Raw genomic sequence first — 128,119 nt, 5'->3', positions numbered from 1 at the left:
CTGTGAGGAATTCTTGTGACACAGCGGTAGTGGAGTGAGAGGGCAGGAACAGGGGACATCTCAACAGACATAGACCCCCTGACCCCCACCACCCTGGGAATATGCAAGCCCTCAGCCTTTGAAAACTCAGTCTGGAGAAAAGGGGGTCCTGGGATTGACTGAGATCCAATTGCATGAGCCTGGTAAAACGAGGGCCCAAAACAGAAACTTACTTGAATGAAGGGAAAATAGAGAAGGTGGTATATCTTTCACTCCTGAGCTGTGGGTTGAGATTCACACCTCCTCCACGTGTTTGGGAAAAGTTGGTTCGCTGCCAGGCACAGACTTTGCCATGTGAATAATCTGCTTGAATAGCTCTGGAAAAATCTTTTCCGGTAGAATGAGTCTCCGAGATTAGCTTTTCCCCCAACAGCCAGGAACATAAGCATATACCCTCTGCTGCCTTCTGCTCAGAAGCTCAGCCCTGCAGAAGAAAAGTGCCTCTTGGGTTAAGAAAAGCTTCAATATTGACCCCATCGAGGCAGAAGGTGACCAGCTGGTGGGCAGGTGACCCCTAACCATACCAAGCATGGGGCTGCCCTGAAGCAGGAACTGGAAATGTTGGCAAACCCCCCCAAACCTTAATTCTGTTCCAAAGGCTTACGTGCCTTAACCCACACTGCCTTCCTTGCTTTGGCTCAGGAAGTCACCCTAGAGAACATCAACCGACCCAGATCCAGAGTTTCCAAAATATCTTAAGACACAAAGGGCTTCTGAAAGATTTTTGTTGACTTAAAAACAGACACAAACATTTTACTGAACTATGTATTTCTACATAAACAACTCTGTTACAACAAAATCAGGTAAAATCCACAAAGGTAGACAAGTCTTTAAAGGAAAATATTTTTTCCCTTAAGTATAAAAAGATAATTTGCCAAATAACGTCATACTGAAACACATAAAGCAAGAACTGTTAGAAACACAAGAGAAATAGACAGAAATACAATAGTAGTCTGAGACTAACACACTTTCCTTAGTCTTTAACGAATCAGGTAAGCAAAAATTAAAGGTCCATAAGATTATAATTAATAAGGTCAAATTAATACATATAGATTTAATTTTGTTCCCTTCCGAGAATATATCCTCTTTTCCAGTTTCCTGGGAATATTGATTAAAATTAACAATTTATTAGGTCCCAAGAAAACATCAATAAACTCCAAAATGCAGAAATTGTACAGGCCATACGCTCTTTGACAACATTTGTAACAAATGTTAAAAACAACAACAAAAAGAATCAAACTATCTAGAAATTTAAAAGTTAATTTCAAATAACTCTTAAGTAAAAAATAAAGTCAAATCTGAAATTACAAGTTATTTATAACTTAGAACACCATAGCTTAAAATTTAACAGAAATGGATAAAGAAATATTCAGAAGAAAAGTCATGTAGCCTATGAGCGCTAGTAACTATATCTACTATTAAACAGGAAAAAGTTAAAATGGCATTCAACTTGAGAAGGTGAAAAAATAATAAAATAAAGGAAAAAAATTAATAAGAACAAAAACAAACCAAAAAAAATCATAAAATGGTAAAACAGTAAATTAAGATTTAAAGTCCCAGAATAAAAAGGGAAAGCACAGACACAGAATGTTATGAATGAGAAAAGAAAATACGACAGCTCCAGGCTAGCAAATTTGAAAATCTTAACAGAATCATTACTTAGGAAGTTTACGTTGCCAAAAATTTACAGAATAGGAAGTAAGTTTAAAGAGGCTAATGAGCATGGAAAAACATTGAAAAAATTGTCAAAGAATTATTTCTTAAAAAGGCACTAGACTTGGACAGATTTATACATGTTATAAAAACTTCAAGGAGCAAAAAATTCTAAATATTATTTAAACTGTTCAAGAACATAGAAAAAAAGAGATAGAGCTTCCCAAGTTCTTTTTTTTTTTAAGAAGTTAACACAAACCCAACACCAATACCTCACAAATACCTCACAAAGACAGCAGAAAAAAAAATTACACAACTATCCACCTAAAATTTTGAAAAATTCCAAAATAATAAGAGCAAACCAAATCCAGAGTAATTTTCTTATTTTAAAGCTCTTACTATTATTATACAAGTAATATGAGAGCCATGTAGAAAAATCAGAAAATACAGATAAGAACAAAAAATAAAAGTCTACCATAAACCAACCCATCATAAATAACCACTGTTAACACTGAGTGGAGACATATATTGAAAGAATAATATACCATGACTAAATCAGATTTTTCTAGAAATGCAGAGAGGGTCTGACATTAGCAAATCGATTAAAATGATTCATATTAAGTTATGATAAAGAAAAACCATTTGATCATCTTGACAGATGTGAAAAAAAAGGCATTTAATAAAATTCCAACAACCATTACTGATGAAACTTTCAGCAAACTAGAAAGAGGAGGGCATAACTTTAATATATAAATTCAAATATTAAGAATATCTCATACTAAGAGTCAAATTTGTACTTTTGGAGGAACACTAGAGGTACTCTCGCCAAGTAAAAAATATATATAAAGAAGAATGTACAATATCGGCACAATTTATATAGGTGTTATTTACCATTGTTCTAAAAGTGCTGGTCAGTGTGATAAGGAAGTGAAATAAGATTATTAAAAATATGGAGGTAAAGTTATCATCACTACTCAGAACTATTAACTACATGAAAAAGGCAAAAGAATTAATAATAACAACAAAACTATTAAAACGAAAGGAAATTCAGTAATTGGCTAACTACAAAATAAACAAATAACCAATTGCCAAGTTAAACAAACTAGTAAACAACCACAGAACTCTCTATGCAGAGTTAAGAAGAATGAGGTAGATTGATATGGTACTGACAGGAAGATGTCCAAGATCTATTGCCAAGTGAAAAATACAAGCAGCAGAAGGGTTCTATCATATGGTCAAAATGATAAAACATACTTTAGGAAAAGAAGATTTGAGGACTATGAGTCAACTGTTGACTGTTTATCTTGGGGGCAGAGGGATTTTAATTATGGGGGACTTTCAGTTTCCATATTATGTTTTTTCATAATGCTTCCATTTACACAGCTTTTGTTTAACATTTTAAATTAAAAAATCAATGGATTTAATTTTCATTAAAAAAAAAGTAGTCATGTACCTTTATACTTACAATAAGCAGTTGGAAAATATAATGGACAAAAGAGCTCATTTACCATAGTAACCACAACTACAAAAAATTACCTGTACTAGAAAAAATATACTGAGGGACATAATACTTTATAAATTTACTGAAATGAAAGGTTAAATATTATGAAGATGTTAATTCTCTCTATAGTTACCTATAAATTTTACACAATCCAATTTCCAGTTCTTCTAAATGCTACAAAATGATCCGGAATTTCTTTTGGAACTGTCAATATACAAAAAGTACTAGGACATTTTTGAAGACGTTTAATTAATGGGGACATTTAGTGTAAATCTGAGATGATCAAACTATGTGGTACCAGTGCCAGAATGTACACAATAGAAAGTTCAGAAGTACGCTTAAAGAAATATAAGGATTAAGGGCTTCCCTGGTAGCGCAGTGGTTAAGAATCCTCCTGCCAATGCAGGGGACACGGGTTCGAGCCCTGGCCTGGGAAGATCCCACATGCCACAGAGCAACTAAGCCCGTGCGCCACAACTACTGAGCTTGTGCTCTAGAGCCTGCAAGCCACAACTACTGAAGCCCGTGCGCCTAGAGCCCGTGCTCCGCGACAAGAGAAGCCACTGCAATGAGAAGCCCGTGCACCACAAGGAAGAGTAGCCCCTGGGGCTTCCCTGGTGGCACAGTGGTTGACAATCTGCCTGCCAATGCAGGGGACACGGGTTCGAGCCCTGGTCCGGGAAGATCCCACATGCCACGGAGCAACTAGGCCCGTGAGCCACAATTACTGAGCCTGCGCGTCTGGAGCCTGTTCTCCGCAACAAGAGAGGCCGCGATAGTGAGAGGCCCGCGCACCGCGATGAAGAGTAGCCCCCACTTGCCGCAACTAGAGAAAGCCCTCGCACAGAAACGAAGACCCAACACAGCCAAAAATAAATAAATAAATATTTTTTTCAAAAAAAAGAGTAGCCCCTGCTCACCGCAACTAGAGAAAGCCTGCGTGCAGCAACACAGCCAAAAATAAATAAAATAAATAATTTAAAAAAAAAGAAAAAAGAAAATGTTTTCTAAAAAAAAAAAGAAACATAAGGATTGGGTATATAGTGAAAATGGGATTTTGTATCAGTAGAGAAAGGATAGATTTCCCAGTAAGTGATGTTGGGGTAATTTAGAAAATACATTCCACATGGATCATAGATTTAATTGCTTAAACAAAACAATAAAAGTACAAGAATAAAATACTGGTGAAAATTCATACAACCTTGGAATCAGAATTGCAAAGACCTTCAAAAGCATGACAGCAGGGGCTTCCCTGGTGGCGCAGTGGTTGAGAGTTTGCCTGCCAATGCAGGGGACGCGGGTTCGAGCCCTGGTCTGGGAAGATCCCACATGCCGCAGAGCGGCTGGGCCCGTGAGCCACAATTACTGAGCCTGCGCGTCTGGAGCCTGTGCTCCGCAACAAGAGAGGCCGCGACAGTGAGAGGCCCGCCCACCGCGATATAGAGTGGACCCCGCTTGCCACAACTAGAGAAAGCCCTCGCACAGAAACGAAGACCCAACACAGCCATAAATAAAAACAAATAAATAAATAAAAATTTTAAAAAAAAATTGTTTAAAAAAAAAAAAAAAAAAAAAGCATGACAGCAAAGGCAGCAACCATAAAGGAAAAGATAGATTTGACTAAAAAAAATTTTTTTTAAATCTAAGCCATATATGGAACTTTTAAAAAATAAATTTATTTTATTTATTTCTGGCTGTGTTGGGTCTTCGTTGTTGTGTGTGGGCTTTCTCTAGTTGGGGCGAGCAGGGGTTACTCTTCCTTGTGGTGTGCAGGCTTCTCATTGTGGTGGCTTCTCTTGTTGTGGAGCACGGGCTCTAGGTTTGTGGGCTTCAGTAGTTGCGGCACACAGGCTCAGTAGTTGTGGCACATGGGCTTAGCTGCTCCGCAGCATGTGGGATCTTTCCAGACCAGGGCTCGAACCTGTGTCCCCTGCATTGGCAGGAGGATTCTTAACCACTGCGCCACCAGGGAAGCCCCAAATACATGCAACTTTTAAAAAATAATATTGGGGCTTCCCTGGTGGCGCAGTGGTTGAGAATCTGCCTGCTAATGCAGGGGACACGGGTTCGAGCCCTGGTCTGGGAAGATCCCACATGCCGCAGAGCGGCTGGGCCCGTGAGCCACAATTACTGAGCCTGCGCGTCTGGAGCCTGTGCTCCGCAACAAGAGAGGCCGTGACAGTGAGAGGCCCGCGCACCGTGATGAAGAGTGGCCCCCGCTTGCCACAACTAGAGAAAGCCCTAGCACAGAAACGAAGACCCAACATAGCAATCAATCAATCAATCAATTAATCAATAAAAAAATAAAATAAATCTTTAAAAAAAAAAAAAAAAAAAATAATATTTTTAGGGAAAAAAAAAACTTCTTAGAAATCAATGAGACACATAAACACCTTGTGAGAAAATTGGCCAGAGAAGATGAATAGGTAAATGACAAAAGAATATAGTCTAATAAATATGTTGGCTAGTGAGGGTCGCACTGTCATCAAAAAAATGCATATCAAAACTAGCCCCCCCAGTCCCCATGGGAAAACCAGTGTGAAAGAGGGGAATCGGACATTCTCACACATTGCTGGTGGGAGCATAATTTGGTATCATCTTTCTGGAAGGCAATTTGAGGCAAGATATATTAGAAGTCCCCAACATGTGTGTACCTTTTTGTTAGTCAGGATATGTTATGCTGCAGTAACAAAATAACCCTGATATCCCAACAGTGTAACACTTAAAGTTTATTCTTTATTCACAGTACACATCCACACAGGTGGGGAGGGGGGTGTCATGACGGGAGAAGGGGAGCTCTCCACACAGTCACTCAGGGACCCAAACTGACAAAGGCTCCAGCTGACAAAGGCTCCAGCCCTGGGACATCACCACCTGTGGGGCAAGGCAACAGGAAGACTGGAGACCTGCACGGGGGCATCTCACAGTCTCAGCCTGGACGTTGCACATGTCACTTCTGCTCACACTTTATTGGCCAGCATTAGCACCAGGACCCTGAGTGACTATAGGGGCTGGTAAGTGGCATCTCCTGTGTGCCCAGGAGGGAGGGGAGGAGACGGAGCAGTGCTTGTAGCACCCATTACACTTTTGAGCCAGCAAGTCCAATTTTAGAAAGTTATCCTAAGAAAATATTCTGAAAAGTTCATGAAGGTGTTAGAAGAAAGGATTTCCATCATATCCTTGAGTACAACAGTATAAAACTGGAAACAAGTACCCAAGGTACAACCTACATAGATGTTAAAAATGATGCTGTTACATATTTACTGACATAGAAATATATTCACAATATAGTGTTAAAAGGGAAAAAAGCAAGTTACAAAACAGTATATGTATAATAATGTATAATATGATTGTACCTCATGAAAAAAGTAAAACAGCTATAGATGCATAGAAAAGAAGTCTGAAAAGATATATACCAAAATGTTAACAGTGGTTATAATCAGATGGTGTAATAACAGGTGATTTTTTTCGCTTCTTCTTAAAAAAGTATATATTATTTATGTACCAAAAAGGCATTTGAAAAGGGAAAAGAAAAAAAACAGTATTCTTGGGAGAGTCCACTTATCCACCTCATGCTAATCGTTAAATTCTTACATTTGATGCAAGAAATGCCTAATTGTCTGTCACACCGTAAGACATTGCTACAACAATTTATTTAAAGTCAGGATTTTATATTAAAAGTGGTCCATAGAGTAAGAACAGTGACACATTCCCCACAGCTGCATATCATCAGACCTGTCAGTCATCCGCCAAAATGTCCCACAGTCTGGACTCCACCGTGGTTTCTCTGGGCTCCTGGCAGGTGCACCGGGGGTCTGTGTGGCCTGGGGTGGGGGCCACTCTTCACAAGGCTCTGCATTCGTCAAAGAGAGTAGGGCACTGTACAATTCCGCTCAAAACAAAAGACGCACAAGCTCTTCTTCTCAAAGATGGATTCCAGAACATATAACATCACCGCCAGGATTATTAAAGACTCCTCTTAGCTATACATATATTTTTTAATTTAAAACCCTTCCGTGTCGTTTCTCCTGCTTCCCCCTGCTGCTTCCTCCCCCAATACACACACACACACACACACACACACACACTCGCACACACACACACTCCAAAGTTCACTAGACCATATCATCTGGCTGCCAAATTCTTACCATAATCACCTTCTTCCTGGCTGGTGTTTAAAGAGGAACTGGAAAAACCCACATTCTTGAGATAGGTGTATGAAAAAGACACGTAAAACAACACACATTTCTATACAGGATTCCCTCTCCATGCCGTCACCCCCACCATCCCAAGAATATATATTTATTTTGGGGAAACTATGTATGCAGAAATTGGAATTCTTTTAAACCATGCATGTCATTTAAGAATATATATGGATGTTGATTTGCAGGCTTCTAGTTTAAATCGCCAGTGCTTCAAAATCCAGTCATCTTTCGAGTGAATAAAAGAACCATAGCTATTAGATGGACACATGGCACAAAGAGCCACTTTCAGTGATGAGCAAAATGCAGCGGCTGGCTCTATCTTAAAGGGCAGCCTCTGTCAAGCGCCTCTGCTAAGTCCCATCCCGGCTGCCTGCCTTCTAAGGGCGCACCTGGCCACACCTGACGTCCCTGGCACACCCTGTGGTTGGCTTTGGCTCTCACCCAAAGTTGCCCCCGATTTCTATAGAGAAGCAGTCTTGCCTATAGAAAAGGAGTTCTTTTACAACAGGCCGATCGTGACGCCTCTGAGTAGCACTATATTCCACCCTTTATTTGATGTTTTATGTCAAATGTAGTACATACTGGCCAGGCGTTAGCCAACCACCGTCCAGGCTGTGCCCGTGGGCCGCCCAAGTCTAGAGATGTCCATGAGGAGACTGCAGGATGGAGACCAACTGCCCGCTGTGGACAGTCCTCCCGGGGGCCGGTCAGGTGCCACTCAACCTGCTCTAACCACTGGCTGGTCTGCTCCCTTCCCAGTGCTGGCTCCTGTCTGGGAAGGGGCTGGGCAGTGATGGGCAATCCCCCCACACCCCACCTGCCCCGCCATCACTCTGTTTACTGCTCTGCCATTTTGGGGCCTCCTGCTTGTTTTGAACAAACTGCTTTGCCTCCAAGAAAGCCATCACTGAAGAACTCAAAATGTGTCTCATTGCTCTGGCCTCTCAAAGCACCAACATCATTTTAACCAACAATCTCTTGGAAAGATCCCTACAAAAGCAGAATCATTCAAAAGTGGAACTTACTGCTGTAATGAATGTAAATGTAATTCTGATTCACTCATTTATAAGTTGTCATTTGCTGTGGACATATGTTAAAACAGTATAACTGCAACATGCTCTTATCAGGACACAAGAGAGTTTTTTTTCTTGGCACCCAAAGGTCACTAAAGGGAGAAGAGAGAATGACTTGTACAAAGACACTGGACCAGGGTTCAGGAGACCCAGATGCAGCCCACGCTGCTGCTCACTAGCTGGGTGACTCAGGGTGAGTCACCTGTCTCTGCTTCCTCTGCAAAATGGGGAATGATCTCTGCCCCGTTCTCTCACCCAGCTGAGGTCTAAAGTGACGGCATGCAGGGGAGCGTGGAAGGGAGGGAGTGTACAAGTTCTGGGTCTCATGTGTACGCTGGCTCTCTTTCAAGGCCTGACCACACTGTCCCAGCCTGTCACTCAGGTGGTTTTCTATTCCCGAGGCACTAGGAAGACTTTATCTCCCCTTGCTGCTCTCAACTGTATCACGCATCCAGTGGGTCTTTGCTTGGAATGAAAATTACTTTTAAGGATCATTATGGTTAAAGGATTCCAAATTTTATGTTGCTATTTTTAGGCCTCAGGTTTCACAGATGCAGAGGAAAAAAAAAAAAAAAGCCAATTGAGGTTCAGGCAGCCAGTCTTGGAGATGTCAAATCAGGAGACATCACTTGGAAACAAAGACGCAGTCCTAGCTCTAAATCCTCCAGCAGCACGATGGGGCTGGGGTGTTTGTGAGGGAAGGGTTATGCCCTGCCTGCACTTGGCTTCAGATCACGACAACCAAAGGGCATCAGTGCTGAGACTGGAGCTGGACGTCCTAACACATGAGGGCCTGGCTCAAGGGAAACTGGGATGAATTCAGCGGGTCATTCTCCTTATATCCCGAGGCTGTTAGACAGGGCTAGCCTCTCGACAGACTGTCTAGGTTGTCCCAGGCCTTTTTTTTTTTTTTAAAGAAAGTAAATGAAGAAACATTAAGACCTTTAGAGAAAAGCAGAAGGAACTGAAAGTCCAGGGCTTTTGTAAAGGTGTGCTTTCCCTGCTGAGCCCAACTTTGCTTCTCCTTTAGAGAAGCCCCCGCTGCTCTTAGCTCCTGGGCTGCATCGTGTAAAGCTGGCTGGGGCCACATAGTGTGGGGCTCTCAGCTCCTCACCTACTGCCTACAAGGGCTCACCAAACTCTTCCACGGTCGGTGAGCGGGGGTCATGGGTCTCAACTGCACAGGGACACAGCAGCCCACCGTGGTAATGGCTCTACTGCTGCCACCGGTTTCTCCAGTCACTGCCCGGAATGTGCAAGTGGCTCTGGCAACTCTATCCTCCGATGAATACGTCACCTGAGCATGCTCCAGTCAGTCAAGACGGCTCCTTCTGGATGAATAAGCTGCCTCAAAGACAGGGGTGGTGGGCCTCAGAAGACCCAAGCTGAGGTTTCAGAATCCCAGTGTCTGCTGCTCCTGGGCAGGGGGACTGGCCTAGCCTGAGAAGAATCCTCTTTAGCCCACTGCTGGGCCACAAGGCCAACTCATGGCCAGCCCAGCTCTCTGATCTCCAGGTCAGTAGAGAGCTGCTACTGACTCCACTGTCCTGAGAGCCATCTGGAGCTCCAGGGAAAGGGCAGGGCCAGCAGCGCCCAGTCACAAATCAGCAGGAGGGCTGACCACGCTTTCCATTTCCATCTGCTACCAGCCCAGTGAACTCCACCAGAGCTGCCCCACTCAGCCTGCGGGTCTCCCCTACGTGTCCTGGTGCTTTCCCCACCCCAAATAAGACCTCCCTGCTCAGGGAGATGGTCTCAGCTACACGAAAGAGAGCAGCAGGACTTGTAAAGTCACCCTGGGGCCAGGGTCACATCCGTGTGTACCCTACCCACCTCCTCAGGCTATTTTATTGTTTATCTAAACAATTCAGCAGGAAGCAATTCTAACGTGTGAGAAAATCCTTCTAGAGGGGGAAGTTCTCTTAGTGGTTCTCAAAGCAGGTAAGGGGGCAGCAAAGCCTCCCCCTCCTTCAAAGGGATTTAGAAATGCCCACGGCCAGGGATTCAGACCATTTTGCCATGCATGGGGCAAATGAAATGTCCACTGGCCCCACTGAGAAACTCAGTAAGAGAGGAGAGGTCCATGGATCTGGTCCCTTCCATAGCAGGAACAGGGGGAGGCAGACCTGGGCAGAACTCCTCTAAGGCCAAGGCTCAGCCACTTTGAGCCCACTCTTTCCCTCATGGGCCTGTGTGATTTCTTTTTCAATTGTCTAAACCCAACAGAGGATCCCACTCTAGATCCCAAGCCCTGGGCAGCCCCTATAGCAGGGACAGTCAGTGGTCCTAGAATCCCCAGGCCACAGGCCTCACTCCTGGAAAGGAAGGGTAGTCTCAGTGTCAGAGGCCCCCAGGGGCAGAGCACCGTGGATGGGCTGCTGGGAGGGGGGGGGGGGCCTCAGACCAGCTTCTGCTGCTTCCACCGCCACCCTCCCGGCCCCAGGGCCACCTGAGCCAACCCATGAGTCTGTCCACAAAGTCACATACATGCCTGATAACGACCCAGTGCACCAGGACGGTGGACTGTCCAACAGGGGCTTGATGGGGGATGTGATGAAAACACTAAATTCTGTTTATACGTTTAATTGAACAAATATTTATTAAGCACCTACTTTGTGCCAGGCACTGTGCTAGGCACCCTCGCTGCGTGCTGTCCCCACAGCACAGTAACCTGCTCAGAAATTAAAACCAAGAAAAGGAACACTGTCGCAACCCTGCAAACTGGGGGCAGGTGGAAGTGGGCGGAGTGGATGCAGGCGATTCCCCTGCCAGAAAACGCCTCCACCAGAAGCGTGTTTTCTCTCTTGGGACAAGTCTCTACTAAGTGGTTGCTTTAAAGCATCTCTGTATATACTGAGAGGAAAGCTGCTATCACCACACCCCACGCATTGGTGCCTGGTGGACATTCGAATACTCTGAACGTTACTCAGAAAAAAGGAGTTGGAAAGGGTATTCATACTTGAATTAGAAAATACTTTTTTTTCCAGTTCATATGGTTGCAACAGTCCTTAAGAAAGATATAAACATCCCTGCCCTGACTGCGTAAATGTTTAAGGTAGACCTAGTTCTGGATTCCTGAGTCAGAATCGTCCAGTTGTCCATGACCTCGCAAGGCCAGAGAAGCAAGGGGAGATTTCTATTCTGGAGAGGAGAGAGTGGACGGCACCCCTGGTTTGGAAACATGACAAACCGCGCCTGCATTTACAGAAGCCACGCGAACGGGAGGACGTCCTAGTGCTACTCCGTGTCACACACACCCTGGGGACTCACGCGCAGCCCTAGTTGTCGGCGCCCAGCTTGGAGAGGCCCCGGCGGAAGTCGTGCAGGTCATCGATCTTCCCGTCTAGCACCTCCAAGAAGCTCTTCAGCTCCACCTTCAGGTGGCGCTGGCGGTACTTGCTCTCCTCGATGTCCGTCTTCAGGGAGCGCACTTTGTCTTCCAGGTTTTGATTGTCTCTCTCTGCCGCCTGCAGCAAAGCGAGAGAGAAAGAAGGGTCTGGGGACGGAGCGGGAGGAGCCCCGCTGAGACCTGCGACAGCCAGACTGTCCGTCCCCCTCGGGCAGGCCTACCTCCCTGGAGGTGTTAAGTGTCCTGCCCCCACCCCCCTGGCATCAGGTGTGTGCCCCTCCTTCCTGCTGTTCTCTGGCAGAGGTGCCAACGGCCAGCATCTCGCCTTAAAACGATGCCCCCACAGAGAACACAGAACTCAGCGTCCTGCCCAAGGGAGCCTGGTGCTAAGTGATGCTCTTACAAAGTGCCCAGCAGAGGAAGCCTGAAATCCCAGCACATGGGGTTTTCAGCCCCAGGCCCAGGGTGGTCAGCAGAGGCCCCCTTTGGGTTCCATTCTGGGAGAGAGCGAGAAATAGCACAAATGGAAGAGTGACTTGTTTCTCTCGGTTCCACTGAGAAGGCGAGGGCTCCTCGGCCCCAGGCCAGCCTCTGGCCGTCAGCGAGGGAGGACTGGCCGTGCCAGACACAGAGACAGTGGGTCTGTGCTCTGTCCGTCCCGTGGTGTTGCCATGGAGACGTTCAAGCTCCCAATGGCGGGACCGCTGTGAGTCCAAATAAGAGCTTTCATCTTACGGGCATAAAATGAGAATTTTTGAATGGGTGTACAAGAACCAGTTACTAATACCAAGGTTGTGTACCTGAACAAAGTGCTCTCGAAGTGAGGAGAACCTCGGAGGTGAAGGAGGACCTGAAAATGCTCCTTCTGTGGATCAGAAATCTGAAGCCAGCGGCGGCAGGGGGTGGGGGGTGGCTGGGGGGGGCCTGTCCAAGGTCGTGTCCAAGGTCACTGGCTGGGGAGGTGCAATAGCCCCTGGGTCTTAGGTTCTCAGCTCTCCTTTCCGTCCCCTGCTCCGCACCCTTCTGTGGTTCTGTAGGGACTTCTGTGGGCAGGAAACAGTCACCTACACTATGGTTATGCACAGGACACCTTTGTATAAGTGGAAAAAACAGAAGACAAACACTGCTGAGTCTGCACCCGGGAGCAAAGCTGGCATCTGGCATGTAGTTACGCTGGCTTTTTAGGAATACAAAGTCGCTCTTCTTTACCAAGCAGGCGTGAAAGGGAGAGGCCTCGGAGAAATGGGTAACACAATGGATGCCTTCTCATCTGAGCCCAGATGGACGTGCTCCCCGCCCTTACCTCTAACTTCTCAGAGACGTATTCACACTCTGACATGAGCTGAGGTATGATTTCACTTTGTTTTCGGAGGTCTATCAACTCCTACAGGAGACAGAAATTGGAAAAAGAATGTGAAAGCAAGTCAGATAAAATGTATTCTTGAAAATCCCCAACTCGTGCATACAATAATGGAAGCAGCTTTCGGAACCTGTGTTGTCTGCGTAAATAATAATGGCGGTGATGTTATACTTAACACACATGAGGTAATTCTACAGGCTGAGTATGTTCCATGAATTAATGCATGAAGGCTGTACACCACCATGAAAAGAGAAGTATGATTCCTGTTTCGTAGATGGGGAAACCGAGGCTGAGAGAGGACTGGTAACTTGCCCATGGTCTCCACCCTCTGTATACAGTAAGTCCCCTACATACGAACTTTGAAACTTTGAAAGTTGCGAACTTTCAAAGATGCAAATGTGCGTTCACATGTCCAATCATGTAAGTTAGTTCATGTGTCTGGCGTACATTGTCACGTGCATGCATCCTCTACAAGTGGTTGTGCGTTTGTGCACTTTACTGTACAGTACTGTATAGAGTACAGCACTACAGTATCTTTATTTCATGCCCAGGATGTCCGGAAGCAAGCGTAAAAGCAGCAGTGATGGGCTTCCCTGGTGTCGCAGTGGTTGAGAGTCTGCCTGCCAATGCAGGGGACACGGGTTCGAGCCCTGGTCTGGGAAGATCCCACATGCCACGGAGCAACTAGGCCCGTGAGCCACAACTACTGAGCCTGCGCGTCTGGAGCCCGTGCTCCGCAACAGGAGAGGCCGTGATAGTGAGAGGCCCGCACACCGCAATGAAGAGTGGCCCCCACTTGCCGCAACTGGAGAGAGCCCTCGCACAGAAGCGAAGACCCAACACAGCCATAAATAATAAATAAATAAATAAATAAAATTAAAAAAAAAAAAAAGCAGCAGTGATGAAGCTGGTACTACTGTACTTTTCAAAGTACTGTACTGCAAGGTTAAAAATGTTTTCTTTGGTTTTTGTGTCTGTTTTTTATGTATTATTTGTGTGAAAAGTACGATAAACCTATTACAGTACAGTAGGACACAGCCGATTGTGTTAGTTGCATACCTAGGCTAACATTGTTGGACTTACAAACAAATTGGACTTACAAGTGCACTCTTGGAATGGAACTTGTTCGTGGGTAGGGGACCAGCTGTACTTAGCTGTCCTGTCCCCCAGAAAATAAATGACTGTGTGACAGGGGGTTCTCGCTGCATTAATTTGACAGCAGAACACAACTTCTGATAAAAGACCACCTATGAAAGTTTCCAAGTGCTTTTGTAAATGTTCAGCTCCCTCTTGGATCTGAGTGACTGACTGTAGAATAAGTCCAACAAGGAGGCTGCAGAGGGTAATGGTCAGGCCTTTGCTCTGGACTATCTGTGCCTTGGTGTAGCTTTTGGCTCTGTCTCTGCGTTGAGGTCCGGGCAGCTGCCAGGGCCGGTCACTTGCCCCACAGCTGCCTGCCGTGTCCTTGGGTGGAGATCACCCGCCAAGGCCCAGGGGATGCCGAGCAGCACCGCTCAGAGCCCCACTACCCACCGTCTCCTTTTCTTGGAGTTCCAACTCCAGCTCCTCAATTCTTCTCTTCAACTGGGTATTCTTCTCCTTCTCTCTGTTTATCTCGCTGCACTGCTCTTCCAGCTCGTCAATCTTTAATTAATATCACATGTTAAAGCAGGGATGCCAGTTTACTTTAGTCATTAAACAAAAGATCACCACAGCTCTTTTAAAATAAACCATAAATTAACCCACTTATAAATTTTTCCTTGTGGCTACAAACAAACTTCACGGGGCTCCCCCTGGGCTGTTTGCTCCTGCTGGCACAGGATGCCCTCATTTAATACCAACAAAGCCACAGAAGTCACAAAACCTGGCTTCAGTATGCTCTGGGCCTCTGGTTTTCTCTCACAGTCACAGGTTTGCTTTAAGGATCTGTCACAGGTCGGGGCCAGACGTCCCATGAATCTATCTGCTTCTTCGCAGAATGACTGTCACATCATTTTAATCATGCCCTGAATGATTCTGTTGCATTTCAAGGGGTTAAGCGAGCAGGGTAGAGAACCGAGCAACTCGGTGGGACAGTGGCTACCAACTGGGACTCGATGACATTTCAATCGTTTTAAATCAAGATGACCTTTCCCCACTCATGCACGCAGAAGGGGCCTGGCCTGTGGGCCTCTTCCTGGAGAGATGACAAGTGCAGGCTGAGGTACATCCCCAGAGTGCATCTTTCTCTCCTTCCCAAGCCTGACACCTCTGACACTGGGCATTTCCCAGGGGCCAAAGCATGGGTGCAGAGTGGACGGCAGGGGTGTAACCAGCAAGTTAACACAAGAGCACCACGTTGATGGGGTCCCCACAAGCAGGCAGCGGCAGTCCTCAGGGTGCAGGGCACTAGGTGGTCAACATGAGGACAATTCTCAGAGGTGACCTGCACCAGCCCTCAGGATCTGAACCTCCAGCCACAGGAGCCGTCGGAGATCCCACCAACGTCCACATCCCGCCCTGGGAATCAAGTTCCCAGCGCTTCCCACCCAGGGAAGCTGACGCTCCGCGCAGGTCCGCGCAGGCAGCAGGTTCCACTGCACGCACTTCCTCCACGCCCCGCCCCCCCACCCCCGCACGGCTCCTTGGTTCTTACACTCAGACGCGAAGCGAGGAACTCAGCTCTTCGCTTGGAAAAAGAAAGAAAGGGCGATCAATCCCTCTGGCAGGCAGATCAGCCCAGCCTCAGAAGGGAAGGTGCAGAGTCAGCACTTGGCCTGCGCCCCTCACCGTCAGCACTTTATGAAAAAACGACACGAGGCAGTTTCACGTGCCACCTGCTCCGAAGTAAGACGTGAAATAGGGGAGTGGTTTCCAGGGGCTCCACTCAGAACGGGTGGGCGGGTTATAAACGGGGGCAAGGGGAGCGAGTACCAATCTCAATGCGACCCGTACCCTGAAATCCTGCATTTACGGAGCAGACTGTGTTCACCGACTGTGGGATAAAAGTGCTGACCAGCAAAACAGCACAGCAACCCCAGGACCTCACCTGGGGACCCTAAAACAACCGCATCAACTCAGCCCAACTCCAGAGCATGAGCGACTAATTACAGGGAAGGGCGTGGGTGAATTCTGAAAAAAATCGAAAAGCTCCGATGTCAGGGTAGGAGGGTAGAGGGCACACGAGGGCCGTCCGCATCCACCCACCTCACACGTCAAGGGCGTATTCCTTTCCTTGCTATCTCACATTTTTAGAAAGAGCGGTTTGCAGGGAAGCAGGGTTTCTGAGCAATCACGTCTCACCATCTCCTGAATCTGTTTTCTTCACTCACCCTCTGGATCCCTTTTCTCTACCGAAGACCACTGAACCACAGAAAATGCCAGAGGGAGGCCACCCACAAAAGGCCAACCCACAGCTCGCATCAGAGGGTGATCTTTGCAAGAGACAAAGCTGCAATCTCCCATTGATTTCTCTTCTCCTTTGCGACTGCAATTTTAAAACTTGGTTCAGGAAAGGTAATCAGTCAGTTCTGTACGTAGTAGCGTTCCCGCTAAGGCAGGCAGGGAGGCGGAGGGGAGGACAAAGGGAGAAGCAGCGGGTCTTCCTTCTGCCCCTGGGACACGGGACTGAGGGCCAAGTGGGAGGCAGTGGGGAGAGGAAGGTCACGGCCACCCTGGCCCTCCCCACCTTGTTCCGGAGCCGGTCATTCTCGTCGCGGCAGAGGGAGAACTGCCTCTTCCACTGCTCCACGCTGGCCGCCGAGTCCTGCAGTGCCGTGGTCAGCCGGGCGTTGCTCTCCCTCAGGGTCTGCAGTTCGATCTCCCATTTCTTCACGTTGGCGGCGCTGCCGGGCGGGGGCCAGGCGGTGACCGGGAGGGTGGGTGCCGTCCACCCGGCTGCCCTGGGGAGGGGGGACCCAGCCACCCCCTCAGCCCATGCCTCGGGGCCACACCCTCTCCCGCCGGTGGCCTGGAGGCGAGAACCATGTGCTGAGCGGGCCTGGCACCTCCCTTTAGTGGGAACATGCTGCCTTGTTGGGTGATTTTCTCAAGGCATCACTTTAGAAGAGAACAGAATTCTCAGAGAACGAAGAGATGAAACTTAGAATGAACTCAGCCATAAAAAAGAATGAAATCATGCCATTTGCAGCAACATGGATGCAACTAGAGATTATCATACTAAGTAAGTCAGACAGAGACAAATGCCATATGATATCAGTCTTATGTGGAGTCTAAAATATGACACAAATGAACTTATCTATGAAGCAGAAACAGGCTCACAAACATAAGAGAACAGACTTGTGGCTGCCAAGGGGGAAGGGGCTGAGGGAGAGATGGATTGGGAGTTTGGGGTTAGTAGATGCAACCTATTATATACATAATGGATAAACAACAAGGTCCTACTGTATAGCACACGGAACTATATTCAACGTCCTGGGATAAACCATAATGGAAAAGAATATAAAAAAGAATTATATGTATATATGTATAACTGAGTCACTTTGCTGTACAGCAGAAATTAACACAACATTGTGAATCAACTCTACTTCAATTAAAAAAAAAAAGGAAACTAAGAATGAAGCCACAGACTGTGGTAGAGACCCCTCCCCCGTCTGCTCCCTACTGACCCCTGGCCGCAGGACTGTTCTCTCCTGCCCCATGTCTGTTCCTTCCTGAAATGAGCCTCAGGGATGTAGGTTCTGAAGTGCTGGGGCGGACCCCGGGCCCTCTGACACTCTCATGAAAGCTGCGGACCCTTTCAACAAGCTCCTGACACCCCCTCTCTGGAGCCCAACAACCCCAGGTTTAAACAAACAGCCTGGGTCCAGATTTGAGAGCTGAGGACTTGAGGACAGAGGAGACAGGGGCTGGGAGTCCCCTGAGGGCAGAACTGGGGTTCCAACCGCAGCATGTGTGAGGGAGCCCTGGCCGACCCGAGGTCACCTCAGGTCCGAGGGACGCCTCCACGTTATCACCAAACCACATGATAATCCTCTGTGATCAGTGAAGTTTGAAAAAACAAACTGGAATCAGGTTCCCCTCAGTTGCCGCTCCCATTCAACGCTTCTTTTGTTTCCTTGTTTTGGAGACCAGTGTTCACTGCAGCACTATTTACAATAGCCAGGACATGGAAGCAACCTACATGTCCATCGACAGAGGAATGGATAAAGAAGATGTGGTACATACAGACAATGGAATATTAGCCATTAAAAGGAACAAAATTGGATCATTTGTAGAGACGAGGATGGACCTTGAGACTGTCATACAGAGTGAAATAAGTCAGAATGAGAAAAACAAATATCACATAATATTGCTTATATGTGGAATCTAGAAAAATGGTAGAGATGAACTTATTTGCAAAGCAGAAATAGAGACACAGACGTAGAGAACAAACGTATGGTTATCAAGGGGGTAAGGGTGGCAGGGTGGGATGAATTGGGAGATTGGGACTGACACATATACACTACTATGTATAAAATAGATAGCTAATGAGAACCTGCTGTATGCCATAGGGACCACTACTCAATGCTGTATGGTGACCTAAATGGGAAGGAAATCTAAAAAAGAGGGGATATATGTATAGTTGATTCACTGTGCTGTACAGCAGAAACTAACACAACATTGTAAAGCAACTAAACTCCAATAAAAATTAATTAAAAAAAAAACAAAACACCTCAGACTTAGCCACTCTGAAAAAAAAAAAAAGAAAGTTTTTGGCTTCTAATCAATACTGCCTGGCTGAGGAGAGTTCTGTCTCTAAAGCCTTCTTTTTTTTTTTTTTTTAACTTTTAAAAAAGTAAATACAACTGTATTTTAATAATCTGCATTATCTTTCATCCACCTCAAGGTCTTAGAACTGTGATTGGAAAATATATACTTTTGGTTTCAAACACCACAGACTGAAAACACAGCAAAATATTATTATGTGATTAATTTCAGAGTTAGTGATTTAGCTGATTTCGGGAAATGGCTTCACACCCATTCCTGTAATTCACTCGTCCATTCAACTGGGATTTAAAAACATTTATTTTTAGGGGTGGAATGTTTTCATCCAGGCAGCCCACTGTGACTCAACCAAAAATAGTCCTCATGATCACCTGATGAGTAAAAGAGGCTGGTCACAGTTTTGTTCTGTGAAGTACCTGACAAAACCCAGGGTCCAAAGAAGGTGGCTGGATCTAAGGGTCCTATGTTCTTTCTGGAATTCCTAGGTCAGATCACAGGAATTAAGCTCCACGCACTGGTCAGGCCAGCTGGGTTGCAGAGGTGGGTGCCTCTGGGAAGATTTACCAGCCATGTGACCTTGGGCAAGGACTCACTGTACCACCTGGGACTCAGTTTCCTTACCTGTAAAATGGGGGAATTAATATGATAGAGTTCTTAAACGGGGCAGGTCTGAGGAAGGCAGCTTCTCAGCCACAGAGAGGCTGGGGGAATCCGGCTGAGTCCCCTGCCAGGTGAGCAGAACGACCCCCAAAGACAGCAGTTCTGAAGGTGCTCATGGGGCCAGACTTACACCGTGAGGCCCAGCCTAGCCTTTGGGAAACAGGCCACATTCTCAAGATATGAAAACACAAGCACAGCTAGTATAGTCATTAAAAGTTAAAATCTTGTTGATATCGTTATGGGGGTTGTGTTAAATCTGTAGATCAATTTAAGGGAAATTGATACTTTTTAAAATAGTGAGGCTTCCTACCACTTCCCAACAGACTTTTTCTATTTGTTGAATTACTCACGTATGGCCCTCAAAATCATTTGAGTTTTCTTCACAAAGATCCTGTACATTTCTTAAGTTTATTCCCATGTATTTTATGGTTCTAGTTCATATTGTAAAGGAAATCTCTTCTTCAAATATATAGTCTAGGTGATGTTTGTTTGTATATAGAAAAGCTACTGATTTTTGTGAGATTTTAATTTCAAGATAGTTTCTTAGGTTTTAATGTTTTTCAGTGTTATCATATATGAATAAATGATAAATTTGGCTTCTCAAAAACCAAAACAGGGACTTCCCTGGTTGTCCAGTGGTTAAGACTCCATACTCCCAATGCAGGGGGCACGGGTTTGACCCCTGGTTGGGGAACTAAGATCCCGCATGCCGCATGGCACGGGCCACCCCCCCAAAAAAATGAAACGTAAGCACTGGGACAGGGACTTCCCTGGCGGTCCAGTGGTTAGGACTCCACGCTTCCATTGCAGGGGACCCGGGTTCCATCCTTGGCTGGGGAATTAAGATCTCACAGGTCTCACGGTGCGGCAAAAAAAAAAAAAAGCACAGGGACACCTCTCTTTTTCTCACACACACACATAGATGCTGATGTGCACAGAGAACAACCATGAAGGCAGCTGGTCTTCCTCTGGCCAGGAGTCAAGACCGGACGCTCTGAGCAGGACCCAGTCTCCTTTCCCAACTTCCTGAAACCCTGCCCAGTAGGAAAGGCTGCAGGGAAGTGCTGACCTGGGAGGCAACAGCACCTCGATTTGAATATGCTCACCTCTGTGTCAGCGCGATCTTCAGCTTGTCGTTCTCAGACTTGAGGTGTGTGTTGGCAGGACCCGCACAAGACGCCTTTTCATCGTCCGTTCCGTTGGTGCTGGATGCCTGAGTGGAAGATGGGGTTTCACACCCAGATTCCTGGCCAGACTGAATCACCTGCACACCTTGTCGCTTGTCCTCACAGCGGAAGCAAATCAGGCATAATGAGGAACTGTGTGGTTATGAGTGTGGGAGAACCAACACATCCAACCAGAATGCAGCAAAGACTGACAAGTCCACAGACTAATAACAAGACTATTGTGGAGACTCCACTTGGAGTCCAGACAGCCTGTGCATTTTACCCACAGGACAGCATACAGGGCTGTTATGCAGAACCTTTTCACTCAAACTTTACAGGTAAACCTAACAAGCCTGGATACCTGATCTCCTTAAATAACACAGGACAGAAGCCACAGATTAAAAGAGGGGAAGGGTTTTAGGGACTTCCTTGGCGGTCCAGTGGTTAAGACGCCGTGCTTCCAATGCAGGGGGCGCGGGTTCAATCCCTTGTTGGGGAACTAAGATCCCACATGCTGCAGGGCATGGCCAAAAGAAAAAAAAAAAGAAAAAGAAAGGGGGGAGGAGGGTTTTATAATAAGAAACAGTGAATGAGTTAAGAGAAAAAGTATAAGAAGACGAGATGACTTAAAAATCCCGGGGCTACAGAGAGATGAACACACTCATTTGAAAAAAAAAAAAACCCAGGAATCAGATATGGGTGTCTGCGACTATTTAGCAATGTTATGAATATTCTGAAATGTTTTCTGTAATAAGCCATACTACATGGAGGTGAAACCTCATCTGGTCTTGGATAAGATCTTAGAAAGATTTTATTTAGCCTCCAAGAAGAATAAAGGCAAAGGAAAGACATGAAGGGAATGACGTATGACTAAATTTCTACATCGCAAAAAAGTGCCATAAACTATATCAGAATGTAAGCAACAATGTGGGGGAAATATTTGCAACGCATACTAAAAACAAAAATGCTAATACCTTTCCTATACTAAAAAACTCTTAGAGTCCTCAACTTTCAGAGCGACGCTCTGAAATATTTATGGATGAAATGATGTCTGGGACTGGCTTTAAAATAAAGACGGAGGGAGAGGGGGGTGTAGATGAAACCGTTGGTCATAAAGTCCTAATTGTTAAAGCTGACCTATGGGTCCATGGGGGTTCATTTACCCAGTTCTGTCTAGTTTTGTATATATTCAAAACTAGCCATGTTACAAATAAAGTTCTTGGAAATGAACACAAAAAAGCGGAAAAGATATGCAATTGACATTTACAGAAGAAGAAGTACATAGAATTAATAAACAAAAAAATTTAATCTCACTAGTAAAGAAATACAAAATGAAAAAAGCCAATAAAATACATTTTTCTTCTGTCAAATCAACAAAGCTTTGCTGGGGAGGGAACGGGAGGGAAAAACGCTCTCATTCACTGCTGGTGGGAGTCTCAATTGTACGTTTCTGTAGGGATGTTTGCAGTGTGTGTCAAAAGCTCTCAAAATGTCCTACCCCTTGCTGGGAAAACTGGACAGCCACATGTAAAAGAATGAAATTAGAACACTCCCTAACACCATACACAAAAATAAACTCCAAATGGATTAAAGACCTAACTGTAAGACCAGACACTATAATACTCTTAGAGGAAAACATAGGAAGAACACTCCGTGATATAAATCACAGCAAGATCCTTTTTGACCCACCTCCTAGAGAAATGGAAATAAAAACAAAAATAAACAAATGGGACCTAATGAAACTTAAACGTTTTTGCACAGCAAAGGACACCATAAACAAGACGAGAAGACAACCCTCAGAATGGGAGAAAATATTTGCAAGTGAAGCAACTGACAAAGGATTAATCTCCAAAATTTACAAGCAGCTCATGCAGCTCAATATCAAAAAAACAAACAACCCAATCCAAAAATGGGCAGAAGACCTAAATAGACATTTCTCCAAAGAAGACATACAGATGGCCAAGAAGCACATGTAAAGCTGCTCAACATCACTAATTATTAGAGAAATGCAAATCAAAATTACAATGAGGTATCACCTCACACCAGTTAGAATAGGCATCATCAGAAAAGCTACAAACAACAAATGCCGGAGAGGGTGTGGAGAAAAGGGAACCCTCTTGCACTGTTGGTGGGAATGTAAATTGATACAGCCACTATGGAGAACAGTATGGAGGTTCCTTAAAAAACTAAAAATAGAATTACTATATGACTCACCAATCCCACTACTGGGCATAAACCCAGAGAAAATGATAATTCAAAAAGACACATGCAACCCAGTGTTCACTGCAGCACTATTTACAGTAGCCAGGTCATGGAAGCAACCTAAATGCCCATTGACAGACGAATGGATAAAGAAGATGTGGTACATATATACTATGGAATATTACTCAGCCATAAAAAGGAACGAAATTGGGTCATTTGTAGAGACGTGGATGGATCTAGAGACTGTCATACAGAGTGAAGTAAGTGAGAAAGAGAAAAACAAATATCGTATATTAACGCATATATATGGAACCTAGAACAATGGTACAGATGAACCAGTTTGCAGGGCAGAAATAGAGACACAGATGTGGAGAACAAACACATGGACACTAAGAGGGGAAAGTGGTGGGGGTGGTGTGGTGGGATGAATTGGGAGATTGGGATTGACATGTATACACTAATATGTATAGAATGGATAACTAATAAGAACCTGCTGTATAAAAAATAAATAAAATAAAATCCAAAAAAAAAAATGGTTGACCAGAAAAAAAAAAAAAAGTCCTACCCTTAACCCAATACTTCCACTTCAAGAATTTATCCTGCAGAAACCATCAAATGCACAAAAGGTGTGCAAGAATGCTTAGCACGGTGTTATTTATATTAATGAAAAATTAGAAACAACATAGATGTCCCAAATTATAGGAGGTTAATGGAATAAGTTGTGATACAAACAAACACTGGAATACTATCTAGCCATTAAAATAGTTTTGAAAAGGGATATTTGAAAACACAAGGAAAGGATCATAACAAATAAGTTTTTTAAAAAAAGATTAAAAAGAATAACACAAAAATATACTGGAACGCTATATTACGAAGAAACACACCACAACATTAACAAAATATCTTTGGTAACTCTTATTGTATAATAATCTTAGCATTCGAACAAAAAAAAAAAACACAGAGAAAGTCCTTAGATTATGGACCATTTCAAGTGCCCAATTTTACAGATCCTCAGCTATCACTCAGTACAATAATTAGTATACTAAATTAACAGTATCATTTAGATGTTATTAAAGATTATTTACAAAGATTCAGGAAAGTTCCTGTCCACTTGAAGTCTAATACACATTCATTTCCATAAATCCATAGGGGCATCTTTTATAGGATTCAGCTTCAGCTATTGCTGACGGCCAAGTCTAGGGTGTTAATCTTGACCGCTCAGGATGCCCATGCCTCCTGTTCTCTTTCCACAAGCTTCCCCAACATCCATCCATGGCTGTCCTGGCCTGGCCATTCTCCACCCCACAGCCTCCTCTCCGATCTTCCTGCCCTCAGCTCCTCCCTGACTTCCTCACCACCTGCGTGCAACCCTCATGTCAATTCCTGATCAGTAGCCATAAAACATCTCCAATGCCTTCCCACTATCCAACAATAAATAATTAAGAATGATCCACTAATGAAGAATTCCAGGTCCTCCACAGTACCTCCAAGTGCATCTCTGTTCCTCCCACTGTGCACCTCACCCCCAGGCAGGCAGACCCCTGGCTGCCTTGCATTTACATCATGCTTATCCCTAATCCCAGACCTCAGCCCCTATGTCTCGTCAGGTCTCCCTTGCCCTGTCTCTCCACACATAACTCTGTCACTAGGTCAAGGTTTCCACCTACCACTACACACCCCAATCTAGACGTCAGGAAGGCAGGCATTTTTATTTCAGGTTAAAATAGGTCCCTTTTAGTCAATTATCACACTTTTAAGTAGACAGATAACTCAGTTCCTGGCAAAGCCACATTTACGTTGGCTAAACCAGAGCTGTTGGAATACCACCTCCCACCTGACTTTGTTATAATAGGGAGACAGACGAGGACTCTCTGGCATCGATCAAGTTTTCTCTGTCATGGGCACAGGCACCTGCATTTGTCCATGAGCATCCTTCATGCAGACCTCACCTCCCAACACAGAAAGAAAACACTTCACCTTGGCATTGGTTTTTGAACCGTGACCAGAGGACATCCCAGACCAGGGACATGCATTAACTCTAATCTCATCAAACGTTTTCCATCCAAAATATATCACCACATCCTGAAAAATTCAAGAGTCTCTTACATGTCACATTCATCTCACTGTGAGCAGGCTAATAGTTGAAACAGTTTTCAAAATGCCCTACTGCATAAATTTCCTATTTCTTGTCAAAAGTGACAAGGAACAAAGAGTCTCAATCACCGATCACACTCATTCATTTTACGGACAAATTACTTACTTGGGAATGATTGCTCGAGGTCTCGATTTTCTCCTGGGATTTGTCTCTGGCTAGTCTGGCAGCTTCTTTCACCTCCTGGAATTTCTCTGCAAACTGAACGTGAAGAATTATTAGGGCTTTCCTTAACCTTACACATGGCTGATATTCAGAACCTACCTTTATTATTTTGCATTCATTTTAAGCCAATAAACTCTGTATAAATCCATAAGAAAGATTTTATTTGAGATTAAAAAGAAATGAATATAATGAATGCTTTTTCCAAAAAAACCCACTATTGGCCAAGGTCAGATCTGAATGAATTTCTAAGATACTGAAGCTAGATTTGGTGGCGAAATATTAAAAACACATACCTCTGGCTAACAGCACCTAATACAAATGCAACAAAAGAAATTTAGCTATAGCGCAAAAGGAATCTATGAAAAACTTCATAATCTCTATTGAAAGATCCAAGAACTCTTACAAGTCAATGTCATGAAAAACAAAAACATCCAAAAAGTTGAGAAGGAACAGTCCTAGATTTTAAAAGCCTAAGATATAAAATAGCAAAATGCAACGTGTAGCCTAGGACTGAGTCCTCTTTTGAACAGACCAAGTAGAAGACTTCTGGAGGGAAGGAGGGAAATGTGAGCATGGACTGGATAAGATGACACCAAGGAGTTACTTTTTTTTTTTTAAGTAAATAAATAAACCTTTTTATTTATTTATTTATTTATTTATGGCTGCTTTGGGTTTTCGTTGCTGCGCACGGGCTTTCTCTAGCTGCGGCAAGCGGGGGCTACTCTTCATTGCGGTGCGCCATCTTCTCATTGCGGTGGCTTCTCTTGTTGTGGAGCACGGGCTCTAGGCGCATGGGCTTCAGTAGTTGTGGCGCATGGGCTCAGTAGTTGTGGCTTGCGGGCCCTAGAGCATGCAAGCTTCAGTAGTTACAGCGCTCAGGCTCAGTAGTTGTGGCGCACGGGCTTTGTTGCTCCACGGAATGTGGGATCTTCCCAGACCAGGACTCGAACCCGTGTCCCCCACATTGGCAGGTGGATTCTTAACCACTGCGCCACCAGGGAAGTCCAGGAGTTATTATTAATTTTGTTAGAAGTGCTGATGATGTTGTGGTTGTTGGGAAATGTGATTCTTTAGAGATCAACACTGAAGTATGTAGGCATGAAATGTCTCAATGTCTGTAATTTACTTTAGCATACTTCAGCAACAATAAAAACAGATGAAGCAATGTGGCACAGTGTTCACTGTTAAATCTACGTGATGCGCATATGGCTGTCCATTATACTATGCTCTCTGCTTTCAAAAATGTTTTAATACTTTCTTTGTTTGTTTGTTTTAAATTTATTTATTTATTTATTTTTGGCTGTGTTGGGTCTTCGTTTCTCTGCGAGGGCTTTCTCTAGTTGCGGAAAGCGGGGGCCACTCTTCATCGCGGTGCGCGGGCCTCTCACTATCGCAGCCTCTCTTGTTGCGGAGCACAGGCTCCAGACGCGCAGGCTCAGTAGTTGTGGCTCACGGGCCTAATTGCTTCACGGCCTGTGGGATCTTCCCAGACCAGGGCTCGAACCCGTGTCCCCTGCATTGGCAGGCAGATTCTCAACCACTGAGCCACCAGGGAAGCCCCTAATATTTTCTTAAAAGAAAAAAATTCTTAAAATCCCAGGGCAATCATATCAATCACTGCTTTATAGTCACTGACAAGGCAACTGATTTCAATCAGCCAATACATTGTTTGAACAGAGAACATCCTGTGATAGCTAATGCTGACATCACACAGCAAGAGAGAGCCAAATGTTGCTGAGAAACGAAAAACAGCTGGCCAAGTGGCAAGGCCACCAACAATTCTGTGGCTTTTGCTGAGAACTCTATTTCGGAGCACAGGCCGCCCTCTGAGTGCTTCACAAAGCCAACAACAGCTGTCTGCTTTGGGAAACCTTGCCGGGTGATAGCCGTTGGTCAACCAAGCACCCAGTGGAGGCAGAGAAGGTCAGCGTGGCAACGCTGGTCTGTGTTGCTCCCACAGGCCTGTAAATAAAGCCACAGCTACAGGGCTTCACTTAACCAACCCAGAGCTGTCAGAGAAAAATCACATTACCTGTTGCTTAAAAGACATGAGGTCTAGCAAGGATGGACAAAGCACCCGCCTTCCTTTTAGGGGCCCCGTAAGTAAAAACATCATGTCATGAACTCCTTGACGGCAGGGTCCACGCTTTTCCTCTTTGCACCCTCCCCTGACACCTGGCAGAGAGCAGGCACAAATAAGTTTGTTCAGTGAATGAATGAGCTCTGGGTTACAGATTTGCACACCTCTGCCCACTTGAAAAAAAAAATCATGTCAAAGTACAGGCCGAACCTAAGGATCTAGGAAGGTACTGTGGTAAGTGTCTGGGAGTATTCTGCCCCATCTTTCTGCTTCCTAAGCTTAATTGATTGGATCAACCTAGGAACTAGATAGAGCATCACTTGGAATATGAACATTATCGCGGAAGAGATTTTGTGCAGGCACCATAAAGGCCTTTCAATCTTATTAAGACATTAAAAGACGCAACTTTTAAAAGGTATGATCTTAAATGTTTTTGTGCCCTACTATCAACTAAAAGTCAAACGTGATTTGAAGAAAACGGTAATGCATGTGGTTCTCAGTAGACACACCTGCTAATGGAGTCTCCCCATGCTGTGCTTAGGAAGGTGGGGCTGGCTGTCTCCCACAAGCATCTCAATTCACCAGGCTCCCAAACCAAAAGCACTGTTCTTTACAGACCGTCCTTGTGCCTGTCAGGGTCTCTTTCTCTCAGGGTCTTATTCGAAGTTGCTTGTAAACTAGATTGGACATGGCATCAGCCAGGGTCATGCTTATTCAGTCAACAAACATGGTCTGAGCACGACTCACACCTTCAGCAAACAAAAATTTTCACCGTGAGCTGGGCCATGCCCTAAGTTAGGTGCTGGGGTGTGAACACTGTGGAAGTATCAGATAGAGGGCGAGACTTGGGTAGCAGGAGATAGTGGCAAACAAGTCAGTAAATAAAGCCCTGCTGGGCTTTGATAGAACAAGTTGCCTCTGGATGGAGCTTGGGGGCCTCCATTCTGTCTGTCTCCTCCTACCTGACCCTGAACATCTGGGATGACCCTCAGCTCAACTCCTGGAGACTCAGCCCAGAGCACAAACGCTTCAGTTCCAATGGGCCCTTCTCTCTTTGTCCCCTGACACCCATCATGGTGGCCCCTCCAGGTGTCCCACAGTTTTGTCTTGGGTGGGCCTACTTAGTACCCTCTACCCCTAGACCCTCAGCATAGGCACATCTACAAGGTAAGGAGTTTAATGGCTTCTTAACACACGTTCTCTTGTTTGCTCCTCTCCATCCTCTGTAGGACAGGAATTCTTTTTTTTTCCTTAATATTTATTTTACTTATTTATTTGGTTGTGCCGGGTCTCAGTTGTGGCAAGCGGGCTCCTTAGTTGCTGCAGGCAGGCTCCTTAGTTGTGGCATGCTCACTCTTAGTTGCGGCACGCATGTGGGATCTAGTTCCCTGACCAGGGATCGAACACTGCATTGGGAGTGCGGAGTCTTAACCACTGTGCCATCAGGGAAGTCCCTAGGATGGGAATTCTTATGTATAGTTTCCTGAAAAGAAAATAGAGTCTTAGAGAGGTTAAAATTTGCCCATGGTCACATGGCTAGTAAATAATAAACCTGAACTTGAGCTCAGATCTGATTTCCACACAATCATCCACACATCCAGTTACTTTCGTGTGCTTATAAGAATGCCAAGAGTCTTGCCCACAGCAGTTGCTAAACATTTATTGACTGGATTTTCCATTTGCAAAGAGATGCCCTTACCTTAAAATAGAATTGTACTCACTTCCTCTTTAAAAGAAAATGCTAAAAGCTTTAACTCCAAAACAGGCCATGGGAACCTTTAAGGCAAAGACAAGGCCTGAGAATTAGAACAGCAGATACAGAATGAGGGGCCCAGGCGACAAGTTCTGATTTTACAGCTCTCCTCAGCTTCACTATTTAGCTGTTCTCTTTCTCAGTTACAAAACGGAGGCAAGGAACAACTGTCACACATACGTCAAAACACACATCCTTATAGGACCTCAAGGTGACAGTGCCACTACACAGGCAGACCTCACTTTATCGCATTTCACAGATAACCGTGTTTTTTACAAATTGAAGGCTGGTGGCAACCCTGCATCAAGCAAGTCTATCGGCACCATTTTTCCAACAGTATTTGCTCACTTCGTGTCTCTGTGTCACTAATTCTCACAGTGTTTCAAACTTTTATGGTGATCTGCCATCAGTGATCTTTGCTGTTACTAAAATTCAGTGAAGGCTCAGATAATGGTTAGCAATTATTAGCCACAACGTATTTTTTTAATTTAGGTATGTACATTGTTATTTTAGACATAATGCTAGTGCACACTTAATGGACTACAGTATAGTGTAAACATAACTTTTACACGCACTGCGAAGCCAAAAAACTTGTGTGACTTGCTTTATTGCAAGATTTGCTTTATTGCGGTGGTCTGGAGCCAAATTCACAATATCTCCAAGGCACGCCTGTGAACAGTTACAGCCTAGAACATCTCAAAAAAGGGGAAAAAAGGACATGTATTCTCGACTCCTAGGGATGAGATAAGACACTCGGTTAGAATGTACAGTCTTACTATGCACTCACAGCTACCCTGAGGTCCTCTTACTACTGTCAGTATACAAATGGGGCACAGATGGGTTTCGAAACTGGCCAAAGTCACACTGGGACTGAACACAGGCCATGTGAAGCCAGTGCTGGACACTCCGGGGTCCTATGATTTACCTGCTTAACTGCTACCTTAGCTAAGATGCCCAACTCTGACACTTATCAGCCTTTCAAATGCAGGCAAATGAACTGCTCTGCACCTTGGTTTCTTCATCTATGAAATGTGGATACTAATACAACCTCCATGAATCACTGGAGGATGAGAGATGGGGTTTTGCTGGGTGTAGAATAGGGGTTCAACAGAGAGAAGCACAGCTTCTCTGGCCTTGATTGGACTTAAACCACGAACTTTGGTAAAAGAATGCCGCAAAAGGGTGAATTCATGCATTCAAAAATATTAACTAGTTATCTCTATGCGCTAGGGACTGTGCTGGGTACACTGAAATACCCAAGAAAGACTTGGTTCCTGTGCTCAAAGGAATTCTGAGTCTGTAGAGGATTTCGTTTTATATTCAAATGGGTGAGAATCAAAAGAATTTTTATCAGAAAATAAGCTTAAAATGTAATGAAGTAGGATAAGCCCTATCAGATACATTTTAGGTAAATAAATAATCATTTAAAAAGAGGTGGCATTATGGGAATAGGCCCTACCATTTATATAAAAATTAGCTATGACAAAGGAGGAATCATAAATTAATGGAGAAAATTATTCAAAAATATGATTGAGATAATTTTGGTAAACTGAGGGGAAATGAATTTAAATCCTTATGCAAACCAGTAGCATGATAAATCAATGATGGGTTAAAGGGGTAAGTATTTTTTTTTAAATCTGGATGCAAGCAGAGTTGAACATTCATCAGACTTCTGCTTGAGGGGTGAGAGGGTAATTTTCTAAACTTGTAAGAAACAAAAGAAAATCACAAAAGTGACAGACTTGACTGCCTAACAATTCAAAGCTTTTGAATATAAAAAGAAAAAAAAAAAACTAAATCAGAAGGGAAACAACAGCCTGGGGGAAATATCTATAGCTAGGCCAGTACAACAGAAAAAGGGCCATTATCTTTAGTATAGAAAGAGTTTGTACAAATTGAAAAGGAAAATATGAAAACCCCAATAGATAAATGGCAAAATTCAGGAATAAAACACATAACAAGTAAACAATTTATAGAGAAGATCGTTCAGCCTTGCTGGAAATGCAAAGCAAAATAATGAGGCACCATTCTTTGCCTGCTGAATTAGCAAACGCTAAAAACAATTATAATATCCTGTGCTGGCAAAGGTATTCCTGGCAGCATTGTGACTGGTACAGCCCCACTGAGAAGCAATTTGGAAATATGTATCGTAAGTGAGAAAAAAATGTTCCTACCCACTGACCTAGTGAGATCACTTTTGGGAAACTATTCTTCAAAAATAATTGGGAACATGAAAAAAATAAGGCCTTCAATATAAAGATGTTAATCCTAGCATTATCTACAATCATGAAAAACTGGAAGCAATCCAGGGAGCCCTGGGAGAAGGATGGGAGGTTTCCACTCACAGCCTCCAACTGTTGGAATGAAAGCAGTCCTCACTGAGCGAGGTGCCAGATGACCGTCCTTTGGTGAAAAAGCCCCTCTCTCCAAGTCTTAAGCTTTCTCATATTTCCCCCCTTATTATAAAAAAAGCACACATGCTTGTACATTTAGTAAGTATAATTTAGGAAAAAATATCTTTTTAAAACCTATAGTCCCATCATCCAGAGATAAGCACTAACCACATAAACTTTTGATTTTTTCCTATCTGTATACATGCATCCACTACACATAGCCGTTAAAAAATAGAATACTGTACATCTGCTTTTATAGCTACTTTTGATATTAACAATATGACAATATTTCCATGCACTTATATGATCTTCTATTACATTACCTGAATTGCTGCACAATATCACCCTGAAGGATATACTGGAGTTTAGTTAACTAATTTCCTATGGCTGGACATTTAGGCTGGTGTTTTTGTCTTTTTGTTTTTGCTATTATAAATGATGCTGCAAGGAAAATTCTTGTAGCTAATTCTCTGGACACAGTTACAATTATTTCCTTAGAATAGATTCCTACAAATAAAACTCATGGATCAAAGGACATGTCAAACCACAAATGTTTCTTAATATATGCCAAATTCTCATGTCTTTACTTATTAGGATCATTTTCTATAGTTTTTAAATGTGTGGTAATAATTTTGTAATCAAAATCATCATCATCATCATATTATGACAGAAAATGAAAGACTATTGTTTTATTTCATTTGTGACATTTTTTGGCCTTGGTCTTTGAAGACCCTAGGGCAGACGCTACCTATTTGCTTATTCAAAATCCATTTCTTGGGCTTCCCTGGTGGCGCAGTGGTTGAGAATCTGCCTGCCAATGCAGGGGACACGGGTTTGAGCCCTGGTCTGGGAAGATCCCACATGCCACGGAGCAACTAGGCCCGTAAGTCACAATTACTGAGCCTGCGCGTCTGGAGCCTGTGCTCCACAACAAGAGAGGCCGCGATAGTGAGAGGCCCGCGCACCGTGATGAAGAGTGGCCCCCACTTGCCACAACTAGAGAAAGCCCTCGCACAGAAACGAAGACCCAACACAGCCATAAATTTAAAAAAAAATGAATAAATAAATCCATGTCTTCTTTTCCCTTAGCTTAACAGAATCTCAATTTGTCTAGAGCAGGACATTTCCCAGGTGGTAGAGAATGAGAACTGATTTAAGCTGATCATGGTAAGACATTTGTCTGCCTCTTTTTTTTTTTTTTTTCCTGAAGGTGGGTGTGGGAGGGTGGCCTAGGGACCCAAGACTGATAACAGTATCCCAAAAAGAAATCTGCCAAGGGAGTTTACAGGGATGGTTGTGGTACCACCCTCCTGCCACGAATGCAGATGTGATGGATAGAGCTTAAGAAGCCATTTTATCATCATGAGGAAAAGGACAGTCAAAGAAACCAAACACACAGAGCCCTACACCCAATATCATGGAGCCACTGTACTAATGCTGGCAACTGCCTGCCTTCTCTTTTCACCAAAGGACTTCTCTTTTGTATGAAAAGCATAAGCCCTCTTTGTTACTTGCAGCCAAAAACATTCTAACTAAAACATTTCAAAAGAATGATCAATATCCCCCACTGAAAGAAAAATTAGCCTTTTAAATCACAAAGGTAGGAGATAGGGCAATGCTCTCACAACTACACTGAGTTAATGAAGTGAGCATAAGAACACAAATTTGAACTTGAAATGACATAACTGAAAAGGGTCAAAAGCAAATGCCACGTATGGGTCAGGGTTTAGATGGATCAATCACAGAGCACTAGCAACTCCACCCTGGATCACTCCCCTTCGTGGCAGAATGTGCTTCCTTCTGCCTGCAATGAATGAGATGGAGACAAACATCTCAGGGTCATATGCCAGAAACCATCTAAACTTTAACAACTGGTTCATTCTTACACTTGGTTCTCCTTCCTTTGATCTCTTCAGAAGCCCTTCCTTTTGTCAGAACACGTAAGTCGCTTTTCAACATTCTTCAGTAGGCTGAGGCGTTATGCCCTCTCCAGCGGGTGGACAGAGTCCCAGCTTACCTCTGGGAAAATGCAGCTCCTGTTATTTTGGAAAGCCTATATAAAGAGCAGAAAGTGTCCCTGTAATACTTTCTGGATTTTGGTGTGAAGTGGTCCTTATAAAGGGAGCAGTAAAGACAAAGGTATCTACCTATTTTCCTCCTGGGGGGGTAAAAAGAGAAGTGTGTATAAAGTGTTCTTAAATGAAAACATCCACACTGGTGTCCCTTTTTCTCGCCTAGTTATAGTGTTTGATTACCAATTCCCCTTTCAGGTCTGTGGGCGGCTGCTCTGTGAAGTCGAGAATATTCAGCCACAGCTGTCCTCTCAGCAACACACCTCGGGAACCAGTTAGGCCCAAGTTCCTCTGTGCTAACTAACTGCCACTTGTAGAGACTGCCAGCCTCACGTCATGGTAATTTATCAGTGTGTGGTTAATCGTTCCCTTCAAAGGGGAGGGGAGAAGTTGATTTGAAACATTCTGAACAAAGGAGACATCTGAGGGCTTCTTTGATACGGCTTTGTGACAATGGCAGGTCACAGTCACAAAGCAGGACTCCAATGCCGCTGGAGGAGACCGGGTAACTCGGGAAGACAGGGCACTCCCCTTTAATGATAGGACATTTTCTTCCATCTGGGAAAAATTAGAAGTGGTCACACCTGGAAGCAGGCGTAGCCCAGGGTCTCTTCAGTTCTCAGGGGCACAAAGAATGGAACTTTAGCAACTTGTTCTCATTTTTGTTCTGAGTTCTCCCTCCTTTCAATTCTTTTCATTGATACGCTACCCCTTTATCCTTCCTATCTACTTTGAGTCCTCCAAAGACTGAAGAAATTGTTCCAGGCACTTGAGAGTAACCCTCAAACCATCCTGGGCTTCCGTGAAGAACTCCAGCCCTGGGTGAGATCAGGGGCAGTAGAGCCAAGGTGGGCCCAGCCAGGACCCGGTCGCTGACAGAGGCCCCCCATTTGACCCTGCCCAGCAGTCTGAGGCTTCCAGGCCTATCAGTCTGGATATGAGACACTTGGCAGGGGAGGCATTGCTCCCACCACCCCTCTTCTCCCCACCAGGCACTTCTTCAGAGGGAAAAGGCATGCAATTCCCGAGAGCCACTTCAGACAGAGGTTCTGGTTAATTATTCTTTCAACAAATCACCATCATACTTGCTTCCACTTTGTAGAAATTCACTCTGATCCTCACAGCACCTATTCCTCTTCCTCATTTCAGACAATGGCATCACATCAGCCATCCATCACCACCCCAGTCTTTGCCTCCCACATCGACTCACCGAGTTCCACCAGTTTAGCTCCTCAGTATTTCTTAAATCTCTCCAACTCTTACACAAGCCCTCATCATCTCTGATCTGGACTAACACAAGCTAATCTGTCTTGATGCCAGAAAAAAATCCACCTAAAATGCAAATCTGATCATTTTCTTTCTTGGCTTAAAATCTTTCACAGGCCATGGGATATAGTCCAGAAACTCTGGCATGACACAGAAGACCTTCCAACAGCTGGCCTCTATCAGCCTTACCCACCCCCAAAACCTGGGCACCCTGTGAACTGTTTGCAGCTTCCCACACACAGTGTCAGGATTTTGCTTGTGCTCCTCCCGTTGTCCAGAGGATGATGGAAAAGGGAAATCCTCCCTGTGGCACGACGTGGAACATCTCATTGTCCGGTGTGCACAGGAGAGGTGACCTGGAGTTGGAGTCTACACTGAACCCTGGGGAAGTGGTTAAGGGCCTAGCTGCATGGGAGGGATTGGGAAGAAACCAAGTTGGAGGGGTAGTGACAAAGAGATCTGGGAAATGGCTACAACAATGGGCCCAAATCGAACCAGAGCCTGGAGATATTCACGTTCCCCATGAATGCTTGCAATGGACTGAAAGTCTGTGTCTCCCTCAAATTCATATGTGGCAATCCTAACCCTCAGTGCAATGGACTAGGAGGTGGAGCCTTTGGGAGGTGACTGGGTCATAAGGATGGAGCCCTCATGGATGGGAATAATGCCCTTATTAAAAAAACCGCAGAGAGCATTCTTGCCCTCTTTTCATCAAGTGAGAACACAATGAAAAGCTGACAGTTTGCAACCTGGAAGAGGGCCTTCACCTGACCTGACCATGCTGGCTCCCTGATCTCAGACTCCAGCCTCCAGAACTATGAGAGGCTGTCCACAGCAAAGGAGTCCATAAACAAGACAAAAAGACCACCCTCAGAATGTGAGAAAATATTTGCAAACGAAGCAACTGACAAAGGATTAATCTCCAAGATAAACAAACAGCTCATGCAGCTCAATATCAAAAAAGAAAAAAAAAAAAAAGGGCAGAAGACGTAAATAGATATTTCTCCAAAGAAGACATACAGATGGCCAAGAGGCACATGAAAAGATGCTCAACATCACTAATTATTAGAGAAATGCAAATCAAAACTACAATGGGATATCATCTCACACCGGTCAGAATGGGTATCATCAGAAAATCTACAAACAATAAATGCTGGAAAGGGTATGGAGAAAAGGGAACCCTCTTGCACTGTTGGTGGGAATGTAAATTGATACAGCCACTATGGAGAACAGTATGGAGGTTCCTTAAAAAACTAAAAATAGGGCTTCCCTGGTGGCGCAGTGGTTGAGAATCTGCCTGCCAATGCAGGGGACACGGGTTTGAGCCCTGGTCTGGGAGGATCCCACATGCCGCGGAGTGGCTGGGCCCGTGAGCCACAATTACTGAGCCTGCGCGTCTGGAGCCTGTGCTCCGCAACAAGAGGGGCCGCGATAGTGAGAGGCCCGCGCACCGTGATGAAGAGTGGCCCCCACTTGCCGCAACTAGAGAGAGCCCTCGCACAGAAACGAAGACCTAACACAGCCATAAAAAAAAAAAAAAAAAAAGGCATCATGGCTTTAAAAAAAAAAAAAACACTAAAAATAGAACTACCATATGACCCGGCAATCCCATTACTGGGCATATACCCTGAGAAAACCATAATTCAAAAAGACACATGCACCCTAATGTTCACTGCAGCACTATTTACAATAGCCAGGACATGGAAGCAACCTAAATGTCCATCAACAGAGGAATGGATAAAGAAGATGTGGTACATATATACAACGCAACATTACTCAGCCATAAAAAGGAATGAAACTGGGTCATTTGTAGATACGTGGATGGACCTAGAGACTGTCATACAGAGTGAAGTAAGAAAGAGAAAGACAAATATATATTAACGCATATATGTGGAATCTAGAAAAATGGTATAGATGATCTTATACCATTTTTATGCAAAGCAGAAACCGAGGCACAGACGTAGAGAACAAATGTATGGATACCGAGGGGGAAAGGGGGGGGTGGGAGGAACTGAGAGATTGGGATTGACATATATACACTATTGATACTATGTATAAAATAGATGACTAATGAGGACCTATTGTATAGCACAGGGAACTCTACTCAATGCTCTGTGGTGACCTAAATGGGAAGGAAATCCAAAAAAGAGGGGATATACATATACGTAGAGCTGATTCACTTTGCTGTACAGCAGAAACTAACACAACATTGTAAAGCAACTATACTCCAACAAAAATTAATTATAAAAAAAAAAGAACTGTGAGAGGCTGTTGCTTAAATACCTAGTCTAAGGTATTTTGTTATAATAGCTTGAACAGACCAAGACAACGCTCTTCTGAAGCCTCCACCCTCCAGCAAAAAGAATCCTTAGAACTAGGGGCAGGAAGGCTGCTCTATGGCTACCCAGTCATCCTCTTCCCCAGGCAGCCTGGCACTTGCTCAAAAGGCTTATGGACACACTGGCCTTGGTGCTGGGGAGAGAATGTGGTGTGGCCTTGACAATACCCACTCCTGACTTCAGGTGGTGTGGCCACCCTGACTTCTGGCCCCGTTGAGTATCAACTGCCAACAGCAGTGACCCACCCTGAGGCCCTGATTCTGCATCACACTTCTAAGTGACCAGCCAGCTCCCTGGTGGAAAGCTGATTACGCTGGGCCCTTCCTCCAGAGCACACAGTAATTTACCCTCACCAGGACAGACATTTACCATGAACTGTCATGCCTCCCGGCCCCCCGACCCGCAGGCAGACTTACTTAATGCCTTCTGTACCACACAGCACCACCTCCAACCAACCAACCAACCAACTTCTCTGCAAATGAAATGAAGCAAGGTCTACTCGCCACAGGATTCTTGATCCTCCCACAAACCTTATCAGCAGAAGCAGCAGGCCTTCCAGAACTCTGCTGTGCTGCCTGCTAGAACACCACATCTTGCAGAGCTGTGGGACGTGATGCTTCTCCTCAGAGCCGCAGTCCAGGGACTGAGGGATCAGGGAGATGACATCTCCCATGTTTATACCCCACGAGCTACCCTTAAGATTTCTGCTTCCTGCCCCATGCTGCTGAGCCCGGGCGATCTGGAGATTTTAGTACCCAGGAAAGAATGCTTGTACAAGTGGGTGGCATAAGAGGATGTGTGGCATGCCACCAGGCCATTTTGGGTTTCTTGGGCTTCTAGGGAACAGCATCCTCATAGGTGGGGATGCAGAGGAGGACAGACTGTGGGGTACCCTTCCTTAGGGGGCTTGTTTGTGGCTGGGTCTGTGGGCTGGAAGCCTCCTTAGAAATGTGCACGTGTGTGTATGTGGTGTACACACACACATGCACACACACTGGACAAATGAAAGGTGCATTTAGCAAGTTCCTGCCAGGGTGGCTTCCTGATTCATCTTAATCCCCCTGTGAAAATAGTCTTTAGTATACACAGGGAACCCAAGCAACCAAGTCTGTACTAAGCAGCTCTGTCATTTCCCCAGGCGTCTGGAATTCTGTAAGGCCCTCTGGGGACGGGACCACAGCTCTGCATCCTTGGTGCCCAGCACGGTGTCGGCACAGCAGGAGCTCAATAAACACCTGCCCAGCAGTCAGTGGGATGGTCAAGGCAATGGTCTAGAACTCCTTTAGCCAAGATTCCCAGAGCCAGCCTGGCTCCAGCCCTTCCTGGATTTTCAACTCTCTCTTGGATTCCTTGAGATACTCTGATAGTCTTCCAATAAGTTCTTGTGTCACATAAACTAGGCAGTCTTGCTTTTTGTTTTTGTTTTTGTTTTGTTTTTTTGGCTGCGTCGAGACACGAGGGATCTTAGTTCCCCGACCAGGGATTGAACCCGGGTCCCCTGCAGTGGAAGCACGGAGCCCTAACCACTGGACCGCCAGGCAAGTCCCTAGTCAGTCTTGCTTTTAACCAGTACATTTTCAATACCTACACAGGACTCTCCACCATCCTAAAAGGAAGCCTATTCTCCTAAAACAAGCTTCTGGCCCCTTCAATCGGCTAGGTGAGGCCTCTCAGAGGTGGTCAGTTTGTTTCCTCAGTCCTTGGGCTTCTCCAAGTCTGTGGTCAGTCATGCTCTGCTCCTCAACACCTTTTTAACTATCCACAGAATGTGTCCCAGACCCCTTGGAAATCAAAGCAAAGCTATGAACGCTCTCCCTAGAAAAAAAGCAACACACACACAAAACACTGTGTGACATTTTAAGGGTTGTGGGGACTCCAAGTTAAGAACTTATGATCCTATGACATATAAGAAATATATACCTTGTCTTCCTCCACGGTTCCTGGCTCACAGTTCCTGAGCACTAAGAGCAATGGAAGCATCTTTTGTCACAATATTTGGTCTCTTGTCCTTAGTTCTGAGTTCAGAGCCGTAAAGGTGAAATGGGTATCTTATTATTCATAACAAGCCCCTTTCCGTCAAAACTGGGTTTATGTCAATGAGGTGACTTTTGCAAAGGACCTAAGGATGGGGGCTGGTTGCCAGGGTAACCAATCATGAATAGAGGGGTGAAACTTTCAGTCCCTCTGGGGAGGGGAGAGGGCTGGAGGCTGAATCAATCACCAGTGGTCAGTGATGGTATCAATCATGCCTAATTAATAAAGCCTCCATAAAACCCTAAAAGGATGGGTTTGGAGAGCTTCCAGGTGGGTGAACATGTAGAGATTTGGGGAGAGTGGCAGACCTCAGAAGGGGCGTGGAAGCTCCGTCCTTTCCCCATACCTTGCCCTATGTCTCTTCCATCCAGCTGTTCCTGAGTTATACCCCTTTATAACAAACTGGTAACCTAGTAAGTAAAATGTTTCTCTGAGTTCTATAAGCAGCTCTAGCAAATTAATTGAACCTTAGGAGGGGGTCATTGGAACCTCTGATCTATAGCCGGTTAGTCAGAAGTACAGGTGACACCCTGGGCTTACAACTGAAGCCTGAAGTTGGGGGGATCTTGCAGGACTGAGCCCTTCACCTGTGGGATTGGATGCTTCCTCCATGTAGGCAGTGTCAGAATCAAGTTGCATCACAGGACACCCATCTGGGGTCTGAGAAGTGCTTGGTGCTTCGGGGAACCCCCCCATGCCCCCACCCACATGCATGTTGGAAATTGGGAGCAGAAACCTTTTAAAACTCTTCCTGAGCGTCACCTTACTCCCCCTCTCTGAGGGTTCCAACCAGAGTCAGGGACACTGATGGCTGTCAGACACACCCTGGGTGCAGGGGCGGGGCGGACACCTGGGGAAGGAACGACTGGCAAAGCTGCGTCCTGAGGCTACACCTCAGGCTGTGAAGCAGCATTGTTAGAGATGTTTTCCTTCTCTAAACAACATCTCCATTTTCAAGGAAACTGGTGTTTCTAAAAGGTCCTCTGGTTTGGCAGCCCTGCAGCGCCAGAGGGGAGAAAACTGAAGGCCAGAGAGGAAACTGCTCACCCAGTAGCAGCAGCACTGGATCCCTCAGCAGGCAATGACCTACTGAATGAGAAGAGCGTTGGACATGGCACCCAGGGCGCTGCGGGAGGGACCACGTTACCTTCGTCAGCTGCTGCTCCGAGGAAAACCCCAAACCAAACACCGTGTTGGCTCTGCTGTCGGCCCACTGCCCAAATTTCTGCGATGTTTTGGTGAAAGTCATATTGGGTGTGATTGTGCTGTTTATGATCACCTGCAGCGAAACAGCCCAAAGAGTCGACATTTAAACACTGAATTAGACACCGAAGTCACTCCTTAAAAAAAATCCTCTGTTGGCAAAGCTAGTAGGTAAAGCCTGCATCCCCACTGCTATGTCTGGTCCTGAGTCCTTCCTCTCTTGGCACATCCCACGCTGAGTCATATACACACAACCGTGACAACAGGCAATTTCAGAGACTTAAAAACAGACAGTCAGCCTAAAATAAGATCTCACAAGTTATCAGTGGGAGAAAGTCTCTCCTAAGTAGAGAACCGTTTCCAAAACTGCTACTTATTTCCCCAAAGCTGTCGCACATCCGATTGCCCTTAACGGCCAGCCATGTCACACATCCTCTGAAGAACCACGCTGCCTACCTTTTTAAGTGCCTGGAGCCCTGGGGTCCAGATCAAACCATTTAAAATTTCCATGAGCAATGGGGGCTTGCTGCTTCCCCACGGGAAAGGAAAGGTACACTCTAATTGGGATAATTTGTGGAGGGTTAATTTACAGACTGATTAGACAAGTGTGAGCTGGGTGTATGGACAGTGCAGGGACCTGGTGCTAGCTGCTGCCACCTCTCCTTGGCTTTAAAGGAAGAGGGGGTGAAGAGGCTATGGGACGTGGAAGGAGAGAGTCATGGAGCACAGGCTGCCTTAACGAGACAGGAGACCTTCTGTTGAGGGACACAGCAGCACATGGTGACCTCACAAGAGGGGGAGCCAGTGGGACAAATGCCTTCGCCTCTGCCGTTCTGATTTCCCACCACTGGCCAAACCCAACCAGAAGCCAGAGGCCCCACAACACCACTGATGTCATCTGTGGGTCAGCCCGTCAAGGACCAGAGCAGGGTGAAGAAGAGTAGAGGATGAATGTGGAGGTGAAAGGATGATATCCAGCACACAGTACATTCATTCATTCAACAAACATTCACTGAACATTCACTATATGCCTGGTATTCTGCTAACCAAAGACACAAAGAGGAAGGAGTCAAGATTCCTGGTCTTCAAGTTGCAGGTAGTCAGGAAGAGGGTAGAGACATGTAAGTAATCACTAAACAATTGATCAGTGTTATAAAGTATCAATAACAGGCTCACTCGGCAGAAATCCTTGGCGGCCTGAATACTAAATACTAAATTACTGAAGACTAAAAAACTACTTATATCAGCTCTTAAGCCTTACAACAAGCCTATGAGGTATGACTACCACCTTCATTTCACAGGAGAAACTGAGTTGGCAAGTAGCAAAGCCTAGAGGTAAAACACAGATTGTCTGACTCAAAGTCCTGTATTCTGAACTTCTGTATGACGTGCTTCTCATGTTATACATGACGGCTCCTGTTCTTGCCCCAGCTATGAAGTACTGATGCCTTCACCGCACTCCAGGTTGCCTTTCCTTCCTGTGCTAGTTCCTTTAATTCCCAAGACTGTGTGAGCTAAGACACTTTATCACATGTTTTTCAGATAACTGAATGCAACAGTTAGTAAAGAGCTCTACCTGCTGTCACCAGACACTATCAAGAAATGGGGGCAGGGGAGGGAGGTGTGGAAAATGCAGATCTAAACCAGAGGCAAGTACAAAGTAAGGCATCTGGGACCTCGAAGGCTGGCTGGGTTCTGGCTCAGCCCCAGGCAGGACCGATGGAGTGGAACCAAGGCAGGCCAAGGGAAGGCATGTGGTTGGGAGCTGGATCAGAGTGGATCATGTGATCCCAGGAAGCCAACCCTGATCACCTCTCAATTTACCAGAATCCTGGGAGGGCAAAGCAATGACCACACCCATTCTAAATCTTTCTGCTCCTCACAACAGAGCTCTGCCCCTAGGTCAACTTCCACACCCTCTCCCTGAAGCCCCCTTGAAAGGCAGAGGACAGAGGCTGACACACCTCTGAAGCCTGTCCCAAACAGGCTGTCCCACTGTCAGTCAAGCTGGAATAAGAATGGTAATGCCCACTGGTCATCTTTAGATGGCTTTAGAACTTAACAGTTCCTAAGGTAGTTTTTCAGTCTTTCATCTGATCCCCATTTTTACAGATGGGGAAACTGATGCTCAACAAGCTCCAATGACTTGTTCAAGGTCATAAAACTAGTAACTGGTTAAAAAGAATATAATGTATGTATTGCTTACATAAGGCAATGATTAACTAAATCTATATTTATGCTTCTTGGGGGTTCATTCAACTTACTTACTTACTTACTTACTTATTTAGGCTGTGTTGGGTCTTCATTGCTGCTTGCGGGCTTTTCTCTGGTTACGGCAAGCGGGGGCTACTCTTTGCTGCGGCGTGCAGGTTTCTCACTGCGGTGGCTTCTCTTTGTTGCGGAGCACGGGCTCCAGGCACTTGGGCTTCAGTAGTTGTGGCCTGCGGGCTTCAGTAGTTGTGGTTCGCGGGCTCTAGAGAGCAGGCTCAGTAGTTGTGGCACACAGGCTTAGTTGCTCCGCGGCATGTGGGATCTTCCCGGACTAGGGATCTAACCCATGTCCCCTGCATTGGCAGGCAGATTCTATCTATCTATCTATCTATCTATGGCTGTGTTGGGTCTTCATTGTTGCGTGCAGGCTTTCTCCAGTTGCAGTGAGCGGGGGCTACTCTTCGTTGCAGTGCATGGGCTTCTCATTGTGGTGGCTTCTCTTGTTGCAGAGCATGGGCTCTAGGCGCGTGGGCTTCAGTAGTTGTGGCTCGTGGGCTCTAGAGCGCAGGCTCAGCAGTCGTGGCGCATGGGCTTAGTCGCTCTGCAGCATGTGGGATCTTCCAGGACCAGGGTTCGAACCTGTGTCCCTTGCATTGGCAGGCGGGCTGTTAACCACAGTGCCACCAGGGAAGTCCTGGCAGGCGGATTCTTAACCACTGTGCCATGAGGGAAGTCCCATTCAATTTCTTAAATCTGTAGACTCATCAATTTTGGAAAATTCATCAGTTTTTGGAAAATTCTCAACCATTCTCTCTATGAATATTACTTCTGCTCCATTCTCCCTCCTCTCCTTTTGGGATTCCCATTACATGTGTGCTAGATCTTTTGAGCGTGTCCAACATGGTTTATATTCTTTTTTTTTTAAACATTTATATAAATTTTTATTTAAACAGTAAGTCAGAAATCTTATTTACATTAATTTCTTTGTTCTCCCAAAAGCACACCCCCACCCCTTATAGGATATAAATGTTCATCGAAACTGGTTTGCGTATTGTTTTAAGGAGAGAAGAGGGAGAAGAATGAGCCTCCAGCTAAACTGTCCCGGCCTCTACAAAGAAGTAGGACACGGATCAGAAGCCAGTTTGCCAGGGTCTCGCAGTGCCCTCACTCAGCAGACCCAAGAACAAGGCAGGGTTTGGGCCATCTCTCCTCTTCTCCACCTCTGAGGTGTGATTTATTTTTGTTTTCTCTTCCCAGTCGCGGACCACCTGGAGCCCTGGGGTGTCACAAAGCCCACGAGGCTGCCAGGGTTTGGGGCTCCTCTGGTCCTGGTGTCACCGGCCACTGAGGGAGGCCTGCAGGCACCGCAGGCCCTGGTTAAGGGTCACAGTCCCCGGCCACCGGCAGGTATCACAGTGCATCTTCTTCACTGCAGCCTCCGCCGATCATGAAGCGGAACTCCTGGAGGTTCGAGACACGGTGGAAGTGAACGAAAGCGCCAGCCACCACGAAGATGTGGAAGAGCTGATGGGAGTGAAACCAGATGTCATACTTGCCGGGAAAGAAGTGCTTGGGGATGCGGGCAGCGTACAGGGCTGCTCCTGTGATATACAGGCTGGCTGGCCATCAGCATCAACCAGCCGATCTGCCTTATGGTGGCGGCCTTCAGGAAGCCCTCCGAGACGACATAATGCAAGGTGGGAATGATGCCACTCAGGCCAAGGCCCAAGAACACGCCTGCTCTCACCCCCCGATACTGCGGGGTAGCGAACATGTCCCACTGGGAGACGATAATGGCTGCGATGCCCAGCACACAGATGACAATCAAGTAGATGAAGCACGGTTGTGGGTTACAGTAGAAAGAATAATAAAACCAAGGCACAAAGCTTCCCATCATCAGAAGAGCAATACCAGAGTAATCCAGTTTAGAGAAGAGACAGGAGACCCTTCTGAGTGGCAGCAGACTGTGTGGAACAGCCACGAAAAAGAAAGGCAGAGAATGGCCCCCAAGAAGAATAATCCGAAGACCACCTTCTCTTGCAGGGGGGCCGCAAAGGAGATGTTTGGACGAAACATATAGAAGAACCCCAGGCACAGGAAGAATACACAACTTAAGAGATGTGGCCGGATGTTGCCTGTCTCAGTGTGTATTCTGAAAATGCTCTTAAAACAGGCCCGGAAAGAAGGCATAGGGGACCGGTGTCCATGCAAGAGGAAGTTGTTATCCCTGAGCCAGTCGGGTAGCACATCGTGAGGCATTACTTGCCACCGACCTCCCCAGACCTTACACACAAACTCTTCCATTCTCTCCATGGCGTGGTGGGCTTGTAAGAGGGGGGACATGCCTATAAACCCCTCTTCCTCCTGAGATGTTCCATCATCGTAGCGACGTTCCTCCAAGCATTTTTTATGATAGGAAGAAAGGACAGATGCCTCTTCAAGAGGCTCCAAATCTCCTTGGTGGATGTCATTGTCACCTCTCCTTGTACCATCAAGTTGGTGCCCTTTTCTGAGCATTGTATCTGGCTCTGGAGTCCTGCTGTACTCCAGTCGGTTTTCTGCTGTCTTGTTCATGGGATACCTGCGCCTTTCTTACAAAGAGGTCTTTCTGTTCCTTCTTCTTGGGAAGATGGACTTTTAGGATAGTAAGTTGACCCAGAGCTCGCCGCTGCCTTGCCACGCGTCTCGGGCTCCTCGGAACCGCGGCTGCCGGGACCCCAAACGAGCGGAGGGGCTGCCGGCTGCCGCCACCGCGACCCAGCGTCATGGTTTATATTCTTATCAGTTTTCATCCCCTGATTCTTGGGTCTCTCCATTTCGATGTGGGTATTTTCTATCGATCTGTCTTCTAGTTCACGCGTCTTGGCTATTGATATATCCAAACTGCTGTTAAACCTATCCACTGAGTTCTAAATTTCAGACTTTGTATTATTTTAGTTCTAGAATGTCCTTGTGATTCTTTTTAAAAAAATATAAATTTCTGGGAATATCCTCCTTCCTTTCAACTATTTTGTTCATTTTTTCCTATATGTCCTTGAATATATTAATCATAGTTATTTTATTAATTTATTTTTTTTCATAGTTATTTTTAAATCCTCAAACGTCTGGATTATCTTTGAATCTGTTTCTATTATCTGACTTTTGCCCTCTTGATTCTAGGCATGTGGGGATTTTTTCACTGTATGGTAGAAAATGGGTATAAAAGAACTGTTAGGGCTTCACATGATGCTACCATCTACAGATAGAGTTTTCTCTCTCCTCTGCTAGGCAAGTAGGGTAGATCGGTAATCCCTAACTCAGTGACTAAGGGTCAGGGCTCGGTTTCAGTTCTGATAATGCTCAGTTTGCCTCTGGTTCGCCCCTGTTTTTAGGGCAGGCCCTCTAAAGCTTTCAACTGAGAACCTGGCAGGTCTTTATCTGCTCTTCCCTGAAAGAGAGCAGGAGATTCACTTCTGTCCATCACAGGTTTTCAGCTTCATTCTGTAGCCTTCCAAAACCATGCATCTTCAAAATCTGGCAAACCTTGAAGGAGAAACTAGCCATGTATTTGGGGCCACTCAAGTCTCCAATTTTGTCACTCAAGTTCCAAAATCTCTGCTGGTTTCTCTGTTCCCTAGGTGTCATCTTTCCCAGGAGCCAAACCTGGCTTTTCAGCACCTAGCTACTTCTAGAATCAGTGAGTGCCCCAGGTGAAAAGGGTATGCAGACGCCCAGTGTCCATTCCCTATCACTCTGGGGTTTTCATGTCTTTACTGTTCTCTTCTCAGACCCCTTGGCACGTCTTTGCTTTCTAAGCACTGTAAATCTGAGGAAAATTTTACTCTGCCTTTCAGAAATGTCCAGATTAACTCATGATGCTGGCACAGACTTGGAATTCAGCAAATGTCCTGTGGGGAAAACTAGCCATGGGTTTGAAGCCCCTCAAGTCTCCACCTGTGCCACTCTAGCCCTGTGCACTGCTAAATGTTTCCTTAGAGTCTCTTAGTCCCAGCGGCATCCCTATACATGGGGCAAGCCCCAGTCTTCAGGCAGCACCCAGGATTGACAAATGCTCCCAAGAGAGAAAAGACCTTCTGATTGTCATCCCTGAGTGGTCCTCACCTCTCTGGAATTTTAGTCCCTCTAGTCCTCATTGTTTCTACAGTTCTCTGCTGTCTTTAAATTGTGTTTATCCAGCTTTTTCTAGTTGCCATCAGAAGGAACACTGGCCTGCTGCATCTATATACCTTACTCAAAAGCAGAAGTGCTGAATTATGGAGATGCAATTTCCTATGTGTTTCAAGTGACATTTTTCTATAATGTTTATGGGAAGCATGTAACCTCTCACAAGGTTGCTGTTTACAACAAGAAGCAAAATTGAACTTCAACATGCCAATATAGTTGATTAGTATGACTTCAAATGGGTACCTAAGATTAGCTGCAGATATTCCTCAAGTGCTCAGATCCCGCAGTGCTCACTCTAAGCAGTGAATCCAGACCTCTCACTAACTGCCCATCTCTCTCCTCCCCTCCTGTATCATGTGTGTGTTGGCAGGGAGTGGAGGGTACAGAGGTGTATTAGAACTCCCAGCCTATAATTTAGTCCATCAAACCCACCTTACTTCATTTTCTCCAGTCTTACAAGAGAAGGGTCCATTCACCTGCCCAGAACTAAGCCTCAGTCCCCTAGGTCCCACCTCCTCACTTCCACCCCCAGGATGTCCCTCCTACCCATACAAATGCACTAGGTGCTCACCACCACAGACCGAGGGTAGACGAAAGGTCTGCTCACTCCTGGAACACAAACTCCCAGTCTTGCAGGACGTCTTCATCAAAACTTTGTAGTGGGAGTGCCTCTGTCCTCTTCATTCCCTACTGACATGTCTGCTCCACTGGGGGATTGCTTTGATCCCAGTTCAGCACGGCTACCTTTCATGCTGTCACTGGCATCAAGGTGCCCAGGCATTTACCAAACACAACCTATAAGATCCCACAAGCTGGAGGTCAGCCAGGAGGGCGCAAAAGGAAAGCCTCCTCCCTTCACCGTGCTGCTCTTGCAATCCCTCAGGCTGCTTCTCTGCAGACTTTGCAATGCCCTGGCTGTCTCCTAATGATTCACCAAAGGCTCTGGGACTTCTGGAACTTCCAAGATCCAGAAGGGAGGAAGTAAGGGGAGGAGAGAGAAGAAGGGAAGGAAAGCCATCATTTACTTCTACAATATCCTTTACACTGCCATGACTCACCAGAGGTAGCTGGTCTGAACAATCTCAAGGTCATAACAGTAAACCCATCTCTACAATTAGTGAGGCAACTGGCTGGCCATTCTCCCAGGAAATCCAGTGCACTGACCTTAAAAGCAGCAAGACGGACAGCTGGGGCAATCAAGCCATTAAAAAGTGGTCAGGGGCTTCCCTGGTGGCGCAGTGGTTGAGAATCTGCCTGCCAATGCAGGGGACACGGGTTCGAGCCCTGGTCTGGGAAGATCCCACATGCCGCGGAGCAACTAGGCCCGTGAGCCACAACTACTGAGCCTACGCGTCTGGAGCCTGTGCTCCGCAACAAGAGAGGCCGCGATAGTGAGAGGCCCGTGCACCGCGATGACGAGTGGCCCCCGCTTGCCACAACTAGAGAAAGCCCTCGCACAGAAACGAAGACCCAACACAGCCAAAAATAAATAAATAAATAAATTAATTAATTAAAAAAAAAAGAAAGTGGTCAATCCCAGGACCCTGTTCTTTCATTTCCCACTAACATGGAAACTCTGTCCTGTGCTACCCTTGGCTCAGCCCACCAACACCAAGTCCTCCTGAGAAGTTGGGCAGATTGAAGCTTCTAAGGACACATTCCTTCTGTGCGTGTTCCTCTTGGGTTCCCAAATCATTTCTGGCTAACCGTGCTTGCACCTGGAATCCATGTTATTGCCTGTTTCTCTTTGAGGCTCTGACTCATTTCTGACTTTCACCCTCCTCAAGCATGCATGAAGAAGTGAAAGGAAGTGGACACATATGACGTTTTGTCTACTCTGGGTCTGCTACAGTTGAGTGCCCAGTGCAGCTGTGTGAATGGGAGGGATATTCTGGGGCTGGGGGTGAGGAGATGGGACCTGAGGGAGGCTTAGTTCTGGGCAGGTGAATGGACCCCTCTCTTGTGAGAATGGAGAGAATGAGGTAGGTTGAGTTTGACGGACATAAGCTACAAGCTCAATGTCACTAGGAATGTGGAAACTGCATTACCATTACTACTATATACTCACCAAATTCAAAATATGTCTGATGATACCAAGGGTGCGGGTGAGGATGTGGGGCAATGGGTGCTCTCATAGATTGGCAAAATCACTTTGAAAACTAATGTGGCTTTCTCTGATAAAGTTTAAAATGCACATTCCCTACCACCCAGCAATTCCACTCCTAAGTATATATCTGAGAGAAACCTTTGCATAGGTACACCAGGAGAAATGCACAAGGATGTTCACAGTAGCAGTGTTTGCAAACATAAATGTCCACCACCAGCAGAATGGATAAATTATGGTATATTCATACAACGAAATACTACCTAGCAGTGAAAATTAATCAAAGCTATAGGTATCAGCACAGATGACGACAAAAACTTAAGTAAAAAAAAAGTCACAAAAGAAGACATACAGTATAGGTCTCTGGTATGATTCTATTTTTGTAAAAATCAAAAACAGGCATAACTAAATAATATATTTAGGGCAAGGGTCAACAATTATAGCCCTCAGGCCAAATCCAGCCTGTTTTTGTAAATAAAGTTTTATTGGTACACAGCTTCACCCATTCATGTACATATTGGCCTCTGGCCATTTCCTTGCTATTGATACAAAAGAAAAGTTGAAGAGCTGTGAAAGAGATTGTACAGCTCATAAGAAAATTACTATCAGGCCCTTTAGAGAAAAAGTTTGCCAACCTCTGGCTTAGAGATATATACACAGGTGGCAAAAGTATAAAGAAAGGCAAGAGAATGTTTAATACGAATTTCAAGAAAGTGGTAACCTCTTGCAGGGCGGGCGGCAGGTGCCTATATTAGGGAAAGGTCCAGAAAGGGACTTCTGAAGGACTAGTAAAGGACAGACTTCCTCAATTGGGTGTTGGGTACATGAGTATTTGCTTTATTATCAGACATTAAATGGCACAGATAAAGAGTTAAAAATAAAGCACATGCAAAGCTATAACAAAGCTGTCAGGGAGATGAATCCCCGGTGTGAGCAGAAGCTTGTGAAAAGGGAAGGCAGTGCCCTGTGCATGGCGACACCGGAAAACTGTGTTGGGGGCAGAGGAAGTGGCTGGACCTGTGGGTTCTGGCCTCAGGTAAGCTGGGGGAGGCTCAGCAGACCCTGGGGTCACAGGAGTGGAGGATGTCACCCGGCAAGAGGGGACAGTTTCAAGGGAAGAGGCCTGGGTAGAAAATGACTTTAGAAGCACCAAGGCAGGGCCTGAGGAGTGAAGGCATGCAGAAGGCAGCCGGGAAGGTCAGGAGGGAACAAGGAAGAATGAGGCCTTGGGTGTGGAGAGAAAGGGCACGTGTGGGTGTTCGATGAAGCAGACGGACTCAGTGGGACCAGAGCTGGTGCTTCCCTGCGGACTGGGGAAGGCCAGTGGCGGGGGAGGGGTGGCAGGGGAGCACCCTTAGAAAGTGAAGCCCAGAAGGATGAAGGGGATGCTTTAAAGCACAACCTTTAACATGGACTCCCGACCCCTATGCCCACCCCCTTCCTCTTTTTTGTGAATTCTCTCTGAAACGTTCATGGAGAAAAAAAAAAAAGAGACTCCCCAGTAAAAGACTCAGTTCCTGCAGATCACTGGAACCCACTTCTCAGACAATGCACAGAGCACATTCAATCAAGAGGTACCTGGAAGAAGCAAAAAGCTAAGCTCCTCCAGTCCCTAGTGCAGCTCCGGCTTCAGAGGAAGCTGGAGGCAGGCCCCCTGGTTCCTATTCAGGGCAAGTCCCCAAGTCCACGGAGATGGAAGTCAGAACGCAGAAGAGGCTGGGGATGAGTTACAGCAATTAAAAGACTTGTTGCCTGCTTCCAGAAAAGGTATTAATAGATGCTTTTATTCTTTTTTTTTTTTAAACCACAGTCAGGGAAGAAGAGAAACCAATATTCATTGAAAATCCTACTGTGTGCTGAGAATCTTCCATATGTCTGCTCCCTTAACAGAAGGTGCTCTGTATTTATCCAAAAGGGGAAACTAAGGACTTCGCTGGAGGTCCAGTGGTTAGGACTTTGCCTTCAATGCAGGGGGTGTGGGTTTTATCCCACATGCCTCATGGCCAAGAAACCAAAACATAAAACAGAAGCGATATTGTAACAAATTCAATAAAGACTTTAAAAATGGTCCACATCAATGAAGTGAGAGAATGGCATGACATTTACACACCACCAAACAAATGTAAAATAGATAGCTAGTGGGAAGCAGCCGCATAGCACGCACGGGGAGACCAGCTCAGTGCTTTGTGACCACCTAGAGGGGTGGGATAGGGAGGACGGGAGGGAGACGCAAGAGGGAGCAGATATGGGGATATATGTATATGTATAGCTGATTCACTTTGTTATACAGCAAAAACTAACACACTGTTGTAAAGCAATTATACTCCAATAAAGATGTTAAAAAAAAAAAAGGTCCACATCAAAAAACAAACACAAAAAACAGAAACAAAATGATGACAAAAAAAAAAAAAGAGGAAACTATACTGATGGGTGGAGGAGGGGACCCTGACTGTCCTTGAAAGCAATTTCACATTCCCAGAAGAAAACACCAAACAAGTCAGCGTTTCAGAGGCTTATATCCTCCAAACCGTTGTGATTACGCAGAACACAGTGGGTGCTGCTAAATATGTGTAGAATGGATGACCTCTATGGTCTCTTCCAATATAGGCTTCTGTGATCCTATAAATAACTGAGAACCCAGGGCAGGGGAGCCATCCAGAGCACCCGGGAGAAACATCTGCTGCAGGCAGGTCTCGTCCACAGGTGCAGGCAATTTCTCATAAGGATGGCAATGATTCACTCAGTCTGTAAAGAGTGCCAACAGCACAATGAAATCAAGCGCTGCGACGGCTCAATTAACAAATGCTCTGGAAATGGAGTCCCTTTATAACGGAGTTGGCCGTTCCGCACAAAAACTCGGCATCAGTCACACGGCTGTTGGTTGCGGCTGTCGGTGATGTGATGGCTCACATCAGCGCTCTGGGAAGCTGGGAGACGGGATGTGTCCTCATGTGGCTCCCATCTGTCCATGCACAGGGCTGACCCTGGGTGACACTCTGAGGTTTTGGTCCTGGTTCCCTCTTGGCGGTGATCCTACTCTTGCCCACTGCCCTGCTGTGGACACGGCACACCTCCTGCAGGCCTGGAGAGGATGTGGCCAGGCCTGACCTCGTCACCCACCCATGTCTATGGCGTGGCCCACTCCAGCTTGGTGCTGAGACTCCAAAGATGAGCCAGGCCCGTTCCTCAAAGAGCACAGTCTCCTGGTAGCCCCCCACGCACAGAAATGGATCCACAGAACCCCCAGGCAATGCTGGAGCTACGCACCACAGTACTCCCACCCACGTATGTCTTGAGCAGCAGCTGCGACTGACACATGAAATACTTTCCTTGGAAGAAGGAAGAAAAGGTCTGCGCACAGATTATTCCTACGATGAGCAGTACCAAAGGCTCTCCGGGGAAGGAGAGGGCTTCCCTGCATCCTTCCCCAAGTAGAGCACAACCAATGTTCGGACAGGGCAGAGGAGCTTGCTGTGCCTGGTGTGGAACGACAGCTGCTAAAGCTGCTGGTTGCACCTCCTCCCTTCACGGGGGGCCCATGCTCTGTGGGCTGCCCACAGTTGACTCAGCGGCTGAGTCCACTGTGGTCTTTGCTCACAACCACCTCCAAGTCCCTTCCACACCAGCAACCTGTTCCTGAAGCACATCTACTCCTTCATTTGGGAGGGGCAGAGCAGGCTTCCCCTTTCAGACCGCAGCAGCCTCCCGCCTTGGGAGGGACAGCTGGCCCAGAAGCACCAAGCAGAAGACGTGACATGGCCAGGCCAGGAGAGAGAGGCAGGACCGGGGGCCCTAGAGCTGCCCAAGGTCAGAGGTGTAGCCCATGGGCCAAGACACCACCCCAAAGGCTAAAAGCATCTGACCATCTGTCATCTTAGTTCAGATAACATTTGGAATCAAAGGCCTAAAACAAAGTGGGGTTGTCCCAATGTGGTGGAACACAAGGATGAGGAGCCAGGGGCAGGGGTGGGATGCAGAGGGGCAGCGGACGAGAGCCCTGGAACAGCACGGCACTGGCATCAGGTCAGCATACTGCGCCCTACTCCAGCCCCTACGGAGGAAGGAGACCCATCTGGATTATTGGGGCAGGGCAGAAGCTGGGGCTGGGGGGATCAGGAACTCAGCCATGGGTGGGGAGAAGGAAGGTGCAGAAGACCGGGCAGTGTCAAGAGCTGCTACCACTCTGGGGAAATCACCATCCGGGGATCCTTCTCCATGTCTCACCTGACCTGTGGAGCAGCTTGGAGGCACAGGATCTGACCTAGACCTGGCCTGTTGGTTTTGCACATTGTTGCTGAGCAGCTCCAGGCAAGGTCCAGCTGAGCTGAGGCGGCCTGGGGACCACTGTCTGGTATTCCGTGCTCCAGTTCTCAGGGCAGGACACTTGCCACCCACCCGCGGCCCCAAGTGCCAGGCACAGGCACTAAACAACTAAGGCTGGTCCCTACCCACTCCCCTGGGCCTTATGCTCTGTCACAGGACACTCCCTTTTGCAGAACAAGGCCCCGTCACAGTGCCTGTGCCCCACCAGTAAGGCAGGAACTCGGGGTGGCCTCCTGGAATGCCAGGTGGTGTGGCGCTTAGGAGGCATGGCCGGAGGGCCGCGGGCTCCATTGATGGATTCCAGTGGCACCCCACAGCCTGGGTTCCCAATTCCCACTTTTTAAGTGACTCCATAACTTGATGTATCCCCCGCACTGAGCCGGAACTAGCTCTATCCTTCAGCCGGGGGATAGCCCACCCTCCTCCACCCACCTGATTTCTCAGAGCTGGCTCGTTTGGCTCGGACCCCACCACTGTCACAGCCTTCAGGAGCTGCAGACCCGTACAACGCAGTGGCTGACACACTGACAAATTACTCAAAGCCCAGCTAATAGGACTGAAGCGCTTTCTCTAAGAAAGTGCATTTTATCTGTATTTAAATACAGATAAAATGCACTTTATCTGTATTTAAGCCCACTCTATCCTGGGATAACTCAACTGGCAAAAGTGCAAACCCATCTCAGGGGATGGCAGATGAACTGACAGAATCTACAGATAAAAGAAAGCAAGTCAGCTTGATTCACCACTGCTAGCAGAACATACTGGCAAGAGTTGAGAAGATTCCAGCTCAAAAGCACAGAGAAGGAAAGTGGTAATACAACTGCCGTATCACCATGTCTCCCAGAAGAAAAGAAATAATAAAGGCATCTTTCAGATAGTCAATCCTCAAACACAAGGTGCCTACCTACTACGCGCCAGGCACCTCTACACTTCCTGAACGCTCATCAGAACCCTGGTCAGTGGAGGCTTCCCGTGCCTCCTGCTCTGTGGTTGTGGGGTCGTGGAGGGAGAAGCCCACAGCCAGGCCCCATTCTACTACCCAGCCCTGACCCAACTCCGCAGGAACGCTGACCTAGAGGCAGATTGCAGGCGAGAGGAGGCCAGTCAGAAGGCTACTGCAACAGTGTGAGCAAGACTGTACCAGGACAAGAGTTATGGCCTTGAAACGAAGCATTAGGTATAAACGTGAGACACTTCAAAGGCAGATTCACTTGACCAACTAAAAAGGGAATGACTGTGCTTTTCCATTTCCTTCCTTCTTTCCTTCCTTCCTTCCTTCCTCCCTCCCTTCCTTCCTTCCTTCCTCCCTCCCTCCCTTCCTTCCTTCCTTCCAGCAACAAGTGACTGGGAAATGAAAATGGAGAGGTGGTTTAGAGGGCAAATAGGGGAATTCAGCTTCAGATACACTGAATTTCAGGTGACAGCAGATTATCCATGTAAAAGGGTCCATCAGGATGAACACAGATTAAAGACAGAAAAGAAACTATAAAGCATCAAGTCTACTTTTTTTTTCTTTTGTAAACTTGGTGATACGTCTACTGATAATCCTTCTTTATTCTGCTCCCATCATAATGTGGCAAAAACATTGAGGAAGACAGCAGAATAATGAAAACACCAGGAAAAAAATTATCTCAAGAAATACTCCAAAACCATTTAATAAAATTCAACTCCCATGCCTAATAACACCAAAACCAGACTAGTTACAATACCCAGCGCTGTCAGGGGTGCAATAAACTGGCATTCTCATACATGCTGGAAGACAGAACTCTTTGGAAAGCCATTTGGTATTAACCATCAAGAGCCGTAAAGTGTTAATATCTTGACCTATAACATTACTTCCATAAATCTATCCTAAGGAAATATCCAAAAGAAAGCAATAGGCATGATGACCAAACGAGGTTATCTGTTTCATGAAGATGCTCATTATCTATAATAGTAAAAAATTGGAAGCCACTTCAGTATCTAACCATAAGGGGAGAGATTAAGGACATTATTAGGTCCTTGGTGGAATTATTAAAATAGCATTAAAATGCTAGTTATGAAGACAGCATGCTAACAGGGAAATTTTTTTTTAATTGGCCATAATTTTAAATGAAAAAAGAAAAAAAGCGGGATCTGTGATTATAAAGACATGATAATAATAAAATCTCTGTTAAAGTGGCAGGTTTTGGGGTGCACCCTTTTCCCTCCACTTTTCAAATGTATCGTATTGCTTTTGATGAAAATAAGTGACTTCAAGTGAGCCGGCGAGATGGTACCTTGGCTCCATCCACACTGATGATCCGATAGCTGTTCCTTGTGACATCGTAGAAGTAGGAGACTGTGACGGCCTGCTTGCTCGCAGGCACCCAGTTCTTCTTGGTGCTGGGGTCAATCTGGAAAACGTGGGCTCGGGTGGTGAAGATGGGCTGTTCTCTGCAAGAGGAGAGATGGGCGAATGAGTTGATGGAACATTATGTATAATTTATGATTTCTAAGCCACCTAAGATTTTAATCATTTATGGAGAAAGATACATACGCATGAGAACAATTAAAATAAGAAAAGGGAAGAGAGGAGAAAAAAAAGAGACACCAGCGGAGTAGTTACTGAAACCCAACACCCTGAGGCTGCGGGGCAATTGGCCTAAAGAGAAATTTGCTTAAAAGGCAACTCCTGGTGCGGTGTTTTTGCATCTCCGTCAAGTGTCCTATTCTTTTTCTGACATCCTGTTGGCATTTTTAGGATTTTGCAACAAATTCACTGGGAAACGGGGAGGATTACGCAACAGTTTTAGGATTTTGCAAACCATTTGTGACTTCATATTATATTTCTACTAAATACTTCTCAGATTTGCAGCATTTTATGAATGATGCATTCATTTATAACTGACCGAGCCTTAAAGTTTTACATTTCCAACTTATAAATCTTTGGGTTTTATGTAATGTTCATCAATTCTATCTCTTCTGTTATTCTTGCCTCTGTACTGTTGTTGCTTTTTCACTCACATGCCTGTAAATTCTTAATGTGATTATTAACCGAATTAGCACAGTATCTGTTTCTTTCTGTTGAGTGAGGAATTAATTAGATCTTGCCAATAAGCATTAATAAGGCAGATGGATAAAAACTGTAATGGATTTCACTGCATTTCATATTTTAAGGTATCTACTTCACAGAGTAACACAAAATAAATCATAGACTAATTACAAAATATAATTTTTTTTAAATATAATTATTTTTGAAGAAAGGGTCTTCAGGCAAACTGGCTCGAAAATCCTTTTAAGTGGTCCAAAATAAGACAAAATGGGTGGGGGGGGGGGGAAGCCAGCAGGATGTAAAAATAATCCCATCATTCATAAAATACTATAGATTTAATAAGCACTTATTAGAGGTATAAAATTAAATCAAAATCAGAAAAATTAATTTTTTTAATCCTCACAATGTCAAAGAGATGACATAAAAGGACACCCAAGCGGAAACAAAAAATAAAATCAAAAGGAAAAGTGAATTTTAAGTGTTCCGGTCTCTCGATGGAGTGGTTTTAGGTAAAGCTGTCTTTGAACCCATCCTGGCTATAGAAGGCTCATTATTGGAAAGGAAGCTGTTTCTTAAGAGAGAAACTTTTTCCTAGAAAAGCAAATTACTATGTATTTGAGCCTCATGCAAGGAATACTGAATAACACCATGAATACTGGCTTTAACCATCAATTGTGGATGTAGATAAATGCAGAAACTTTTTCATGACTATTTCTCTGAATCAATAAAAGCCAAGGGCATGCTCTTCCTGTTACCTCAATGCAGTTGTTTCTAGAATCCAGCTTTCCAGAACGGACGCAGCCCAGCATTCCTAGCCCCCTGAAGCTTCCCTTCTAGGTCCCAGGAGCTGGGCAAGAGCCTCTGGGGTGTGGATCACTAGGCCGTTTGTCTTCCCTCAAGAGTGACCAAGTTCACCCACCCACTCAGTCCTAAATCAACACCCTTCCAGCCGCAGGGTGACAGCTGTAGAAACAAAAGGAATATTCTCACTGTAATTTCCTGCATCTGTCGTCGAGAGGGGCCAGCCCGTGGGGGAACGTGTGTGCCTGTGAATACCAGCCCTCCTAATCAATCCACGTGGGGAAGCCTGACATCTGCATCCCCCAGCTGTGCTACTGCAGCCCCGGCACCATGTTTTGCTAATCATCCAAGTACAACACCATAAAAGAAAACACTTGCTCACATGGAATTCTTCTGCATATTTAAGAGGAGGGAGCAATTGAAAGGGCAGGAATACAGAAGAGGTTTTTAAAAGAACCGAATTATGCAATGTGTACAAATAGTGAATCATTACATAGTCCACTTGAAACTAAAATAATGTTAGTATGTCAATTATACCTCAATTTAAAAAAAAGAATTGAATTATGCTAAAATCTCTGCCTCTCTTTTACAGAGAACTACGAGCTGGGCAGGGACCCATGGTCATGCAGGAGCCCTCCCAGGGGAAGGGGCCAGACTTTCGGTTCTTCCCTTGTGTCCTCCACACCGGGGAAGAGGGATTGGGTCTAGGTTTTAGGACCTTTAGACCAGTGTTTCCTAAACCTCTGATAGGAATTAGCTGGGGCATTTAGTAAAAATACAAATTCCTGGGCCCCAATCTATCCCTGCAGGAACCTGGCTGTCCAGGGATGGGGCCTGGGTAGCTCTATTTTTAACAAGAGCTACAGGTGATTTTTATCCTCTAGGAAGCTGGGGAGATACTCACATTAGACATTATCAGATAATCTAGAAATAATGGAAGAAGTCACCCCTACAGCTGTCATCTCTCCTCCAGAATGACAGAAACGACTCCAAGACATCCTCCCACAGCGTGAAGGGGACAACAGAGAGACAGAGAACAGGATCTTTGGGTGCAAAGGCTGAGGGGAGGGGCGTGGAGAGGCAGAAGTGCTCTGGTCAGGACAGACAGCAGCCTGTGGTGGTCAAGCAGTGACCTTCTGAAAGTGCTCTGTGTGCCTGAGGCCTACAGGAGCAAGGAAGTGAGGAAAGCAAGGTGGAGAGGGACGGTGGGGGAGGGACAGGGAGACAAGAGAAGCTGGTAGAGCTTTCTGACCACGGATCAGCCAAAGCCACAAGTCATCTGCTTGGCATGATTCAGGTCAAGGTGAGCATGCAGACAAGAAGGACCCCATCTCCCAATCTGTCCGCTCAGCTCTGGGGATGGAGTGACGCCATGGCAGGACCCCAACCAGAAATGCAAGGACGTTGGGAGACACGGTGGGCTCAGCTGGCCATACACTCAGTGGCTGCAGCCCTGGTCCCGTGGTCAGGCCTCTGCAGGGGAAGGGGCTGCTCCGGCGTGGAGAGAGCACAGTGACCCAGGAAGGGAGCTGCAGGGAGACCCACAGACCCCACGCTGAGGGTGGGCACCATGGGAGGAGCCTCAGCCCTTCTGAGGTCAAAGACCTGTGATCCTCAGGCCTGGGGACCTGGAGGCCAGCTTGGCACAGCTTTGAGTCCAGAAAACTACCCACAGTACTGGGATTTCCACGTGAATAACCAAGTCCTTGGCCACTGGAGAGTTCTATTTTATTCTTCTAAAATTCAAAAATCGAATGGTATTTAAAGAAAAAGAAAAAAAAGGGGGATGGAAAGAAAAGCCAGTTAATATTTAGCTGATATTTAGTTTAAAGCCAACTAATATTTACTGAGTATTTACCATCTGCCCGGCTTCACATATGAGCTCTCATTTAAGATCCCAACGATCCTATGGGGATCCAGGTTGGGAAACAGGGCTCAGAGAGGCCAAGGACCTGCCTTGGGTTACACAGTTAATAAGTGGCAGATCTGAGCTTTGAAGTCAGTTCTAAGTGACACGGCCACCCCCGTCCCTTAGCCATTATACTCTCTTCCTAAAATAATACCTGTCTGTAGTAGGCAGCTTCTGATATGACTCCTGTGATACCCTGTGTAATCCCCTCCCTGTGAGCATGGGTGGGACCTATGACTTGCTTTTTTTTTTTTTTTTTTAAAATACCACGTACTTAAGCAATTTATTTTTAGTAAATTATGGTTACCTGGGTGGGTTTCAGAAGCCAGAGTCATACCTTTCTTTTTTTTTTTTTTTTTTAAAGTCTATTTATTTATTTATTTATTTATGGCTGTGTTGGGTCTTCGTTTCTGTGCGAGGGCTTTCTCCAGTTGCGGTGAGCGGGGGCCACTCTTCATTGCGGTGCGCGGGCCTCTCACTATAGCGGCCTCTCTTGTTGCGGAGCACAGGCTCCAGACGCGCAGGCTCAGTAATTGTGGCTCACGGGCCTACTCGCTCCGCGGCATGTGGGATCTTCCCAGACCAGGGCTCGAACCCGTGTGCCCTGCATTGGCAGGCGGATTCTCAACCACTGCGCCACCAGGGAAGCCCCTATGACTTGCTTTTAACCAACAGAATATAGTGAAGGTGACAGGATGTCACTTTGAGCAGGTGGCAGAGGACTGTGACTTCTGTCTTGCTAGCAGACTCCCTTGATTGACTCTTGCTGGCTTTGCTGAAGCAAGCTGCCATGCTGGGGAGGACCACCCTGCAGCAACTCCAGCCAGACAGGGTGACCTTCAGCCAGAGAAGAACCAGAGGCCCTTAGTCCAATATCCTTGAGGAACTGAAATTCTGCCAACAACTGCTTAGAAGCTTATCTGTCCACACTCGAGCCTTCAGATGAGACCCAACTCCTGGCTGACACCTCGATGACACCTCCTAAAAGACCATGAAGCAGAGGACCTAGCTAAGCCATTCCCAGACTCCTGACCCACAGAAATGTGTTTTTTTGTTTGTTTTTGTTTTTTTGTGAGTAGGAATCAGGTCTCCTATTTTTTTATTAACAGTTTTTCAAAAGATAATATGTGAACATGGTACGAAATTTCGATGACACCAAAGGGCATACAGTGAAAGGCACAACTCTCTCCTGTCTCTATGCCTTCAGTTCTCTCCAGAGGAAACACTTATGTAGTTTTTGAATATACCTTTCTAGATGTACTTTATAAATATCTACTGGCACTTATGGGAAGTGCTTGAAGTAACCTACGTTTGTCTCTAAAATCTTGGCCTTCAGCCTGCTTTCAAACCCATTGCCTATAAATTCCCTTTCAGGTCATAACCACTCTGCTTTCAAAACCAGGTAAAGGCAATGCAGATACATTTTATCCTTTTTCTTTATTGCCAAAAGGGGTTATAATGATGAAAGCAGACCCACACATTTTGATTTAGCCTCCAGCCCTCTAACCCATTAATTCTTTGTTTCAACAATTGTCGAGGATATACACAGAAATGTGTTTTGTTTTAAGCTACTAAATTTGTAGCACTTGATTACACAGTGATAGGTAACTAACATATTGACCTTCTCAGAAAATTTACTGCACCCCAAGCAGACTGTATATGTTCTCATTTAACCCTCTGGACAGAGCTGTGAGTGGGCAGCATTCTTCACATAGAAAACTGAAGGTCACAGGGTGATTTCAGGCAACGTGGACAGCAAATCTTTACATCTTTATGAGCAAAATCAGAGAACAAACCTCACCACAAAATCCAGAAAAGCAGACCCCGACTCTGAAAGAGCACCTTGCCCTACCTGAGAAACTAAAAGAGCTGGAACTAGGACACAGAAGTCAGCTCCTGTAAGTGTGCAAATCAGTATAAATAGAAAACTTCAAGAGAAGCAGAACTTTCCAAGCCAGGAGGTCACCTTTCCTTCACAGCAGGGAAAAGCTGAAGAGAGTGTGTATCAGAGAACAGAAATTACCTTCATACCCAATTTTATTCTCCTTTCTTTGGTGTTTGATGCTTAGGGAGTATATTTCAAATATACTCCCACTCCTTCTTCAGTGCTTTAAATAGAAAGCAGATGTTTCCGGATGGCAAAACGTTTCTTTAGGTAGACAATAACAACCTACTGTTCCCTTGCATAGTCTTTTTAGAGCTGAATAAACACCAATTGTTGCTCATTGAACACATTTTGGAACCTGACAGTAATTGTCCCCAAGAATAATTAGACACTGTGAAACATATGTATGCCTGGAATATGAAAACCACTCGGCAGAGAGACCACTCCCGCTTTGAACGATTTCTGGCTCCATGTAAAATGATTCTGCAAAGAACTGGCATGACTACTTCTTGCAGAAAAAAAAAAAAGAAAAATGATATTTTAATTTATTATAATCCCTCACTTGCAATGTTCACCAGGCTTTTCCTGATAGGAACCTGTAAAACCTCATGATTCTTATTATTCCTGCTTCTATCTGCTTCGAATTAAAACGAACCATTCAGACATTATCTTACAGCCATTTAAACATGTTTCAAAGTCTCAAAGGATGCCCTAATGAGTTTACCTGGCTTGACTCTTGAATCCTTCCCACACATCATTCATACAGCACCAAGAGAAAGGTGCAGCCCCAAGCTCGATGGGCATGGCACTGCCCACCCGGCTTCAAAGACCTTCCCTGGCTCTACGCCCCATAGGACCAGCTCCAAGTGCATCAGAATGATCCAGAGACCCCTGAGCACCTGTCCCTGTCCCCTCACCAGACAGGCTCTGCTGCTTTTCTGCTAGCACTTCCAAAGCACCTGCATTTTCACATGACCATGCACATGCCCTTCACTGGGACTAAAATATCCTTCCCCCTTGACCGGCCAGAAAGGCTCCCACTAGTCCTTTGAGTTCTACCATAGCATCTTTTTTTCTTTTTTTTTAAACTTGGGCAAGGTAGTTATCTTTCTCTCTCTTTTTTTTTTTTTTAATATTTATTTATGTATTTATTTGGCAGTGCCAGTTCTTAGTTGCAGCACATGGGATCTTCACTGCCTCACGCGGGATCTTTAGTTGCAGCATGCTTGATCTTTTAGTTGCGGCATGTGGGATCTAGTTCCCTGACCAGGGATCAAACCCAGGCCCCCTGCACTGGACCACCAGGGAAGTCCCCTTCCATAGCATCTTGAGACGTCTAATTTGTGCTCTCAGGATAGAGGCCCTGGACTGAGCGCCTGTCACGAAGGAACAGAAGCATGGGCTCATCAGGCTCTCAGCCCTCGTTCTAGATGGTCAACAGGCCCCTAGCTGGCAGGGTCAAATCCTTGAGCCTAGGAAAAAGATCTGAGGGAAAAAGGAGATAATGGACAAAAGGTTCTAGCACAATTCTTTCATGCAAAGAATCTACCAAACTCACAAGTATATTGTAGTTCTACTTTCACACAAAATCCCCATAATAAAGTTACCATTATTTGCAGATAATAGGATCACACATCTAGAACACCCAAGAAAATCAATTGAAAAAGTGAATATGAATAATGAAATCCAGTAAGGTGACTAGGTATAAAATTACTAATAAAAAATAACATCAATAGCCTTTCTATATATACAAACAACCAAATAGACAATATAATAGATTTTAAAAGATCCCCTCTAGAGTAGCAGCCAAAAAGATACAATTTCTAGGAATCTATTTAAGAAGTAAGCAAGATCTGCATGAAAAAAGTAAAGATAACTTCTCAGGCATACAAAAGAAAACTTTAATAAATAAGATACCCTGTTCTTAAAAGAGAAAAGTCAATATGAAGATGTCAATTACCCCTAAATTAATACATACATTTAACAAAATACAAATATCAACAGAATTATTTTTAGAACTAGACAGGGTTATTCATGTGGAAAACTTAACATGAGAGGACAGCCAAGAAAATTCTGAAGATAAAGAGCAATGAGGAGGTTTAGCCATAATGCAGCCAGATATTGAAATGTATTATTATAAAGTTACAGCAAATGAAATGAAGAGCTATGAGCAAAGAAACAGACAGACTAATGGAACAGAACAGAATCTAGAAACAGAAGTCCAAGGAATTAAGTATATGATGTAGGCAGTATTACCCATCAGTGGGGACACAGAAACCATTCCATAAACCCTGTTAGAACAATGGACCAGCAACTCCCTGGGGAAAACCTGCACCTGCTGGACCTTAGCCAGAAGTCCGTCTCCTTGCCTGATCTGAGCCCCTTGAAGGGGGTCACAGCAGACCCATTCTCTTGAAATGATTTCCATCTGCCCCAAAACTGCCCAGATTAACAAAGCTGATAAATGAGAGATATCACATAAGTCACATTTGTCACAAATCTTCCTACTCCACTGACTAGGGATTCTCTTTTTGGGTCACATTTACATCAGGGAACAGAATGAGGAAAGTACCCCTGATGAACACTGACAGGCTTTCTTGATGACACTACCTTTATCGTAGAGGGCTTGACAGTTTTTCAGGAGCTGTCAGCCCACGTTCTCCTGCAGGTCTCCTGTGATGTGGGTTTGACTAAGTTCTGGGACTGGTTCACAGGCTGAGGGCTGCCCCAGAGGGCCCATGAGGTCCATTGCCATGTGCTTTGGAAAAGGGTCCGTACTCTCCGAAAGGGGTGGTGGGTCCAGAGCAGTGGGTGAGGATCCCAATGGTCGGGAGGGGAAGAGGCAGAATTTCAGAAAAGCAAATCTGTGATGGAAGGCAAATATTTGCATGGGGTGGGTGAGGGGCTTCTCTGAGGATGCAGGATAGGTAAACATATGATGGGAAGATAAGACCAAGGACGGGATCAAGGAAGAAAATAAAACTCACCAGCAACACTGCAAGACCATCTCGTGTTCAAACAGCACCCTTCTACTCCTGCACAGAAATTCCTCCCCCTCCTCCAAACATCCCCCTCTACCCCCAGCCCAGAGTCCAGCAAATCTTCTGGGTTTAGCAGGTGAGGGGGAAATGACTCGGCAGACATGAGAGGTGTGCTCAGAGACTGTCAAGTGCTATTTGTGGCTACAGGGGTGGGTGGCAAGAGATGAGGCCTGGGGACTTCCCTCCTGGTCCAGTGGCTAAGACTCCATGCTCCCAATGCAGGGGGCCCAGGTTTGATCTCTGGTCGGGGAACCAGATCCCCCATGCATGACGCAACTAAGAGTCTGCATGTCGCAACTGAAAGATCCTGCATGCCGCAACAAAGATCCCATGTGCCGCAACAAAGACCCGGTGCAGTCTAAATACATAAATAAATAAATAATTTTTAAAAAAGAGATGAGGCCTGAGGGTGGGCTGAAGCCAGATAGCCAAGGATTCTGAATGACACGCTAAGGAAATTGGTCTTCATCTTGGGGGACACCGTCTCCAACTGTGCTCAGTGGAAAATATATGTCAAAGCTATTTTCTCTTTCAAATACAGTCCAAGAAATATATACATAGGAAAAATGTTAAATGCACTTGGATAGTTGTTCTCATAATTATGGGATATCATCATTAAGAGATTGTGTTCTCTACCCAAGACTGCTGGGTCACGGGTGATGCACCAACACCCGTCTTTTGAGTTGCACACAGGCGTGTCACCTGCACTTACAAACCAGCCACCGAATCGACAGGCACCTTCTATGCATGATATTTCATCTATGGAAGGTATCCTAGGATTTCAACATACATTTGTGATTATCCTCTATATGTGGGATATTGAACATTTATACTAAAAAAAGTCATTCCACCTGAATCTATGGTGATAAATGGGAGTTTTAAAACAAAAAGCAGAGTTTTATGATTCACGTACTATGAACACCAAAAGTCAAGAACCAGAAAACATCCAAGTGATGATTTCTAAAAAGTCAGGTGGCAAGCAGCCAAGTCATAACGATCAATGATTCCTGGGACAGCTAATTCAAGAGAGTGCAAAATATTGCCGAAGGAGCAGTTTGCGTTCTTCCTTTTGCTGTAACACATCTGTGCACAGAGATTTTCCTGTTACACTGCACTGCAAACAAAATATAGAAGACTTTATGCTGTGTCTGCTATGAGGGTATGACTTGGCAACATCGTTCCTAATTAAGCAGATACGATTTTCTTATAAGACTGAAAAATAATGTTCTCAATTTTAAATGTTGAGGGCTTTTGTATCCATCTACAGTAAACATAAAATGGGGGGAATGGGGAGTGACTGATAACAGGTTCTGGGTTTCCTTGAGGAGGGAAAAGTGTTATAAAATTAGACTGTGTTGATGATTGTACAAGCTCTGAATATAGTAAAAAGAAATCAATGAATTGTATATTTTATATAAGTGAATTGTATGGTGCATGAGTTTTATCTCAGTAAAGCTGTTTTTTTTTTAAAGATCAAGTGTAGAAAAGGATAAGAGGGAAAAAGACCCAAGTTTTCTGGCTTGGGCAGTTGAGAGGAAATGTGAGTCATGATGAGTGGACCTTGCCTATGGATCATCTGGAAGAGATGTTAGAAAGCAAATGGGGGACTTCTCTGGTGGTCCAGTGGTTAAGACTCCACGCTCCCAATGCAGGGGGCCCGGGTTCCATCCCTGGTCAGGGAACTAGATCCTGCACGCCGCAACTAAAGATTCCGAGTGCCACAACTAAGACCCGGTGCAGCCAAATAAATAAATAAAATTTTTTTTTAAAAAAGAAGGCAAATGGGACCCCTTTTCAGGGTGACTCTTCAAGGTTAGAAGACTAGACTGGGGAACCCACTGCAGCAGCTGAGCAGAAATCACAGGTGGATGAAACCACGCAGGGAGAGTACACAGGGAGAGAGGAGGAGAGGGACAACCCAGCTGGGGGGCACCCAGGACAGGGGCAGGAAGAGGACCCACCCTTAGAGATGAAGGACAGGGGTCAGGAAAGCAGCAGGGGAGCCAGGAAAGAGCAGTGGAGCTCAAGAGTCCTCAGGGTCATTCAGGCTGACAGAGCTTTCCAAAAATCCAGTTGGCTTCGTATCATATTGGAAGCCACCATGTAGCCCAACCTTTATCGGGAAAGGAAAATAAAGTGATGGACATATGAAATATATACCAAAACGACTTAACAGTCCTTATTTCGCGTCAGGAACATAACAGTGTTTGGTTTTAATTCTAGTTCCTTTCTTGGCTCTTTTTACCTGTCAGAGACAAAGTTGAAGAGGAGGGCGGCTCCACAAAATCATGATGCTTCTCTTTGTTGAGAGTAAGAGGTGGGGGGGGGAGGGGGGAGGGGCAGGGGGAGGGGGGAGGGCGGGGACTTCCCTGGTGGCGCAGTGGTTAAGAATCCGCCTGCCAATGCGGAGGACACAGGTTCGAGACCTGATCCGGGAAGATCCCACACGCCACAGAGCAACTAAGCCCGTGCGCCACAACTACTGAGCCTGCACTCTAGAGCCTGCACACCACAACTAATGAAGCCCACACACCTAGAGCCCATGCTCCGCAACAAGAGAAGCCACCGCAATGAAAAGCCCACGCACCGTAACGAAGAGTAGCCCCCACTCGCCGCAACTAGAGAAAGCTCGTGCACAGAAACAAAGACCCAACACAGCCAAAAAATAAATAATAAATAAACTTACAAATAAATTTATTTTTAAAAAAAAGAGTAACGGGGAGACTAGTTCAGGCTGTGGAACAGTACATGCTCCCTAGGAGGACCTGATCATCTGTGTGACCTTGGCCAAGTCACTTCCCTCAACATTAACAGAACCACCTCAAGGGACTGTTTAGATTAAATGTGATAATATATGCAAAGTGCTTTCTTTCTTTCCTTTTTTTTTTTTTTTTTTTAACTTTTTGGCCACACTGCACAGCATGTGGGATCTTAGTTCCCTGACCAGGGATTGAACGCGTGCCCCCCCCATTGGAAGCGCCGAGTCTTAACCACTGGACCACCAGGGAGGTCCTGCAAAGTGCTTTTTTGTTAGTAATAGCAGCCGGTTAAAGGAATATTATGATAATATATTAATTACAGGCGTGAGACATCACTGCAGGGAAGACAATCCCCTTTTCCACCTTAGACAGCTCAACATGCCCAAAGAGACCTAGCCCTCTCTCCCTGTTATCATCAGCAAATTAAACAAAAGAGAATCTTCGAAAAGAATAACTGTGTACTATCACAATTTAAAAAAAAATTTTCACAGCTTAAAAAATTTAGAAGCAGGGATTTATTTTTTCCTTTACTGGCAAATTAGTACTAACTATGGCAAACTGGTTTTGTGTTTCACTTTTGTCTTTTGGGTTCCTGGGTAGCAGCAAGGGGGATCCTAGTACCAGTTCTAGAAACCAACCGTGGTTAAGTATATAGCTTACCACTCTGAATTTGGGTTCAGGGGGAAAAAGCTCTTTTTGTTTTCCTAGGAACCACTCGTGTAAAATTAGAATCGCATGGTGTGAAGAGGCTGGTAACTTGCCAGGTCAATTGCAAAAGGTGTAAAATACAAAACCAAAGGTGCAGACATACCTCAAAAGAGCATTTGTGATGTATTCATTTACACTATCTATCAGTTGGTCTCTCAGGCTAATAGATACTTTATGTGTGTATTATAATACAAAATTTTCTACAAAAATAGGTGGCAAGTATAGAGTCGCCAGATTTGGTGCACGCACACACACACAGACACACACATACATATACACAAAAACAGAACTGGCGAAATTTAAATTTCATGGATAATTTTAAAATTATTTTCATTGTGCTATAATTCAGATATCATAAAACTCACCCTTTTAAAGTGTACAGTTCAGTGGTTTTCAGTTTACTTACAGCATTGTACAGCCATCACCACTATTTAATTTCAGAGCATTTTCATCACCCCCAAAACCCCATTCGTACTCATTAGCAGTCACTCCCATTCTCCCCACCTCCAGCCCCAGGCAACCCCTCATCTACTTTCTGTCTCTATGGATTTGCCTGCTCTGGACATTTCATATACATGGAATCACAGTACGTGGCTTTCTGTGTCTGGCTTTTTTCACTGAGCACAATGTTTTCAAGGTTTATCCCTCATGTAGCATATATCAGTACTTCATTCCTTTTTATGGCTGAATATTAATCCATTGTATGGATATACTACATTTTGTCTCTCCATTCATTAGTTGATGGACACTTGTACTGTTTCCACCTTTTGGCTATTATCAATAATGCTGCTACGAATATCTGTGTACTAGATTTATGTGGCCATGTGTTTTCTTGGCTCTTGGGTTTATACCTATTGGAGTGGAATAGTCACATGGTAACTCTATGTTTAACTTTTTGAGGAACTGCCAGGCTTATTTCCAAAGAGGCTGCACCATTTTGCATACCCACCAGCACTGTCTGAGAATTCCAACGTGCCTGCATCCTTTCCAGAACTTGTTGTTGTCTGTCTTTTTTATTACAGCCTTCCCAGTGGGCATAAAGTAGAGGCTAACAGACACCTAACACATCTCTAGCGGGACAATGGTGTACCTGATGAAGGTGACCTGCACCCTAGGTAGACAGACAGAATGTGTGCCCACTCTGGGCCTCCACGGTCTTACTTGGGTCGCTGCTGTCCCAGGGAGGAACCCACCTCACACTAGGCTGCCTATTTCAGGGTCTCTTATGAACAGGAGAATTTTTTTAATGCTTTCAGAAATATTGAAAACACAGAAAACAGAGGTTTTGAGAGAGGCAAGGAAGGAGTTCAGTAAATACCAAAGCAAAGAGTTTTTAAGTAAGGCAACCTTGGGAGATACAAGCAAAGCTGTAGATTGTGGGCAGGCCATATCTCAAAGACTAGGAAGATGTTCTCCTGGGCTCTGCCATTCTCCTCTTGTCTGGAGTGACCCGGACAGAGTTGAAACTCAGCATCCCTGCGGGCTGGGGAGAGGTGGTTATGGAAGCCCCCAGTGCCTCAGGAGCATGTCTACTGTTCTTGCTTTGCTTCCAAGCTACTCTGACCATCTCTCAGAGGCTTGAGCTACATGAAGAGAGCTCTGGATCCTTCCAGAACTTCTCTTGTGCAGCTGGAAGCCCCTTGGCTGCTTCCGGCCAATGGTGCCTGCTGGTAGAGACTGAGAGTCTGACTGAGAGTCTACCTACAGCCCAGAGCACCCCGCCTTCCTGTCCCCTTGTCTTGGCCACTGTCCTTGCTTCTGTGCCCAACAGCAGCTCTCTCTCAGGCTACTTTCTTTAAAAACCTACAGAAGCCACTGCTTAGAAGAGTAAACTATGACAGGCAGACGGTAGGTTACACAGTCAAGCTCTACATGCCTTAGGGAATGGTTCGTGTCCCAGTCCCCCTGCCTGAATCCTTTTCTCTGGACTCCCAGGTCCAGGTTCCCTGCATGGCAGAGTCCCTCGGCCTGGGGAGCCTCAGGTGCCATGTCTTCTGGTCATTTATTCAAAAAGTGTGCTGGGACTGTGGAAAACAGTTTGGCAGTTCCTCAAAAAGTTCAACACAGAATTACCGTATGACCCAGCTATTCCATTTCTAGGTATATACCCCAAAAGAACTGAAATCCGGGGCTCAAACAAATACTCGTACACTAATCTTCACAGCTGCGTTATTCACAATGGCCAAAAGGTAGAAACAACCCAAATGTCCACCAACAGATGAATGGATAAACAGAATGGGTTATATACATATAATGGAATATACTATTCAGACATAAAAAGGAATGAAATTCTGACATATACCACAACACAGATGAACCCTGAAAATATGCTGCTAAATGAAATAAGCCAGACACAAAAGGACAAATATTACATGATCCCACTTATATGAATCAAACAGCCAAATGCATAGAGACCGGGAGTAGAATGTTGATTACCAGGGGCTGGGGGCAGGAGAGAATGGGGCGTTACTGCTTAACAAGTACAGAGCCTCTGTTTGGGACGATGAAAAAGGTCTGGAGAGGGGCAGCAGTAACAGGCGTACGACACTGTGAACGTTCTACATGCTGCTGAATTGCGAACACACTTAGAAGTGGTTAAAATGCTAAACTTTGGGATTTCCCTGGTAGTCCAGTGGTTAAGACTCCGAGCTTCCACTACAGGGGGCGAGGGTCGGGGAGCTAAGATCCCACAAGCTGCACGGCGCGGCCAAAAATAAAATTTTTTTTTAAATGCTAAACTTTACGTTATGTATATTTTCCAACAACAGCAGCAGAGTGTGCTGGGATGGAGCAGGCCTCAGGAGGATGGGGCAGGGAAGAGCAACCCTGAAGAACAGCTCAAAGGCAGCAGAGGGAAAACTGCAAACAGTGCGCATTGAAAGGGCAGGTGGAGCAGAGGTGGGCAAGTTGGGCAAGCGGGAGGGAAGCCAGCGAAGACGGCCAACACCAAGCCCGGGAGCTCAAAGCTTCAAGGAGGGAGCTGTCCAGAGCCTCTAGCGGCTCCGAGGATGCTGAAGACTGCGGAGAGCACAGAGACACAAAAGTGTCCACAGCCCTTGACAGCAAGTTGCATCTTCTCAGTAAAAAAGAACTGTGAACTAAAACAGTGAGAGGTTTTTCAGCATCAAATTGCAAAGACTAAAAAAACAAAAACAAAAACAAAACCACTTGCCTGCTGAAAAAGTTCTGGAGATGGATGGCAGTGATGATTGTACAACAATGTGAAAGCACTTAGTGCCAGTGAAGTGCACACTTAAAAATGGTCAAGATGGTACATCAGGGACTTCCCTGGTGGTCCAGTGGTTAAGACTTCGCCTTCCAATGCGGGGGGTGCAGGTTCAATCCCTGGTCGGGGAGCTAAGATCCCACATGCCTTGTGGCCAAAAAACCAAAACATAAAAAATAAAAAGATGGTATATCATATGTTGTGTAAATTTTACCGCAATAAAAAAAAAAAGATTAAAAAAAAAAAATCCAGCCTGCTAGAGTGGAACGCATCTGTCTCTTTTACACTACTAATGGGGTATGACCGGGAGAGCTCTCTGGGAGGCAATTTATTGAATCAATAATAAATTGATTAAAACTGCATTCTCCTGGGACTTCCCTGGCGGTCCAGTGGTTAAGACTCTGCGCTTCCACTGCAGGCAGCATGGGTTCAGTCCCTGGCGGGAGAACTAAGATCCCACATGCTGCATGTGGCCAAAAAAAACTGCATTCTCCTGAAGCCAACAACTCCACTTTTTTTTTTTAACTTCTTTATTGGAATATAATTGCTTTACAATGGTGTGTTAGTTTCTGCTTTATAACAAAGTGAATCAGCTATACATACACATACATCCCCATATCCCCTCCCTCTTGCGTCTCCCTCCCACTCTCCCTATCCCACCCCTCTAGGTGGTCACAAAGCACCGAGCTGATCTCCCTGTGCTATGTGGCTGCTTCCCACTAGCTATCTATTTTACATTTGGTAGTGTGTATATGTCCGTGCCACTCTCTCACTTCGTCCCAGCTTACCCTCCCCCTCCCCGGGTCCTCAAGTCCATTCTCTACGTCTGTGTCTTTATTCCTGTCCTGCCCCTAGGTTCTTCAGAACCATTTTTTTTAGATTCCATATATATGTGTTAGCATACGGTATTTGTTCTTCTCTTTCTGACTTACTTCACTCTGTATGACAGACTCTAGGTCCATCCACCTCACTACAAACAACTCAATTTCGAACAACTCCACTTCTAGGAACCTATTCAAGGGCAATAAATGAGGACGTGCAAAGGTATGAGGGCAAAAGGGCAGTCACTGAAGAGCTGTTTATTACACACACCTCCCCCGACACACACGCAATCCTTGTAAATAACCTAAATGGTCCAAAGTGAGGGATTGTTTAAATCAAGCATAATATACCCATGCAAGACATACCACTCAGCCTTTAAAAACTGTAGTACTTACTAACATGGAAAGATGTTCTTTTTTCCTTTACCCATCATGATTTATTCTTTACTTCGTTAAATTATCATTCAATGATTTACATCCAGAAGTTACTGAATAAGGAGGCCAACAGGTGTTGCTGAGTACAGTCTGTGTCCCCTTTCCTTCTGAACAGAACCAGCTAGGACTTGAAGGGCTTCAGTGTCACTCAAAATCTCTTCTTCAAAGAAAACAAAACAAACAAAAAAGAACTCATAGGTTCCAGAGTTCCAACAAAAGCTCGCCAACACTAGGACTATAGATGTTAATAAGGACATATAGTATTAAAATGAAAAGAGAAGGTTACAAAAAAGCATCCTACTATGATCTCATTCTTATAAATATGCATACTAATATAAATATATATTAACTTAGCAAATATCTACTCCGCAGCTCCATAGGAAAGCTATGCTGACCATTGGGAATACCCCAGAACAAGACCACCACGGCCTCTGCCTCAGAATCCAGGGAGCTCTGGAGCTACCTGTGTGTGCATGAGAAAGACCAGGGAATGGTGACCACAGAGCTGGGGTTTTCTCTGGCAAGGGAGAAATGAGGGTTATTGAATGCGTGCGAGGTGAAGACAGTGAGCCTTGCTACAACCTGAAATTGTGTCTGGGCAAGAGAGAGGCCAGTGTCGCTCGCTTCCCAACCTAGAGGTCAAGTGTAGAACCATCTGGACCAAATAAGACAGGTGTGAGAGGACCCCAAACACCACGGTTGACAGAGGGAGAGGGGTAGGTGCTCTCAAGAGCTTTATACAGGGACTTCCCTGGCGGTCCAGTGGTTAAGACTCCATGCTTCCACCACGGGGGTTACGGGTTCAATCCCTGGTCAGGGAACTAAGATCTCCGATGCTGCGCAGCCAAAAAAAAAAGGAACTTTATACAGCATGGTGCCGAGAGTTAACATTACATTGTATACTTACCATTTTGCAAAGATCTTCTGTTAAGTGTTCTTATCTCACACACACAAATAATAAGCAAGAAGGGCAGGAGGAAGCTTTTGGAGGGAATGGATTTGTTTATGGCATAGATTGTGGTGACAGTTTCGCAGGTGTGTTCTTATCTCCAAACTCATTAGGTTGTGTACATCAAATATGTACAGCTTTTTGTATGTCACTTATACCTCAATAAACTGTTTTTTCTTAAAAAGTTTAGCTAGCAAGGGAACAGAATTGACAGAAGCTGGATAGGGATTTGGTACCAACAGAACTGAGACCCAAGGTGCCCTCTGAGTGCCCAGGAGCTTGGCTGGATATCTCCAAACCACGGACTGCCCTGGAAAGAGCCAGAACCCTCAATTTTAGTGGTTGTTTGGGCTTGTTTCTAACTCACAGTTAATCCACTGGTTTCCAACCTACTGACCAAGAAGTGGCCATTTATTATTCATATCTTCCCTGTGGACCCCACTTATTGAAAGATTTTGAACTTCCAGGCAGTATTTATGAAAGAATAATTTGTTTTCTCACTTCTTTATTGACTGAAGTCATGTACAACTTCCAAACAGCTTTCTAATCAGCAGGATTTCACCAAGGTGGCCTCAAGAATTGATAGGATTCCAGCCAAAAAGGAAGGTACATTAGTTACCTGCCCAAGCAGCCTAAAGCAGAACAACTGCCCTTTGTCTTAGGGAAATAATGAAATAGCTTGGACACCGGTTCCTACCCTCCCAGGCCCCTGGGTGGGAACTGCTGGACAGCCATTTCCTTTGCACCCAAGGACATTGCACACGACACCAAAGACACACACGGGAAGGCACAAGCAGAGAGGACCTGCCCCCGTGGGGAGAGCAACAAGTCCCAGCACCACGTAAGGCAGAAGTGACATGTTTAGCAGTTAACATTATGAGGCTGAAACACTGTATGTCTTAAGGGAAGGAAGCCTAGTAAATAAAAATAAATCCCTTGTCCTAGAGCCACCGTGAGTTTACTCTGACATGCAGAAATAATGCACCTCTCTCCAGCCTTTTATTTGCTGCAGTCCCACGCACACAGTAGGTCCAAAATATTTGCTGAACTAAATAATTTGGCTTTGATGTAATGTGGAAAGTATATCGGACGTGCCCAACAAAGCAAAAATTCCTTTCTATTATTACCCACAATGTCAAGGGCAAATGTGTAACCAGCTCATCTGGTCCAAGAGCTCGGGTGTGGGGGCCCCAAAGCAGGCCTCCTTCAGTTCCGGAGAGCATCCCTGGGACAGCTGGCGAGGCCAGAGCTCTACAGGACTGGACCCTACGCTCCATGGAGTAGCTCAGAGTCAGAGTCGTGGAGAACACCGGGGCAGTGGATTCCCAAGGACACCCGGGGAAGCTAGTGCTTCCCACTAGCTTCGAGTGAGTACTGGGTGAAGAAAGCCAGCACCTAAGGGTGCAGACCTGAGGGCTCAGGTACGGCAGTCAGAGGTCTTTGCCAGGGATCCTCGATCTGGTTGGGACAGTGCCCAAAAGCCATGGGACAGGACATCACAGTGCTCAGATTCCCCTCCCACTGGGGGCTCATTTCCATGTTCTACTTGAATATCAGGCCCCACCTTAGCAGGGGTGCTGGGTGATCCACAGGGGCTTACGTGCTTGTTCCCAAGTTCTTCTCCATGGAGCTTTTCCATACGCTCACTTCCACAGCTTCAAGAACCATCTCCTCGTGATGAGGCCGAGACGTCTGCCTACAGCCCAGGTGTCTCTCCTGAACGTGGCGCCCACACCTCACCTCCCTGCAGCCCTACTTCAGGTGCTCCCACCTTCGGCTCTGTCGGCACGGCAGAACCCCGAGGAGTCTCATGCCAGCACACAGCAGGAACATCTCTGGCCTCTGTCTGCTCCCCTGCAGCTCAGGCCCTTAACCTTCTTCCTAGCAGCGTCCTCCAATGGGCCACAGGTGTGCTGAGCCATGAGTCTGCACGGCACAGAACTCGGAGGGCATCCATCCATCGTGGTGTGGCTCATCAAAGCTCTGCCCACTGACTCTGTCAATTGCCTGGCAGAAAGCTGGCATCTGGAAGGTGTCTTGAGAAAGAAGTGGCTTTTTTCTCATTTGTACAAAGATGTCACGGGCTTGGGAGGAAGGAGCTTGTTGACAAGGGGATCTCCTCAACCCTCGGGTGCACAGCAGAGCCGGGGACGACTGGAGTGCCCGGGCTGGTCACTTCTGACCATGAGCAGTTTCGTCCGTTTACCCATGAGCTGTACAAATATTTTCCATGTGTCCATGACGTTAAGAAGATTGGGCAACTCTGGCCTCGCTTACAACCACAGCCTCTCTCTGTTTCTGGATCCTTTCTGTTGGCATCTAAACAAGCTCAGGTTTCTCCCGTGTGCACCACCTGTAAGGCCGCGTGCCTGCCCCACCCAACATCCCCTTCTGCCCACAGGCCACTGCTCCGGGAAGCAGCACCAGGCTGCTCACCAGGAAAGGATCCAGGAGGACCAAGGCCCAGTAATGGGGACAGTCTAGGTGGGCCACGAAACCACCTCCGTCCAGAATCCCGCCGTCACTCTTCCACCTGGGGCGCCTCAGGTGCATGATTACACATTACTAGTCTAACAATTCAGTTCTTCAACTCTCCCCACAAAGAGATTTCATGGGTCAAACTGACCTCAGACTCCAGCATTAGTTACAAAAAAAAAAAAAAAAAAAGTCAAAGAGTCAACCAGGAATTAAATGGAATGTCCAGGAAGAGTTCAGTTAATACATTACCACAATAGAGCACTATGTCACCATTTAAAAAGAGAACATTATTATGACTATATAAATACTGTTCCCTGCAGAGCCAAGAAATGTGCCAGGAATTCTATTTCCTTCTGTACAGTTCCAATGTCAAGAGCCAAATGCTCCTCAAAGGAAAAGCTCCCAGCATCCAGGTCAAAGAGAAGCTTCTCCTCTCCAGCACTCTCCCCACTGTTCAAAGCAGGTGGTATCTTAGTGTGTTTCACATTTGGATCACAACATGCTTGTGGTCATTTTTCTTTTTTGTGGCATTTTTCTATTGCCTTCTTTTTCCTATTGAGAAAAGAAACACAGCCCATCTTCCTATAACCCTTGTGGTCTTCCAGCTTCTTGTTCATTCCGAACATTTCCTGGAATCCATTCCAGTCTCTGTCCTGGAGATATTATTCTTGGAGCTGACGACTTCCAGTTCTAATTTGGACTGGGTGCTTCTGAGGCCCACTCACAGCCGTCTGTCTGGACGTTCTTTTCTTTAGGCTCCCAGAAGCTACTAATTCTCTTTCTGCCCCCAGCTGCCTCCTTCATAGGCTTCACCCTTGTTTGGCTGGTGTAGACCCTCAGAATGAGTGGGAAGTAAACTTTTAAGTCCTTGCATACCTGTAACTGCCTTTACTCTCCCCCCTGACACTTGATGAGTTTGGCTAGGTATATTTGCTTCCTAGGGCTACAAATGACCACCAACTGGGTGGCTTAAAACAACAGGATTATTCTCTCACAGTGTGGAGGCCAGAAGTCCGAAATCAGTTTCACTGGGCTAAAACCAAGGTGTCAGGAAGGTCAAGCTCCCTCCAAAGGCTTGAGGGGAGAATCCGACTCCTGGCCTTTTCTAGCTTCTAGGGTTGCATTCCTTGACCTCTCCCTCCATCTTCAAATCTCTCTCTGCTGAGGTCTTCATGTCCCCATCTCTCTTCTGTATCTGTGTATAGTAAAATCTCCTTAGGCCTCTCCCTCATAAGGACACGTGTGATTGCATCAGGGCCCACCAGGATAATCCACCATAATCTCCTCATCTCAAGATCCTCCCCTTAATCACATCTACAGACCCTTTTTTTAACCTTATAAGGTAACACAGGTTCCAGAGATTAGGGCCTGATATTTATAGGGGACATTTTTCAGTCTACTCCGCAGGATATAAAAATTTTTTCCAATGGTTAAAAAATTATTTTCCCTCGGTGTCTTGAAGGCCTGGCTTTACTACTGATTGTCTTTCATCCATGTTATCTGATTAGACGTTTATTTTGCTGGCTCTTCCTCTTCCTGATTCCTCAGCGTGACAGCACTCCTCGTTCCCTCCCTAGCTAATCTAACTGAGTAGGTACCATGGCTTCAAACACCATCCATTGACCCCAGATCCACGCCGGATGAAGGAAGGCTTTGTTCTAGAAGGCCAGCACCCACACCCCCAGCCTTGACTCTGCCAACGAAGTTCACCTGTCCTCATTTTCCCCTGAGACCTTCCATTAAAGTCCCAGCTTTCAGCACCACATCTCATTCCTGCCCTGGGATGGACCTGCAGGCTTAGTTGAGAGGCTCTCTGGGGTTCTGCAGGGCAGACTGGCCCGCTCCACTCGGGCCCACTGGGCTCTGGGCTCCTCTGCTACATTTCTGATGTGGCCATACCTCCACCTGCTTTCTATCGTCCAGAAATTTGTTGCAATCTCTCAGCTGCTGCTGATTCCCTCCCATTCACTTTGCTGTCATAGGATTATACTTTTAATAATCTCTTTATTATCATTTTAATGGGTTCTGGGGAGGAAGGGGAGACAGAGGCACATGCGCTGAATCCTTCATCTTGAACTCTACGTTAATCTCATTAACTTTTCAGCTATAACTTGCATATGCCGCAAAGATAACAGACGTTCTATTCTAAGCCCCTTGTCCGTGGGCTCCCATTGGTGGGAAGTGGGGGTGGGGACGGCAGGTTTCGGGTTCACATCCCAGCTTGTCACCTCCCACCCACCTCCGACACACACAGACCCCCCTTGTCTGAGCACTGCTGCTCCTGACACATAGCCGCCAGTGCGAGTTACGGGACTGGCAAACTGCACGCGGCTTTCCTCTTTCCAGGATTTTTTTTTTTTAAAGCAAATTACTTCTGTGGCCTTCCCTATAAGGCCGGAATACAGGCACTGGGACATGAAATGAAGAGAAAGGACAATGTTAAATGGGGAACATCTTTTGCAGGTTCCATCAGCCCAAGAGAACCTTTTCACTCAAAAGCGAAGCCTGCATGACACATCCCTGCCTTACCGAGGCTCAAGTTTAAAAATAAACACGGGCATTTGAAGGAGCACAAAAATAATTTGTGCCCGAGGCTCCACAGAACCCCGTGGCACCAGGTGTATGCTGACCCCGCAGGAGCTGAGACAGGCCACGTTCAATAGAAAGTCAGCCCCTGTGGACCTCAAACAAGCGATACACGAGTAAAGGGAGCCTTTTTGTGCTGGATTCCCTTGTACTACACAGCGTCAACTGCACCCCATTCAGACCAACCACGGGCGTCGGCTCTGTCTAGTTATTCATACAAGGGCTGTGAAGGCAGCCCCCATCCCCAGGCCCGGAGCCCAAATCCAAGACCTCACCCAGCCTTTGTCTCCTCCTCCCTATCAATCCCTGTACCAACGTACAGGACTAACAAAACAGAAGTTCCTGCTCATCCATACCTGTGCCTTCAGAGGAGCTGTGCCTTCCCCCTGGAATGCCCCCCTTGTTCACGGCCACCCCCCACTTAGCCCACCCCCACTGGTCAGAATCCTACCATCTTTCAAGACAAAGTGCAATTTGGTCACCTCTTCCAGAGGCACCTGGGTCCACCACCAGACCGGATTCTCTCTCTGGAGCCTAGCTTTCTGTGTCTCCTCTGTGGCCCTCATATTATTCTGCCTTGTCTTTGGGTAGCTATAGGTGTGCTGTAACCCCCAAATTGGACTGTAAGCCCCCTTGGGCAGGAATCAGGTCTTCATTTCCAGAGCCCCTGCAGCACCTTGATAGAGGAAGTGCTTGAAGTTGTGGCCAGAGCTTCGAGTGAACCCAAGTCACAGAGGGCCCAGAGGGACTAGCCCCTGGCTGGTGTGACCCTGTGAAATTCCACAGGGCAAACAAGCAGACCTTTGTTTGACAGCAGTGGGAACCCCTCTCTACAGCAGAACTGCTAGGTAATGTTTTCCTTCCAGGCACACATACACACAAGCACACATACACATGTGCATGCACACATACACACACAGAGGCATGCAGAGATATATTGACCCTCTCAGCTCCAGGCTGCAACAGGACAGCTGGAGGTCCAGCTTATGGCTTCCACCGGCAACTCCTCCCTTTACCCCAGGTGCTGCACAAATGACCTTTCCCACGCACTCTGCCTGGCCTGAAAGCACAGCTCTACTGGGGTGAGCTCAAGGGCCAGGACTACGTTTTATGTGCCATGTCACAGCCAGAGCCTGGCACCCAGAAAACATGTCTTAACAAAGTGGTGAGGGAATTCCCTGGCAGTCCAGGGGTTAAGATTCGGCACTCTCACTGCCGTGGCCCAGGGTCCATCCCTGGTCGGGGAACTAAGATCCTGCAAGCTGCATGGCGCAGCCAAAAAACAAAACAAAACAAAAAAAACAAAGGGGTGAGAGAGAAGGGTGCACAGAGAGAACAAAAGTGTCCGAGCAAACGGTCAGTCAAGTTCCATTTACACTTCGTTAGGTTTGGAAGGAAATGTACAGAGCATTGGTAAGCCTTCAGTAGACAGAAATAAGTGACTATTAGAAGAATGACATGTTTTCCTATCACACTGTGCTCTGGTTATGATGAATCAGATGGGGGCTATTTATCATACTGGATTTTCTACAGGTTCTTCTCCCTTTTGGAAAAGGTCTGACCCTCGACTTTTAGCAGACCCAGGCAGCTAGCAGGTGTCCAGACAGTTGGGGCCTACGTGTGCCCAGAACAGCCCATGCTCCTTCCCATATACCAAGGACACACTGCCCGTCCCCTCCAAAGGCCCAGATGGCCTGTGTGTAGACTTCTCCCCACTTTCTTTTCATCTCCTCCAAGTGCTCTGCGTCAAGCTTCCATCCTCAAATTCACGGGTTTCCATGCACATTCACATCTGCAGCGCAATTCGTGTGCCTCTCCTAAGGCATCTGGTTTTTAAATAGGAAATGCCTTTCCATGTCCTACAGCAATGCTAAGATCCACTCACCAGATCTTGGCAGTACCTTGGAAAAGGTATTTCCTAGAGGTCCTGGCATGTATTGATCATCTGTCGGTGTCTGGCATCGTGCTGGGCGCTGACATACATAGCTCACCTCATTTTCCCAACAACCTTGAGAATCAGTGTCTGTGTCTTCATTTTACAGAGGAAAACAGGGGGAAAAGATTAAGTAATGCACCCAAGGGCACACAAAGTTATCAGGCGGGAGTCACCTGGGTCACCTAAACCCAACACACCCCTCAGGCTCCCTTCCCACTTGTTCCATGAGGCCCCACACCTGTGTTCCCTGACCCTCCTCCCCAGGCCGCCTCCCCTGCCACCATGTTCAGGCAGAAGCCCTCCTGAGGACCTCAGCGGGTCTCTGGGCAAACAGGTTCATCCTTATCCATCTCTCACCAAGGCTGTCATCCCAGGCCTTAAGGAATGATGCAGAAATCCAAATCCTGCTCACCAGCAGCAACCCCACAGTCCTTCCCAAAGTCTCCACAGTCAGGAGAAAACCCAGAAAATACCTCCTGAGTTCCCCAAACCTTCAGGTTCCTGCCCAAAGGCTCACAACTCCTAAAGGTGCCCCTGGGGCCTGTCTGGACCATGTTGATGAACCACCCACCAGGCAGTAAGATGGGGCAGCAGGCAGCAGCTGGCCCACCTGGTGCGTCAACAGCTGGCCTCCTGGGTGGCCACAGAGAATCTCCATCTGGCCCACCTGGGTCTCTGTGCAGCCACCTGTCACCCAAACAGGTCTCCTCCTACTGCAGCACTAAACAACTAACTCAGGAAACGCCCTTTTCTCTCCAGCTCCTTGTCCACACTCACCCCTGGTTTGTGAGGCAGGCCTCCTCCTGACCATTACAGAGTTCGTGCTCCCTATTGACCTTTTCTGGACCACATCTACCCACCCACCACCCTCTCAAACAGCACTTCCTCTGGGAAGCTAAGATTCTGCATCCAGTTTCTTTTTTTTTTAATTTTTTTAAAGATTTTTTTTTTTTATGTGGACCATTTTTAAAGTCTTTATTGAATTTGTTACAATATTGCTTCTTTTTTTTTTATGTTCTGGTTTTTTGGCCACGCGGCACGTGGGATCTTAGCTCCCCAACCGGGGATGGAACCCGCACTCTCGCACTGGAAGGTGAAGTCTTAACCACTGGACCGCCAGGGAAGTCCCTCCACCCAATTCCAATGTGTGGGTTTTCCCCAAGCAACTCTCTGAGACACCAGCTGGGTGTCCTACAATCCAACTCAATTCTGACACCATCCACCTGAAGAGAGGGTCAGATCCCACAGGTCACAGGTTCAGTCCCACAAGAGCCCCTCCCGCCCCCACTTCGTATGTCAATCACAAGTCCAGTTACCACCTGTGCTTCTCACCAGCTGGCGACAGATTCAAGGTCTCAACAGTTTGATTCATTTGCTAGAGCAGTTCACAGAATTCAGAGAAACATTTTACTCACTAGATCACTGGTTTATTATGAAAGGATATAACTCAGGAACAGCCAGATGGAAGAGACACATAGAGCAAGGTATAGAAAAAGGACTCAGAATGTCCCTGCTCCCTCTGAGTGCCACACGCCCCAAATGCCCTCGTGTTCACCAACCTGGAAGCTCTCTGAACCCTGCCCTTTTGGGTTTTTATGGAGGTTTCGTTACAGAGGCATGATTGATGACATCATTGGCGATTGATTCAACCTCCAGTCCCTCTCCCCTCCCCAGAGGTGGGGGAGGGTGGCTGAAAGTTCCAACCCTCTAATCATGTGGTTGGATCCCCCACCCCATCCTCAGGTGCTTTCCAAGTCACCTCATTAACATAACAAGACGCCTTTAAGGCTCTCTTCACAGGAAATTCCAAGGGTTTGAGGAGCTCTGTGCCAGGAACAAGACGAAGACCAAATATATATTTATTATAAATTATCACAGAAGGCTTCCCCAGCCTCTCCCTTCCAGGCCAGACACCCCTACCATCTGCCCTCGCGACACCCTGTACCTCTCCTGCAGAGCACAGCTGGATGACCAGGCTCCTCACCACCACTTCCCTCCTCCCTCAAAGTCCCCTGTCTTCAGTCTCTTGTCATCAGACTCTGTCATCCTCTACCCCTCACTGCTGCTGTCAACCACCAGCCCCGTGTCACTCCCCCTCGTTTCTTGATGATTTCAGGATCACAGGCCCTCTCTCCTACACGACTCCTGTCCTGATTCTCAGTCATTTTGACCCACACATACATGATCCTTCCAACTGGCCTCCTAACTGCTTGAACCTCCCTCAGCCTCTCCAACTCCCTGTCAAAACCTGTGATTTATCAATAACTCCAAACCCATCTATCATCTTCATTCCATGCATCCCACTCTCTGCAACTGGCACCCACTCACCCACCCCGCCCGGTTCCTACTCCCAATCACCTTTACCTGCTCTACTGCTCATGGCATTTATCACCTCTAATATGCCATAAAATTTACTTATTTGTTATAGTGTGATTTATCGTGTGACTCGTTCGAATATAAGTGTCACAAAGGCAGGGATTCTTGTCTGGTTCACCACGTGCAGCACCTGGTATACCAGATACTCAACAAACACTTGTTGAATGAATGAATTTTACTTTTGTAATTATTCAATATCCATCTCCCCTGCTATACTGTAAGCTCTACAAGGACAGAGGCCAAATCCATCTTAGTCACCCCTGGAAGTACTCAGTAAATATTACTTAACTGAGGGAATGGAGGAGCAAAGCTCATATTGAAGAACTGCATTGTTGGGCTAACCTGCTGCTTGCAAGTGTCCACCCAGCCTGCTTGGATGCAGCTCTCTTCCCTCGGGCTGCCACCTGAATACAGGTGACCTAAATAAAGCTGTTGATTCTGAAAAACCCAAGCATGAAGCATCAGAAGCCCATAGACACGGAGATCTGAGCATAAACAGTGCTTTCTGCTGCTGCCATGCAAATATTTGATCCCATGGATGTGGGGGAAATTCATTTTACCTGTTACCAAGAATAGTTTCAGAGGCTACCTGAAAAAGTGCATTCTAAAAACAGATTACCTAGAAGACCCTCAACCATGAACTTCCTCCCAGCAAAAGACACTTAACGAGATCCTATCTAGGTTTCAGATCATAATTTCAGTCTGTGACTTCCTCTTCAAGCTGCACTCATGTCTCACTAGGTTAGTTTAGCCATTCGTGGGTAAGAGATTTGCTCTAGGAAAAAAAACATATAAATAAACCAAACAATTTTTGTAAGATGCACAAACAGAACCAAATTTCACTACTTCAGACTTAGTCTGACCTCTCACCTAGGATGGAGGGGCTTGAAAACCACCCCCTTTTGTGGAGATAAAGTGCTGACAGGGAAACCAGTCCTGAAAATCACATCACTCAAGCACCTTCCAGCTCTGGTTCCTGACAGGCAGCTCCTTCTATTACAGCCAGGAGAGGCCCAGCTACAGCAAAGCTGCCAGGACACCTGGGGGAAAAATGTTCTCGTGCATCTTTCAGACAAACAATGCAGGCAATCAGCTAAAGCTTGAACCCCTGGCAAGTGTGGGCAAGATCCTGATTCACAGCCAAAAAGCAGGTGAGAGCAATGTGGGCTTTGGTGAGCTTACCACCCTGCTCTGTGTCAAGATTAATATCAATATAACTCATCCGACATAGACCCAGACTAACAGGTTTACTTATTGGGGACTCAGATGCCTACTACATGATCTGAACATTGTCTTAATAGATGTGATTGCAACATAGAACTCAAGAAGACTTAAGAATTAAGTCATTCTGAGAACCTCTACTGAAATCTGAGAAGAAAGAAACTGGAAGAGAGAAGGATGAGAAAAGGAAGACCAAGGATTGGGTTCGGGAGATTCAGGGCAAAATGTGTAGAAAACTCAGCTGCGTTCCGGTGGTGATGACGTCCCCACGAGAACACACCTCTTGCAAAGGATCTCCTTCATCCCTCTCCAGAGGAGGAGAAGAGGAAACACAAGAAGAAGCGCCTGGTGCAGAGCCCCAATTCCTATTTCATGGATGTGAAATGCCCAGGATGCTATAAAATCACCACCGTCTTTAGCCATGCACAAACAGTTTTGTGCGTTGGCTGCTCTACTGTCCTCTGCCAGCCTACAGGAGGAAAAGCAAGGCTTACTGGAGGATGCTCCTTCAGACAGAGGCAGCACTAAAAGCACCCTGAATCAAGATGAATGGGAAACCATCCCAGTAAACACATTTTGGATTTAAAAAAAAAAAAAAGGAAAGAAAAAGAAAACTCAGCTGCATGAACAGCCATGGGTTCACATCAGACTAAATACCTGCTTATATCCCCTGCCCTTTGGAAGGTGTGCTAACAGAGCTTCCTTAAACACACCTCTTTTCTTTTAAACCTCAAGTACTTTTGAAACAAAGATTGTTTTTGTCATGGAACTGTAAAAGTCTCAGAGTCATACAACGTATATAACCACCAGCCCACTCAGAGTCCTGGCTGTGTGACGTTAAACAAGTAACTTAACCTCTCTGAACTCATTTCCTTATCCATAAAACATGAAGCTTAAATGAAATAATGCCTATAGATAATCAACAAATATTACTTCCCTTCCTCCTGGCAGAACTCAATCTTCTACAGAATCCAAGTAAGACACCACAATGACCGTCTGGCATGACCTATGTCTGTCCAGCACACCATTCTGTGGCCTCACAGATAAAGAACCTGTGTAAGTACAGAACAGGAAGATAGCTGGGAAATAATCAGCCAGTTCTGAGATGCCACCATGGCTCATGAGGGAAGGGTCATCTGCCAGAAGACAAAGTAGCCTCCTCTTCCCTGCAGAGTCTCCAGAAATCTCCACCAAGTACATGTAGAAACCAGTGCCAATACTACAGTGGTTGGGAGGATGCAGATGTGGCCCGAGGCCATGGTTGTCTCACGTGCGCAGTCACGTGGCAGTGAAGGGACAAATAAGACCAACTAAGAATTCACTGGGCTGATACAAACAGCTGATGGATGCAGCCTCTCAGGGGAAAACTTGCATTATATCACATGACACCTTCAGCCGCTTTCGTGACATTTCCAGGGCTGTGCCAATTTTGCCGGCTGCTTGCAAGGCAGCTGTTTGAAGCTGCATCCCTTTCTCTACGAGGAGAACCTCCTCGGGCACCCAGCCAAGCTCTCCCCCTGAGAGGCTCCCAGAGGTACAGTATGACCAGGTCTGGGCCACACTGCCATGCTCGGTGTACTCTACTTAATTATTTAGGGAATAAGGCATTGTTTCCTTTGTGGGCAAAGCTTTCAGAATATTTAAAATTCACGGGAGAAGACAAGGAGTGGCTCTTTTTTAGCTCCCTCCCTTGAAGTAAGGGATATGGCTTTCAATCGGGTTGTGGGAGTCCAATTCCAATTTTCCAGAATATTCCATCCTTGGTGAAACATGCCTGCTTTAAAAAAAAAACAAACAAAAAAAACAGAGAAGAAAAAAAAGGGAGGAAGCCCTGACAAAGGCCAAGCTCGATTAATCATCAGTTTTGTCCCATGGGAGTCACTTTCAAATTTAGCGGATCAGATTCTGTTGGTGCCAAAGTCAGGTAGGAGCCCAGCTATTGCTTGGGAACACGCTGGTTGCAGGGAGGTACGGGGCCCCCCTAAGACAGCAAGCTCTGCTCAACCCCAGGTCCAATTCAGTGCTCGTCTCACCCAACTCCACATCCTGGAAGAGATGCCACAGGCCATCGAGGTGGGCACCTGAGGGCCCACAGAGGTGGGCTCACAGCCCCGGATGAGACATGGGGAGGGGCTAGGCACACCCCAAGGCAATGCCCAAGGAACACGTCCCCACACCACAGATGGGTCACCTGAGGCCCCAGGACGGGTGGAGGGCCCACTCCCTAAAAGGACAGTTAATGCACTGTCTCCAAAAAGGCAGGCAGGTTTCCAGGGGGCCTCTGCACCCCAGAGCCGCATACCTGAGCACCTGCAGGGGGTTCATCTCTCCCAGCAAAGCTCAGCCCACAACACGGTCTTCCTGAGGATGAGGAAAACCTGGCAATGCCCAGAGTTGTGTGCTCCTCAGAACAAGAAGGTTTGGACAAAGCTTTTGCAGCCGTCACAGGCCACCTCCTTCTGTCCCTGCCCTGTGTATATACCCAACCTGTAACAGGTGCCCTCAGGCTCCCTCAGACACCCACCCGGCTGCCTGTGCCTCCCCCCCCACTGGTCGGAGTTCCCCCAGACGTGTCCACAAGAGCAAATCCCCCTCCTCCAAATGGCAGTGCTCACCTACATGGAAACAGCTCTCTCCTCCCCCTACCTCTTGGCCCATGTTCTCCCCTCTCTAAGCTGAACATGCCCAAACCCTTTAAACAAGTGGTTCTTATCTCTTTTTGAGTCAAGGACCCCTTTGAAAATCTGATAAAAAACTATGGCAAAAAAACACAAAAAACTATGGCCATCCTCCCTAGAAAAGCACATGCACATATACAACACTCCATACAGTTTGTGGGGAGGGGTGTTCACAGACCCCTGAACTGCATATAGGGACTTCATTTTAAGAAAACTTCCTTCAAATCATCCTCAGGAAACATGTGGCCAGACCCCTCCTGCTCTGCTCTCCCTCCTAAATTGGATGAACTCTGACACCCAGAACCAAATACAACATTCTAGATGCAGAGTGAAGCAGACCCATCACCTCTATTATAGCTATTTTCATACTTCGACTGAGGTCTTCAAAGTTTTAGCCAGCCTTCTAGACAACCACACCACCTGGGCGGACTCACATGGAACTCACCATCAACTCAAAATACCCAAGTCTTTCACATGCTCGGGAAGATCTGCCCCACTTCCCACCCCTTTACCTCGGGGAGAGCCAGGAGGCCACACCCTCTGAGTCACCCAGCATCATCCAGCCTCCCGGTCCTCCCTGCTCTGTTCATCCCCAAATCAGAGCCAGTCCTTCGCTCCTCCCTACATTCTCAAATCCTCTGTGGCCTCACTGAGGTCCTTGAAATCAGCGGGCGCCAGCTGTCCAGCCAGAATATTCCCTTCACCTTCATGCCTTAACAGACACTAGGCTGGTCCCTGAGGATAGCACTCTACACACCACGCACAGCCCGTCTGTTCCTCTCGCCTCCCACAAAAGCAGAACACAAGGGGAGACGGGCAATTGGTGTCCTTGTGGCCCCCCGAGCACGTGGCTCTCTCTGAGCCCCTGAAGGCGAGGCCATTCCAGCCACCTGCCTCCCCTCCCCACCCTCACCAGCCTCCAGGTGTTTCCGGTGATTGATCGGGGGCTTCAGCTCCGAGCCCAGCTGCTTCTTCCAGCCACCTCCTGTCACCACCACCATCCACGCGGATAGCCCCCAGCACCCTGGACTCAGCCCCTTGACCTCCGCCAGTCCAATGCCTTCTTCCCCATGCCCTTCAGTGACTTCCCTTCCTTCCTTGAATGGCCCATACCCTTCCCACGGGCTATCACTGTTCCCAACCCCGTGGGAATACCCTGCCTCTCAGCCTGATGCGTCCTGCCATCCGCCTCCCGTGCCCACATCCAAGCAACCGGGCAACATCACAAAATTGGGTGGACATGTTTCACTTTAAAGGCATGTTCTCAGACCTCAAACTGTCGCTCTGCAATGGCCCACAAAGCCTGGGTTTCTCTGGGAGGCTTACCACCTGCTCCCAATTTCACACCTTTTTCTTCTTCTCAAACTTCCCACACCCGGTCCTCCACCCTTTTTTTTTTTAAATAAATTTATTTATATTTATTTATTTTGGCTGCGTTGGGTCTTCGTTGCTGCACGCGGGCTTTCTCTAGTTGCGGCGAGCAGAGGCTACTCATTGCAGTGGCTTCTCTTGTTGCAGAGCACGGGCTCTAGGCGCGCGGGCTTCAGCAGTTGTGGCTCGCGGGCTCTAGAGCGCAGGCTCAGTAGTTGTGGCACACGGGCTTAGTTGCTCCGCGGCAGGTGGGATCTTCCCAGACCAGGGCTTGAACCCACATCCCCTGCATTGGCAGGTGGATTCTTAACCACTGCACCACCAGGGAAGCCCCTCCCCCCTGCTGTGAGCTGATGACCCTGTCTCAAACATCATGGAGAAAACAGGAGGCTTGGACTGGAACTCATGCGTCTTCCACCCCACCCAGACCTGCCTCTATCTGCTCCCACTGTGGCCTCCTTCCCTCCTTTCCAGGAGAGGGTGCCTCCCTCTCCCTGCTCCAAGGGACAATTCTTCCCCTGATGCCCTGAACCCCATGTCTGTCATCTTCTCAAGGCCTGGGCTGCTCTGTCACCCCGCTTCTCTTGGGCAGCATTCCTGCCATCATCACGCATGCTGGAGTTCTCCTATCTTAAATACCTTCTCCCTTTACCCACAGCCTCTCATGTTGTCTTATTCCTCTGCTCCCTAAACAGTCAACTTCTTGAAAAAGTGGTCCACGCATCCCCCACGCAACCCCTGTTCCAGCCTCCCATTCAACTTCCAGCCCACCTGGTGTCCGGCCCCACCTCGTCACTGACTGGGCTGAGGTCAGGGCCACCAGCGGCCACCATGCCACCCAGTCCCAGGCCACTTCTCAGCAGCGCTTGACACTGACGCCCAAGCCCTCCTCCTGGAGACACGGCCCCAGTTCCTCCTCCCTCCCCGGGGGCTCCTCCTCTGTCTTCCTTGCTGGCTCCTCCTCTTCTACCGGCCCCTCGACAGTGGGTGTTCCTGAGCCCTCTCCCCCTCTGCCCACCCTCCCGATCCATCGTGACCTCACGCAATCTACCTCCAGTCTGACCTCCGCTGAGCCCAAGCTGCATACAATCCACTGCCTTCTCCCCAGCTCCACTCACCACCTCTGGCTTAACATGATGCAGTTACTTGACCTTGACTCACCCACTCCACACCTAACCTGCTCCTCCTGTAGGCTTCCCTACACCTACTATTTGCTTAACCCCCAAACCAAATGGGTCCTCTTTATTTCCTCCCTCTCCCGTATCCTTACCCCATATCCAATCCCTCTGAAAGTTCTCCAAACCATCTGTGGAATCTGCCCACTTCACTCCCTCCCCTCTGCAACCTTAGGCTCAGCCAGCATCCTCTTTGAACTGGAACCCAGGAACCCTGTCACTTCTTCTTGCTCAGGGCTCGTCCTCTTCCATCCATTCTCCACAGAGCACCAGAGAAGTCTTCTTAAAAATTAGGAAGGGCCGTGTGGCAGGCCTATTAAAACCCTTCAGTCTTGGACTTCCCTGGCAGTCCAGTGGTTGAGATTCCGTGCTTCCAATACAGTGGGTGCAGATGCGATCCCTGGTCGGGGAACTAAGATCCCACACACCACGCAGCGTGGCCAAAAAATAAATTTTTAAAAAACCTTCAGTCTTATCCAATCTCATGGCATCTCAAATAAAAACCATAGGCCATGCCACAGCCTATGAGGTCCCATCCACCTTCATCCCTTCCTACTTCTCTCCAACCTCAGACTGGGCGCCCTCCCCTCACTTGCTGCCAGCCAGCCCCACAGGTCTGATTTCAATTTCTCAAACATTCTGGGCAGCTCCTTCCCACGCTGGGTCTTCACACCTGCTCCTCCACCTAGAATGGGCTGCTCCTGTTCTTCACGTGATGTATAGCAGCTTAAATGTCACCTCTTCAGAGGCAGCTCATAAACATACATTCTAAAGTCAGTCTCAGCCCTTGCTTCTCTCTCTCATGGCACTGAGCATGACTTGCAGTTACTTTATTTGTGGATGCTTTTAAGAGGTTTTTTTGTTGTTGTTGGGGGGAGGCGAGGGCTGGGAGTAGGCAGAGACAGGCAGAATCTGTCTCCCTCACTAGAATGTAAATTCCATGGGAATAAGAGGAACCATGTCTGATTTAAATCATTAAATGTTAAAATGATAATATTTTGGATATATGTGTTTAAAATACATTAAAATTTATTTCACCTGTTTCTTTTGCCTTTTTTTTAAATGGACAATAGAACATGTAAAATTACATATGTGGCCTTCATATTTCTATTGGACTGTGCTGGTCCAATTGGCAAGGGTTGGGGGGAAGCAGATTATGATATTATGTTGATATAACATTGTATTATAGGGACTTCCCTGGCGGTCCAGTAGTTAAGACTCTGTGCTTCCAATGCAGGGGGCGCAGGTGCGATCCCTGGTCAGGGAACTAAGATCCCGCATGCCACAAGGCGCAGCCAAAAACAAACAAACAAACAAAAAAACCCATTGTCTTATAATCAAATGTTTTATGTGATAAACAATACAGAGGGGCATGGGCCAAGTATTCAGGTACACAGAAGACAGGTAGGTCAGGCTAGGTTAGAGCAGGCTTGAAACGTCAAACTAAAGAAGATGAAGTCATGAATCATTTCTACTTAGCTGGGCGCCCTGTGAATTGACCCATAGTCTAGATATTCTTGTCTGCATAAGACCCAGTGTTCCCATGCCCTCCCTTCCCCTTCTCATACTTAGAGAATCAGACTCATCAAAAGAAATGAGGTTTTGTTATGGTCTGGTTTTTCTTACCATCTCAGCTTTGGGCCACTGCAAGACTCAAGAGTGAGGTCAAGGAGACAGCGCTGTGCAGAAGCACTCAGTCCATCTTCCATGGGACACGCCCTACATCAGATGGTGGGGCAGAGGGCACAGATAAGCCATCCCCACCCTGCCTCTGCCCTCAGGTGTCGAGCTGACCCTCCGGGTCACCACATTAATGTTCATTCCCTCCAAGAGATTATCTGCTCCCATGGAGCAAGGAAATCCACTTCTCACAGAGGTTAATAAACTTACAGATCTCATTACTCAAAGAGGTCACGCTGGCAAGAACTTTAATGCATTTTTTAGAAAAGGTCTGGAAGAATTATTAACAACAGAACAGTGACTGGCTACTCAGAGACGCGAAAGCAAAAAGGGGACTGATGGGGATGAAGCAGGCTCTCCCCTCCTCCCACGCGGCATCCCCGACAGCTGCGGACAGCAAAGCTCCTGGAATCCAACCAGGGTGGCCGTCTCTGACTGCCCATCATCTGGGTCTGGGACTGCTTGCCTCTGCTCCTACCCCCAGGTCTCTTGGATGTTGGCAAGTAGTCTAGCTGTGGTGACTGGCACCTTTGCAAACTCACATTCCTGAATCTCCAACTAGTCCCTCAGGTTGCTCACAAATCTGTATTTGCCCCAGCTAACTCCCTGCCCCACCCCCAACAACCAGCTGTACCAAAGCATTTCCTCTCTTCCCGATCTACCGCCTGGTTCTCAGATCAATTCCTTAGCTCACACTGAGAAGGAAAAGCCAGTTGGGACTTCCCTGGTGGCGCAGTGGTTAAGAATCCGCTTGCCAAGGCAGGGGACATGGGTTCAAGCCCTGGTCCGGGAAGATCCCACATGCCGTGGAGCAACTAAGCCCTTGCACCGCAACTAGTGAAGCCCACACGCTCTAGAGCCCGTGTGCCACAACTACTGAGCCCACATGCCACAACTACTGAAGCCCGCGCGCCTAGAGCCCGTGCTCTGCAGCAAGAGAAGCCACCGCAATGAGAAGCCCGCGCACCGCAACGAAGAGTAGCCCCTACTCGCCGCAACTAGAGAAAGCCCGTGCACAGCAACGAAGACCCAACGCAGCCAAAAATAAATAAAATTAAAAAAAAAAAAAAAAAAGCCAGTAGACCCAGCTCCCTCATTCCCCTTTCCACCACAGCCTCAAAATGCCTCCATACCTGCACCTTGCCTGGTCTCTAAGGATGACCCTCCCAGCTGAAAGCTCTTGTTCTAGTTCCCTCCTGCCTCCAACCTCACTGTGCCAACCTCACTGCCTCTCATCTTTCTCTAATGCCTTCAACCTCCTCCTTTCCTTTCCCCCTCAGACTTCCAACATGCTCAACTTATGAAATAAAAATCAGTCTTCCTTCTACCCTGACTCACCCTCAAACTCACCTTCATCTTCAGCCAGACTTCTCTATTCCCCTACCACACGCTCACTCCTTAAATCACTGCAGATGGATTTATGCCTTCACACTTGGCTGAAGCTGCTCTTAAAATCCATCAGTGCCCTAACACTCCCACCCTCACAGTGGTATTTAGCAGCATGCACCTTGGGTCCCCACCCAGCTTTCTGAGGTCTTCACTCCTGTTGAGTACACCTCCCTTTTCAGCCTCCTCTCCCCTGGCTTCCGCGACACCTCTCTCCTCCAGCCTTCCTCCAATGTCATCACCTCTAAGACTCACCCACTGGCTTCTTTTCCTTCTCTTCAACTGTCATCCTTTCCCAGAGTTCCATCTTCCCCTTCTTGACCCACTCTCTCCTTGGCTGATCAAATCCATCTCAGAGGTGATGGCTCTCAAATCTGTACCTCTGATTCTATCCTAATTGCTAAGTGCTAGAGCTGAATTTCTACTGATAGAGGCCACTCCATATGACCCACTACAAGTGGAAATTCACCATAATCACCCCAGACTAAACTCTCATCAATTCCCGCCCCAAAACTGCACCCCCTCTTGTGTTCCCAATCTTGGTTAATGGCACCACCATCCACTCAGCCATACAGTCTAGAAATATCCGAATTGCTGGCAACTCTGCCTCTCCCTTTCTCTCATTTCAACAATCAAGAGCCGTGGGTCCACCTCCCACGTGACTCTCAGGGCGTCTCTGGCCTCCAGAAAGTGCATCTTAAGAACATGGATTCTGCTCTCAAACAGGCTTGAACTTGGTTTCCAACTCTGCCACATCCTGGCTGGGAGCTTGAACAGATTACTAATCTCTCAAGCCCAGTGTCTCCAACTATGAAAGTGAGGGTTGTTGTGAGAATTAAATGAGATATTATATAGACACACTCTGCATGGTAACTCCAACCCACTAAGTTCTCATTAAATAATAGTTTAATTTGTGTCCTAACTTAGCGACTCTATAGGAAAGACGTTCAGGCTTTCTACCTCTCACCTCCAGCAAGGTGTCTTACATATATGTTTCTATTTTATTGTATTATGTACATTCCTAGAAGCTGCCTCAGATCTAGAACAGAACAGGGCAAGGTTTACATTACATAAGTCTCTGCCATATCTGCTTTCTGCTCTCAACATTTCTTGCCTGGACTGTGGCTAGTTCCTATGAGGTCTCTTTCCTCTAATCTCTTAACTTTCTATGCAACCCTTCATTACCATCTCTGGAATAATTTTCCTAACGCAAGTAACATTCTTCTCTTCAAAACTGGAAGTGTTCCCTCATTATGTATAGACTGAAGTCCAATTCCATGGGATACAGCATGTTTCTGCCTCCTACCCCAAGTCACCTCTTCCTCTCTGAGCCCTCTGCCTGCCACTGCCCTGGGGGTCAGGCCTCATTCTCTGGTACCAAGACTAACTGCTCCCCCCACCTCCAGCCTCACCCATGGCTGGCTCCCTGCCACCCACAGGATGAAGACCCAACCACTTGGCACAAAGGCCTTTCCTTCATGTCTATATCTTCCTGACCCCTTCTCCACACTCACCATGTACTTCACATTCTTTCTCACCTCCCTGCCCACTACTAAGAGCTAACGCACATCACAATGTGTATTTCATTTAATCCTCACAACCACACTATGACGTTGGTACTATTATCATTCCCATTTCACAGATGAGGAAACTGAAGGTCAAAGAAGGTCAGTATCTTGCTCCAAGTCATACAGCCAGCGAATGGCCAAGCCAGGCCTGAGTACAAGGTTTCTGTCCTTGACCTCCATACTCCACTGCCTCCTATAGGAAGCTCTCTCCATCTAAATGCTTCGCCTTGCTCTGCCTTTCTGTCTGCCTGGGAAACTCCTACTCATCCTTCAAGACTCAGTTCCAAGGTCATCTCCTTCGAGAAGCCTTGTCTAACTTCTTGCAGAGTTAAGCATTTCATCCTTGTCCATATTTCAATACAAGGGCTTATCTCATTGCCCTAATTAGCTGCCCACCATCCATCTGCCTCAGGAGGGCAGGGACCCTGTTCTAACAACCTCTGTCCTCCTGGAGCCTGGCCCAGAGAAGGTGCTCAAGAGCTAGGGGATGGCCATTGGTCAAAGAGTCAAGAAAGCTACAGAGTGGGCTTCTCTGGTGGCGCAGTGGTTAAGAACCCGCCTGCAAATGCAGGGGACACAGGTTCGAGCCCTGGTCGGGAAGATCCCACATGCCGCAGAGCAACTAAGCCTGTGTGCCACAACTACTGAGCCTGTGCTCTAGAGCCTGCAAGCCACAACTACTGAAGCCCGCGTGCCTAGAGCCCGTGCTCTGCAACAAGAGAAGCCACTTCAATGAAAAGCTCATGCACTGCAACGAAGAGTAGCCCCCACTCGCTGCAACTATAGAAAGCCCACGCACAGCTACAAAGACCCAATGCAGCCAAAAATAAAATTAATTAATTAATTAAAAAATTTTTCTTAAATTATAAAAAAGAAAGCTACAGGAGCTGATGAACAGATGAAGGGTGATGAGAAAGGAGTTCAGATCCATATAAGTGGGTGGGAATCAGAGATATGAGCCTCTGAAACCAACTACTGTCTAGTCCACATGGCCCCTGGTCCCATATCCCTCCCATGTTAGTCCACTAGGTAATGTTTGGTTGATGTCCACCTCCCCACTAGACTGCAAGCATCATGGGACCATGGATGTTCATCATTGTGTTTGTTCCCAGCACCTACAACAGTGCCTGACACAAGGTAGATGGCCACGATTCCTTGAAGGAATAAGAGAATGAATATACAATGAAGGGTTCCCTAACCAGCAACACAAATCCCTAGTCTGATGCCCACAATGGGGAGAACTCCTTGGTTTTTTTGTCCACACTTGCACCTCCCCATGAAAGCAACTGGTTGGTAGACTGGCTTTCTTGTTGGGATGGGTGGGTCAGCTTCCTAACCTTCCTTGTCCACTGGCTGGTAACATTCCTCCACCCACAGGACTGGAGAGGCTTAGTGATATGAACGAGAGCTTCAGAAGGCAAACCGCATATTCTCTGGGTCACCCAATGACAAGGAACCAACCTTGGCAGTACTCAGGACGGGCCAGCAGCTGAGGACTCGGGGAGCGCCCAAGAGGATTAAAGATGAAGAATGGACCATTCCCAACCATGTACTCCAGAAGGTACCTCAGGAGTACCTTGAGGAGTACACCTGCCAACCTCCTACCCAAAACAGAAATGATCATGATGATCACGGTGAAGTTGGCCACCACTGATGAAATATTTATGTGTGAGACGTTGTGCTAAGTGCTTTACACACATTTTTCTCATTAATCGTCTCCGTCCTTTAACAGCTGAAGACAGTGAAGCTTAGAGAAAATGACTTGTCCAAGCTCACACAGCCAACCAGGGGGGCTGGGGTCTGTACTGAGCCCCCCTGAGCCCTCCTGACAGGTGGCCTTCCGTGACTCATCTTGCTGAGACAGTCAGTTTTATCTTCAGTCCACTCGGAGGGGTTAGAGAGCTCATCCTCAGACCCATGACCTGAAATCAGCCTCGATGCCGCCTCCACCGGGAGCTCCTTTTCCTGCCTTTTGGAGCCTCCAGAAACAGGCTCCATTCCTCTTCCCCAGGAGGACCTTTTCTCCATCACCCACCCCACCCCCGGGACAAACAACTCTCCTGTTCTCCATTTATCTGAACAACCCCAATTAAAAGCTTTCCCAATTAAAAATCCCAAAAGGGATCCAATGCCTGGGCAGCAGGGTCTACAATATTCCTCATTAATTGGATCCCTATGGACAACCCCTACCCCATAACCCACAGACAAGATTTCCCCCAGAGCACAAAGGGAGGAAGGAGGACAAAGGGCTGGCTGGGCGGTTCTGCCCCTCACTGGTGATCTGGACCAAGATCTGCCCAGGACAAGGCAACAAAAGAGGGACCGTCAGAGCCCCTCTGGTAGCTGGGACTCAGCCTCAACTCGGCTGGGAGGCACCTGGGTACTAAAGGGTCTCTTACTGCACAGCTCTCAAGCTAACTGCTTTGGCTGGTGGCGATGCCTCATCCTAAGCTTTTCTGCATGGGGTGAGGGGGCGCCATGGTCCCCAATTCCTCAGAAGAAGAAGAAGACGAAGACAATCAACCAGGCTTGTGAATAAAATTGTTTAAAAAGAAAAAAATCTCTAGTCGTTGACAAATGTCTAAATGTGTTCCCCACACGCGTATTTTTATTCTAACAAGCTAATTTGAAATATAATTTAAATAAATTCTACCAGAATGATACCATATGACTAACAGCACCCGGCGGCAGAACTTCTGGAGGCTTCATCGTACATTCAGCAGAGGTTTCCAACCTGACACTGTTCCCACACAACGCACACCCGCTAGGACACCGGCTCCTGCTGCCAGCGCGTGCCTCCAAGCCTATAAATACGACTCGGGGGCAGCCTGCGTGAGCAATACCTGTAAGTGTAGACACAGAACACACGGGGCTTGGGGACCAGCGTCTCCAAACCCATGCAGATTAGAAGCTCTTTGCCCCAATTCCTCTCGAGGCTGCTTTTTGCTTAATTTATTTTCATGCTAGAAAAAAAAACAAAGTCTAACCCTCAAGATCCACAAGGTCAGGACCTGGTACACCTGAGAGTTCTAATATTCTGAAAAATGCTTTTTCTCTATTGTAAATCTGTTTGGGGGCTGCTGTTCACTTTCGTCTGACAAAGGTGAAGGAAGTTTTTCTTTTCAAAGGGAAAAGGAGATCCCATCCCCACTCCATATGCCAAAAGGAAGTCTTTCTCCAAAGGTTTTAGACGCCAATGCTGGCTGAGTAACATATCACAGGATTTACCCAGGTGTTTTTTTTTTAATTGCCTGACAACTGAAGCGGGGACTGAACCGTCCCTCCTGTATGTATGTATGTCCCTGCCAATCCCTTCGCCAAGGGAAGCCTCTCTGCAGGAGGGGCCTGATGCCCACCAGACAAAGGGCTTTGCAGCAGAAGGGGCAAAGCGGTGGGCACGGGTGCTTTCTGCTTGTAGAGAGCCTTCTCCTCCAGGTCTTAAAGCAGAATTACTCTGCCCTGATATTTCCAAACAAGCAGAAACAGTTTGAGCAGCTGGGTCCTGGTCCACCAACACCCTTAGCAACAACGACGAATCCTTAGTGTTCTTACCAAGATTCACTAAGGAGCAGTGACTCACTCAAAATTACACAGTCACCACAAATTACCCAACGTTAATTGTGATCCTGGTTTCCTCTACCATTTCTTTCCTTCAGTAATTCATTTAAAGCAAACAACTGCTTTAAAAGATTATCAAAATGTCGTTTTTATTTTTTAAATTATACCCTGCCTTGTTCTAGAAAGGACTTAAGCAGGTTTGCAAAGATGTATAAAATTCGGCAAAATGACAAATCCAAGTAGGTTTGGATTTAAATGATGATGTATATTTAGAGTGATTGGCATGGAAAGATGTCCATTCAAGGTATTTCAGGTTGAAAAACTTATGTTACAAAACAGATGTATGATATGATTCCATTTAGATAAAAATATACTTGTTTTATGTAGACAGAGATCTAGACACGGAGACATATATTCCAATACATGGAAAAGTCTGCAAAGACAGACATACGATTGCTGATGGAGGTTATCCCTGCAATGTGGGATGACAAGTAATTTTCACTTCCTCCTTTATGCTGTTATTTTTTAGTATGAACATGTAACATTTTTATAATTAGAAAAAAGCAAAGCTATTTACATTTTGTTAAAAAAAAGAAGTGGTAGATGAAAAAGGGTGAAGGTAAAACAAGGGCAGGGCCATACAACTGAATGAGGAATAAAGGTAAAGGATGAGGTCTGATAAATTTGCTAAGGGGGACCACACATCTGTCTCTTAAGTTCCCCAGGAGCCATTACAGAAAAGAAACCTAGTAATTTACACAAATCATTGAGTCCATCAGACAAAAGCAAACCACCTGCTCTGCTCGGGGTCTTCCTTCAGGGGACTGTGCACAAGCAGCAAATGTGCCCTCAATTCCATTCTAAAACCTTCAAGGCCAGTTGTTTCAGGACTGTTTCCAACAAGAATGATGGCATCTTCCCAAAGTGAAAGTCAACCCAAAGTGAGTATTCATTTATTCCTATTCACTCATTCATTCAGTACATATCTACTTAGTGTCTACCCCATGCCAAGTACTGTGTATTTTTCCATCTCTGACACTCAGGGTGATGCTAAGGGCTTCTAAATAATGAGGGTGATCCTACATGCTAAAGGTCTCTCTCTCCATAGTGCACTGGGGTATCTTTCCTAAGTTCCCCAGATAGTTCCTCTGACACCCTATGGATTACAATAGTTTGTTGAAACTCACACAGAAAGCTGGTACTTGTATATGTGGCTTATTTCCTCTTCCTCAAAACTCCACAAGGGCAGGAACTAACTAGTAGCTCATCCCGGATCCCCAGTAGACTCTCCAATTGCCTTACAGATGAAGAGACTGAGTGAACCTCAGAAAGCTTAAAATACCCACAACAGGGGACTTCCCTGGTGGTCCAGGGGTTAGGACTACGCATTCCACTGCCATGGTCCCGGTAGGGGAACTAAGATCCCAAAGCCACGCTGCACAGCCAAAAATAAATTAAAAAACAAAACAAAAAACCCCACAACAGGACCAAGAGAAGACAAGTTTCCTCAATATATCTGAGAGACTGTTATCTATTTTAGTCAACACAAACCCCAAAGTAAAGTCTGTAATTTGTAGGAACTATGTAATTAGGTGTGATTCAGAGGGAGTGGAAAATGAAAGGAGAAGGAATGGTCATCAGAAGAAAGCTAATCGGTATAGATTACCAAAAGAAGGCCCACAGTGTTAGATAACCAAGATTGTTACATTGCAACATAATCTTGGCTGAACAAAACAAATGAGTGTAAACTGAAGCCAGACAGAAATACAGTAGATCTTGTTTGTAAACACTGACAAAATCATCCACAAGTCACAACAGCAGACAAGATGGCTTTTCTATTAGCCTTCTGCAGGCGGGTAAAAGGGTAATTTACAACCCCAATGCTCGGGTGAGAGCCGACAGCCTGAAAATTAACCGAAGTCACAATAAAAGCTAAATGGCTTGCTTTAGCATTAAAAGAAAACTGCATCCAAATGTGATTTCTTTCTCTCTTGGCCCTTGCAACTCTCAATTTAGCGTGCTATATAAAAGGTAATCCAAAACTCATCACAACTTCCAAGCCAGCATCCAAGCAAGGCTGCCCACCACATTCAAGCATTAACTCAATCAAAAAGTTTATTGGGGGCCTATTAGGTGCTAGACACTGTGCTAGCTGTTGGGATTCACTGGTGAAAAACAGAAGACCCTATCCTCTCAGGACGCTATTGGGGAAGGCAGATGATAAACAAGTAGGTAGAACCCAAACGACAGCAGGTGTGCTGTGGTGAGCAATTGTGGGAACAAAAAGTATGGTTACTGTCAGCATGTAACAGGGGTGGTCAGGAAAGTTCCCTGAGCAGGAGATTCTGATGTCAAAATGCCAAGGATGAGAAGGAGGAAGGTATTTGCAGAGTCAGGGCAAGAACGTTCCACGCACAGGGAAGAGCAGGTTCAAAGACCCCCCAGGCAGGGCAAGAAAAGAAAGGAGGCCAGTGTTAGCAGAAGGCAGTGGGGGATGGCCAGAGTGGCTGGGAAGGCGGGGCACAAGCCAGCTGCCTGTCAGCTGGAGGGTGTTTAAGGAAAAGAGTGATGTGACCTGATTGAAAAGCCGATCACTCGGGCTCCCATGTGGAGAATGGACTGGAGACACCCCAGAGTGGAAGCTGGGGGGACTGTTAGGAAGTTAGTCCAGGAAGGAGGCTACAGTGGCCAGGACTAGAGTAGGAGCTATGATTCTAGGGAGAGGAGAATGCACCCCAGATAATATCCCATAAGTAGAACCCCTGGGACCCACTGACAGCCTGGATGTCAGGGGTAAGGGAGAGAAGAATCAAGGACGACTCTTACAAGTGGGTGGATGGTGGGCCCATGGACTGGGATGGGGAAGAAAGAGGGAAGGAGAGATCTGGAAGGAATATCAAGAGCTCCATGCGTGGACAAGAGCAGGAAGCCCTGAGAAAGGGCTGTGTTAGAAGTACAAACATGGGAGTCACCAGCATATAGATAGTATTTAAAGCCATGGGGGCACTTCCCTGGTGGCGCAGTGGTTAAGAATCCACCTGTCAATGCAGGGGACACTGGTTCGATCCCTGGTCTGGGAAAATCCCACATGCTGCAGAGCAACTAAGCCCGTGCACCACAACTACTGAGCCTGCACTCTAGAGCCCGCGAGCCACAACTACTGAGCCCGTGTGCCACAACTGCTGAAGCCCGAGCGCCTAGAGCCCGTGCTCCGCAACAAGAGAAGCCACCGCAACGAGAAGCCAGCGCACCGCAACGAAAAGTAGCCCCTGCTCGCCACAGCTAGAGGAAGCCTGCGCGCAGCAACGAAGACCCAATGCAGCCAAAAATAAATAAATAAATAAATTTATTAAAAATAAAAATTAAAAAAAGCCATGGGGGGATTGGGTTGGGATGGGATAACATTACCTAGGAAGAGAGTGTTGACAGCGAAAAGGAACCAGGACAAGTTCCTAAACAACCCCATCACACTGAGGTCAGAAAGAGGAGCAACCAGCAGCGAGACTGAAGAGGAGCCATCAGGAAGGGAAGAGGAAACCCAGGAGAGTGTGGTGGGAAGGAGGAGGGAGTGGCCATGGGGGAGGAACGCTGCTGAGAAGGGGAGGAAGACAAGGACAAGGTCATCAGTGACCCAGCAGTTCTGGTGAAGAGGTGGGGACAGAAGCCAGACTGTACACTGTGAAGGGCTAACCAATGGTAGGTGAAGGAAATGAATGGAGACAGTGGGTTTGGACATCTCTTTTGAGATGTTTTCAGGTGAAGGGGAGCAAAGAAGTGGAAGAGAAGAAGGACAGGGATGTAAAACGAGAGACACTAAAGCTGTGCTGTCCAATATGGCGGCCACTAGCCGCTTGTGGCTATTAAACTTGAATTAAAAATCAGGTCCTCAATCGCACTAGCCACATTTCAAGTGCCCCAGAGCCATATGTGGCTGGTGGTGGCGGTATTGCACCACGCAGATACAGAATGTTTCCATCAGTGTGGAAAGTTCTACTGGACAGCACTGAACTAAAGCATGTTTGTGCACTGATGGGAAAGACCCTGGAGAGAGAGGAAGCTGAGAGAACAAGAAATGTTCCCTGACAAGGTGAACGGGGATGGGATGAATGGTCCACCAGGAGGGGTGAGCCTCTGGTAGGACAACAGGTGGGAAGGAAAACACAGGAGCAGCTGCACACGGGACTGTAGCAGGGCAGAAAGATGAGGCTTTTCCTTGGACTGTGGCTCTATTTTGTCAATGAAAAGGGAGGCAAGGTGTGCATGGGGAGGAGAGAGAGGTCTGAGAAGGGGAGAAGGTATGAAGCAGCTTCCTTGGGGAGTGAGAACACAAACTTAGTGGGGAAACCACACACTTAATGCAAAATACTTCTCAGAAGAGAAGCAGGAAATAGCAGTGAACATCTGAATGAGGAAAAGCATCTTAAGTGGGGAAGAGATAAACTCAGGGTTTTTTTTGTATTTTTCCCTTAAATCTTGGTCATGTCTAGACAGTAGAGCCATGACAAAGCTGTAGGATCACAGCAAGATTTTCTACTGGCTGCCCTTTCTTGGTTCATCCCCCTCCATCCTACTCAACTCTCGGAAAGGATGACATTGGTTCTATTTTCGGTTAAAATGGCTCCCTCCACCCTCCTCTGTCTGAACTGCTTACCCAGCCCTTAGCTCCATCTCAACTTACAGCCATGGTTTGTACGTTCACATAAATTATAGAAGAGGTGGATATATTAAAAATGGCAGAAGTAGGTAGGAGTTACAAACCAACTGTTACCTACAAGAAGTGAGTAATAGACACTTATCAGATGATGTTAAAATTACATGAAAGGCATATTCAATGTTTAAACAAAATCTCCAAGCTACTCCTCCCTGCTTCTCTACAAACAAAAATTATTTTCTGACATTTTCTTTAAGCTTTTATGAGTAAACATTTTCATTTCCACAGAACTATTTGATCTCAACCACAGAGCTTAAATATTTGTTTTTGATCATGCAAGCGTGTTGGGTTGGTTTTGTGTTGGCTGGGGGCAGGGGGGAGAGAGAGTGTTAAAATTACCCAGATCCCTTTTATCTTCCATCTTGAGACCTACATTTGCCAACTCCTTCTTCCCATACATTTTTTTTTAAAAGTATGAAATCTGAGAGCCTCAAAGCTTCCCACTGCACAAAGAGCAGCCCTTTCATCGCTGACCAAGAGGTCACTGGAAATGTTACAGAAAAACTAAATGTTACAGAAAAACTGTTTCCCAGCCAGGGTGCCTCTGGTACAATCACTCACACCTTCTGTATGTGTGAAATCTGGATCCGCACCAATGTCTTAAGCAAATCTCCTGGCCCCTCTCTGTCCCCACTGACCTGCTCATGTTGGTCTTGAGTTCTCACACTTCCCTTCTCAAAATTCCTCTTGGCCTCCCTCTGTTTCCTCCAAACACTTTACAGACCACATAGATAAAATTCACTGGGTAAAATGACTCCAGAAACTTACCTGGAGTAAAGTAAGGAGTAAGGTGCAACAAAGCCACTGACCCATGAGAGCTGGGTCTGGCCACCAGGACAATCCTTCCCCTTTCCACTCCTCACCAATCCCATACAGGAAAGCAAGCTCTCTAGACCCACCCAGCAGAAGTCTCTGGGTCTTGAGAAGTGCTGTTTGAAGGCCACTAAGCTCAGCAGCAGGGGACACAGAGACTCAGGAACTCTGGCTCACTTACCCACCCCCAACTCCCAAGCCCACAGTCAGGCTGTGGCTTCCCCTCTGCCGATGCGCTCAGCGTCCTTCTACAAACACTCATCAGCTGCCTGCCCAACCTGGGAGAAATCACCCCACCACTTCAGGCCTCAGTTTCCTTATCTGTACAATGGGAATAGCAACCGTTCCCTGAGTGTGCACAGCACATCATCAATATGGGCTCACATCAGGTGAGTAGATGTAAGGAGTTAATTTTGTTATTAGCACAGCGGCTCCCTGATTCACAGCGCCTACTGCTCAGAGAGACGCCAAGGAGAAATCAATTCTGCTTTTTAAATTACTTTATATACTCAGAAGCATTAGTCACTTCGACAGAGTACTTCAACTTCTCTCCTGAGCATCAACTCAGTTGTTTCAAAGACTGAAGCCTTACCTACAAATCCTCAGTCATCTCAAAGCAGACTCAAAGTCCACTATTACTACACTGGGGATTATTATTATTTGGTGTGTTCCCTTTCCAGGAAAACTTCGATTTTCATTTTGTTTGTAATAAACCCAATCGTGCAGAAAGACTAATTGCTTCTTAGACTCCAAAACACAGGCCCTGGAGTTGATCGCGCCCGGAGCGAGGGGACCACGGAATGGCCGAAGCACGGAGGCCGGCCAGGGTGCCTGTCCCCGCCCGGCGCCCCCGCGCCCGCGCCCGGGCTGCCTGGGAGGGGAAAGGCCACGGGCGCGGAGCTGAAAGTCCGCGCCCAGGCCAGGGTGCCCCTGCCCGGTGTCCGCGCGCCGGGGCGGAGGGCGCGGAGTCAGGCGGTCTCAGGCTCTCAGGAGCCGACTGCTCGCTGGCTCCAGGGTCCCGGCGCGGGGTGTAGGGGCCGGCTCGCTCTCGGGGCTCCGAGCCCGGGGGACGCGAGCCGCGGCCCCGCAGCCCCTCTGGGGCTGCGCGCGGGGCGCGCGCGGCGCGGTCTCACTCACCCCATCTCCGGCGCTGCTCCGGCTGCCGCTCCGACGGGGCCTCTCGTGTTCGCTCTCCGCCCGCTCTGCAGCCGCTCCCCGCGCGGCACATGCGGCAGCCCGTGCGCGCCCGGCTCAGCCCCGGCGCCGCTCCATTCCGCGGGGCTGCGCGCCTGCCGCCGCCGCCGCCGCCGCCGCCGCCGCCGCCGCCACCGCCACCGCCACCAGGCGCGAGCGGGCGGGCGGGCGGGGTCTTGGTCGCCGGGGGCTGGGCGGCCGCGCTCGGGCGGTATCCGCCCCGCCCCACTCCCGCCGCCCGGCTCCTTACGTAACCTCTTGGCCCCCGGGGCCCGGCGCGCAGCCGAGGGGCGGGGGGCGCGGCCGTGTGTGCGGCGTCCCCCCGGCGCCGCCCCGCGGTCGCCACCCGCCTCCTGAGCACCCCCCTTCCCTTTGAGATTCGACATTGGCGCGCCCCCGCCCCACGCCCACCCGGGGTCTTGGCGCAGTGCCGCGAGCAAGCATCCAGCCTGCGGGATTGAGAGTCCCGCTCGCAGCTGGAGGGGACTTGGGGCGACCCTTAGTTTGCAGATGCTGGAACGAGGCCCCAGGAGAGGAAGTGATTTGCCCAAGGTCACACATTCAGGTCTGAGCTCAAGGTCTTCAGAATCTGTGATGGGCACGGCTATGTCCCTCCTTATAGCCCCCTTACATCTTGCCGTCCACCGCCAGGTGGGTGGCTCAGGGTACCCCCACCATGAAATTCTGGAAGCCAGCGGGGCAGGGAGGATCCTACACCCGCAGCAGGTGTTCTGGGCTCTTCCCTGGGTAAAGATGGGATGGGGGCTTAATCAACTCGGCTTAGAGCAAGGGAAATGGAGATGGCAAAAGTGGTACTTAAAGAAGGGCAGTCTCTTAATCTCCTTTCCACGTATCAGGTCCGGATCCCCTACTAAAGGCCGGCACTGGAACTAACCTAATCTTCATCCCCCCTCTGGGCCTTTTGCAGGACCATTTTCTGCTGAGAACATACTGCCCACATGAGCCTGGGCAGGATTTTTTTTTTACTCAGGACAGTAAAAAAGTCAAGGAACAAGTATATTGAGCAGGGCCACCACCCCAACCCTACCCTCATGTCTCCTGGGACCACAACTTTACCTGCTAACCCTCAGCGTCTCTTCATGTGGCTAGTGACTCCCTGTGAGTAATTTTCTCAATTACAAATCAGATCATACCACTCTTCTTAAAATGCTCCAGTGGTTTCCTTCCCACCGTCCTTGGGATGAAGACAAGATACTGAACATGGCTATAAGGCCCTGCCGCATTGTAAACCCATTGCCCTCTCCAGCCTTTTCTCCTCTTATTCTCTCCCCTTGCTTTCTGCACTCCAGCCGGCCATCCTCCCATCAGCCCATGCTATTCTGTCAGTCTGGGAAGAGTTTGTCCTCTCTTGTCTCTGACACCCCAGCCCCTTTGCCTAGTCCTTTCCTACTCATTTTCAGATCTCAGTTAAACTGTCACTTCCTTGTGGAACCTTTACCTAATGCCCCAGACAAGACTGTGAACTCCTGTACTTTTTCTTCATTGAAATTATTGTTTGTAATTTATATTTGTGAAATTATTTAGTATGTCTCCCAGGCACATCTGCACACTCTGTGAAGCCATATCTTTTTGCCCATCATTGTCTCTCCAGTGCCTAGAACTGTACCTGAAAGTCCTCCATAAATATTTGTTGAATGAATGAATTAGCAAATAGGCCTGGCCACAGATACACAGAATTGGCCAGGGTCTGTAAGCACAGGTAAGTCTGTTTAGAGCCAGGACTGGATAAGCATTTGGTCCTGGAGGAAACTTATCACAAGCTGAATTCCAAAGGACAGGTGAAGCTGGTTAGGGGTGCAGGTTTCCAGCAGTGTCAAAGGGAGAAGTCAGCAGAAGGCGGATGAATGGCAGAAGCAGGCTCAGCTGGAATAGAAGTACCAGAAGATGGATTCACAGTGCATTGGGCCAAGTAGTATCCCAAACCCTGAATGGGAGTTTCCTTTCTCTCCACTGATGGAAAGGGCACACCCAAGTTACCTTGGGAAGACGTAGTGAGGCCAAACAGGTGGGGCTGGTGAATCACTTGGGCTGCTTCACACAGTCAGCGGAAAACGGGGCAATGCTAGAGATGTGAGCCCAGGTGAGGTTAAATCCTCCATGATTAAAGGCGCTCTCTGGGCAAAGACTTCCCTACAGGCAGAGGAAACGGTGGATCAGACAAGATTTGGAAATGGATGCCCCTCTTTTCCTCCAATCTCGGGCTGCTCTCCCTGTGGGGAGTGGCCTCCTCTCCTTCAACCCCAACTCCAGGCCTAGGTCGGGTCCTGCCTCTCAGGAGCTTTCCCAGGCACCCAGAGCCTTGTCTAAGCTTCCGGTCCTTGTCAGTAGTATTCCACTATCTTAGAATCTTCCCTAGAGAGAGACCACTTAATTTCCCTATCAGTACCTCCTCCCTCCATTGAAGCCAATACAGTCACCCTTTTTCTGTGGAAAATCTCCCATCAACCTGGTCTTCGTGGCCCCAGTTGTCAAGGGAAATGATTGGTGAAGTCTCTCCTATCAAGAGGCCCGCAGTCAAGGGGAGAGATTCCATGCTGGCTGGAGGTTGAGGCGAGGCCGAGGAGACTCTTTTTAGGGCAAGAGATTTGAGGATCCTTTTGGGTTGAGCAAGAGGAGCCAGTGAGCAGGGACGAGACTGAAGATGTGAGAAGGAAGCAGAGGTCCTGGGGAAACCGGGAGAGGATGTGGTCCAGGCCCAGGCGGAGGCGTTGGCCTTGGAGGTGGGAGAAGGGTCTAGAGGGGAAGGTGAGAGAGGTGGAGGGAACACTTGCCTGGTGGGCTCCTTTTTCTAATGGAAGCAAGGACACCTACTGAATGTGCATGAGAGAGAGGAGGTGGGGTAGAAGCCAACTTTGAAACAACAGCCTTGGGGAAATAAAAACTGGCATTTGGATAGACCCAGAGTTGGGAATGAGCAGGGCAGAGATGTCCCCAGAAGTCTGAGAGGCCAGACCTTGACCAGCACAACCTCAGGGACCTGGAATTCCTGCCACTCTGTGTGGGCAGCAGAGGCTCCAGAATCTGATCGCCCGGCATGAATAGTTGGTCTGAGGGACATTCTGCGCTCTAACGGGGGCAAATGGAGTAACCGTGGATGGCTCACCAGAGAGAGCTATACAAGCCTGTGAAACTAAGGAAACAGGGAGCAGCTCCACCTGTACCCTTCCTCTGTATTGCCAGCAAATCTCCCAAGCACCCAGGGCAGATAAGCACTGTGCACCCCCTGTGCCTAGGAGGGTAACATTCCACATCTCTGCTTCTTGTGTCTCAAAAGCTAGCTCCTGGAGAAATGGCTGAGTGTAGTCTGGGGCAGGGAAAATACAAGACCAATATAAAGCATCTTGTAGTACCAGAAAGTAAGGAGGTACTCAAAAAAACGAAGGGATGGCGGTATGTTTTGGGGTTTTTTTTACATCTTTATTGGAGTATAATTGCTTTACAATGGTGTGTTAGTTTCTGCTTTATAACAAAGTGAATCAGCTATACATATACATATATCCCCATATCTCTTCCCTCTTGCGTCTCCCTCCCTCCCACCCTCCCCATCCCACCCCTCTAGGTGGTCACAAAGCACCGAGCTGATCTCCCTGTGCTATGCGGCTGCTTCCCACTAGCTAAGGGATGGCGGTATGTGGAAGGGATACAGGAGCTAACTGAAAGAGCTCCTAATGGCCAAAGCTGGAACAATTTGAGCAACACAATCAATAACATTGTACAGGATTATAATGCAAAATATAAAATAAATACATATGGGTCCATACTGATGTAAATCATTAAATAAGTGGGGAAGAGACACATCTTCCCTACAGAAGAATCTCAAATAATATGTGTAGATACTTGCCCCTCCAGGAGGTAACGTTTAACACCCCCCTCCTCCACCTCCTTGAAAGTAGGCTGGTCTTAGTGTCCTAATGTTTTGCTTCTAAAGAATAGAGAATGGAAAGGGAAAAACAGTAACTTTACAGTGGAGAAACCTGGCAGACACTACCTTAACCAAGTGATCGAGGTTAACATCACCAGTGAGAAACCATGTTGGTATCACATACCCTCTGATAGGATGTGATGAGAAGTATACTTCACCTGTATGTTATTTTTTCCCTAAGCCCATAACCCAGTCTAATCATGATAAACACACCAGACAAATCCACATCAAGAGACATTCTACCAAATACCTGATCAGTACTCCTCCAAACTGTCAAGGTCATGATAAGCAAGGAAAGACTGAGAAACTGTCACAGACCAGAGGAGACTAAGGTGACATGATGATTTACTAAATACTGTATTAGATCCTGGAAGAGAAAGAAGAAAAATCTGTGAAATCCAAATAAATTCTGGAGTTTAGTTAATAGTAATGTACCAGTGTTGGTTCCTTCCTTATGCCACATGTTCTGTGGTAATGTAAGATGTTAACAATGGTGGTCGGCGGGGGTGACTTCCCTGGTGGTCCAGTGGCTAAGACTCCGTGCTTCCACTGCAGGGGGTGCGGGTTTGCTCCCTGATCTGGGAAGTCCTGTATGCTGCTTGGCGCGGCCAAAAAGAAAAGAAAAAAAAAAAAAAGACTGAAAATTAATAAACTAAATTTGTTTGAGGATTCTGAAACTGTATGGAAACAGCTCATGCACTTCCTGCCCGGTAACATTTTGCCAACCTGTATCCAAATCTCTTCATAGCTTCAGGATTTCTCTGAAGGGCACCTGAGGGTCAGAGAAGACAATGGACCATCTCTTTAAGATGCCAGCCCCAGCCCCTCTGTTTCCAATCTGGCTGAGGGCCTGCTCTTGGAGAGATGAGCTCTAAATGGCTTCCAACATCCCAACTGTCCTCTACTCTTTTCATCCAGGGCTCTCCTAAGTCTATCTGTCCTAGATGCCTCTAAGGATTCTGAAACCATTCATTCATTCATTCATTCAACCTTAACTTAGCGCCAATTCTGACATAGATTGAGGACCGATCTATGTCCTCAAACAACCTAATAAGCAAAATATAATGTAACCAAGGTATGAATAAAGTCCCATGAGATATTGACTTCATCTGGGGAAGGCTTCAAAAAGGGGACATCTCAGCGGGATCTTAAAGGATGTATGGGAGAGAAGGCCAATAAGCTAAGGCATGGGGGCATTAAAGGGTATGACTCATACAGGGAATGACAGGGAATATCCACGTGTTTAGCTCAATTGTGTGTGGTAGGAAGTGACCAGGCATGAGAGGTAAGTTGGTACCACATTGTGAAAGACCTCAGGGGCATGTTAAGGAGTTTGGACTTGATTCTGAGGGCCACAGGGAGCGAGTGAAAATTCTGAAGTAGGAGGCTGGTATGATCAGATTAGCATCTTATATTCTCTAGCAGCAGTAGGGAGAATGGTCCAGAGAGGCAAAGGCTGGAGGCAAGAGAAGTTTGTTAGGAGGATCTAAGTGAGGTTTCAGCCAAGGCCAGAAAAGGAGAGGAAGTGTCTTTTTTTTTTTTTTAAACGGGAGGCTGGAGGGTTTTTTTAAAATTTATTTATTTATTTATTTATTTATTTATTTATTTATTTATGGTTGTGTTGGGTCTTCGTTTCTGTGCGAGGGCTTTCTCTAGTTGAGGCAAGCGGGGGCCACTCTTCATCGCAGTGCGCGGGCCTCTCACTGTGGGGGCCTCTCTTGTTGCGGAGCACAGGCTCCAGACGCGCAGGCTCAGTAGTTGTGGCACACGGGCTTAGTTGCTCCGCGGCATGTGGGATCCTCCCAGACCAGAGCTCGAACCCGTGTTCCCTGCATTGGCAGGCAGATTCTCAACCACTGCGCCACCAGGGAAGCCCCTCTTTTTTTTTTTTAAAGGATTTTCTTATTTATTTATTTATTTATTTATTTATTTTTGGCTGTGTTGGGTCTTCGGTTCGTGCGAGGGCTTTCTCCAGTTGCGGCAAGCGGGGGCCACTCTTCATCGCGGTGCGGGGACCGCTCTTCATCGCGGTGCGCGGGCCTTTCTCTATCGCGGCCCCTCCCGTCGCGGGGCACAGGCTCCAGACGCGCAGGCTCAGCAATTGTGGCTCACGGGCCCAGCTGCTCCGTGGCATGTGGGATCTTCCCAGACCAGGGCTCGAACCCGTGTCCCCTGCATTAGCAGGCAGATTCTCAACCACTGCGCCACCAGGGAAGCCCCCCTCTTTTTTTTATAATTAATTTTTATTGGAGTATAATCACTTTACAATGTTGTGTTAGTTTCTACTGTACAGCAAAGTGAATCAGCTACACATATACATACATCCCCTCTTTTTTGGATTTCCTTCTGATTTAGGTCACCACAGAAGAAGAGGAAGTGTCTTGATCAGCCTCCCATAAGGGATGGGAGCCTGAATGACGAGGGAGGAACCAGCGATCTCCTGCGACGCAGGGCCCTGGGAAGCTGCAGCTCCTGGAAACAGGGGTCAATCATCAAACAACCCAATGGCCTTGAGGAGAGGCTGGGCCTCACTGGCTGCCTCCCCAAAGAATTTAACTACAAGAGGCAAAAATGGAAATGACCATATGGGCAGTCTAGTGCCCCCCAGGGACATCCAGCTCATGCTGCTCCACTGCCCTGAGCTAGCTCACTGATTATCCCTTTACTGCTCCTTTGGGATGTGTCAACAGGTGAGTCTCCTCCACTAGACGGTGATCTTCCAGGGCAGGGTCCCTCCCTGGGTTTTCCTTGCTCTGTTCGGGCTCATCCTCAGACAAGCTCTCTTCTTGGCTCTGGTCTCACATTCATAGGTAGCAAGAAATGAGCAAATCCCCAAACAGTTCAAACCAAAGTCCCAGAACTGAGTTGCACTATGCCTGACTGGCCTGACTTGGGGCACGGGCCCATCCCTGAGCCAATCGCTGTGGCCAGAGGATGAAACACCCTTATTGGCTTAGCCTGGGACACATGCAGCCCTGGAGTGAGCTTCTCACAGAAGGCCATGGACTGGGAGTAGGACTGAAACAGACACCCAAAGGAAAATCAAGGGTTGGGAAAATCAAAGTAAATGGATACAGGATGGTGCCCCCAAATAATAGATGCCCACTCTAAGCATGTAGTTATATTTGTTTCCCAGGGCCAGGTACAGAACAGATGGATGAATTGCTGGATGAAAAATAGTCAAGGACATAGTAGAGTCATTCCAAGTTAAGCTGCTATTCCTGGAGAAGAACTTGAAAGGGCCAGGCTGGAAAGCTGGAGAGGGGGCATAATTCTGAGACCGCAAGGCAGAGAGAGTGGAAATAGGTGTTTTAAACCAATCATTCACAACCTTGGCCGAGGATTAAAATCACCTAGAGAGCCGTGACAAAATGCCAGTGCCAGGGCCCCACCTCCAGAGAGAATGATTTAATTGGTTTGGTGGGTACCCATGCATCAGTAATCCTCCCCAGGTGGTTCCAATGTGCAGCCAAGGTTGCCAGCCACTGCTCTAAGCCTCATAGTGCCCCCAAAAGAAGTGGATGTGAGACCCAGAGCCCCAGGAGCTCGGGAACTGGTAGGAACAAAAAGGAACACACTCTCCCTAGCTTGTTGGCTAGGCTTTCTTGAGACTTAGGGCTCCGGAGGGGAACTAAGAAACCCAAGAAATCTGTGGAGCCAAGATTTCTGTGGAGCCAAGGAAGTGCTATACCTCCAGAAGCAATCAATTCTAAAGCTTGCTAGGTCTCTCTGAGAGGGGCTGGAGCTGTATGGATGAATTGCCTCTGATTGACACCAGCAGCAGAACAGAGAGGTACCTGTTTGTATCTGGAATAGCTGGGATGGGGCAGGCTTGGACAGGTGAGGCGAGATTCCAGAGTCATGTCTGAGGTAGGCACAAGACTGAGGGTGAATGAAGAAGATGGTGGAGTCATGTGTGGCACTGAGGTTTCCAACTCGAGGTGTTGTCCACATAATGACATGTCTCAAGGATACATGGAATCCTGGAGGGAGAGGGGCAGCAGCGAATCAGAGAGGAGAGATGACGAGTGCAATTTGGGACATGCTGAGATGCAGAATACTGAGGAACAAGCAAGTGGAGATGTCCAGTAGGCAGTTAGATACGGCAGGCATAGAGCTGGGATGGGAGACTTGGGAACCATTAGCAAGACAATATCTGAACACAGGGAGAGCGTGTCATGGGAGCAGAGGTGGGATGCAGGAAGGCATAGGGGAGGAAAGGGAGCCTGTGAGGGTGAAAGAGTGGCCATTAGCAGCGCCCCCGGCGGCAGGGGGGGGTGCCATTCTGTTCTAGATGTGGATCCACCCCCTTTTAGCTGGATTTAGCTGAATCAAATATCTTCTCTTTTAAAAAATGTCATAACTCTTCACCAGAAAACTAAGAGCAAAACGAAGACAAACAAACAAAAAGCAAATACGGAATAGAAACAAGTGGGTTTTCAATTCATTTCAATGTAGCAAATATTTACTGAACGCCTACTATGTGCCAGACCTGCCCCAGATGCCTCGAATGGCATGCTGAGCTTATCAGACACAGCCCCACTCCCACCCTCTTCCCCAGCCCCATCTGGGAGGCCACAGTGGCTCGGGTTCCTAGCATCTTTGCCTCCAATAAAGCTCAGCTAATCCACCAGTTGTTCTAAGTGAGGTCCCCCTACAAATCTGGGGTCCTCCTCGTAAATAACACCTTTTCAGACAGCCACCTGTTTCATATCAGCTGCCCAGCAGGTTTTTGGCTCTGTCTGTTCCACAAATCCCTTGACCATGCTGGGCTCCCCAGTAAGAGCCGGCTTCTGCTCCCAAACCCACCTCCAGCTCTTTCCCAGCTCCTGCACAGGGCAGAGATACACGGTCGGGCAGTGGGCCCAGAAATAAGTACACCTTTTCTGGCCCTTTCTAACCATCTCTCCAACAGCTCACCCCTCTGGGGTCTCCAGGAATTTCCTTTCAGTAACTTCACAGTAATAATACCAGAATACTTAGCAGAAAATCACTGTGAATCAAGACAATACCTCTCTACTCACTCAAAGCAAGGGGCTGGTTGATCCCTCATAGTCACCAGCCACCTGCAGAGACTTCTCCTTTCACCATTTTCCCTGTGATTCCTCATCACCTCATTCCTCCAGTAAACACTTCCCAAGCCCAGGTTGGTCAGTAGTGTGAGGGCTGCCTCTCTGACAGACCCTTCCCTTTAGAAACTTGCTTTGTGTTGGATCTGATCTATTGTCCTCCTTGCACACGCCATCTCTTTCATTGTTATAATTCTCCAATCTACCAGTTCTTTACCTCCTTCAAAACTAGCACAAAGGCTGTTTCAGTGCTTGGTCTACTTTACTCAAGTATCCCTTTAAATTCATGCACTCCATTATATTTGCTGGTTTATCACTTTGTAAATGTCTTCCTCAGTTGGTTTTAGGGTGTATTGTTGCCTGAAAAGTTTTTTTCCCCAATTGTGGTAAAATATACGTAACAGAAAATTTACCATTTTCATAATTTTTTCTTGAAGTATAGTTGATTTACAATATTCTGTTAGTTTCAGGTGTACAGCAAAGTGATTTGGTGATATATATATATATATATATATATATATATATATATATATACACACACACACACACATATACATATATATTCTTTTTTAAATTGTTTTCCATTATAAGTTATAACAAGATATTGAATATAGTTCCCTGTGCTATACAGTAAATCCTTGTTGTTTATCTATTTTATATATGGTAATGTGTATCTGTTAATCCCATACTCCTAATTTATCCTCCCTTCCCCTTTGGTAACCATAAGTTTGTTTTCTATGTCTATGAGTCTGTTTGTTTTGTAAATAAGTTCATTTGTACTATTTTTTAGATTCCACATATATGCAATATCATATAATATTTGTCTTTGTCTGACTTACTTCACTTAGTATGATAATCTCTAGGTTCATCTATTCTGCTGCAAGTGGCATTATTTCACTCTTTTTATGGCTGAGTAATATTCCATTGTATTGTGTGTGTATATATATATATATATATATATATATATATATATATATACACCACATCTTCTTTATCCATTCATCTGTCAGTGGACATTTAGGTTGCTTCCATGTTTTGGTTATTGTAAATAGCACTGCTATGAACACTGGGGTGCATGTATCTTTTCAAATTAGAGTTTTCATCTCCTCTGGATATATGCCCAGAAGTGGGATTGCTGGATCATATGGTAACTCTATTTTTATAGTTTTTTAAGGAATGTGCATACTGTTTTCCATAGTGGCTATACCAATTTACATTCCCACCAGCAGTGTAGGAGGGTCCCCTTTTCTCCACACCCTTTCCAGAATTTATTATTTGTAGACTTTTTGATGATAGCCATTCTGACCAGTGTTAGGTGATACCTCATTGTAGCATTTTCATAATTTTTAAGTGTACAGTTCAGTGGAATTATGTACATTCACATTGTTGTGCAAATATCACCACCATCCATCTCCAGCACTTTTTCTTTATCCCAAATCCAAACATGTCCCAGAAAGTAGAGACATGTTTAATTTACTTTTTATTCCCAGTTCTGCACGTAGTATGTGTTCCAAAAATACTCTTGGCTAATTAGAGATAATATAAAAGAGGAGGTTTAATATAAAAGGCACCAAATGGGCACCAATAGCCCACCAAACCACCTCTTCTAAAATTAATTCTTATTAAAACAAGAGGGGGAATGATAACCCAAGAAAAGGGAGAAAACATATAAACTTATTCTACCTGGGGCCCAAAAACAGGCTATGACCTGGCCTCAGCCAGAGGGGCTAGAAGTCCAAAGTCCCTGAAGAAGATGAGAATGAGAAGGATAAGATCCTTGTCATCTCTTCTGAGAGAACACAACACCCTTGTGGAATCCCAAGTCAGGCCAAAAAATTAATTGACAGTGTAGGGGCAGAAAGCTTTTCCCTTCTTCCTTTCTAGGTTCTTTGGCTGGTCTAATATTTAAATTGACATAAAACAGATGAACAGGAGAAAAACAATTTTCATATGTATGGGAGACCCAAAGATATGAGACCCAAAGACAGTCAGGCAGTTGAGGCTTCCATGCCATCCTGAGCTAAGGAGAAGCGGGTGGGAGTCAGGGGCTTCAAAGGGAAGACAAATCACAGGAAGATGAGAGGGGCAGATGTTCAGTAAACAAATGTTTGCCGTGCCATGCAGATAAGTCTTCCTGATATAAAAAGTTATCTTTGCTATTAGCTGTCTTCCTGGTACATGCCCTCTATTTAAATTCTTTTAGTCAGGTAAGGGAAGGTAAACAGCTTTTTCTGAGTCTGTTGGGTCTTGATTGTCTTCAGTTCAAAATAAGGGGCTTCCCTGGTGGTGCAGTGGTTGAGAATCTGCCTGCCAATGCAGGGGACACGGGTTCGAGCCCTGGTCTGGGAAGATCCCACATGCCGCGGACCAACTGGGCCCATGAGCCACAACTACTGAGCCTGCGTGTCTGGAGCCTGTGCTCCGCAACAAGAGAGGCCGCGATAGTGAGAGGCCCGCGCACAGCGATGAAGAGTGGCCCCCACTTGCCACAACTAGAGAAAGCCCTCGCACAGAAACGAAGACCCAACACAGCCAAAAATAAATAAATAAATAAGTTTATTTAAAAAAATAATAATAATTCTTATGCCAAAGTGGCATATTTTGTGGTGGCATATTCTGTTCCTCCTCAACAGGAAAAAAAAAAAAGCACTTTGAGGAATGGACTGAGTCCATTACTACTGAGCAAGATCCCTTGAACAACTACAGCAGTGTTTCCCAAACTCCTCACGTAGATCACTCAGAGCATTTATTAAACAGACCAATTTAGTATTTCTGGGGTGGGGTATGGAAATCTGCATATTTAATAAGTGCCTGGAGTGATTCTTTTTTTTTTTTAAATAAATTTTATTTATTTATTTATTTATTTTTGGCTGTGTTGGGTCTTTGTTGCTGTGTGCAGGCTTTCTCTAGTTGTGGCGAGCGGGGGCTACTCTTTGTTGCGGTGCGCGGGCTTCTCTTGCGGTGGCTTCTCTTGTTGCGGAGCACGGGCTCTAGGCGCGTGGGCTTCAGTAGTTGCAGCACGCGGGCTCAGTAGTTGTGGCGCACGGGCTTAGTTGCTCTGCGGCATGTGGGATCTTCCCGGACCAGGGCTCGAACCCGTGACTCGTGCATTGGCAAGCGGATTCTTAACCACTGCACCACCAGGGAAGCCCTGGAGTGATTCTTATGAAAGGCAAATTTGGGAAAGAATGAACTAGAGTGTTCCATCAGCAAAGGGGGTCCAACCTAGCTGCCTGAGGCTGTGTAGGTAAAGGCTCCCAGCCAGACTTACTTCATACTTCTGAAAGCTACTCAGACTACTCTCCCAAACTCTTGCAGGTCCAGTGGGCCCCAAGACTCCCGTGGGCCTGCTGCCCCTGCAGACTTGGCCCTTCCTCCCCCGACATCCTCCAAGCAAGGCCCACATGCTGCCTCTTACTTCTATCACTACTGCTGAAGACCTCGTATGATCCCAAGTTCTGGCAGCCCTGTCCCTGTCCCCTGGCTTGGTTCCCCACAGTTGAGGGATGACAATGAGATGTAGTCCCAATTTAGAACAAAGAGTCAGGTATTCATTGGCCACGTATTAATTAGGGAGTGACTATAGATAGCTGGTGACATCATATCCTACCTTTAGACCCAGCTGGGTCATTGTATGGAAATAAGTCGGGAAGCTTATATCTACCAAATCCAAGGTCAGTTTTTACAGATGGAGACACTGGATACCAGCTACACCGTCTGAGCTGAAATTTCACCTTGAGGCCCTTCTGATACAAGCCTGGGAGGCTCATTCACGTTCTGGTTGCTCCAGTGGGCCCCCCCTACATACAGTGCAACTGTAATATGACATCCTCCCCACTCTCGTCAACTACCCCACCGTACAATGAGTCAGAGAGGGTTACGGCAAAACAGGCTAGAAACTCAGAAGTGTCTTCCTCTTAATAAAGCTGGTAAGGCTTGAATTAAAACTCAATTTCTGAAACAGCTCCTTGTTATCGTCACTCCAGAAAGTTACATAAAGCGGTGTTTCCATGGAATATCAACAGGTGTTATGCAGCAGGGAAAGGTTCCATATTTCACAGGTTTGGGAAATACTGGGCTAAACAAATTGAAATAGGTTTCTTTACTGTTTGGGTTTTTTTTTTAATATTTATTTATTCATTTATTTATTTATTTGGCTGCGCCGGGTCTTAGTTGCAGCACGCGGGATCTTCATTGCAGCATGTGGGATTTTGAGTTGCAGCATGCAGACTCCTTAGTTGTGGAGTGTGGGTTTTTTCTTTTTTTAAAGAACTTTTAATATGTCAATGTAGATTCAGGAAACTCTAATAAGTGAATACAGTGCACTGTATTTCCTAAATTAAATGAATTTAACAATGAAACCATAAGTAGTTTTCCAAAGGACACATTTTTGAGAAATGCTAAAGTAAAGGATATTGTTAGAAATAGACCCACAGATATAGAAATGGTTACTAAAGGGGAAAAGAGGTGGGGAGGGATAAATTAGGAGTTTGGGAGTAACATATACACACTACTATATATAAAATAGATAAGCGACAAGGACCTACTGTATAGCAGAGGGAACTACACTCAATATTTTGTAATAAGCTGTAGGGAAAATAATCTGAAAAAAATATATGTATATGTATAACTGAATCACTGTGCTATACACCTGAAATTAACACAACTATACTTCAATTTAAAAAATTTAGAAAAAAAAATGTTTTAAGAAAAAATAATAAAGGATACTGTTACCCAGAGCCAACTTGACTTATAAGAAATAAGCAGTTGGGACTTCCCTGGTGGTGCAGTGGTTAAGAATCCTCCTGCCAATGCAGGGAACATGGGTTTGAGCCCTGGTCCGGAAAGATCCCACATGCCATGGAGCAACTGAGCCTGTGCGCCACAACTACTGAGTCTGCGCGCCACAACTACTGAGTCTGCGCTCTAGAGCCCTCGAGCCACAAACTACTGAGCCCGTGCGCCACAACTACTGAAGCCCGTGTGCCTACAGCCCATGCTCTGCAACAAGAGAAGCCACCACAATGAGAAGCCTACGCACTGCAACGAAGAGTAGCCCCCACTCGCCGCAACTAAAGCCCACGCACAGCAGTGAAGACCCAACACAGCCAAAGAATAAATTAATCAATTAAAAAAAAAAAAGAAATAAGCAGTTGCTACTTTGCTTGATCTCAGGTGAATCCTCTCTCTGAGGTACTGGTCTGTGTAACCACAAAAATCACTTCTTAGTGTTAAGCGGTAGAGCATAGCTGTTAAGTAAGCAGGCTGTCTGGAGTTTTACCTGGGCTCCCCCACTTATTAACCTGAGGCATGTTATCTAACTTCTCTGTGCCTCGAGTTTCCCATCTGTAAAATGGGTGATATCGGTACCTTCTTTTGAAGGTATTGGTGAGGATTAGATAAAGGCACACATTGAGCTGCTTTGTTAAACAATAGAGGCATTGTCTCCTAAAGGAGGGTGGGTCCTCCGACCCACTTCTGGGCTCGATTTTCCAGCAGGTAAACTAGTGGTCACTTTAGAGGGTACGGCACACATGGCATTAGGAATACAGGAGAATTGAGGGGCGAATGAACGGATAAGAATAAACTGAGGAGAGATGTTATGTTAAAACTCAGAGCAACTGGGAGGCAATATGGAGGAGCAGGCCAGGGTGATGGGCCCAGGATGAATGGGAGGGTTCACTAAAATGTAGGGGAAAAGGAAAATTAAAAACTTAAAATTATTAAATTAAATTAAATTTAATTTAATTTAATTTAAATTAAAAAATTAAAAAATCAAATCACTTATCACTTATCTACAAAACAGAAATAGAGTTACAGACGTAGAAAACAAACTTATGGTTACCAAGGGGTAAGGGGAGGGAGGGATAAATTGGGAGATTGCGATTGACATATACACAGCACTATATATAAAATAGATAACTAATAAGGACCTACTGTATAGCACAGGGAGCTCTACTCAATACTCTGTAGTGGCCTATATCGGAAAAAATTCTAAAAAAGAGTGGATATATGTATATGTATAACTGATTCACTTTGCTGTACACCTGAAACTAACACAACATTGTAAATCAACCATACTCCAACAAAAATTTTTTAAAAACTCAAATCAACCTTGAAACAGGTTATATAGAAATATGTACTTATGTGGGTCAATCAATGCATTATAAACACAAAAAAAGAGGAGAAAGTGGAGGAGGAGAAAGGAAAGAGTCAAACCTCACAGTTTCTTTTAAGACAGTGTTAGCTGTAATCTATGATACCCTAGAGTATACCCCATCACTCCCTGACTCTCTGATCCTAGTTTGGACAATGTGGAAAAGTTAAATTTACTAAGGAGTCTCCAGAGGGAGGAGGGTCATGCAGAACTCTAGTAAATAAAGATGGGAATTGTTAAGATACTAATAACCAAGAGGGAGAATGAAAAGGTTCTTGCTGGTGAGTTCCAGTGCTAAACTGGGGCCTCTCAAATTAGGATTTCAGTCATCTCACTGGCATTTCATGACTGACATCTACTGCCACACAACACTGTGGGATACAGCAGGCAAAGGACTTCGTCAGAAACTCTTTAGAAAATGTTTGATTATGAATGGAACTTTAATAGCATCTAGTCCAACTTCAGTCATCTTCAGATAAGAAACTAACTTCTTCCAGATCTCATTATGGCTAAGAATGAATTTACCAGGTCAGTTCTGGGAGAAGGAGATTGGTCTCTTTAAAACAACAAAGCAACAAGTCAGCTCTAAAGAGGACATTTGTGAGGCACTCTGGGAAATGTGAACACTGCTCTTTGATGATATTAAGGAATAACTTAATTTTTGAGGTTGATAATGCATTGTAAGTAAGTTAAGAAAAAAAAGAATCACTAGCTTTTAGAGGTGCATACTGAAATATCTACAGATTGCTTCAAAATAATCCAGTAGGTGTAGAGGGCAAGTGCTCAGGTATAAATGGAGTTAGATTTGCCATGAGTTGCTAATTGTTGAAGCTGAGTGGTAGGTAAGTGGGGTTCATTACACTGTTCTACTTTTGTATAAGTTTGGAATTTTCCATTAAAAACGTCACAAAGCAGAGATATCTCATTGCACAGAGGGGCTATCTAATATAAATCTGTAAATATAATAGGCATTTTATTCATTCATTCACTCATTAAAAAAAATATATATATATATATAAATATAATTATGGTAAAATTCCTGTAACATAAAATTCACCATCTTAACCATTTCAAGTGTACAGTTCAGGGGCATTTTGTACATTCATAATGTTGTGCAACCATGACCACTATTCACTTCCAGAGTGTTTTTTATTATTCCAAAAGGAAAGCCCATACCCAATTAAGCAGTCACTCCCCATTCCCTCTGCCTCCTAGCCCCTGGCTGCCACTAATCTGCTTTCAGTCTCTGCAGATTTGCCTATTCTGGATATTTCAAATAAATTCAACATATTTTTTTCCTTCAAATTTTTTTTTTTTTTAAAGCCTCAAGTAATCTTGGGGTGGGCCATGTAGTCAATCTAGATTTTTATGTTGTCAGGTTTCCTCTTTTTTTTTTAAAATTAATTAATTAATTAATTAATTTTTTTATGGCTGTGTTGGGTCTTTGTTTCTGTGCGAGGGCTTTCTCTAGTTGTGGCAAGCGGGGGCCACTCTTCATCGCAGTGCGCGGGCCTCTCACTATCGCAGCCTCTCCTGTTGCGGAGCACAGGCTCCAGACGCGCAGGCTCAGTAATTGTGGCTCACGGGCCCAGCCGCTCCGCAGCATGTGGGATCCTCCCAGACCAGGGCTCGAACCCGTGTCCCCTGCACTGGCAGGCAGATTCTCAACCACTGCACCACCAGGGAAGCCCCTAAATTTTATTTATTTATTTTTATCACTAAAACATTCAACAGGGTTAAAATTCAAAAGGTACAAAAGTGTTTGCAGCGAAAAGTTTCCCTCCCACCTTTCTTCCCTCAACACACAGTTGCCTTTTCCGAGGCATTCAGTTTCTTATACATCCTTCTAGAGAGTAAAACTTCCTGGGGCCTGTGCTCTGCAACAAGAGAGGCCGTGATAGTGAGAGGCCCGCGCACTGCGATGAAGAGTGGCCCCCGCTTGCCACAACTAGAGAAAGCCCTCACACAGAAACGAAGACCCAACACAGCCATAAATAAGTAAACAAATAAATAAATTTAAAAAAAAACAAAAACAAAACTTCCTTTCCCCCTTCTCTACCCAAATGACAGTATTCTATACATGCTGATTTGCAGTTGGCCTTTTTTTCGTCCTATAACATAATAAAAAGATGTCCCTCCTTCTTTCTACAGCTGTATAGTATTCCACTATTTCAAACTGTGGTAAGTGCTTTGGGGTTACAGATATGAATAAAATATGGTCCTTTTCTCAGGCAGCTCAGTCTAAAAAGTACTTTGTTTTCAGAAGTGGGGAAAGGCAAACTAAGGGTTGAGGTTCAAGGCTGATGATCATCTCAGCTATTTTCACAGCCAGCCACTTGGAAGGGAAAGGAGAGACCCAAACTGAAGGGTTCTGAGAAATCTTTGGGGATTAACTAGGTGTGTCTGCAAAGGGGACAGCAAATTGTTGTCTCTCTTCCACCTTCCCCTATAAGACATAATTGATCATCTCACTTGTTTCCTCTCTTACTTCTTTCCTGATTAGAAAAGAAAGGGATTCTCATTGGGGGAATTTAGAAAGTGCATAGAGAAGCAGAAATTATCCATAGTTATTTGTAAGCATTTTTAATAGCTGCTTAAAGCTGCATTGCATTGATACACCATAACTTACTAAATTATCTCTCCATTTTAGATATCCAGGAACCAAAGCCACAACAGATGTTTATTTTAAGGAAACAAAAGGACATCTAAGTGCATGCACTAAATGAGACAGTAAAGATATTTGGAATCAGATATGCATATTTGAAAGTTATCTCTGTGAAATTGAAACTGTACTAATGAATAATCTTAGGGAGGATGCAGGGAGAGAAAGAGAAGAACAGCAGCTGATAGTTCAGACTTCAGGGATTCCTACAATTACTGGATAGTAAAATAAAAATAAAGAACACTGCAGGACTTCCCTGGTGGCGCAGTGGTTAAGAATCCGCCTGCCAGTGCAGGGGACATGGGTTCCATCCCTGGTCCGGGAAGATCCCACATGCTGCAGAGCAACTAAGCCCATGCGCCACAACTACTAAGCCTGTGCTCTGGAGCCCCCATGCCACAACTACTGAAGCCCACACGCCTAGAGCCCATGCTCTGCAACAAGAGAAGCCACCGCAATGAGAAGCGTGCACTCTGCAACAAAGAGTAGCCCCCACTTGCTGCAACTAGAGAAAGCCCGTGCTCAGCAGTGAAGACCCAGCACAGCCAAAAAAATAAATGAAATTTTAAAAATAATTTTAAAAAAGAACACTGCAAATTAAATAGAGGAACTTTTCACTTAAATAAAATGGAACCTCAGTATCCTCGACAACTACAGAAGATCCCTGCCAAACATATGCAATGAATATGTGTTGAATTGAACTGAACAAGCAGCCTGATGAAAAGGGATCTGGGAAGTCCAATGGGGGATGCAAGAGGACTCATGCACAGAATACACTGATGCCTAAACACAGTCAGGGCCATACACCATAACTGAGGGTCAAAGGGTCCAGCACATAAGTGGCAGTGCAAGTCATAGGAATAAATATAATTCACATGAAAAGCATGGAGAATGAGAAGAGGTCAAGGGTTGAGTCCTGGGCACACTGACCTCAGAGAGAGTAATGTCGTGGCAGCCAAGAGTTTTGAGCAAGACCTCCTCAATCTCAAACCAGAAACTCTTCCTGCCTGAGGCAAGGGGAAAACAGGGCTGTCAGGAGGGTCTGGGAACTTTTAGGAGAATCTACAGCAGCAGAGGGTTTGAGAGGGCCCAAGAGAAGGGGAAGCCTGTTTGGGGGCCTGAGAAGAGGTCCCTCTCACCAGGGACCATAGTACCAGGGTTCTGACAAGTGGACAGGACTCTTCCTTCCCTAACAATATAATTTTCCCTGAAAATGGACCTAATAATGTGCCTCACGCTACCATCAAGGCTAAATTGGACTCCACCGACTCAAGTCTTTTTATGTCCTCAGCTCTGATGCTTGCTTCCCATAGAACTTGGTAAATGACAGCACTGTTGTTCTTTCTACTGAAGAATCTATTTCAGGGACACACAGTGGACAGTCTATAGTTGTGTGTGCTATTATTACCGGTGGCACAGTGGGATCTTTTATAGCATTCATTTCAAATGTAAAGGAAAAGAGAAAACACAAAATGAAGTAGAGTGATATCTTGCTAGGTAAATCCCCTGAGATGAATTTTCTTTATGATGAAGTCAGCTCTGTGGGAAAAAAAAAAAAAAATCGAACAAATGGCTACTTCATAAATCTTGCCATGCAGTATTTGCATGGATCCTTGTGGCTCAGAAACAGCATTTGACTAAGCTAATATGTGGGGTAAAAATACCTTTAGGTTTTGTTTGACTAAAAATGGCTGAAGATACACACATCTTATCCCTGGCAAAATTCAATTCAGTTTGGCAAATATTTATCAAGCACCAACTGTGTTCCAGGGATGCAGGGGCGGAAAGCCATAGTCCATGGCCCCAAGTAGCACCCAGATACCCAGACACCAGGAAAGGGGCACCCTGAATCACTGATGGGAAGGAAGTAGCCCATTCAAAGGGAAGGTGTATTTCTTTGTAAATGAATAAACTGGTATCTGATTTAATGAGAAACCAGTATGGTAGCTTAGTTAAATAAGCTTGGTTAGCATAGCCAATCCTTGATAATGAGCAACGCTGATTTCTGGATTTTTCAGCTGAGGCCTGGGCGCCGGATCATGCCGCAGCTGCAGGTAATTAAAATCATTCTGGGAGGGTAGAGGAAGCTTATGTGCTCCTTCCTGCTGTTCCAACTCCCCACAGGGCACTAGGGCACGGTTCTTGTTTCTAAAGCTAGTGACTCCTGTCCCTCCTCTCTTAAGAATTCTGAACCAGGTGAGGGAAGAAGTGGTGGTCAAAGGCAGGAGGGAATGGGAGGGGGTGGTGGTGGTGGAGAGAAAGTGGCACACAGACACACAGACACACACACACAGAGAAACGGATAGAGGCTGTTGGGAAGGCAGAGCCACTAAGGGTACCATTTTCTTACTTTGACACCATTTGCAAATAAATTTTACTAATTCTGGCACTGAGAGCCCCTAGCCAGTGGCTGGGGGGCTAGCCAGCCTTAACCTGACATTTTAAATGTAACAACTTACTGTGGGGAATTTATTTTAAAATTCAAATAGATTTTAAAGAATTCCTGGAAGCAAAAAAATGATGGCTCTTGCTATTAAACTTTGACTCTGCTAAAGTCAGTCCCGCTCTGGACCAGTGCCTCAAAACCCTCTCTCTACTGTGGAAGAAAAAGAGAACAGATATGAGGGTGAGAGAGAACCAGCTGTTTGTGCACAGCCATTATTAATATTACGATGGTCACCTTTCCAAGGGGTACATCAGGAAGGCAGATACTCAAAGTTAGATGTTTGGACACAGAGATTTTAACTATTAACTACTGCCTTTAACATTTTCTAGGCCAAAATCTTCTCTTCTGTGCTCCATGGCCAGTTACCCTGGGGCTTCATGGAAGTTCTAGCCATATATTCAAGCAGGTTCAGAGCTGCTGTTTTTTTTTTTTTCCCTCCCTCTCTCACATAATTTACATACCATAAAATTCACCTATTGTGAGTGTGCAATTCATGATTTTTAGCAAATTTATCGAGCAACCATCACCACAATCCAATTTTACAGTATTTCCATCACCCCCAAATGATCCTTCATGCTCATTTGTTGTCAATCCCTTTCCCACACCAAACCTCAGGCAATCACTTATCTGTTTTCTGTCTCTATTTCAGCTTCTTTTCCGAACAAACTTTTGGCCGTAACCATCCACGAACTCTCACACCTCTACTTGAAGGCAGGGTGGCCCTCTGGGTAAGGATACAAATTGCATTCTTCAGTTTTTACAATAGAATATAATTTTGTGCTGTGTGTCTGTAGTAGGCCATAGCCAGGCCTGCCTAGGGAAAGTACCCAAGTGGACATAAATGGAAAATTCTTAGGCCTTGCAGTATAGGTGTAGGGAAAGGGAGACTGCTCCAAATTCTGGCACACACAACAGGAATTTCAAGGCCTATGATGATGTTGCCTTCTCTTGAGTAGCAGAACGATTGCTTTAGGTGGAGGCACAGTTGTTTCTGGGTGCTAAGCACTCCACCCATCGTCTTTTATGCTTTGCACCTGTGGACATCTCACTTTGTGTGGGCTCTCAAGATACACCAGACTTTGGGTACACCTCCACTGGATACAAAAGAGGCAGGCATCAGGGAGCCTGCTGCCTCATTTATATTGCTTGCACTGTTTCTCTGCTTCAGGAATAAGCCAAAGTAAAGGTAACTGTGGGCTGAGTCTCAGCTGTCACTTCAACCCTGACAGACTCCAAGTTCTGGTTCCAGCAGTGTCTAATATGAAAGCAAATGGATCTTGCTTCAATCAATGCCACAGAACATTTGCATTCTACTCTCTCACCACAGAGGGTAATCTTGACTAGCCTGTCATACAGGTTTATCTCAAAACTCCAGCTCAAATATGTTGTTCTTCAGGTTCTTTGGTGTCCCTTCTATAGAAAGGAGTCAGTTCAAATCTCATTTCTCCTGCTTGCTTGTGTAACCTTGGATAAATTACCTGTCATCTCTAAGGTTTGTTTTAAAAAGAGATAATACCTACCTAGGTGTGCTATTGTGAGGAAAAAATGAGGTAATATAAAGCATTGCCCAGTGCCTGGCATGCAGTAATGCTCAATAAATAGTAATAGTAGTAATGTCCACAGTTTGACATTGCTGTTTTCACAGGACTATTGTGAAATGTTTGCATCAGAACCCCTCCCTACTGTTCAAAACAGCCAAATCAAGAGTGTTCTACTTTGGTCTGGAAAACAGCGAGGAACAAGAGGGGGAACTAACATTTGTTAATTCTTATATTGTGGTGGTAGAAGTAATCATTATAATCTCATTTTAGAAATTAGGAAACTGAACCTCTATCTTGGCTAAAATCACTCGGGTTGGCCTGCATCTAAAGCCAATACCCTTCGCACCTGAAAATGCTGAAGATTTCTGTAGAGATCTCACCCACCTGTGGGAGGGGGCCTGACTCCTACCTGCCATGGGGAAAGGAGAGTCAATCTTCAACAGTGTCTAACTGGAATATGCAGAAACCCGAAGAGAGACATGCATTTCCCCAAGTGAGCTGGGATCTCAACTCATAGTCCAAATATGACAGGGAAGATATTACACAGGGGGTCCCTGAGGGGACTTGGGAGAGAGCAGTAGTAAAGAGCCCTGCGAGGTGGCCTGAAGGGAAATGCAGTATCTTCCGAGTCTTTCTCTGAAGAGAATTCAACAGAAGAATGGCCAGTCTCCATCCTCTATACCCCCAAATCCAGATTACCCACAGGTCCTACTGCTGGCAATCCATGTATTTTGTGTGTGGATATGTGTTATTGGAGATTCACCTCCTTCAGTAAATTTCTCCTGGTTAATTTCACTTTGAGCTGATATTTTCCTCACTCTGAAGCCTCTCTGTACTTAGGTATCCAGTCTGAATTACTTTTTCCTGCACTCCATTAGGTTACCATGCACTATTTTATATTATGCATATGCTATATCATAACTATCTTCTGCTTGACTCTTCAATTAGATCTTACGATTTGTGTTCCACATTTTTTGAAATCTCTCCACTCCCCCCAACACTGAGCCTAGAAATATATTGGATATTGATAAATGCTTGTGGAGTGAAAAAATAAGTCAGAAATCCTAAGAGTCTTTAGATTAGGGTTTTTTCCTAGAATTCTATCTGAACAGAAACAAAATAGTAAATAAATGACTAAACTTGGTGTTTAGTTGACAAAAATGAGCAAATTAAAAGAACATGCTGAAGAAAAGAAATAATTTTTGCTGCAGAGAAATAATGTGCTTTCAGCTCCTTTCTAGTAGTGGGGGTTTAGTCATAGGGAGGTTGTCAACCACCCTCCTGAGAAGCTCTCAAGGCATATGTGTCATATGCCTTGAGGGGACCATATGGAACCCACCATCAGATGCAAAGGGGGTGTCTGTTACTACATGGATGCACAGTTTTGCCAATGTTCCTGTTCCTTTTGGAGGATTCACCTTCATTCCGGCTCACTTTCTTAAATGTTTACCTTTATATTTGCCAACTGTTTGAATTGGTGTTTCAACTGTTCTGACCATCTGCTGGGAGAAAGCTCTGAGATTATGTCACAGTTTTTGAAACCTCAAATCATATAGGTTTGGAGTTGAAGGAGAACTTAAAAATCAGCAAGTCTAACTCCTTCATTCATATGTTCACAATGCTTCTCCACTGCCTCGTGTGTGACAGCCTCAGTGCTAGGTGTTGGCGAGGCAGACTCCTGGCACTTATACTCTAGTAGGGAAGATGGACATGAAAACAGATAGACTCAATAAAGTGATGCAGGTGCCATGATAAAGGGGTGTCCGGGGAACACGTGCTATGCACAGGAGGTGAGCTGAGTCTTTATGTAGGTAGAGTGTGTACTGAGAGGGGAGGAAGTGGGAAAAGATTAGTCAAATATAGAACTGGAGAGGAAGGTAGGAGCCAGATCAATATACATTTACTGAACACCAATTATGTATCGCATTGCCAGACTCTATGCTAATTGCTAAAGATGTGAAAGATACAGCCTTACTCTCAAGGAGTTTATAATTTAAGTGCATGTAAACAAATTACAATACATTGTGATAAATGCATTGACTACATGTGTTAAACATATAAAGGAAGAAATAATGAGGTCCACTTAGAGGTGGGGGTTGTATATGGACGACCACCTGAAGATGATGTAATAGGCTAAGGTTTACCAGGTAGTCCAGCGTGGTGAGGGCACTTCAAACAGAAGGAACAACACGTGTACAACACAGCATGAAGTATTCCAGAAACTTTAAGTAAACAGTTTGCTATGGCTGTGCATTTAGTTCACTTAAGGGGAGTGGCAGGAGATGCGGTTGAACAGATAGTACAGAACTAAATCTTAACAGGCTGTATTCCATGCCAAGGAGCTTAGAGTGCATCCTAGGAACCACTGAAAAGTGGACAGATCAAGGGATAAATGGAATCAGTTTGTGTTTTAGAAAGAGCCTTCTCTGGGCTGGTTGGTAGATACACAAGAATCGGCTACATTATTATCATCAGTTCTTTCCTGTACATTTCAGGATAGTAATGGAGCACTCTATAACGGGGTGGAGAAGGGTCTGGAGGGGAGCAGAGCTGCATACAGGGACCAGTTAGAGGCTATCACCATGGTCTGTATGAGAAGTGATGAGGGTCAGAACTAAGAGAGTGGTGGAAGAAAGGAAGAGTGAACAAACAGAAGAGACGGTCAGGAGCTGAAGTCCACAGGACTTGGGGAGGGACTGGGTCGGTAGGATGAGAGAGAGGGAGGAGTCCAGCATGACTGCCAGGTTTCCGATGTGGGTAACTGGGAAGAATCATTCTCCAAAAATAGAGATAGAGGCAGATGGACAGGTTCAGGAAGAAAGATGAACTCACATTTAGATATGTGCTGGA

The 128,119-nt window shown here is 46.1% G+C and overlaps 2 protein-coding genes and 1 pseudogene across 5 annotated transcripts; 1 reads left to right on the top strand and 2 right to left on the bottom strand.

Annotated features, from left to right (window-relative positions):
* Positions 1–6,827: 6,827 nt before the first annotated feature.
* On the bottom strand, positions 6,828–103,579 carry HOMER2 (homer scaffold protein 2). Of its 4 annotated transcripts, none has more exons than XM_057544192.1 (10): positions 103,395–103,579; positions 55,432–55,588; positions 40,316–40,447; positions 25,175–25,267; positions 20,653–20,759; positions 16,848–17,061; positions 14,714–14,824; positions 13,124–13,204; positions 11,729–11,938; positions 6,828–7,046 (listed from the first exon to the last, which is right to left on the bottom strand). In XM_057544192.1, the coding sequence occupies exons 1-9, from the start codon at positions 103,397–103,399 to the stop codon at positions 11,750–11,752; spliced, it is 1,089 nt and encodes a 362-aa protein (XP_057400175.1). In that variant the 5' UTR covers positions 103,400–103,579; the 3' UTR covers positions 6,828–7,046; positions 11,729–11,749. The 4 variants fall into 4 exon arrangements, with proteins under 4 accessions (XP_057400175.1, XP_057400174.1, XP_057400176.1 ...); XM_057544191.1 differs by having other exon boundaries at positions 11,742–11,938; XM_057544193.1 differs by lacking the exon at positions 6,828–7,046 and having other exon boundaries at positions 11,057–11,938; positions 16,848–17,004.
* Positions 43,993–45,259, bottom strand: LOC103011516 (adiponectin receptor protein 2-like; annotated as a pseudogene).
* On the top strand, positions 83,257–83,845 carry LOC103011221 (40S ribosomal protein S27-like). The gene is made up of 2 exons (XM_057544522.1): positions 83,257–83,268; positions 83,591–83,845. Exons 1-2 carry the CDS (start codon positions 83,257–83,259, stop codon positions 83,843–83,845), a joined length of 267 nt encoding a protein of 88 aa, XP_057400505.1.
* Positions 103,580–128,119: the final 24,540 nt, after the last annotated feature.

The sequence above is a fragment of the Balaenoptera acutorostrata genome, chromosome 3, assembly GCF_949987535.1.
Source record: "Balaenoptera acutorostrata chromosome 3, mBalAcu1.1, whole genome shotgun sequence".
Lineage (NCBI taxonomy): Eukaryota > Metazoa > Chordata > Mammalia > Artiodactyla > Balaenopteridae > Balaenoptera > Balaenoptera acutorostrata.
This window is presented reverse-complemented; position numbering and strand designations above follow the sequence as displayed.

Coding starts and splice junctions, on each gene's coding strand:
- HOMER2 (XM_057544192.1), bottom strand. Junction 25,268..40,315: donor CGGAGCAGCAGCTGACGAAG/GTAACGTGGTCC, acceptor CTTCACGTTCAG/TTTGCAGAGAAATTCCAGGA. Junction 14,825..16,847: donor ATGACCGGCTCCGGAACAAG/GTGGGGAGGGCC, acceptor TATTAATTAAAG/ATTGACGAGCTGGAAGAGCA.